Genomic DNA, 144,179 nt, shown 5'->3' with positions numbered 1-144,179 from the left:
GGGTAAAACAAGTCTTCAAGCAAAAATTGGAAGTGATAAGAGGGAGCCTATTTTGTGAATCCAGACAAGAAGGGCTGCCAGGAGGTCTGTGTGGGATGAAGGAATAAAGATGGAGGGGAACAAAATGAACACAACACTGAACACAGCATTGATACTGATTTGGGTTTTGTTCTTTATTCTTACCTCTACTTTTTTCTTTTTTTCCTAAGAAGGATATAAATAATCTGCCATGAAATGTAAAATAATTCCAGCATAATAGTCCCCTAAAGCTTGCTCCAATCCCCCCTTCTTAGTGACTAAAAGTGTATGAAAAATGCAAATCATTGAACTAAAAAACTTACAGCCTCAGTAACTGAGGTAACGGGGTTTTGTTTACAAGAATAGCATAGCACTCTGCAGCATAAACCTCCAGTTAATCCTTTGGTGCAACCTACGATGATAGACTGCTTGGCATCATCAGATTCTGTTTTAGCTGTACCATAAACCCAGTAAGTTAAAAATGCTTCAGGCAGCTAAAATGACACGTTTGAAATTTTGCGTTGTTTTTTTTTATTCTTCATTCAATTGTGTTAACGGGGGGAAAAGGTGAGGGGGAGAGAAGATCAGAGGAAACCCACACAGGTTTTAAAATAGATTTTGAAAGGTGATGTACTTTATTTATTTTACTGTGTTTTTTTTCACTGTATATGCATCTAATCCCTTCAGTCCCTGCCTCTCTATGTGGGTGTAGGTACAGATCCTTACATAAGGTAGGCAAAATGGGTGTCAGTGGGAGTGGTGCGGTGCTACTCTAGATACAGATTAGATGTCAAGGCTCAGTTTTGGCTGTCTAAATTTTGGTGCTTACCCTAGATTTAGGTTAGGTGTGTAGGATGTGTCTGTGGGTCAGGGAGAAACCAGGCTACATCCCTGTTTGTGCAGGCAAGACCTGGGAGTGCACCACCCTCTCTTCCCCTGTGTCCTGGTATATTGATGCGTAGGTGGAAAAACAATATAGGCCACCAAACTGCTCTTCTCATCTGGATAGTAAGGATGAGCAGGCATGCCATGCACTGCCCAGTGTCTCTGTTTGCCTTTGAGATGCAGCCATACTTGGCTTAGGCTTCCTTGATAATCCCCATAGGTGTCTGTAGAGCTTAACCGTATGCTGGGCAAGTCAATGACTTTCCTTTGACTGTGAAGGAAGCTAGGACCAAATATATTTCCAACATAAACTATTCAAGCAAATGTCTCAAGCTAGGTGGGAAGAAACTACTGAAAAGCTCTTTTGAAAAAGAATACGTATACAGAAAATTATCTAAACTGTACCTTTCTTTGTCCTTATTCCTAGTGTGAAGCCTGAAGCTGAATTCTGTTAACATTGAATAGGTGTTTGGCATAAGAATGCACTCAGTGCATCTCAAACACGATGGAGTTACTCCTTCATCCTGTTATTACTAGTCTGACAAGTAACAGAAGTGTATTTCTTCAGTTTATTTGTATACCCTGTATCTTCTCAGACAGGATTTCCATTACCACCTTCCTGAACAGCTTTTATTGCTCTGTATTATTCCCTGTCTTTAGAGTCTTCCTACTCTTATTCACCAGATATACAGGCACATATGCATTTTCTGTGTGCTGCAATGCAAATTACTGCTTTATCCTAAGAGGAGTATTTGCATATAAGAGGACAAGGGTCCTTCAAACTTTATTTTATTCTGAAAAAACCCTTAAGGCCCTGAAGAACATGTGCTAGATGTTTTCCATTCCACTACTTTAAAACAGTTGTGGTAATGAAATGTCCCGTAGGGATGGCTTTAGAGAGACAAGCAGTCAGTGTTGCAATACAATGATGGCAGTGCCTGTGGCACTTTGAGCACATTATTACTATTGCTTTTCATTCTGGAAGATGACAGGAGAAACAGAGCAGTTATGGGCTTTTTGACCAATACTGTCAAAGGCTAGTGGTTGTGATTTCAGCAATGTGGGCTTCTCTCAAGCTATTCTGTGAACAATAGTACCTTGGAGGAAGTGCTGGCATTACCCTATAGAAAATGAACTAACAGAGCCTCAACCAGCTTCGCTGGAGCGTTATTTCTGGCAAGCAACATTCTCCCCTTGGATAGCTCTCACATTGCTGGAAGATCCAGCAGGCATCGAAGTGCTGAGGCATGTTATGTTTTCAGGCACCTGTGAAGATAAATTGGTTGTGAACTTTGTTTTTTTGAAGTAAGTGCCCCCAGGTCAGGAGATGAAAAATTAGTCCTCTGGTTTGTTAATTTTCTGCATAGCTAAAACAGATTTAAAAAACTGCTGACATTTCTTCCAGTGAAAAACAAATCTGCATAGAAAAATCATTTCCAGATTAACTCTCAGATTCCATTTGTGTGGGTTTTTTTCCCAAACTGATGCAGTATGCTCCAAGGCATTTCATTTTACTTTTAGTATTTCTGTGGAGGATAAACTCCAGTCTTGCCTGTGTGATTTCAGGAAGGTTTTATTTTCTTTTAGCATTTTCTGTCTCTGTGAAGCTGGGCTAATCAAAGGTATGGATTCACTGCTCGCTCTTTCTCCCCGAGTAGCACCAGCCAGAATAGTACATACACCTACCGCCTGCAGTCACGACTGCAGCTAGATGTATACCCCTCCCTCTTTTCTCTCTCATAAGTGATAATTCTTTTTTTCCACCCTTTATCTTATCTTCTCAGATTATTAACACTGTGGGGCAACAATATTTCTTTGCTTTGTGTTTTTACTGCACCTAGAATAATGGGATGCTCATCTGTGTTATAGTTTCTGGGGAAAATTGAACAGCAATAAACTATGTGTATTGCAAGGAAAGGATACAGTTCCAACTAGCAGGAAAACTACCAGATAGACATTATTTGGTCCATTCAAGGAATGGAAGGAAAAAAAAAATACTTGTTGTTCAAAAGGCTTTATCTTTCTTTTATATTACTTTTTTGCTATTATGAGTTGTTGAAGTGCTGCCTAAAGCAGCTTCTAGATGTCTAATATAATGACCATGTTGTTTAAGGTCTTTTTCTAAGTCCCTGGCTATGTTCTCATTCTCTTATTCCCATTCACTTTTTTCTCCTCTTTCTATTCCCTTCCCCAGTGCGAGCGGCACTGATGGAGCTACCAGGACATTCACACCACTAATAATCTAACCAGTCCGATAACCATCAGGGAGCTCATTAGACTGCTAGCTATCGAATTCCCTTCTGCTGTCTGTGTTCGCTGCTGTGGCATATACAGATTGTTTTATTTTAAAAAAATCACTTTGTTCTCTGAAAAATATTGTTGAATAATAGGCATAGTCCTTCTGGGTTTCTTCTCCAAGCGTTTAATCCATAAATCCTACTGTTAGCAGGCAGAAAGGGCTGACAAATGATAGCCTGGGATACCTCCTGCACCCGCAGTCCTCGGCAAGCTAGAAAGAGGCCACTCTTTCACTGTTTGGTCCTTTCTGTCCTCCTGAATATGAGAAAGAGACAAAATGTTAATGAGGGCTTTTTGTCCTCACCATCTGACTGGTTAGAGGGAGTAGGGGGAACCTGGGGTGGGGTGGGCGCCTCTCTCCCTACAACATCCTTCATGCTGCCCTGGCTACGTGGCAGGGGGAGGACAGTAAGATAACGGGACCTGAACTGGCTTGCAATCCTCTCCATCACACGTGTGGTCACACCCTTTCCCTTTCCCAAAAGTGGGATATGCCCATTGATAAATTACAGTTGCCCTACATATAAAGTCTTTCCATGACATTGCCGGCAGTGGAAGACTTATTCACTGCTGAATGGACATTATCAATCCCATACCATATTCAGTCTTTTAAGTTTCTGCAGAAAATGAGCTATTTTGGAAGAAAAATATTATTTTGCTGCTACTCAGGTAGGGATAGATGAAAGCCATAGGAAGAGGATCGGTGAAGTTGGCATCTAATGACATTAGGTTCCTTTGAAAAGAGCTGAGGTGTGCAGTCTCATAGGTCTTTGAATTTTACAGGAAATTCTTGCTGTGGTGTCAGGTGTTGGTCACACACTTCAGTGTTGTTGGTTATAATTTTTTCTACTTGTTCAATCTGTGTACATAGTTTTATGTATTTTTTATATGTATATTTGCATTTTTAACTTGATATCACTGAAAATGAGATGTAGCGAAGCAGTGACGGGTACTGTTGTGTACATTTTCTTCCTTGTCTGTGAGGAAAAATAGTAAACGTGATATTTAAAAATATCCAGAGGTCTTGAATGTCACTTTTGCAAGAATCATTGAATCCTGCAGATGAAGTCTTTGATCTCTGAGAGACTCCTTCAACTAAGCTTTAATGAATGTGTTACCTAACTGTCCTTCAAGGAAGGCTGTGATTATTACTTTGTTGTGTCACATTTCACAAACTAAAATGATGAGATTCTTCACCAGAAATGTTTGCTCTATCAGGTTTCTGTCTCTGACTTGTAATGAAGTAGCATCTTCTGTGCTGCAGGAATAGAAGTTAGTTTGTAAAGTGTTGTTTCTGGATGATCAGCGTAGACAGATTGGCTCCCTTTAGGTCTGATAGATTTGCCTGAAGATCAGAAAGCGTGGGACAAACATGCAAAAGACGTGGTTTTATAAACACTCAAAATGAACTGTCCGATGACCTATTTCCTCCTTGTAGTTTCTGGGTGGAATGAGATGGGTATCGGCAGGAAGCCTGGGGTGCTCACCCTTGGCAGAAGCACAGGAGACCTATGAAGCTTTCCTAAAGCAAAGGCACTGCTTCCAGTCAGGCTTTCAGGGCTTCCAGATGAGGCAGTCCCCGAGTAATGTAGAGGTGACACAAAGCCTGGAGAAACCCGTGAAATCCACGGTCCACGTGGTTCCTGCACTGAGCTTTGAGCACCACCTGAATGAGCTAATAGGCAGTAAGAAAACCTGCCCACTGGTGTGAAAATTCATCAAAACTGAGTGGTTCTGGGTTTGGGGAATAGCTCACAAATAAACATACAAAAGTATGCTTTATAAGGCAATTTCTGGTCAGCTCTACTCGTAACCATAGGTGTTAATTCTTGACGCTACCTTTCTAGAGATGGAAATCTCCGTAGTTACTCTTCCCAGTCCATTACCTTCACTTTTGGCTGATGCTCAGCATGCCAAAAAAGGTTTTCTTATATGGTTCACAGTAAACTTAATAACAGCTTTTAATTATGCTTTTAAAATTAAATGAAAAAAAGAAGAAGAAAAATGGTGGGTTTTGTTGGGGTTTTTCTTGTGGGGGGTTTTTTGTGGTTTTTTTTTTAAGTTTTCCACAGATTATTTAGTATGTCATATTTAGTGCTTTCCAAAATGCTACAAAAATGTGTTTTAAAGCATCTTCAACTTCAGGGCAAACAAGGGAATGCAAAAGCTGGGCTACTTATGAGATTTATGCTTCAGTTTGCCGCCAGCCAGATGGATTGGTGACTTGCAGGTGAGAGAGATTAGAAGAGAAGCAATGAATCACAGGGGCAGCCCCCATTAGAAATGCCTCCAAAAGCTCAGATGAATAGTTTTCTTAACCGCCATCTATTCAGGGCCTCAGCCTGCAGCACCCACTCTGCACAGCTTACTTCATTTTACTTGTTCATGAGGAACAAAGCACTTGGCTTAGCAGATTTGTCAGCAGCGCTGCACTGCTCACAGCTAACCTCCATTTTCTTCCAAATAGGAATAAATCCTAAAAGAGAGCAACAAAATGTTCTCACACATCATATGGTAAATGATGGCCCAAAGTCAGGGTGTGATATTTACTCACCAGAAGGGAAACGCATGTATGCACACCCATGCACAGAGAAGAAAAAAGTATTATATTGTTTGTCTTTCCTTAGTAATTAAAGATTAAAACTTGGATCCTGATTTGCCACCTCCTGTGTCTCGGTGTAGCCCATCCCCTGCAAGGATTTCAGCAATCTCAGGAACACACACTGCTGTCCTCATCTGAGGCTTTAATGCTGTGATCAATAAAATAGCAAGATTTCATCCTAAAAATGACATTTGGATTATAATCCTGATTTAAAAAACAGCTGTCTCTGTCACAGCCATGAGATTTTGATGTGTTATGCGTCTGGGGAGTCTCAGAGAGTTTGTCTTCTTACGTCGTTGAGTGCGTATGCTGTGGCCTTATGTATGTTACTGGGGAGATGGCTTCGGAACGGCAGCCCGGCTTTGGTGCCACTGCTCCTCTCCTCTGCCTCCTGCTGTAGGGTCCTCATGCAGGAATGCCTTGTGGGTGGATGGCTCACTTTAAATGTCAAGGACAAGATAATTGCCTTTTAAGAAAAAAACCCCAACTCTCAGCATGCTATTTTCCTATAGGAAATGCCAGGGAGAGAAGAAAAAAAAAAAAAAAAAGCAGAGTAGCAGAGGGAAAAAAAAATACTGAAAGTTTCATGAGGCTTTTGGTTACAGACCAGTGTCTCTAGAGGGCGAGAAAGTTATGAGCTTGCAGGAACTGAATTGCCCAGCACCTGCTTGGGGGCTACTTGAATTGGCAGCAGCCACTTGGGGGTTACTCTGCCCAGGTCTGGATCTCGCAGTTAGACGTTAATTAAGTGGCAGCGCGTGCAAAGTCTTAACTTGCGTGACCCTGTTTCGGCTGCTCTGCTCGCTCACTTCCTGGTGCCCACCTTGTTGCACAGATGCCCGTTTTGACGATCCTGCACCACATTTCCATTTTACCCTATGGACAGATGCCTTTGACTTTTTCAGTTCCTCATCTTTACCTGTCTTGATTGTGGCCTCTGTCATTCGCTTCTGCCTGATAGCCCATGCAGACTGCAAAATATTTTCTTATCCCAATCAAAACTGAGATAATCTTTCTCTAGTTGTTCACTAATCAGGGTTTCTTGTGCCATTCCCTGTCACAGCAACTACTAGTTACTGATGATAAGGTAATGGAGCGATGGAGCACTGGGCTTTGACCAGTTAGAGCAATGCCTTCATTCTTGCTTTGTGTGGCTTGTAACTGCTGTAATACTTAAAGTCAGAAAGAAATAAAGAAAACATAGCTAATAAACCCATAATAGAAATGTGTTATCTAACTCAAAATCCCTTGTATGCTAAAAGAAATAAAAATAATGTTAGTCCATTGAAGCTGAAATTAACCTGGAGTTAGTTCCAGTACTGAATCTGAATAGAACTGGTAGAAGGTTGAGATTACAACATATAACTCTCTATATTAATGAGATTTCTTGATTTTGCACTTCACATACAAGATGATTCATAGCTTTGTACTCCATTGTATAAAACGAATATTTGTTGTACTGGAAACACTGACTGTGAAAGTATCTGACAGTCTGTTTCTGTGCCATGTTGTTCTTCCTTTAGAAAAAAGATGATACCCCTTGTAAAAGGGATTTCTGTGAGTTTTCTTGGCATACACCTTGTTTGGAATTCAGATTTTTATTTTATTATCATGGGATCAAATCCTGCTGCCCTTACTCAGTCAAAACTGCTATGGATTTCAGCAAAATCAGTGCCTAAGTAGGGTGTGAAGATCAGGAAGGAAGGTCTAGCATTTTACCCACAAAATACTTAAGAAATCACAGCCATCTGTGTTGTTTACTACTTTCCATTCATAACATCTGTGGAGATGATTTTAAAAAATATTGGCATTGCCCTGGGTATCTAGGAACAGGGCTGGAAATATGTGCTGTGTCAGGGGGTCCAGTTTCTTACTTCACTGACAACCATGTAACAGATACACGTACCCTACGGCGACCCTGTAGACAACAGAAGCCACAAAACACTCTCCAATATTGTATCATAAACTTAAGACCTTCCACACAGAAATCAAAGCCCACAAAATCAATAACAGGCCATAGGAATAGCGTAGGCAAGTTCCAGATCTATCATCAGTGCCTCATGTGTTGGCAACAACCGCTGAAATTTTGCTCGAAGCTTGTCAGTGTTATTGCTTGCTGCAGTGTGCGTAGTTAGGACGCTCAAAATGCTTCTGCCGTCCACACCCTGAATGGTTTTATGGTGTGTGTTTGAATACTAACTCACCTTCATCATTTAACACGGTTCTGGAAGGACAAAGCTGTATCTTCACGCCCATTTTGCGGATCTTCAGACCCTTCTAACCTATTGTGGTTTTGCTACGCTTCAAGGCAACAACCAGGTTACTGGCAAAATTGGAAGCATCCGTGATCGCCAGATCTGTTGTTTTCCTGTAAATATTTAAGAATTGCCTTACAGAAATGAGATGTTTCCAAATACATTCGTAATGAGAACTTTAACATCTTGGAGGAGGACAGCTTAAGGTTACTGTTCAAGATTTCTTCATTTACTTCTTGCAGCACGCTCAGGTTAACCCACTTCACTCACAGTAGTGAGAAACTTCACTGCTTCCAAGCGAAGACTGTAAGTGAGAAAACTCACTTTTTCTGGTATTGCCAAAGAAAGAACTGGTTTTTAAAGCGTATCTGACAGTGATAATGCAGCATGAAACCGCTTTAGTTTTGAAACTTTTCCCCACCTAATGTGTGTGTACAGATTGCTTATGAGGCACTCCTGTGAAATGCATTTGCCTGAACAGCAGGCTAGACTACAGTGCACTAAAGGGGGCACACAAATGAATCCTTAATAAGCAATATGCCTTACACCCTCTGTTTCAGCAGTAGTGTTTCAAAAAGCTAGTAGTGAAGATCGTCTTGGAGTTTTCTGGTTACTAAAGATCCTGTGCATGCCCAGCACTGCTGGAGTAGTTCAATCCTGGCTGGCAGTATGGGCTTTCCAGGCACACAGCGCCATTCTGTTTGCACATGCTGCCTTCATTCAAAAATCTTTTTACAGACTACTCTTTCTGAATTTTGCCAATGGCGATACAACAGAGGCATCTCATAAAACACAGTATGGTGTCTTGTGAAGACTTCTTTTATTTCTGCAGGCCACTGCGTCTTCTGCTTTAAAAAATATGAATTTTTAAGGGTATGTCAAAATATGAACAAGAGAAAAATAGGAGAAGGATCTACCTTTTGCTATTGCATTGCTAGTCAGAGTCCGTAATGATTTACACCAAGGAGCTTGTACCTTCATTAGCGTCCTTTAATGAAAAACTACAGGAAGCAAAATTAACAACATTAGGCAAAAGGTCATTTTCAAATTAGGCTGAAATCTAACCATGAATAGCGGCCATGGGTTCACGCCAATTAGTAATGGCTTGGTTTATTTTCCATTAGTAAAACACTCCGTAGATGGCTTGCTCCTCTGAAATACTGTTGGAAAGAACAGCAAATGTCCTGCTGCGATGTCTCCTCCTAACAGGGGCCAGGTGTGTGATGACAGGTAGGATAACCTGAGCACCTGTAGGACTCCAGATGCAAATCTGTAGTTGGGTTATTTCATCACAAGGAACAAATGAACATGTTGTTTGATGTCCTGCTGTATTAAGCTTTTTTCTAAGACTGAAAAATAGAAGTTCTTATGCCTCTCCTGCTGTTACGCCTGGTACCCATCTATTAACCTGGCCCAGGTCCAAGTTGGTGTTTATTAAATCACAACCGCAACAATGGTTCTCTCCTGTAAGCACGCAGAAAATTAAAATAAGAATAGATTTTCTTTTCAGTAGCGTAAGCTGCAGCTAAAGGAGGACTAATACAGTACAGCGAGGAGCACAGCAGTAAATTATTCCTCTCTGATGCTGAGCTGTCCAAATAATCAGCGTCTTGTATAAGCAAAGTTGAAAGGGAACTGTGGCGCAGTCACAGTCCATCACTGCAGCTCAAACACTGAGCTGTCAGCTGCAGCGTGGAGATGGGAAAATGAGAACAAACTCTTCTTCTGACCACTGTAATAGCTATTCATATATTAATGTTATACGCACAGATGCAATGTTTGAAGGGGAGCTGGTATCTGCCCATTCACTGGTATTGCAGCACAGATGCTGGCACTTTTTGTGGAGGGAGAAGAGGGTAGGAGAGCAGAAGGCTGGACCTCTGAATTTTCCGTAGGTACTTCAGAATTCCCAACCTGAGCACTGTGTGTACCTCCATATACTTGAACTACGGCTTGTGTATTTGGCACCCTACCTGTGCTGTCTAGGTCATACAGCTGTACTAGTAATAGATATTACCTCTCAAGAAAATTTGCTTTGCTTAGATCCTTTGACCATCATGGCTGCAGCAAAACTACTACTATTACTTTGATCCATAAGAACAATCTCTCACCTATACACATATACAGTTCATTTTTACGGATCATATTTGTAAAATCATTTTCTCGGATGTTTTCTGAGGCTTACAACCATTGCCAGGTTAAGTATTAGCAAATTATAATAATGAAAAACAGTGATGAAATCCCTAAGGTGAATTTAAATAAAAGATAATTTGGTCACTGTTCAGTATTCACGTAAAAACAGATCTTGACAATGTAAAAGGATTTTTTGTTTTGTACTTTGGAAACACAGAGGGGCACAACAGAAATCTGGTCCTTACTGTACCAATCAATAAGAAAAAAACTGCAAAGCTGGCCATCTGTGTGGAGAAAAGAGAGGAAAACTGAAAGAAAAAAACATTCCTCCCCTCAATTTTTGCTGAAGAATGGAGACACAGAGCTATTAATTGGCTTGCCCAGTGTCATGCAGGGTTTGTGTGACTGATCAAAGAACAGAAATCAGGTCTCCAGAGTCCTGCTCCTCTGCCTTAACCACAAGATAATCCTTCATTTTAACTGCCTGCCAATCAGCTCTCCTGGTTATAATGCTGGCTGAAGTGTTATCACTGCAGTATGAAAATGGAACTACTCAGTGTTCATCAAAGCCGGATGAACAAATGAAAACTCCCATTCCCCTGGCCTCAGGGCTTTTGGTACCGGCTCTCTTAATATTTATAACAAAATTAAATGGGGCACATTCTGTGAAACTAGATAATCCAATAAACCCTCCTTGCAAAACTGAACAATCTGAAAAAACAAATTTGCCATGGCCAAGGGGGTAGTCCACATTTATATTACTCCTTCAAATGTAATTTCATTTTCAACAGTGACTGTAGACGTCTGTTGATTGGGTTTTTGATAAGCACAAAGTGAAGCCGTCCAGGTTTGTTCCCTCTGCTGCCGTAGGGCTGTTCCCTGTGTCAGAAGGACAGGCTGTAAGGAAGGGCTCTCTGTGCTGCCATCTAGCATGTGCCTTTCTTTACTTCATCGAAATCAGCCCTGTGGATTCACCGTTGAGACGCTTGTGTCACGGTCTGTACAACACGGCGAGGGAGCAAAAACTGGCCATGAGACTATGCGTGCTGTGACAGTGTCTTCTCACGGGTCCTTCTGATTTCCTCCCTGTACAGCCCTGATAACCCGTTTGGGGCAGAATCAGAGGAGTTTTGTGCGTTAGCAATGTGTGCGTGGAGCTGAAAAGGTGCATCGACAGTATGTCGGTAGGGCTGAATTACAACTGAGAGGAGAGCCGCAGCACGGCTTCCCGCGGCTCTGGCACGCAGCGGGGCCAAGCCTGCGTCCTCCTCTGCGGCGGCCGGGGCCAGAGGCGCTTGCCAACTGCCCATAGTGCCAGCCGGCCCCTGCCAGCTCCCCTGCAAGGAGAGCCGAGGGCACCCTGGCTGCGGGGGAAACCTCGCCTAATGATTTCCTGGAAATAACGTGTCTAACCCTAACATGAACATCAGTGTTGTGCAACTCTTTAAGGAGACAGGTGGAATTTAGGAAATGAAATGTAGAGCTTTAAGAACCATTTCAATGATTGGTGTTGGAGTTTTACCTTCAAAAATGCGACCTAAGCCCTGAGGCTTCAAAAACCTGGCCTTAAACCCCAAATCCTCAAAAGTCTTTAGACAGCAAATTCCCAGTGGCAAAAATTGCTTTTGAAAATGTATTTTACGCATCTAGGACACACAAGTATTTTCTAAAAGGGCTCATAAAAGGCAGCATTGCTACTGTTGATAATGGAGCTTCTCCATGTCTGAATGTCAATGAAATTATCTCTCTGAATGGAAGAAAAAAAAAAAAAGCCACAATGTTTTACCTTATTTATTTATTTATTAATTTATGGCACTTACTGAAAAGTGAGTCTCAGTCCAAGTTGACAGTATTTATCTGATTACACACATAATAGTTGTAGGATGCTGTCCCCAAATTATAGGCTTTGGTCTGCTCACCCAAGAGCAATTATGATAAATTTGTCTAGCTTACCTGGAAATATTTTATCTGAATTCTGTACTCCTTTCAGACAGCTGCATGTTTTTCTTCCTCTGGGTACCATTCACTAATAGGTAGCTTGGAACTGCAAATTAAAATTTTGCTTTCTGTGACCAAAGTTAATTTTGGAACTGTTTTCTTGTTTTTCACAAATCTCCTCCTCTGAGAGATAAATTGCATTTTATGTTAAAAAGAGGAAGCAAGAATCAATTTACAGCAGCTTGGTGACTACGAAAGTGTGATGTGTCATGAGAGCTGGCAGCACCACAGCTGCCTGGGCTTCACTTGCTAAAGCTGCTGCACAAAGCAAGTTACTGAGGGAACGGGAATATCTGATCTGCAGGGCTCGCAGTCCAAATAATGCTTAATCAGGGTGTGCCGCCCTGCGTAGGCTTGTGTTCAGGAGTCGTCTGTGGTGCTCCTACCCGCTGGTGGTGTTCACAGCAGCTCAGCACTTCTGCCATCAGCACAGTGCTTCGGTCTTGAGCAAACTGTTGTTGAGCAAATAAGTTGTTTGGTGCCTATGTGGTCTAATGCGATATGCTATTGGGAAACGCTAAAAGGGCACATGGATGCTACAAATTTCCCTTACTGAAGTAGCTGGAAGGGCAGCGAACCGTACACTGATGGTTTTGCTTTTGTGGATAAAGCCATGATGTATTTTCCCTACTAGATCAAGCTGACTTGTAAACCCTGGAAAGCTCAGTGAGGCATTACGGACACTGCTTGTACTGTCGTTCCTTGATTCACGATCTCTAAACCAGAAACTCAGTTTGGCGTGCTGAAGTCTTGATCCCAGCTGTTGTAGCTAGCATGAATTAGTGCTGTTTCACTGATCTGGCCTTTGATGCTGTTAGGCACTGGAGCTAGTAGGAATCTTTTCACCGTACTGACTTTTATCCTTTCTACCTATGTAGTACTAGAGTTCATGGAGAAAAAAATATGTATTATTAGTAACATCTGGATTTTCTTTAATACCAAATACTCAATATTATGTTTGATAGGCAAATATATGCCTCTCACTTTATTAAAAGGGTGATTTGTTCAGCTCTGAGCTAACTTTCAAGGGTGGGTTTATGGTATTTTTAGCTCCACTCAGTGTGTTTTCTCATTGCCATAGCACACTACCTCCTTGTGCACCTTAGCTGCAAATGTCAGATGTGGAGGATTAATTCTGATTAATAAGGGAGTTGCTTTAATATAACTTCATCTGTTGAATTACTTTATTACCTGAACCAACCCAATGTCTTAAGAAACATACCACACACACAAGAAAGTGAAAAAAATTTCAAATGATAGAGTCTTTGTTTTATCATATGTCATAAGATTATGTTGGCTCCTTGGATAAAGTGAATCAAAGAACCCTACTTAGTTTCTCTTCCCGCCCCCCCCCCCCCCCAGCTAGCTTAAATTCATGCTAGAATTTCATACTGCATTGTGCATTTTATTAATTGATGTTGCCATTTTGAGATTTCATTGATAATGAGCCTGTTCAGGTCATGCTGGTATTTCACTCCTTGCCGTAATTGCACTGTTACACGGTTCCTCTAGAGAGTGGCAAGACTCAGCCAGCGATAATTGCTCCTCTTTTGTCTTCATAAAACACCTATAGGCACCAACCTACACTTGAGCTGAAAACCTCTTGAGTCTCTGGTTTCTTCAGTTTTTTCTATGTCATATTTCTGCATAAAAACAAAATGAAGAACCTTTTAGAGAGAATTATTGCCCAATAAAATATACTGATGAGCATTACGTAAGTTTAAAAAGCATATCAGACGTATTTACACGTCCTCCTTTCCTACCCCACCCTCCAAAAGACTCTATAATTCCTAGTCAAAGGATCCAGTGATGGAGATCTGTCATACCTGTTCCTGTACCCCATCATCCTTAGTGACATAGAATAGTTCCTAATTTTGCCTCTGAATCTTCTTTGTTGCAATTTAGGCCCATTATGTCTTATCTAAACAGGTAATAACAAGTTGTTCCCTTCCTCTTTGCATTTGCCTTGTATATATTTTAAGGCTTCCTTAGGGATAAGCACAAATTAGCTCAATCACTATTCACTGGTGATGTTTCTTAGACTTCTAATATTCTGGTGTTCTTTTTCATACTCTCTAGCTGTCCCAGATCGTTCTTGAAGTGTTTGCCCAAAACTGGACATACTACTCCAACTGAGGTCTTACCAGTAGAATGTCTTTTAGATTTTACTCCTCTTTTTATAATGCAGGGTGATGTTTTCCCACCCCAATAGTGTTGACTCATGCAAACATTATCATCCATTGTATTTATTAGATGTTATTCTAAAACTGGCCATCCAGCTTGGTGTATACTCATTTGCCTAGCTGACTGTGCCTGTCTTGGTGTAGTACACTGCACTTATCCCTGCTAAGAACCATCTTGATTTTTTCCAGGAAGCTTCTCCAATTTATCAAGAACACTTTGTATTCTAATCCCATTTAACCATCAAAAACCTGCCAAGTATTTATTCACCTGACTCAGGCTCACCTTAACAACTTAAATACCTGATTAAAAATATCTATGCATTAAAAATTGAAGTGGATCTACAAGATTACATTATTAGAGTGCTGACAAGCAGGAGGCATGAAGAAGTGTAGCTATATATCCTGCTTCTTTCTGGCTTGGAGGTTTTTCTCAATTTCATTCTCAGAACCATCCCTTGAGAAGAAGGACAGTCAGAAAGCATTTCCTAAAGTCAATCTGCCTTGACCCCTAGACTTAAAGGCTTCTGCCACCAGCAGAACTGCCTCGATAAATAACTCAGAGTGGGCATCTCCAGAATGGCCATGGGTCAGAGGGCACTGGGTAGTGGTGAGAAGGGAGACATGCATAAGATTTCCCTTCAGAGATGTTCTCAAGATGCTGCCACCCATGCTTCAAGGCTAGGATGACATGGCGAGTCCGAGGCTGTGCTGGAGGGCTGTTGTAGGACATTGAAAGCTGCCATGAAGATTTGGGTTTGTGCTAGCTCTGTGCCACAGCACAGTCTGCCATGTGAACATACCCTCAGTTTCTGGACTTGAGGATCAACACAGACCATTTTCCACTTAGCTAGGACATCCTCATCAGGCACCTGTGCAAATAGCGGCTAATATTCAAGTCTGCCAGGATGGGGGTATATTGCAGTTTTGAAGTTGCTTGATGGGTTGGTTTGTATATTCACATTTTTATATGCATATTTATTGCCTAGAAGCCTATGTAGTCACTTTATTGAGGAATCTGGAAGAGAGATGTTAAAATGGCACAATCTCAGCATGTCCCCATGGCAACCCTTACACGTGATGAGTTCACAGTTAGTGAATTAGAGTTGTTTCTCCGATGTGAAACACCAGATGTGGCGGGCAGGACTTTGACCCAGCCGAGAGGCTCTCGTCTTTATGGATGTTGGTCTGATTCATGCCCTAGCTATTGCTAAGAAGGTGTTTATATGTAAAGGCAGTTCAAGGCTGCTTTGATTTCCAGCCTGAAGATGTTCTAATTTGCACCCTGATCCAGCAGCTCTTCCAGACTTGCAGCAGCAAAGGGCTGCCCCATCTCCTGTCTCTGAGAAGTCTCCTGGCCTGGTTTGTCTCCTGTGGAGAGTCTGTGGCTATAAGCACTGTATATGACTTCTTAATTCCCTGCTTTCACTAGTATTTCTGGAGATTATTTTGCACTGGCAGCTGCAATGGAGCAGAATAGCTGGGGAGCAGTGGGAAGTGCTGCTTCCTATCACCGCTAGTGACTGCACTTTTGGTAGTGGAATTTCATTACTAAAATCCCTTATTAATATAGGACCACTCTCTTCTGTCCCTAAAACCTTCTGCCAGCAGCTGGATCAGAACTGATGACCAGGAATGAGTGTCAAATACGGAGATTTCTTGCCAGCATTGTACAAAATGGATGTGCTGTGTTAAATGCCCTAGCTTTGAAAAGAATAGCAAGAAAGCATAGGGTGCCAAAGGAAATTACACATTACAACTGCACCCTCTATATTCTCCTGCTGTCTTGCCATTGCAAGCATTGCTGTAGCCAGCAGCAGTACCTGTGGTGGAGCATTTTGAAACACAAAAGCGTGGGCGTCTGGTGCTTTCTCCTGCAGGTCTTAAAGAAATTGTCTTCGTCCTCAGGAGATAAGCAAGAGGGCCTAGTTCATGAGGAGACCAGCACTGGACAGGGTTGAAATGGGGAACATGTACAAGGTTGATTTCACTATTGGATTGTTTGATCTGATTGGAACTGGCATTTCTGTTAAAAGAAGTATCTTAAAGGACTGTTAATGGTACCTGGAATCCTCTTGTCAGGTACTTAAAAACCTAGGGAAGAAATACATAAATAACAGCAGGACCAAGGAACACTTTAACATACGTAAGAAATCTAGTCCAATGAAGCCTTTTATATAAATCCAAATAGAATTCATGGGAAAATAGCACAATAGCCTGTCAGAATCAAAGGACAATTGCAACTGCTGTAAGATAAAATAAAACAAGATGACAAAGTCTCAGAGCACAACAGACGCCATCTGACTCTTGTTCTAGCTGCAAGCTTGGTACTTTGAAACCCGTAGCCTTTTTCTTCTTTCATGGAGTTCTCATTTTATGCTGAAAGTTTATTATGGTTGCTGTGAACCAGGTCTTTGGTTATACTTATGTACCTATTTATAGGGAACAGCTGTACCACATACTGGGGGATTGAGCTAATCAGATGGAACAGTTAAGTAGACCTTTATGTTGTGATAAAATGTCCCAGAAAATTACTGCTCACCAGGAATCTTGGCAGCAACAAAGCTGCAGGTCTGAGGGGAGTTTCCTGAGGCTGGCGGCAAAGGCAAAGTTTTGGGAATTCCTCTCCAGAATGGTTGTGTGAGGAGAAAAATGGAACAGATAAGGAAAACAAAATAGCGAGAATCTGCATCAGAGGAAATGGAAGCAGTGATATTTAGCACAAACCCTTTTGGGAAGGCAGACTTAGGGATCTCTGAACATGGTGATTGATTTTGTTTTGCTTCTGCTGCTTTCTTGGAAATAGCACTCCCTGTGCAATCTTTGTAAATAAAGAGGAGGGCACTAAAGAAAGTACTTGACTAGCATCATCTGTTCCTCTTTGACGTGAAAACAAGAGAGCTAGTTCCAAAATATTGTCTATGCCCTCAGACAAAAGGATGACAAAAATACATGTGTAATTATATTCCTCACCTTGGGCTTTGCTATTATGAGAGGGCATATGATTGCCTCTCCCTCCCTCTAAGACCTTTCTGAGATAAAGATAGAGATTATGTATCACCAGCACTCATGGTAAACAGCCTTCTCATCAGACAGTTGGCACTTATGAAGGAAACGGAACAGTAACACTGCTGAAGAATAAAAAGTCATTGTACAATCATAAAAGGCTTATTGTTTTCATAGGAGTTAGTTTTCATGTAAGTTTCCAATTTAGCATTTTTTTAAACCCTTAACATTTCCTAGGTCTTCTTGGTAGGTAAGCACTGTAAAAACATTATCTAATTCATAGTTTATTAAGTAAGTAGCTATTAATATTTTCATTTTGGTGACAGAATGGAGACAGGAAAAATTTCTTTCTTAATGTCATGGACTGGGTCATTTGCTTAGCAATGCTCAGGTAAGGCTGGCTAGGAAGGTGGGGTTAAGGGCTGCGTTGTGCCATGGACTAAACAACCTGATCTTGGTCTTCCTGAGTAGTAGTGCAGGAGCAGAGAGAACATATCTTTGTTTTCAAAATGGAAAGAGCAGAAATGAATCAAACCTGGGCACCACTCTCCATCTTGCTCTCCAAAATACTTGTTACTGCCTGGACTACTGACATAACACTGTAATGATAATATAGGCCAGATAACAAGTCTACTCCCAGGAGGGAGCAGAGAAGGAACTCCCTATTCCTGGCTCACAGGGCTTTTCAGAAGCTCTTGGTTGAAACTTTTTGGGTACATTGTCTTGGTCCTGAACCCTGCCTCATTCATAAGGCAGCCCCTAAGTAAATTGACCTAAGTCATAAAGCAAGTTTGTACCAGTAGGACTGTAATAGGGCAGATGTGTGGCATCTGGGGCCTCCTAGGTTAGATGCTTAGTGTTAACTCATTAAATGAGTATATTCTCACAGAAATATGTGCCTGTCTTCCTGGCGGATGGTGTGACAAGACCAAGCTCCTCCACAGAAAACATTAAATGGTCCCAGGGAGTGAAGAAGGAGATGCTTGGTCAGCCAAAGAGAAACTGCAAAACAAGTGTATATCTTAAGAGGCATCTAAATCAGGGCTTCACATTAAATACATCCATTCTTAAACCTATCCTTTCAGTACTGAGTCTATACCAGAGAGCGGCTGTCTGACAGAAGGGGGAGAGACAGCAATAACCTGCAGGGCTCACCTGGGATGTGTGGGCCCTTCTTGGCCTGGGGGCTTCCACCCAGTAGCTCCCCCTTTTTTTAAGCTGTGAATCTTTCCCACCAGGCTGAAGGCTAGGCTGAAATGGAGTTTCTTGCCTTTTCTGTGCAGATGGGCCACTGTGCAGGAAGGCAAGATCAAGTGATGAGGAAGGTCCTATAGTGGCGCAGGGCCAGGTGGGGGGCAGGCTAGAGAACAGCAAGGAGAATCTCATTATAATGGTAATTTTCTTGACCTACTTTATTCAACCATGGCACTTTGCAAGCAGAGGCCCTAGCAAGAGCACTGCAGTCCTGAGGCATCATGATGGAGACTTGGTGTTTGGTTGTTTTCAGCTGCTGTTCCTCATCCTGAGCAAGGCAATTTGCCAGCAGCTTAACAAGGACATTGCTGAAGAGCCTGCCTCTCTCATCCATGCTCTGTCGCTCATTCATTAATTCTGTGCAGAAATGTGGAGGAGAGCAACCGGGTTACTTTATAATGTTACAGTAACCATGTCTGGGATGAAAAATCAAACAAAACTATATGCCACATGACAAAATTACTGAGGAGAAGAATGCTGTATGCTACTTAGGCTGATGCGAGAGTTGCTCTCTGTTTCTGAGCTCATGATCCTGCGGTTAGAGACAGATAATGAGTCAGAGTTGAATGCTTCCCATAGACTTATGTTTTCCATAGCTCAACGACACACTGCTGAGGTGGTTTTAACAAGGTAAGCACACATATCAATGAATAGACAGTCTTGGGGGAATAGGGAGGGCCCTCAGAGCACTTCATGTATTTGAGAATCAGTTTTAGTAATGGCATTTGCCTAGCAAAAAAAATTCCATGAATACCACTTGATTTCTTCCATTCAGATGGTTGTTTCCTAGTTTAATTTTATCTTTCCAGGAACTCACAGAGAAAATAAAATGTCACCAAACTTTTTACCTTTAGGCTTCTGTCAACATATATTACTCGTAACCAAACGTGATGTCCACATTATGTTGGTCATACGAAACGAGTTAATGACCTCAGTCCAGCCTGTAATAGACTACACTAACGTTGAGTTAGAGGACAGACACCATCACTGCCACCAGGGTTTGACAATACCTCAGAACGCTGATAATTCAGCTGCAGAAAAATCTATTATCCTCATCTGCTCTCTCCCCATGGCCTTCCTTCCTCCTCTAGCCAGAGACCCTGAGCAGGGTTTGTACCTGTCATCCATGCTGCAGCCTCTAATGGGTCTCTTCAAGCAGCAGGAGAAGCATCTGAGGCCCTGAGGGATGTTAACTCTTCAGGGAACTGGTCTCAGACCTTCCCTCCTTTAATAAACCCAAACAATGACTGTTAAATTTTCCTGTTAAACCATTCCTCTGAAGTCATTAATCTAACAGCCTTTTAGTACCACAAATGCCTTCTGTATTTCAGTTCTACTAGCTGTAATAGTTATTCAGATCCAGAGGCAGTCCCAGAAAGGAGACTCTCAGAGACAACCTTTTTCTTCCTGAGATATGGATCCATCTTGTTACAGCTGCCCAGGAGCCCAAAGTACATACTGCTGCTGCTGGAGCTAAACATGTGAGTGGAAAGCAAGGCCAGCAGCATTACCTGCTATGCACTTTATTTGCTAAAATGTTTATTTCATAGCACCCAAGAAACTGAATCCTAAAATATCCATGTTTTGTGGTTCTACATAGCATATTTCTGCCCATAACTTCGACTTGAAGTGGTGAGCTGAGGCTTTGCAGTAAAAGGTACAAATGCAAGTGTTAAAATTCCCTTTTCCAGAAATACAGAGCTAACATTTTGTATGGTTCAGGTGGGTTTTTTTGAGTAGCTGTTAATGATTCATTTACATGGATCCAAGTCAGATACTAGGGGCACTGGGCTTGATGCCTTCTGTGTCGTTTCAGACCTGGGGTCACTGGGTACACAGCTGGGACACAGCACAGCGGACTGTCATGCTCTGTTGGCTCTTTATGGGACACTGTGTTGCCTGCTGAGGTAGTATGCAGCTTGATTTGCTAATCCTCTGAGCAGAAGGAAGGGAAGGAACCATTGCCTGAGACGTGCAGGCAGAAGCAGCTGTGTGTGAGTGAGGACAGAGAGGTGGATGTGGCAGCCAAGGGGCAGTCATAGAGGAAGGCCAGCGCTTCGGTCACCTCTGAGCTGGGGCTGGAGGCTGGAGGACTGCGTGCACGCACAGCCTGGTAGGGTGCCAGCGGTAGTTACAAGCTGAAGGCCAAACAGCGGACTGAGGGGGTTACATCATTCTGTTGCTTTTACCCATGTACATTGAACTGCCTTTGGAGGCTGTTCAAGAGACAGGTGGCGTTGGATCCTTGCTGTCATCTAGCAAAGTCACCCCTCGAAACTCTGGCTGCGGGGAAATTAAGGAATGCAATATCATGAAGGGGAGTCAGGATTTTATCCATTTCTGCCACGATATCGCAATCCCCGCTTGCGGCTGCCCTGTGGCAGCTCTTCCAGTATGTGGTGGATGTGCTTGTGGGAATCCCCCAGAAGATGGGCAGAAGATGCTCAACTATCCAGCTGGGTGCCCTGTCTCACCACACAGCTATCGTGCCCCTGATGCTACAGCATAGCCTTAGCAAGGCCTGAAGCCATCTCTCTGAGTATAGGTATTTACAGAATAACACCCTGTTGAAAACATACTGGGAAGAATATATATATTGAATTAGTCCCTCTATATGCATATATGTAACTCTTATTAGTTTCATACAGAAGTAACAGGGATCTTGACCTGTTCAGTGAGACAGGTCTCAGCTGCCAGTTGGTAAAAAGGATCTGGCCATGTGCTACTACCACTTCTCTCTGCCTGCATACGGCCTGAAAATGTGCAAGGCCATGGCTGGCTTTGCTTGTGCGTAAGGGAAACTTTGGATGCCCTTCCCGGCTGTCTTTTTTTAAAATAAGAAGAGAGGAATTATTAATTTTTTTAAACAGAAAAACAGCTTCTTTGAATCTGTGTCTTACCTTCCAGAATTAATTTCTTCCAACCGTACCATTGAGAATGCTTTGTTATAAATCATGCAACGGTGGGTGTATTTTAGCTGGGCTGATAGAGGTTGTGCTGCTTTATACTAGTGCTCCTGCTACAGCGTGAGCTGTGCTTTCCTTGTTGTGTATTCAGAGCAGGTGGGTTTTTGCATGTCCTGAGATATCTTACCCTGCCTTTTTAGACGCCCATGGCAGAACTGTGATTGATTTGAAGGTGCAGAGGATTGCAGGATAATGAAAAATTACCTGAGGTTTGCGCTGAGCTCAAGGGTCTACGAGCAATAACGTACTCATCGTTATTCATAAACTGAGAGATACTGCACGCTATTTTTCAAGGTTTTAATTGCAGTTGGCACTACAGACCTATTGCTGGTGGCAACCATCTTGCTGAAATGTGGTGTTTCTGGGGTTACTTGCAGTACAGAAACCTCACAGGAATAATTGTCAGCCAGTTTCCAGCAGGCTAGAAAAATGTTGTCTGCAGTTAGAGGCAAATTTTACCTTTTGCTTCTAGAGATGCACTTAAACTAGAGTGTTAAATTTGAGCCTAGCTTCTGTTAGGACTAATTTCTGTGGTTGTGATGGCTGCCACTGATGTGCTGAGAGCTGAGTGGTGTCTTGACACATGAGCTTGGGTCTGGGCAGGTCCACATACAAAAACAGGTGAAATTCATAACCCAATGTGCCGAAGATCCTCACCTCATGTTATCAGGCCTTGTGAAGGGACATTTTCCCAACATGTTCCACTTCAAACAACGCTGTTTTTCCCTGCTGTCTCCATCCTCCTGTCCATCTCCTTGTGAACATTACTTGTTCAACAGTTTACCCAGGGTTGTTTGTTGCTTTGAAGGCATATGCAAAACTAAAAGTTACCTAGGGTCACCTAGTTTGAATGTAGACCTCCCAGGTGTTTTGATGACCCTGAGGGGTGGCATAACCAAATGCAGTTAGGCATGATTTGCACTGCCTCCTCTGCTGGCAGAAATGCTGCATGAACATGATGATTCAAATTGGCTGGACGAGGCAAGTGTGAGAGGCAAATGCAGAATAATAACTTGACGTACAAGGCCCCGTTTGCAGAGAGGTACAGTCCCTGGTGAATCTTTGGGGAAGCATGAATATTTGCAATAAACAAATGGGACATAGTCTTTGAGGGTAGGCAGAGGAGGTAGGAAAGTGCTATCAGCCAGAGTCATGTTCAATTAGTGGCTGTAAAAGTGACAGTTGCTTTGCGTATTCTTCTTAGGATTAGCACTGAGAATACAGCTCATCTATTAACATGTCTGACAAGCCACAGTGTTTAACCCAGTTTTTCAGCATTTTGCCCAGGAGAATAGGTCACTCTGTTTACTGAGATATTTTGCAGCACATTTTTCTACCACTAGTGAGAAAATGGTCATATTTCAGACAGTGAGGCCCATCAGCTTTTTTCAAGAGGCAGTTCCCTGTGAAAATGCTGAGCACTGCCAAACACATTAGCCATGGACAGGCAGTTCACTCATCGGCCAGTGTGGGATGGTACCTGCTCATGCCACAGCTACGTAGCAATTCCTGATGGGTAGAAAGGAGAAGCTTCCTACTTATACAGAGGCTGACTTTTAAGAAAGAGATAAAAACAAATAAGAGATCTCTTCTGTCCTTTAGATAGTCCATTGCCACATAAACAGTTGACTGCCTTGTACAGGAGTTCTGAAGTTCTCATCCAGCTGATATTATATATGACCTTTCCTGGAAAAGACATGTTATTACTGCAGGATTTTTGTGTTCAGCTGGATGAGAAATAAAAACATTGTCTGAGCTGTTTGGAAAACTGTAGTTGGGATTTCCAGCAGATGGAAGGGGGGGAATAGCTGAACTGAATGGTGATGTGATATGAAGGCAATGGGAAAATGGAAAGTTGCTGTGTCATGACAACAGTAGCAAAAGTATTTTAAGAGGGTGATCACTGCTAATTGCCTTGAGCCCTTTGCTTGTATCTGGTGTCCCTTACCACTGTTCCAACAAGATCTTTCCTATTTTGGATTGTGTTCTGTAGGGAGAGATTTGTGTCTTCATGTTATTTGGAAAGCACCATGCCTGGGGCTGGGCAGCCAATGAGTAAATAACTCACGTGTTTTGGGACCCTGTAACAGTAGCTGTACGGAAAATGGCAAGACTGCCTGGCTCGCACTGCTGTGTGTGTGCACTGAGAGCACTTCTGTACACAGCACGTGGTTCCCTGGCTAATGTGACCATCGGTGACTGTGCAGATTGTGCAGGGTGAACTGTGCAAAACCAGAAGTGAACTGCTGGGAAACAAGCAAGCGTTTTGCAAAAAGCGGATCTGAGAGGACCTTGTTCCCCCTGCGGCCACCAGAGACTCCCTCTCCCCCCCCCCCCCCCCAAGCTGGTGTGCTGTGCTTCTCTGTCCCCATTTTCAGCACTTGCTGCAATAGCATATCCTCCTGATGCCAGGCCTTCAGGTATCCCTGATCAGCCACTCTCCTCCATGACAAGGGTTATAAACATGCTGTTTCTTCCTCCCTTTCATCATGTCTGGACAGTGGTTTCCCAGTCTCCTCTCAGGGGCTCCCTTTTGTGCCCCATTTCCTCTTCCTCCCATCCAGGAAACCCTGACCTACCACCCACAGCCAGCTTGAGGAAGACAATCAAGATGAATGTAAGATCTCATCAGCTAAGCCAAAAATCCCCCGACATAGTTTACCTACCACAACGGGCTGTGCCTCCAACCTCCTGCTGCCAAAGTCATAATTTCTTTACTTTCAGCAACATGAGGATGCTAAAGCTAAATGCATAAACCAGGTCACTTTGTTACTATCACCTTTGACAATTCAAAGGCGTGGGAAGGCAGTGCTTTGAATTCCAACTCAGTACCTGGGGCAGGCAGCAGATATCTTTGTCATACTGGGCTGTAAGATGAGTTTTCCCTTAGGTAAAATCTTGCCTTCAAACTGGAAAGGTTTTCCATCTTTTTTAATTTTGAATTTAAAAGTAATTCTTGCCAATTTGAGAAACAAAATGGCACACTCCCAAAATTGCATGCTTCATTAGTTTGGCATGTATATTCAAAAGTTTCCTTTTATAGAGGGCTGGAAGGTTAGGAATGGAGTCCTGCAAGGGAAAGGCTAAGTTTGTCATTGCTTGATGTGCTTAAAATAAGGCTGACCGCCCAGTACCAAACACTGGGAAGGACGACTGAAGAGCAATCTCTGTCATCAGAGGGAAGCAGACTGTCTGACCTGTTGGCTCTTTTGCATCTCCTTCCTCTTGAAGTCCATAAGGAAAATTCATGTATAACATGTGCTTTTCTTGGGATATGTTTTACTTCTAACACATTGCCTACAATTGTCCTAATCCTGAAGGCTTTAATCCCAGTTTAGTTACTTTGGAGAAGGCTTCTGATTTCAGATGGTGACAAGTCCTCTAGTACAAAAGGCACGGTGCTGCTGACATTAGTAGTTATGATCTGGCCACGCAAGAGTTTCGGGTCTGCTACACAAGTACTGTCTGCTGGCCATTTGCTGCTGGCATTTAGTACCCACACTGCAGTTACAGTATACTTTTCCAGAGCCCAGCTTTGCTAGATTCCCAGCCAAAGGAACTCAGGCCACCTCTGGTCCTTTAATCCTTGTACTCTGCTTTTCTCACATCCTCTGTAGATATCCTTCCTTCACCTTCACCAGAGAGATCTGCAGACAAAAATTGTGGTCTTCCAGCCACCCTGGATATTCAGTCATATTTTTGTGTATTAATGCCAGTGCTTACAGGACTCTTGCTGAAGTTTTAGAAAATCTTCTTGTTCCTTTTGAACGTCTTGATGCTTTGTCTGAACTTACATAACTAAAGTGGAGTTTGACCTATGGCACAATCTTTAGACAAAAACTTGCCTGTAGTGTATTATTTTGGTTTATTACATGCAAGAAAAAAATATTTTCTAGCAATTCCCATGCAGTGAAGAATTTGCAGGATGAGACCAAAATTAATTACTATAAGTAATGTAGCCACTGTACACAGTGGTTTTACAAAAACAAGAAATCATCATCAGATTAAGACACTGAGCTCATCAAGAGTTACTGCAGTCAGAATTCAATTCAACAGAGACATTTCTCATGCAGCACAACGATACACTTTCTGAAAATATAAATCACAACAAATGAACTGGGAAAGGCATGGCACTGACACGCACACAATTACGGAACAAAAGAAATCTCTCTTGGTTTTGTTTGTTTGATTAAAAAACCTGAAAGGCAAAGATTTGTTTATCTCATTGCACAGGGACACAGCAAGATTCATCTGTCAGGTCTTTACACTCAGGGCTCTTTCATGTGCATGGTCATGGCATGCTAACATTTTAGGCACACTAGCATTTCTTGTAAATACTTATTAGGGACTTACTGTTGTACCCGGGTGAGATCGACGCACAGTGAACTCAGCCGTGATTGACTTGAAAGGTAAATACCTTGTGGGGCAACCTGAAAAAAATCTGTTCCCGTCAGCAGCTGACACAGAGGCTTGGGGGAAGCTTCTGAAGAAGTCTTGCAGCGTAAGTTTTAAAGCTTTGCTTGGTTCGAGTGACAGTGGTTAGTAGTTCAAAACATGGCTCAAGGCAGCAATTTCATTTCTCTGGATTTCAGCAGGAGAAAAATATAATAGTTCACATAGTTGTGCTCAGCTTGCAATGAAAAAGGAGCTCATGTGCTATAAATATATTTCAAATGCCAAGACAAATCAGATGTGTTCTTATGAACAGTGGAGTAAAGGTAGGTCATCTATTCTCTGTTAGTTATATATTACACCCTCCTGGCCTCATAATTCATGAGATATGCTTAGATAGTAGTTTAAAATGTGAACATCCAGAACTTACATAGCAGATATTTACAGGTTGGCACATCTAATTTTTTTTTTTAACATGTTCATTTCTTTTATCTGTTAATATAAAATTACAACTTGCTCTTTCTTCTCCCTTGTTCTAAGAACTAGATTTTAAAGTAATTCCAGACAGAAGACCAACAGTAAAAACTCTGAAGACCATTAGGCACCTAACACTGCATGGAAGTGCCCAATGGGATTTCCAAAACACCAGGTCTGTTTGATGTCTAATACCCATTACTTCTCAAAGGAAATTAGTCCCAGATCCTGTGTAGGCATTTTGCAAACATTATTTGATGCCTATCTGAACCTTTAAGTGTCTTTAAGTGCCTTTGCAAATCTGGATTCAAACTTTTAAATACCATCTCAGAACTTAGTGAAAATGTTAAGGAGAGTTTTGCCTAAGAAAGGATTTCTGTATTCAACCTTGGAATTAATCAGCTGCAAACCAGGAAAGGCTAGGTTCTAGATAATCCTTCAAAAAATTAATATCTAAACATATTCTGTGAGTGCTTAGTCCCATATACTCTAAGACAACAAGACAAGGATATACTATTCATCTTTCCTGCATTTCAGGTGTTTTTTCTTTAAATAACGGCCAATAGATCAATGTTAGTCTAAGTCACCTGAGAATCTAGTGTCAGAATTTATTTAATTGGATGAAGTTCCTGGCAAGATCTAAATATAAACATACTTAACAGAGAAATCTTTTTATATTACATTTTGTTTCTGATACTTGAGTCTAAGTTTAATGTAGAAATCTTGTACTGCCATCCAATTTGTAAGAACGAACCTTGGAAAGATATTTACTTTTTAGGTTTTCTTCTTTGCTCTAAGAAGCACTTGAAAACCAATACATCTCAAACGCAAAGCAATAGAAATGTAATCTCAGTTGTCTAAATGAGCAAAAAGATCAGAGTTCTTCCTGTTCATCTTGCTTCCCCCATAGCAACTACTTTTCTAGTTGATATCAGAAAGAAAAGGAAAACAAAAATCAATTCTAGAAGTAAATTAAGAAAGTGAAAGGAATACTGCAATATGTTAAGACAATAACAACCCCAAACCTCCTTGCCTTTCCAAATGCTGTATTTTTCAACACTACATAGATTTCAAAATGGATTAGAAAAAGTACCACATGTGCACATGCACACACATGCACACACATATGCCTTTATGACTTCTTGCTGATTTCTATAGAAACAAATAAAGGTCAGAATGTTCTTTGATTTATAAGTTATGGAAGAAGTGCCAGACAGGTAGCCTGTGTATAATATTTACAGATTTAATGATAAAGATGTATAAAATTAGCCATCTTGCTCTTTCCTTCAGAACCCCACCTACTTTTTTCCTGTCTGTGATACTTACTCCACTGTGTAGTCTAGGCTCTTTCAATACCAGGAGCCCATCAACAGAAATAGAGAATAAATGAGCTGCTATAATCATGACTGTGGTGGTGATAACCTCTAAGTAAAACTGATTAATAACTCCATTTTACCAACCCCCAAAAGACCAGGGACAAAAATGAGCATCATCCAAGAAGACAGAACCCTACCTGTGATTGGTTGAGTTGGCATGGTCATAGCAGGCAACAGGTACAATGCTGAGTGAGTTATTTTTCTATACCTTCTAAATAATAATCTTGCTTGGAATTAATTATAACAATGTGATTGCTTAGCTTATTCTGCAGCCCTTGTGTGAGTTGCGTGGGTTTCTATGGGATAGTTTTCCCTCCCATTGTGGGTACACATCTTTTTTGCTTTTTTTTTCCTTTTCCCCTTCAGGCTCTTGTAAGACCTACTATTCAACAGTTAAATATAAAAACCTTATTGGTTTCAGCCAGTATTAATGATTTAATTTTTGATCTTGTTTGCTACTAGACAAGAACTTTCTGCATGTGTCACAACAGGGACAATCTTTCTTCTTTGTGAAATGAGCAACATTAATTCTGATCACTTTCTGAATTAGCAGAGCTTTGCACAAGAGTATTATTTTTAAGTGCTGTTACCAGAATTACTCAGGAGACCTTAGAGGTTTAAATTAGTGATGTTTAAATTAATTAAAGAGAACGGCCTGTGAATTTTCCCATCTGACTTAAGATTCAAGATCTTATTTGGGGGGGGGGGGGGGTGGGTGGGTGGGTGGTGTGTGTATATGTTTCCAGCAACAGCAGATTTGACAAAAATCTGATTTAAATGTTGTCTGCTGCATAGGAGATTACATTAACATTTCAATTAAAAATTACACGCAGACAATTGCTCATTTATCCTGAGGTTCTGTTGATCTTAGTCTAGGGTAACTCAACGTAGACTAGCTGCAATCAGTGACACTGCAGTAACTTGCATGGGCAAGATTCTAGCCCAGATATATTTGGTAGTGAGAAAAAGGCATGGGAAGTTTGGACACCTGCCTTCCTTTCTGAGTACTGCCCTCATTGCACTGTGCCTCCGTGAAACAGAGCAGTAGGAGATGAACTTCATGGAGCAAATGCATGAGTGATGAGTCATTTGAAAGTGCATGAGCTAATTCAGCTTCCACCGACTTCAGCTGGGTGGACTAAATGCAAGAATGTAAAGTACTGCATCTGTTTTGAAACATTAATTAATTTATCTCAAGTTGTCTGCTGTGTCTGGGTACAATAGAGATCACCGTTGTTTCAGTCTCTAGCTGGTGAAGGACTTCTAGCTTGGTAGTGGACAAAGGCTGAGTCCCCACTGCAGCGTTGTCGCTGGGCAACAAACACAGTACCAACTGCTTCTTGTCCTTTTTCTATGATGAGAGTTCTGATTCCAACAAGAATAGCTGTGTAGTCCTCACAGAGGCCAGGATTTGAGAGCAGGCATAATCCCACTGAGCCCTGTTACCCCAGCTCGCTCTTTCCTTGCTGCCGGTTGTAGCCCAGCCTTGGCTTGGAGCAGCCATGCTCTGCTTAACTCAAGATATTTGCTGGCAGACTGGGCTAGAGAATGCTCTTTCCAGCTTGGGCCATGCTGGCCAGGCACACATAGGCTCTTCTCCAAAGAGTGTTGGAATTTGGGCTGAGCTATATCAGAGGGAGTTTAAGCTGTGGATGCTGCACAAGGGAAATTTTCAGCTCAGGCACAAACTCCTCAGGACCAGAGCCAAGCTTGCCCAAATCCCTGCCTGGACACCATGGCAGACTACTGCTGAACTGTTGGAAAAACAAAGTTGTGAGCTTAAAACATATCTCGGATAAATTGTGTTCCAAAAGCAGTAACTCATCAAGAGCTTAGAGCCCCATGCCATGCCACAATAGCATTTATGTTGCTGGACAGGCATGAGATCAAATGGACTTTCAGTCAGGAGCAGCTAAGGAGGGATAGGACTACAGATGAACTATGGATGGTGAGAGAAAGCATACAAAATTTTACAGAAATATTTCCAAGTATGAGCTCATGAAATTAAGTTCTGAAATTTGCAAAGTACCCTTCTGAAAAGAATCATCCCCATGGTGTAAGTCAAGTCAGCTGGAGCTAACATGTATTTAAACAGCATGAGTTGCTATCCCTTTTCTCTCTATATTCTTCTTTTTTTTTCTTTCTTTTTTTTTTTTTTAAATTACTAAATCCCTTTGAGAGCATGGAGGAGTTAAATATTTTACTTTTGTATGCAGCTATTCTAACAGTATGCACAGAGGGGCATCCATCCTCAGCTGTCTTCTCAGCAGCTTTTCCAAGGAAGGCTTGTGCTATACTATGCCATGATTAGTCTTTGGAAAAGAGAGATCCCAATATTCACTGACAAAAAATTTTCAAAACCATCTTCCTTCTTTGCTATAAACCTAAAATAGTTGTTCAGGACTGCTCCTTATGTATCTGGCATCCCAGTATCTGTTCTAATCATGGTGCTATTTATAAGTAGTAATATTGTCTTACAGAACCCTACCCACAACAAGTTATTGTAGAGAAAAGAGTGAGGGAAGGTGCAAAGATGGTCCCAGGCCACCTGCATCTGCCTAATTCAGCCAGAACATGTCTTTGTCTGTGAAGAGACATATCAAATAGGACAGTGACCCAGCCAAAAATGAGGAGTTGTGCCTCTGTCATGTACATGGTAGAATGTTGACTAAGGTTGTTTGTTGCTAGACCACAGGCTTCTGTTGGTTTGGATTTTGGGAATGAGTCTGTTCCTTCCACCCCTGGGCCAGGACCAGTTTGTGCATGCAGTTGGTAGCAAGGAGAGATCAATTGCCTGGATGCCAGGCACCTTGCCATGCAGCTGCCTGCGTGACAGCGCAGCTCTCCACAGCGTAGGTCTCCTGCCAGGTGATTCAGTTTGGAGCACTGAGCATAGAGACAAGGAGTCTACTAAATAGCAGCTGATTGCTTGGGGCTTTTGTTGGGTTTTTGCTGGTGGTTGTTTTGTGGTTTTTTGTGGGTTTTTTTTTTTTCCTTTTCTTTCTTCTGCAGTCCTCATTCTTTCTCCTAATCAAGCATTGTTATTATTTAGAGTCACAGTTTCAATACACATCTCTACATGTCCAGTTCCAAAAATAAGTCAAAGCACCTATCCCCACATCAGTAATAAAAATTCACAGGGTAAGCATGAAAGCAAGCCACCCATAAATGCACATCCTGCAGCCCACCTTGCCTTATTAACTGTCAGGGGGAAAGTGAGCACAGAGCAGGGTGCCTCAAATATTAACAAAGCTCATGGCTGAGAGAGATCTAAACCTACCACAAAGCTAGCATCTCCCTTTACGAAGAGGATACACACAATCTCTGCTGGTCTCCCCAGAGGCACTTGGACATGGAAATGAAGGGTATTTCTCAAATCCCAAACCATTTAGGGCATACTGGGTTAAAGCTGACCCCTTTAGTCCCATCAGGAAGCTTATCGGAAACCAACACTGTTTTTGGAGCATTGGTATAATGCATTCTCAATTGCTGCTCTATGTAAGAAAGGGGCTAAGCATTGCTTTGACTACAGTGGCAACCTCTGGCCCTGGTGGTGATGGGTGGCACTAATGACTAATGATAAATGGCTATTCTAATTGCTGTAAGATTAAGAAAAAGAATCTTTTTGGACAATAATTCTATACCCTAGTCTGCTTCTTAATACCTACTCTTATGATTGGAAGATGATTAGCTAGTATTCCCTGGCTTTATATTTAACATTAGTTTACTCCCAGACTGGCATAACATAATCATAATAAAAATAGATTTATTGGTTTGTTTCTCCTTCTAGCCCAATTAAGTAAAGCTCAGAATTTTATAGGATATTGAGGACACTGAAGCAGACGCTGAATAATAACAGCTAATCTCTGTTCATTGTGATATATCCCAGAACAGCTGCAAATGATGGCCAAGCTCTGTTATTATCCTGGATAGCATGAAAATTAAAAATTTCTTCCAAATACATCCTCTACCTTACAGACCTATTTTCATTTCCTAGTTAGTCCTCTTCTCTCATATGATCAAAATCCCATGAATTTCCACAGATACAGAACTCCTCATCCTATGCTCACTTAGAGGGGAAGACTGTCTGGACTATCCAACATATATTTTAACAGGGCCAAAAAAGACTGTGGTTGCCACAGGTAATTCCAAGTGTTCTTTCACTTGTGCTGATTATACTGAAATGTAGGTTTTGAAAATATGGTATATATAAACCCAATGCTAATGATCAGCCTGCAAGGACTTTTGGGGATATCTATGAAACCATGTTTACAAGTATCAAGAAGTCCACAGAGAGCACGGCACATTGTGTGCTAAATATGGGGAGGCTACATCCCTATAGGAGAAATAGTCTAAATGCAATAATCCTTGTTAAACCATGGTGCAGTGTCACACACTTTCAGCAGCCTTTTTGGGCTTCATGTCATGTAAGACATTAAAACACCAGGTATTACTTCCTAAGTCATACACTTGTCCCAGGCAAGTGAGACACAAAGCTAATGTTTCTCAAATATTCCATCTTCCGTCCAACAGTGCGTTTTTCTTGTCCCACCATTTCCTGATTTCCCATTCCCAAGAAACTGAAATAAATATAGTTTGAGAGACTAAATTTCACTAGAATCTGTGCCTGGAAAAATCTCAAGGATGACACCACCCTTACAAGCACTGAAGTATTAAGATATGGCAACTCAAGTGTTGTTTTTAAGGAAAGTGACACATGGTAGTCCTGGTTTTTGCATTCCTTGCTGCTTTTTGAAGTGTGTTAGACAACTCTAAAAATAGGTATGAGTGTAATTGCCAGGCATTCGTAAAGGAGCCTGTTTGTGAATGCCAAAGAGATTTGAAGGTAGATATATTTTGAAATATTTGAGCTGGAATAGTTCTTTTTCCTTCATCCCACATGTTTTTTGGGGGGTGCGAGAGCAGAGCACGTGTCCACACATGGTGCTGTACAGCCCTGACAGAAATTTGCAGCAAAAGGGACTGTGAGATATGCAGCCAGCAGAAATGGTGCTGTTTCATCGAGCATATACCACCTTTTTCAATACAGAATTTTCCTCTAAAACATGAATACAGTGGTTTTATGCATGTGTTTCAATGCTTTTGAAAGCTACCAGTTGCAGATACTGGTACAGACTTTCCTGAAGTCAGTGGAACTAAGATAGTTGTATAGTTCTCTATTTGTTCCAAACAAGAGGAAGAAAATGTGCAAAGCCCTGCCATCTGCTTCTTCTGTTCCAACATGATCCTGATCTTGACGAGTCACCATCACGTTCCAGAAAGACAACCGAAATGCTTCCCTTGTCTTTGTGTGCCTGCTGTCTGTGTGGACAAGCAGCCCATGATGACTTAGGAGCAGCAAGCAGGACACGCTAGACCCTGGGCATTAGTGAGAGTGTAGGGTTGTTCACAGTGGCTGTAGCTCACGCAGACAGAGCCACTTTAGCTTTAAAGTATCTAGCTCCGATGCTGCTGATGACATGAGAGCCAGGACAGCTATAGGGCAAATTCTGCCCCGGAATACTTAGGTAGTTAGCACATGCACACTTTGTACGAGCCACAAATGATGTAGTTTGAAGGATTGCATAAATGAACAATAGGTAAGCATGGCTTATGAAAGGGTTACCTGCTGTTCTTCCCCACTTGGCTTTTGCTGAGGCTGTGAGAATGCCGGTGCAGTAGCCCCAAGCTGTGACCACTCATTTGCAGTGTGGAGAAGTGGCCACTTAAAGCCCAGAACAGCGATTCCCCAGGGCTGCCCTTCAGCCCTCAGCAAGGCCTGTTTGGTCCCCTGGGACCCAGACCAACTCGGAACAAGCAGTCTTATGGTTAAGGAGTAAATACCTTATTACCAGTTTCCCAAGTTGTACATTCATTTGATTCAAAGGCTCTAAATTAAATTTTTTGGTTGCAAGGGTTTTAGCATTACAACTCCTATTATACTTCATGCTCAGTTCCGAACATGTAGGGAATAACTGGCACAGAGGGAAAAAAAAGAAAATGCACTTCCAATCAAGTATATGCAGTATACGATGTTTGTTACATGTGTGTTGCAACAGTTTCCAAACCCCTCTTTCTTGAAATCATTTTAGCCTTAATTAGTACTTTAGAAGACTTGTTCTTTGAAGATCTGTAATAACCAAAAAGTGTTTATTTTGTTACCAAATTACATCTTTCTTAATCAATGACAACTACACGTACTTATGTGTGAAGCATGCTTTCTTTGATGCATCTCAAAATACCTTACGAAGGAGTGCAGCATGCAATTCATCATGATACTTCACCATGTCAGATGACTCACATTGTTGTAATTCAATCATCAAGAGGTATTTAAAACCAAATTCCATGGAATTTCAATTGTTTACTGTGCTCTCTCTCTGTGAACATTATTTTCACCTATTAGTATGTCAGCCAATACTGTAATACATTTTTTGCCTAATTTAGCAAGGCAATTACCTCAAATTAGGAACTCTCATCTTTTTGTACAGTTAGTTTTTAAAAGGCAAAGATGCCTTGTAGGATCTGAATACGGTTTGTAGAATCTGAAAACCTCCATGTGCATTTTTGCTTGTCTTTGAGCCTGGCAACAGTTGAGATACTGAATTTTATTAAACTGTCTAAATAAACCATTACTCTTGTACTGGTGGTGGTGTGTGCCAAATAGTAGCCTGAAGCAGAGCTGCTTGGCTCTATTAAAACCCTGAACTAATAGGTTCCTAATGAAAGCAACAATTCAAACTAAATTGTAAGAAGCATGGAAGGGCCTATGCATCCCTCATAAAAACGAATATGTTGTTTCACTGTTCTGTGGTAACAGGGGCCACATTTTGACTCGCCCTCGAAAGTGGCACAATATTTGCGCACACAACCTCTCCCCAGGGAGATTCCTCAGCACGTTTAGGAGGTGCTGCCCAACCCTTTCTTGCATGTGAATATAAGGGACAGGAAAAAAGGAATAGGATGAAAACCACTCCTTGACTTTAGGGTGAAGAAAAGATGAAGATCTCACTTCTGTTCTGTCTTGAAGGCTTAAATGGAAGAAAATTGCGCGGGCTTGTGCCAGCCCTCTGCATAAGGGTGGATGCTATTCCAAAATGCAGCGCAGTTTTGCATGCCCAACAGGAAACAGTGATTCACAGAGGCGAGGGGTGGAATGTGTTGGTTTTGCGTGGCAAGGTTTTGGTAGCGGGGGGGCTACAGGGGTGGCTTCTGTGAGAAGCTGCTAGAAGCTACCCCTGTGTCTGATAGAGCCAATGCCAGCCGGCTCCTAGACGGACCCGCCGCTGGCCAAGGCCAAGCCAATCAGCGCCTCTGTGATAACATATTTAAGAAAGAGAAAAACAGTTAGAGAGCGCTTTTGCAGCCAGAGAGAGGAGTGAGAAGATGTAAGAACATCTGCAGACACCAAGGTCAGTGAAGAAGGAGGGGGAGGAGGTGCTCCAGGCGCCGGAGCAAGATTCCCCTGCAGCCCGTGGTGAGGACCATGGTGAAGCAGGCTGTCCCCCTGCAGCCCATGGAGGGAGGATGAGGGGGTGTAGCGATTCCACCTGCAGCCCGTGGAGGACCCCACGCCGGAGCAGGTGGAGACACCTGAAGGAGGCTGTGGCCCCGTGGGAAGCCCGCGCTGGAGCAAGCTCCTGGCAGGACCTGTGGATCCGTGGAGAGAGGAGCCCACGCCAGAGCAGGTTTGCTGACAGGACTTGTGACCCCGTGGGGGACCCACGCTGGAGCAGTTTGCTCCTGAAGGTCTGCACCCCGTGGAGGAGACTCACGTTGGAGAAGGCCGTGAAGGACTGTCTCCCGTGAGAGGGACTCCATGCTGGAGCAGGGGAATGATGAGAGGAGTCCTCCCCCTGAGGATGAAGAAGCGGCAGAAACACCGTGTGATGAACTGACCGTAACCCCCACTCCCCGTCCCCCTGTGCCGCTGGGGGGGGGCGGAGGTTGAAGCCGGGAGTGAAGTTGAGCCCGGGAAGATGGGAGGGGTGGGGGGAGGTGTTTTAAGATTTGGTTTTATTTCTCATTCCTCTACTCTGTTTTGCTTAGTAATAAATAAGATGAATTCCCTAAGTTCGGTCTGTTTTGCTCATGATGATAATTAGAGAATGATCTCTCCCTGTCCTTATCTCGACCCGTAAGTTTTTTTTCATTGTACCTTTTCTCCCCTGTCTAATGAAAGAGGGGAGTGATAGAGCGGCTCTGGTGGGCACCTGGCCCTCAGCCAGGGTCAACCCACCACAGTTCTTTTTGGCGCCCAACGTGGGGCCCGAGAAAATCGAGATAAGGATAGTAATTGGAAGAGGTAACGGGCAAAACATTGACTGAACGTAACTTGAGAGTGATATAGCGGTGAAGGGACTAGAGGTAGATTTTGTGTGTAGATTGTCCACTCCTGTTTGGTGTGTGGAATTCTTTTTTCTTTTCCTTTGTTGATGTGATTAGTGTTTGTGAAGTTTTGTGTTGAATGTATATTTTAATGATAATTCTTAAATATGTGATTCACAGAGGCGAGGGGTGGAATGTGTTGGTTTTGCGTGGCAAGGTTTTGGTAGCGGGGGGGCTACAGGGGCGGCTTCTGTGAGAAGCTGCTAGAAGCTTCCCCTGTGTCTGACAGAGCCAATGCCAGCCGGCTCCAAGACGGACCCGCCGCTGGCCAAGGCCAAGCCAATCAGCGCCTCTGTGATAACATATTTAAGAAAGAGAAAAACAGTTAGAGAGCGCTTTTGCAGCCAGAGAGAGGAGTGAGAAGATGTAAGAACATCTGCAGACACCAAGGTCAGTGAAGAAGGAGGGGGAGGAGGTGCTCCAGGCGCCGGAGCAAGATCCCCCTGCAGCCCGTGGTGAAGACCATGGTGAAGCAGGCTGTCCCCCTGCAGCCCATGGAGGGAGGATGAGGGGGTGTAGAGATTCCACCTGCAGCCCGTGGAGGACCCCACGCCGGAGCAGGTGGAGACACCTGAAGGAGGCTGTGACCCCGTGGGAAGCCCGCGCTGGAGCAAGCTCCTGGCAGGACCTGTGGATCCGTGGAGAGAGGAGCCCACGCCAGAGCAGGTTTGCTGACAGGACTTGTGACCCTGTGGGGGACCCACGCTGGAGCAGTTTGCTCCTGAAGGTCTGCACCCCGTGGAGGAGACTCACGTTGGAGAAGGCCGTGAAGGACTGTCTCCCGTGAGAGGGACTCCATGCTGGAGCAGGGGAAGGATGAGAGGAGTCCTCCCCCTGAGGATGAAGAAGCAGCAGAAACACCGCATGATGAACTGACCGTAACCCCCACTCCCCGTCCCCCTGTGCCGCTGGGGGGGGGCGGAGGTTGAAGCCGGGAGTGAAGTTGAGCCCGGGAAGATGGGAGGGGTGGGGGGAGGTGTTTTAAGATTTGGTTTTATTTCTCATTCCTCTACTCTGTTTTGCTTAGTAATAAATAAGATGAATTCCCTCTCTAAGTTCGGTCTGTTTTGCTCGTGATGATAATTAGAGAATGATCTCTCCCTGTCCTTATCTCGACCCGTAAGTTTTTTTTTCCATTGTACCTTTTCTCCCCTGTCTAATGAAAGAGGGGAGTGATAGAGCGGCTCTGGTGGGCACCTGGCCCTCAGCCAGGGTCAACCCACCACAACTGCTTAAAAAATCTGCTTCTTTGTAGGTCAGATACAGATACATGTCTTCCCTCAGTGATGACTAATAAGAACTTCAAATTCAGTTCCTTCCCTCCCTCCCTCCCCCCAGTATACAGTTCCAGATGAATTAGAGGATTTCTTTCCACCCTGTTTTTTACTGAATCATATTATTTCTAAGATCATGATCTTCTCAACTCATATATACACAGAGATCTTACCATCCAAATGTTTTCAACCACTCATCTCCCTCAAAAAATTAATTTTTACACTTATTTTCATAATGCTTCTGTATGATCTAGAGAATGATTTTTGTCCTAAAATGGAAAATTGAAGTACAGCTGACTCTTCCCTTACCTGTTCTACTTGACTTCTGAAATTGATCTGTCCTTGGTTTTAGACAAATTTCAGAAATGTCTCATTAGTATAAACAATGATGTAGTTCATGTTTTTCTGTTTTTCTCCTGACACTGTAGCATCCATATATAAGACCCGTTGTTATTGTGCTCATGCCTCATTTCTGTAAGCACAAACAATGCATCATCACTGGACAATAATTTTGCCAGATCAAGGCTGTGACTTCGCCCTCTGAGGGTTGTCTGTAAGGAGATAATACTGTTGAACTAGACAGAAGGATTTACAATGAACCTCTTTTTAATTATCATGCATAACTCTAGGGAGCTTTTCAAAATGGTCCCTCTTTGAGTAATTTTAATATGTTTCTAAAAGATTTAAAGCAATATAGGTCCAGAGGCAGAATAATATGTATGGCTATTTTTAAATGCTAGTGTAAAACCCCAGCTGCACAGCTTTGTCTGTATTCATATTTTATTAATCGGTCCATTTTAATGTCCTCGCTTTTCTCTCTCTCTCATTCTCTTCCTCTAAGTCCCTGCCCAGCTGCTTCCTAGAGACCATTTTAAAATTAATTCTAATGATTTTAGGCGCTTTTAATATGACTATCATCACAAGACTGTTGTCTTAGTGAACCAAGTCGTTAGCTGGCAGCAGTATTATTCGGGGACCTTGTCTCATTGTTTCCCCCAAGCTGACAAGAGTCAGGCCAAATCCTTGGTCTGATCCTGTTTATTTATTTACAATTTAAATTAATTTAAATGAATACACCGCAGGATAATTGGCTCCCTTAAAATATAATAGCAAAATAAAGAGGGTCTAAGCTCCAGCTGTTTTTCAGAGAGGCAGACAACTTAGACAAACCCTGTGACCAGGCTCACTCCCTGCAACCAGAAAAACCCTGCGCCCATGATGCATTTTCTCTGGCCTCTTGGGCATCTGGGGCAATTACTCCCCTCCGATTAATGATCAGTTTTGACTAATAGTTTCAGATACCTCACTGAGCCTAAAAGAGTTCTCGGCAGACCACTGATTTTAAGTGGGGTCTAATGTTTATACAGGTTAACCACTGTCTGAATGACAGCCTTTAGTGCCTTTCAGCACAATAGTTAACAAGAACTCTAGTCAGAATTTGTGCACTTAACTAGTTAAACAAGGGGGGAAAAGCCTGATTTTATTGACAGCCAAAACAAAGCAGGCAATTACGCTTCAAATGTTTCTGCTTACTTGCTCTTCTACTTTTCTTTTGGTTTACAGTTGTTGTCGTGGATCACTATGTATCTATCAAGAGTCAGTAACTTCAGCTTTCACAATTTGCCTGAGATCAGTGCCTTGCAACAAAAAATCCCTTAGTGGGCTTCTTTGCAGGAAGCTATACTTGCCCCACTTCCTAAAAAAACAGAGATGGTTTTCATGCTTCTCATTTTCCCAGGACCTCTGGTTCTTTCATGGTGCTTCTCCATTCGAGTTGCACTGGCAAAGCTTAATTCACTGGAGGGTTCATGGTGGACTGTCTTCTGTGGAATTCTCCGGAAAAGGAGACTGTTGGAGAATAATTATGGAATCACAGACTATGTTAAATCTCTGACAGCTTCTCTTCAGAGTTTAGTTTATCAGAGGGGGGGAAATGCACATCTTCTTAGGGTTTCACTCTTGGTCCTCCCTGATGTCCAGCACCAAAGAAGAGTAATAACAAGGGACATCTGATATCTGACAATGTGAAGAGAAGGAAATCTTCACACATAGGAGATATGTATATATATGTTCCTACAGATCATGCCATTTCCCCTGTAATACCTGTTATTACACCATAACATAATTGTCTTGCAAGACAATTTGATGGAAGATGAAAGTACCTTATTTCAACAAACTGGCTGCAGGAAAGAAAATAGCGATCTTATAGTAATAACAGCTTTTATACAGCACTTTTCATCTTGTGAGCAGGATTTACTTTGAAAGTAAACTGCATATACCTTTCCATTTTATCTAGGTGGAAACTAAGTTCTCCTGGTGTGTCCGTAAGTATTGTTAAAAGTGTCACTCAGCAAAAGACTTAGGCACACACTTAACTTTAAATCCTTTAAAAGGCTTAGTTGAAGTTAATGGCAGTACTCTTGGTGCATAATATTGAGCAGATGTATAAATACCTGCAGGATCAGGATCTTAGGTTGGCAGCTTCTTTGGGGCACATCGTACTTCACTTTCTATTGTAAAATACCATGTAAATGTATGGCAAAATATGCATGTTCAGTAAATGCGCACAATATCCCAGCAAATTTGGCTAACAGTTTTCTACATAGCAATAATAGACATAATTTTAAAAAGTCAACCTAAAACCTAATCAATCAAGTTGATTATTTTGAAAGACTCAAGATAATGGATCCTGGGTACCACATGAGTTCTTCCAGAGCAATCAAGTTTTTTCTAAGTCCTTACAATATTGTACATAAAGTAAGAAATATCTTCAATATCCTCTGAAGAGTGTCTTAGATGCCTGAGTCTCAGATGGCTGGAATGAATATCTGTTACGTTACTGTTAGTTGTTGCTGGAATACTTTTTAAAAATCTCTTTTTCTTCTATTTCAGGAAGATAATAAATCCACCAAAGTTTCTCATTTTCTGCCCAGACATCCTGCAAACTGCTCCTGGGATAGTACTGATTGCTTCTTATATGTCCCATCATAAACAATGATACTTTATGCAAACTTTTTTTTTTCCCATCTAGCTATTAAAAATGACAGCAAGAATTATGCAATAGAGGATTTGTTTGGAAAACCTCATTTGCAGTCTGTACATACATTCAATGAGACAAGCCCATTTCTTAAATAAAACTGTAATTTAAGAGAAACCTGTGATAAATCTAAACTGAGAAAAATATTTTGATGAGCTGAGGCTATAATGTGTCCTTTCCTCCCACCTTCCAGCAACAAAAAGTATCCACAGTTCTATGATGATAAGCATTATACGAAGCTATACCTACTGTGCTCTTGCTGTCAGGTGCAAACATTTTGAGGATCTATATGGTTTATTCATTTTGTTTATGAATAATTTGCAGTGTCACACTATTCATTATGCTTATTAGTGATTAATACAACACTCATTTTATAAGTATATCATTCAGAGGCAATAAATCATGGAGATGTGTATCTATACTGGTATGATACATGTACATGTGTTTTCTGTCTTGCTTGACCAGTCCGAGTTGTTTTTCTTTCATTCCTTTCTTACTCTCTGTATAACAGGTTAAAAACAAGTTATCATTAGTTCTGTTAGTCTACATAAAGGAACTGCTAATTTATGTTTATTTGGTAATGGTTTTCCAGATGGAGCCACTTGCACCTGGCAACCACACCAAAACACCATGGTGCCTTCATGAATGTTTTGCCAGAGAGGATGTTAAATATCTGAGTTCTCAGGCAGGGATGCTGAGCACCCTCACCTGTCACAAAGATGAAACATCTGATAGCTTAGGGCTGGAAGCCTTCAGAAACCTGCTTTGAACAGGGCTTCTCCATGACCAAGCTGTCTGGCTGTCCTGCAGTCCTGTCCTATCAGCATAGGCAGGAAGGGACTACGGGTGGCGGAAGCTGTGAGGCCGGGTCTCTCTTACTAAAGGTGGGTACCTCTGAGAAGTTCTTCCCATGCATGCAAGGGAAAGACCTGCAAGCAAATGGCAGTATTTTGTGTTAATGTCTTTTTTAATTTTGGCTGGAGTTGCTTTGGTTTTGAATTTTCCATGGGTTTGCATCTGCCTGACCAGTGGTACTGGAGACTGGCGCTTGTGACTCATCATGTAACTACTTGAATTCCTGGGAGCCCTGGAAAAGTAGGAGCTGTTATTATGTTATACAGAAACTTTATGTTTCCTCACAATTTAAGGCCAAGAGAGGTCATCAGATTGTCTAGTCTGATATCCTGTGCATCAGAGGCTATTAAACATACATATACCTCAAGGTTGAGACCATTACTTTCATTAGCTCATAGTATTTTAGTCCTTGAGAAACCAAACTGTTATGTGTCTAAAGCATTACCTGAGATCCCTGCAATACTTGAGAACTGATTAGGTGTGGCATGCCCAGACAATCACAGAAACAATCCATGCAAAAAATCCACCATTCATGCCAATCTGAGCTAGAAAAATCTCTACTGCTCCTGGACTTGGCTTAATTCAGACCTAAGCATCAGATGTCTAAGATAATTTTCTGCACTGGTTTACTCTCTTCCTGGCTACAGCAAAATAAATAATACATGCTTCAAGGGAAGGCAAAGCAAAAACTTCTACTGCAGAATATATGAGGCCAAATATCCTCCGGGAGGAGCGGAGAAGGGATTCTTCCTCACCGCCGTAGGCAGCCAACTGGAGCTCTCAAGTATGGGATTTGATTATGCTCATTACCTTAATGCCAACCTGCAAATGTCTGAGTGGGGAGGGCGTAATTCAAGCCATCTTGTTTCAGCCATAATGGAAAGTCTCACAGATGCGTCATTCTAATGGATGTAGGGCTAGAGGGATCACCAGGAGATCTAGTCTGACGTGACCCTCCTTCCCTCCCTGTTAGAGGCTGCTCTGTCCATTAGAAGTTCTCCCAGAAGCTGAAGTAAAGCTCATATTTAAGACAGCCAGCCAGTTTTTAGGACTAGATCGAGCAATGGTGAGTGCACCACCTCCCTTTGTAAGCTCTTACAGAGTTTAATTACCTTTACTGCTAGGAAATTGCATCTGATTTCAAGGTTGATTACATCTAACCTTAAACTTCCAGTCACTGGATTTAGTTGTGCTTTTGTCAGCAAGAGTGAAAAAGCTCACCGCTGTTATCTTTTCCCTGCGTCCTCTCAACCTTTTCTTGAGTAAGTGGAATATGTCCAGCTCTTTAAGCCCCTCATCTCAAGACTTGTGCTTGACTCGCAAAATATTTGGATTTTCTCCAATATTTTCTCATCTTATTTAAAGTGCAGGCACCAGAACTGTGCTTGATATTTTGGAAACATGCAAGGACTGTGCTGACTCCTTTCCACAGCACTGCACTAAGATCTCGTTAGGGGTGATTATCTAGGGTAATCACTTTTTATGATTCCCCGAGTCTCTGCTCTCTGAGACAGTGTCCATTCCTACAAGCTTTTGGTTCCCAGAGGTATTAATTTGCATTTGACTGTAGTAAAATGAATTTAGTGTGCTGCTTGTTGGACAGTGATCATTTAACCAAGTCAAATCACTGCAGAAGTAATGTATCTTCTTTATTTACTGTGCTAAAATACATTGTGTCATATGCAAGCCTTTAAAGCAAAGATTTTATCTCATGGCCTGGACTGCTGAAAACAACATAAAATAGTATTAGGTGAAGACTGTTTCTGATTATACTGGGAAAGCTCCCCACAGCGAACGAAACGTCCCCATTAAAAGACTACAGTTTGAAATTTGTCAGTGAGACACTTCTTAATCCTCATAATGAGTGACCTGTTAATTCCATGTAATGCAAGACTTGAAATCAAAATGTCAGGTGGTATTAAGTTAACTGCCTTGCAGAAATCCATGTACATCCTATCAATGCAGCTGCTTTTCTCATGCAGACCTGTAATCTTCTATATAAATCTTCTAAATTACCAAAAATTCCACAACAAGTGTGTCTGACAGGACGTAACTTCCACCAACCTGTTCTGACTAGCATTAAATATATTTATTCTCCGGTTCTTTTCCTAATATTGAAGTATCCCAATGCAAGCAGCCCAAAATACCAATTTCAAGTAATGGATGGCACATAGCAGAAAAACTTATATTTTTCTCTAAATCAAAGCTAGGTGGAGTATGAGCTGAACTAGTTGCGCTTATTTACAACCGCTGTTTCTCTTTCAGAGCTAATGAATTATTGACAGTCTAAGGATTTTCTGTTATTTAAAGCAGAAACTCTCTTCTATAATACAGTGCAACTCCTCACAATGTAGAAAAGGGACTATGTGCAAAAGTAGCGAGGTCTTTCAAAACGACAGAACCTGCCAAATACAGGAAAGCAGAAGCTACTGGTACTTCCAGAAGAGAGTGTTTAAGATCCAGTCCTCAATCCCCTGTGAGAAGAGCAGTGCTTAGAAATCAAGATGGTCTGCACAAGGCTAGCACAGGGCTTAAGTGAGATTAAGAGACACAAAGGATTTGTACTGGCCCTCTCCAAAGATGGCTTTTCTTCATTATTACTCTTCTTGGGGTAAAACCTCATCACCTATACATGCAGTGGCAGTACCTATGGGCTGAGAGGAGCATGAAGGCTGTTGGCACCATCAAGCCTAGAGAGACAGGAAAAGCAAGTATTCAGTTTAGGAATATGGCTATAGTGTGAACACTGCAGATTGTGTCGCTTTTAGTATTCCTAAGATGCAAAATTTCATACTCTTCATTGCTTTCGTGGCTCAATGCAGACTACTGCGTGTGTCCTCCCTTTGAGTAATCCCAAGGAGAATGTGCTGCTCACACATCTTTGCACTGTCCTCTACAAAAAACCAAAACAAAACAAAACACACTCTGGCCCATGAACAGATGAAATATTCCCTCTAAATTCCTAAGCACATGCCACTAGAAGTAAGACCGTTGCAAGATTTAGTTCTTTAATGTACCTACATCTAGACTATGAATTTCATACCATTGTTGGCTATGAAAAGAACTTATCCTCTAGTAAAAGGAATACTAGTTAATGGAAAAGGAGAAGGTCACTCAATTTATCTCAGTACTGGAAGAAGTGATATTATTTGCCGATTTTTTACAAAGTTATTAATATCTGGGAAGCTTAAAGGAATAGATGATACCAGATGATTCTTTAATTTAGTCATTGAAATATTTTGTTAATGTTTATAAATTTTTAAGGATCCAATCCTGTAAAGTCTTATTTGTATGAACAACTCTTACGAACAGTCTCGCTAAATTATGTAGGGTTTTTTGCATTACAAAAATAATTTGTGTAACGGTTGGTAGAACTGGGCCCTTAAATATTTATAAACACTTATAAAAATTATTTTATGAAGTAATCTTAAGAACCCATTATTTTATGCTCCTGAATTTTCATAACTATGTATAGAAGTCAGCAAGTATTAGTAGTTCCTTTCTTATCTGAGGGCAGCCAAATGACCTTCTCCTTTAAACTTATACGCCTTCCTAACAGAGGTCTAATCCTTTCACTTCTACTTGTTGCGTAAAATGGACGTGTGATGCCAATAAGCTACTGAGTAAATCTGCTAGTGGGCTTGTTCATGGAGCTAAGAAGTTTATTCCACCTAGAATAATAATATATTCTTTCTACTGCACACACAGCTAACTGAGGGGGTATGACATCAGCTGTATTTCAGTTCTTTAAAAATCTGTGCAATTTTTAACAGCAAGTAGCTGTGCATCTCTTCACAGTAATTTTCCCTAGAAAAAATACTTTCTTCTCCTTTTCAAAGATATACTAAACACTCATTAATTTCAACTGAAGTTATAGATGCTTAGCTGCTCTCAGGAGTGAGTCTTTGAATACAAACCTGCAAACCAGCTACTCACATGCAGCTGGTCAAAAAACCTTTTATAAGCTGCAGTTCTAACAACAAAAAAATAAGTATTTCTATCTTTTGTGAGGTTCTTTTTTCCTTAACACAAACAATCGCACTTAAATCAATAGGATGAACAACATCATGACCAATGAGGTAAGTTGTTATGCAAGCTAAGATCAGTCTTCCCTTAGATTGTTATGAGATTTAACTATGCCAATGGTTCATTCCACAAAGTACAGCTAGAGGTTGAATTTTAAAGGGAAATTACTACATGGAAGATATACATTCTTATCTAATGAAATAAACTTTTGTTTTGTTACTGTTGCGCCAAATGAAAAGCAGATCTGCTAATCTTCTTTTTTCATTAAAAAAAATATTTGACAGCAGCAAGTCACTCCAAGGAGGTTTGCAATGCTTGTCATATGAATATTAGTATTATGGGTAAGAGCAGCCAAGTGCATCCATCTTGGGTGCTATACCCAGCTGTCAGATGCCTATATACTGAACAGTGAAAATATAAACACAAGCTGAATTTGAAGAAATGGCTCCTGCACATTAGATTTTGGGTTCTCAGCAATGATTAATATTTTTGTACTGCCTTAAAATTAATCTGAGTTGGTTTCAGTTAAAGGAATAAAACTCACAAAGCCTGAAAATCATTTTCCATTGCAAATAATACAGGGCTGGCAGTCCAGTCATGGCTGCTTCTGGTCACTGACTTTGTGACATGATGCAACACGTTGTAAACAGGAATGCATGCTCATGTACTAAGTTTCTGTTCTTCAATTGATTATGTCTTCAAAGTCGGGTTGAGTCAGTCAGTGTGAGGAATGTGTAAGGAAGTGATGAAAGTGATTTTTATCAAGTTTCTTCATATTTGCTATTTCCTTTTATACTACTAAAAATGTAAAATTATAGGCATAAATAAAAGTATTCATGAGCCAATTTCCAATTATTCTTAGGAGCAAAAAAGCAGGTCTTGATATAATACAAAGGCCTGGTCCTACATTATCTTGCTAATCTGAATCAGACAGATTACTCAGGGAGGTAAGTATTTACTTGGGTAGAGACTCCCAGAACTGAGGTTTAATGATGGAGAACTGCATTTAGCAGTGTATTAGTTGCATGTTTTCCCTTCCTCCCCCCTTAAAAAGACCACCTATCTGTGGCCATAGCAGTGATCCTTCTGACCCGGCAGTTTCTTTTTAATAATGGCCTATATGGAGATAACACTGGTCTGTATAGTTAGAGGCAAAAAAAAAAAAAAAAAAAAAAGCCCCGAGGAAATCCAAGCCAATTCATTTTCCTTTCCATGTAGCATCTAAGGCAGCTTTCACCTTAAAGCAAATCAGCTACCAAGCAAAGATGCATCTTTCTAAAACCCTTCTACCCCAGGTGCTCTCAAGTGGAGACAGGCAACAGAATCCTTTGCTGCACGAGGTAAATAGAAAGTTCACTCTGCAGAGCCGGAGCAGAAAAGCGCACAACAGAGAATGCATGTTTGAGTGAGAGAGGCAACCAACTGGTGATGTTCCTTTAAGCCTGTATTTTGACAGTCCGTGCAACTGCTGCAACATACATAGCACGTTTCACAGAAGCACCTCTCAGAGAAGAGAGTCACCCTGGCAAGAATCATGGTAAACCCAAAGCAGAGTCTGAATAGCTGTTTCTACACAAGATCTGTTCAAAGGGTTGGTTAGGTTGGGTGCAGAGTAAGTTCACCTATCGTAGCAAAAACTGTACAGTAGCAAGTTTGCCAAATAATAGCTGGCAATAATAGCTTTTCATTCAGATTGGCAAAACAATTAACCTTATTCATATTTTGCTGGAGACCCTGGAAGGCGCTGGGGAGGGCAGAACGCAGTCCGTCCCTGCCGTGGGCAGACAAGGCTCTCCCTCGGCCCCCGGCGCGGGAGAGAGCGCCTCTCCCCCCCGCAGCAGCCTCCGCCGCGGGGGGGGCCCGACTCTGCCCTTAGAGCTAGGGGGTGGGTGCCAAAATCAGTCCCGAGGAGAGACGGACAGCATCACCCCTCCGGGGGGGGGGGGGGGCAGCTCCCCGCTGTGCTGTGGGAGCGAGAGGGGAGTCTCCTCCTTCCCTCCCTCCCCGCCCCGCTCTCTCCTCCCTCCCTGCCTGCCTGCAGCCGCAGCTCAGGAGCAGGAGGGAGCGGCGGCGCGGCAGGCAGAGCCGCCCGGCCCGCGCCCGGCGGAGGCAGCAGGGCGGGCGGGCGGGCGGTGGCTGCGCCCGGGCCCCGCCGCCCCGCCGGCAGGCTCCGCCCGTCGCTCCCATGGCGCGGCGGCCCAGCGCCAGGTGAGGCTGCGCTGCCTGTTGCGCCGCTGGGGCGCGGGCCGAGCCGAGCCGAGCCGCGCCAGGCTGAGCCCCCGGAGGCGACACGCCGCGAAGTTTTGCGGGAAGGCGCCGCTCCGCTATGTGAGTTGCGGGGCCGCGTTGGGGGGGCGGTAGCGCCGGGAGGAAACTCGACGGGGAGGGAGGAAGGGGGGCGAGCAGCGCTGCCGCCGCCGAGGGGCTACCGACGTGCCGTGCCACCTTGCCCAGCACTGATCGGCGAGGGCCAGAAGAGATACTCCCTCCCCCGGCCCGTGCTGGCGAGCCCCCGGCGCCCCGTGAGTGCTGAGGGGCGACGGGGTCCGGGCTTCGCCGAGGCGGGGGGTGGGGGGGTGGGGAAGGAATCAAGGAGCGGAGGCTGCGGGGAGGGGGCTGCCACCCACTCGCTTGGGAGCAAGCGAGGGATTTGAGACCCGCGCCCCCCCGATCCCGTACCGGAGCAGCATCGGAAAAGGGGGAGGGGAAAAAAGCGCACCCCCATATGTCTCTGTTTCCGAGACGCCTGGCCGCTGCGCTCCCCGGCCGTGTTTGAGGCGGGCTGCCGGAGGTCGCGCTGATCAGCATGCAAGCGGCGGCCGGGGCGCCGAGCGGGGCGCGGGTCTGGCGGGGAAGGGGGAGGCGGGGAGCGGTGGGAAGACGCCGTGTGTGCTGCCGTGGGGTTTTTCCACTTTGAGACCTACCAGGACCAGTTGCTACGGAGCAGGCGGCGGTGGCCGTGATGGGGAGAAGAGGGCAGCTCCCTCTGAACGCGAGCAACAAATGGCAGCGGGCGGCTGCCGGGCTGCAGGGGCAGCGGCGGTGCCTGCTGCGCCCAGGTGAGCTGCACCGCCTTGGGCCGCCCGCCCGCCCCCCCGCCCCCGCTGCCCGGTAAGGCACCAGGCGGCATCGTAACGGGGGACGCTGGGGCTCCCCGGGTTGCAGGTGCAGCCCCCCGAAGCGAGCTGGGCGGGCGCTGCCTTGGCGGGCGCTTGGCGGGGGGCGCCGCGCTGCCCCGGCCCGGCGGGGGGACGGGAGAGCGGGGGGGTCCCGCGGCGGCGGGAGGCTCCGCGGTGGCCCGGCGGCCAGAGCAGGGCACGGCCGCGACCTTAGAGCCCGCACAGAAACGTCGTGATCGCTTGCAGTGAGCGGGTACTGGGTGCGCTCTGTGTGTGTGTGGTATGGCTGAGCTCTGGAAACTGCAGGCTCTTTTCTCGCCTTTCTGGCGATCTCTGCGTCCAGAATTTCCCCTTTTCAAAAATTTGGAAAACGTCTGGGATGTGCCAGCGGGAATTTTTCTTTCTTTCTTGGCTTCTGCCTTCAAAAATCAGAAGATCTTAGAGTATCTGTTAGAAAATCACAAAGTGATTCAGGCTGCAGCTTATTACCCAGTCTTTCTGAATGTCCCTAGACAGCAGAAATGGTGTGATTACAGAATAAAAACAGTCAAATAACTTAAAAAACGTGAATAAACCAACTACTTAAAGAGTCAGAATGAAAACCTCAGGCAAACAACATTAGCACTCCTTTCAAAGAAGTGAGCCCAGAGGTATTTACCTATGTACGAAAATGATAGAATAAGCTAAGGCTTTTGGGATTATTGTAATTATTAAAAAAAAAAAAAAAAAAGAGAAAATGTTACAGATTTGGCAAGGAAAGGAAAATGATTACTTTTAGAGATGATAACTCTGTCGAGGATAGCCTTTTCTGAATGCTGAAAAATAACTGGCAACAATAGCTTCTTATGGTAATCTGTCTGATAATGTGTACATTTAGATTGCAAGGTGTGCGTCATGCCCTACTGAAAGCGGTAGTTTGAAGGCTTTGATATAGAGCACCACAGTGTTCATATGGCTTACCCGTTGATATTATTCTTAGCAATTTAATTAAAAAGGATAGGCACACAATGGGCTTTCTAGTTTGATTTAGAGGGAAAGGAAGTATTTAAGCTGTAGAATGAACTAATTTGCAAAATCTTTGCTATGTCCAGAGTCTAATTTTCTAGTTTAATTTCTAAATAGTAATCTTGCTTGGAATTAACGATAGCGGTGCAATTGCTTAGCTAATTCTGCAGCCCTTACTTGTGCAAGTTGCCGTGGGTTTCTGTGGGTTTACTCCTACAGGTAATATTCTGATGACTCAAGATAGCAGGACTGAGCCCGTTGTCAGGTAGTTCCAGTATAGGCACCATGTGGGGATGTGCCCATTGGTACTAATGAGAGGTCTTTCACTTCTGTAAGAAAACAACTTGGGGTTAAGTCCAATTCTCTTACATTTGTTCAGCTATTGCAGGTTGGGTCCCTGAGCTTGCCTTCACTGAGGTCTGCTGTAAAATTTGCACAGACTTCAGTCCAGCTAAGATGAGCTCCTGTGGGTGATTGTAGTTTTCCATTGCCTTAGGGTGAGTTGAAGCTGCTCAGTGTCTTGGAGATCAGAGCCTGAGTGAACGAGGAGGAGGATTGTGTCCGCAACTATCAAGAATCAATGTGTTTTGCCTCAAATGAGAGATTAATCGAAAAAAAATATCATTTAATGGGCATATAAGTTTGTGCTCTGGATCCAGTCCTGCGCTAATAAAGTCCATGAGAGCTTTACCACAGGTAAAAAGAATAGCAAGACTTAGGGATACATTTGTGATTTGTCTCTTCCATGTGCTTTACAGGGTCTGTATTTCAAATCTCTTGGGAGGTAGGAGACTCTTCGTTGCTCACACTGAAGCTGCATTACAGTAACTTCAGAACAAATGCGTGATTTGTCCGCTCAAGAAATAACCTCCAAGCAGTAGAACTGAAATTTATAAAATTCAGCCCTACTCAGAAGTGCTATCTTGGGTGTCTAAATCCAGAGAAAATGTATTGCTTTATTACAAAATCACCTTTAGATGTTCAGTTAAATAAGATACTTCTGAATCTCGCTTTTAAGGATATTTCCTGTCACTTCACTAGGAATATTTATGAGTAACACAAGGGATATGTGGCTTACTGGCAGGAAGATTTTAAACTTTTTAATGAAATGAGTAACTTAAGCAAGCAGGAATATGTTTAGAAATACTTGTTACGATTTCAGTTATTCAGAAGATGGACTAAGAAAGGTACTTTTTTCTCAGAGTATTGCATCTGCAATGATGTACAGGATTTACATGTAACTGTTGTCCTTGGCATCTGCATGCGTGGTCTTTGGATCAGGCCTTATTTGAAAATGCAGATTAAACTAGTGTTCTGTGGCTAGCAAAATAATCTTTATAATTTTGCTTCATCAGTAAAATTTGTAAATTTAGAGAACACTCTTACAGAGCTATGAAATTTAGAAACTTATAATAATGCTAAACAGAACCTTATTTTAAAATGACGGTACTTTGAGCCAAGAATAAATGATTTGAGTTCATGCAATATGTAGCATTTACCTTGGCTTGTTTGGCCAAGCCTTTTTAAATATTATTTTATTTACTAAAAGTAACATCCAGAAAGTGCAGTTTTGGTAGAGTGCTTCCGTGCTGGTATGAATCAAATGTCCATATGTCTACAGAAACTACAAGCTATAAGGATGTAGGAAGTTCTCAGCACATTTAATAAGTAAATTGAAATGGAAATACATGCATGGACAAGGTGTGCCTTCTACTCTTAAATCCAATGTGCTGTGGGTGAAGTAGTATCAAACTTAGAGTTGTTCTGGTGAATTTAAATCTCTGCTTCTAGTTTTAATCCAGCTCTTTTCATAAAGTAGTTTCTGTGCTTCCATCATTCCGGTGCAGTTTGTTAGTCTGGATATACAATGGACATGGGGGTGCATCCCAGAGAAAAAGCAGTACGATGTCGTATCAGTTTAACTCGCTGCTTCATCTAAGCTCATGGTTTAGATAAACAATTGCCAAACCCACTGTGGAGGAGGATCTCATAATTTCCAAATGATTAAACTTCATGAAGATTTCTGTGCGTAATTGGTGTCTGTGTCCGTACTCGCCATTGATAACTTAATTGCTTACCCCTGTAGACTAAGCAGCATTTGTAGCCAGCGCTGGCTCGTTTTACACGAGGTCTTAGTTCGAACTTTGAAGAATAAACACAATGCTTACTGGTACTGAAGGCAGCAGTAACTTTTATTCCTCTCCCCATGGATATTTAAATGCTCTATTAAATTCCTTCAACAAGCAGATTTTTTTTTTTTTTAAATTAGCTTCTTTCTGCACTGACTTCAACACTGGACGTGGGAAAAGCCTTTTACCCCAAGGATTGCCACAGCTCCTGAGTTCTGCTTTCCATCAGCAAGGAAAAGGCAATGGTAGCCGAATCAAAATGGGGTTTCTCTCTCTGGAAGGTATGAACTTTTATAGGGATGAAAAAAAGACAGAGAGAAAGAAACGGGAACAGATGAAGAAGGCCAGATGCCCTCGAAATAGGGGAAAAGTAAAAGACAGCAAGGCAGTGGCTGAGCTGGGCAGTTTGACTTCCCGAAGGCTGAAGGGGTCGGTGGGGTTGCAGCATCACCCTCTGGCCGGGCCCCCTGCCCTGCTATGGGCTTAGCCGTGGGACTGCAGGAAAGATGGTGTGGTTGATTTCAGTGGGACTAGAAGCCTTGCTGAGGGATTGAACTTGGCTTTTTGCATCTCAACTCCACAGATAGAAAGGAGATAAAAATGCCTCTTCAATAAATGGGCCTGGTAAAAGGCCTTTTCAGAGACACATTGAACTAGATAATTGGAATTTTTACTTACAGAGATGAAAATTATTGCTCCAGATCTTCATGTACTTAATTAAGGTTTACCTCCGCTTTTCAGGGTCAGTTCAACTAGCTAGTGTGTGTTTTAAATTAATTTTGTCCTACATTAATAACTGTTTCATAAAGTTATTAATGAATAACTTACCCTTTGAAAAGAAGAAAAAAGTTGTTCTCTGCTTGCCAAATAGTACTATAAAGATATGAAAACAAGAAAAAGCAAAAGGTGATAGAAGTGAGTGATAGCACATAAATGGGATGCTACCCTGGCTTGGAAGCAGGAAAGCAAATGGAGACTATTTAATTATTTAAGGAACAATAAATGAAAAGTCTGGTTATAAAGTGACAGCAAAAGGAGAGACAAACGGAATAAAAAGAAAGTTGGTAAAAGGAAACAATGCATAAGGTAAGTAGAAGCTGGACAGGAAGAGATCAGAGGGGCAGGGGATGGATTTAAAATTTCCATGGAGTTTTCAATTGGTGGATATTATCGGTAGAAATCCCTATAGTGCAGTGCTTACATAACCACCTGTATTTTACTCAAATTGTGGAAGTCTGACACAGAGTGTTCTCCTGGGGGGTCACTTCATGTTCCTGCTTCATCCTTTGGACACACAACCTCAGTTAATAGGGCATGTGTTTTTAAAGGTGGCGTGCCTTAGAGACAGGCTGTCTTAAGAGTTATACTTTGCGGATGTTGTTAGTTTTAATGGCGTTATCATTTTCTCTTCTGTCAGAGTGGCAGTGAAAGTTACCTCTTCCTCCAACAAATAATAGCATTCATTTTAAAAGGAGGTTTTGGGGTTTTTTTTTCAGTTTACCAAACTGGGTTGCATACCTTTGCAACTGTACTAATTAAAGATAGTTTGGAAAGATTGCGAGTATTCAGCATTTCATTAGAGTGCTTGGATGACTATTTAATATGCTTGTACTGGGAGTTAGTGGGACACGTGAAAAGCACGTGAGGGTTCTTTCTCATCTAGATTACAGCTGTGTATCACTTTGGCAGAATTTGCTTCATGCAAAGTATTTTTGTAATATTTACAAAGTATACATTTTTATGTGCATGTGAATAATTTGCAGCAAAAGGTGAAGCTTTCAGACATTCAAATAAATCTATGTTATTTGCTATTGTAAAGGCATTATAATTAAAGAGAAAGGAAAGTACTGGGTGACAGTGTTCACTTCATCCAAATAGTCCTCTAAGAACAGAGGCAAGTATTTCTTCCTCTTAGAAGAGGAACTACAACAAAAATTTTATATGAAATTGCTTGCTCGGTCGTATGTGGTTAAGCAAGCAATGGTGGTTATATATCTTATTGATGAAACTTCAGCTTATGAACATTAAAACTTTTAAGCTACCGGTGTTTTCATTCTTGACTTTTTTACCCATTTTTATTTTGCGTTGAGTAATGAAAATTGGCAAAATCTATTTAGACTTCCATTTAAGTTATTTTTATTTTTAATTCTTTATATAGCAGTATTTGTGTATTGTTTTCAATACACTCTTACCTTAAAAAAAAAAAACCACAACAACTTTTCATACACTTCTAAAAACAGATAGTGTAATGCTTTTTAGACGGAAGTTTTATTTTGAGATGGTGATATTCTGTTATACTTTCCTCCATCTCGGCAAAAATGGTATTTGCCAAGAACAAAAATCTTGAATCAATGTGTGCAAATGTAGGAGTTCCAGAAGAGGGAGAATACTCAAAGGCAGGAGACTGTTCACAAGACCGGGAATCAGTAAACCCAGAGGTCAGTCTTCATAGCAAGTCTGGCTAGGGTTTGTAGTGGGGGGTTTTCTAGATGTACTGCAAATGGTCTTTAAAAATTATCTTGATTCCTCTGTATTATTAAACATAATTTATTGTTATTAGTGTCGAAAGAGAGAGTGACCCTTAGTTCTTTTCTCCTAAAATGAAGTTAACAGAGTACAACTGCCATTGCAACCTTCAAATAGTCTGATAGTGTTTCTAAACGTCCTTTTTGCCCTTGTTTTCAGCTTTGTTGACACCGAGTCATTGAGATGAGAATTGGTGACTTTTGAACAGTCTATTTTTAACAAAGTTTGTAATAGAGTATTACTGTTCGTGAATACGTGTCGGTCCCAATCTGCACAAGCACTAAAAGGGAAGGCATGTATCAGGGGAGAACTGGTTTTAAGTACTCATTTTGGGGTTTTGCTGTTCTCTGGGTGTGCCTGGTCCTGGTCCTTAGACTATTGACCTTCACTCTGCTACTGCAAGGATATCTCCTCTCTTTTTTAAAGCTGAGAGATTCTAAACTGTTTCAAAGAAAATGGTCTGTGTCACATTATAAAATGGGATATGGATGGGTAATTATTTTTTTTCTAGGATCTTCAAACTTAGAGTGAAACAACTCCCAAAACATCACGTCACAGTATTTCTCAGACCTTCAGTTGCCAGTTCTCGCACACTGCAGATAACTGAAGCGCACGGATTCAAATAGAATAAGAACATCTCAGCTTCGACTTAAAAGCAGCACATGAATGACAGCATGCAGTAAACAGGCAGTCTTTTCCCTCTTAAGTACTTATTGAGGCTGCAAAGCTGAGATGTCATGTCCCTATAGACCAGATTTTTGATCCCATTCATGATTTTAAGCAGACTGTTGTCATTGAAGGGTTAATAATTTCTGTCAAGAAAATGTATTGGTCATTCTCTGTTTCCAGAATCTTTCACAGTTTTTGCCCTTTGACAGAAAACATTGTATATACATTCTGCTCATCATTTTCATCAATTACATGGTATGCTTATTGGCAGCTCTCATGCATAAATACTTATTTTGCTAGAGTAGGAGATGACAGGATTTAGACATATAAGGAACCTAAAGCTTTGGCTCAAAAAAAATTCCTGATGGATACAAATGGTATTTCAATAACTTTCGATCCAAAAACTTTTCTCACAAAGCGACATGACTGTTCTTCTTGCCAGTCACGGCAGGTGCTCCATCTGTACAAATACTGCCTAATTTGAACCAGTCAAGCTTAACGGGTTTTTTCCCACTATCTGCCACATTTTCTACAAATTTTCTCAGTTCTTTAAACAAGTGTGAGGCAGCAGTGTGGAACAAAATGGACAGAGGCCAAGCAATTCCTTAATTATAGCAGGGTGGGGTTTTTTTTAACACATTGAACAACAACAGTCCACTGTGCGGTGTCAGTAGCATTGCGACTTCCCTTGGTTGTGAGAAAAAAAAAAATACTTGCATGAATCTGTTAAAAATTGAATGCACGCTGTGGTATTGTCTAATACCATCTCAGCCCTTCTCATTGTCATGCTGCATGAGCAGCTACGAACGTATCAGCTGTGTGCTGTTCTTTTGATCTGGTTTGTGCAGCAATAATTGATGTACCCTCTCACATTCAGTCTTTGTTGTCTGAGAAGGGCTCTTTCTCGCAAGCTCGCCATAGGGATATTTGCTATTACACCTTTGCCACCGATTTCGGCTCACAAGTATGTATGTATTTTTTACATACAAAAAGCTGTCGCGCTGGGGATCTTTCTTGATATGGAATCAAAATGCAGATCAGATCCGATAAAATATGTTTTGCATTAATTTCAAGATTAGTTTGTATAAAAATACCATTCCAGTTTGGCCGTTCTGTGTGGCTGTATCACTACACCACAAACACACTCCTACAGACTGTCCCTTCTGCAAAGAGCAACCTAGCCTTCCCTAAGAGAAACTCTCTCCATGCAGTGTCAGCTCCATGCACTGTCATCTTAGTATTTTTTTTGACTGTAGCATGCATGACTTGGCAAGCAATGCTTTGATGATAAGTAAATTGCTTTGAAAAGTTTATGGATGTTTGAGTTAGCTGGGAGGAAATCATTAGAAAAACATGAGGTGAATGAGGACACTGCAGGGTACCCAGCTCCTTTATTTTCCTCTTGCTGTGGAGTTGCAGAGCAGGTAAGCTCTGGCTTTCTGTGGGGTCCCCAAAAAATGTCTTGTTGTATTGTGTCTTGGTTGTTGTTTTAATGAAACAATTTTAATCATGTGGGCTAAACCTGCCAGTTTTAACTTCTGGTTCTAGATGCTTTGAATCCTGAAGTAATGGGGATTTGGGCTGTTTGGGCTGCTGCAAAGGGAGACTAAAATAATATCAGGCTTGCAGAGTAGTGCTTCATTAATGCAAAGCAGTGGGGAGCTAGGGGCTGATTCCGTAACCACATGTGTTCTTCTATGCACTTGGCTAGTCCAGGTAGCCTTCTCAATTTCCTATGCATCCATAGTTTCCTCAATTTATTTAATTTTTTAAAAACAATAGTATTATTACCTTTCTTCCAAAAATATTTAAGGCAAGAGGTTAAAAAGACTGTTGAATTTAATAAATATCTGTATTGTAGTAGAAATGACATTTTTGTGACTGTAGATGTGATATGTTTATGCAGAAGCTAACGGAGCTCTGAAAGCGTTTGGTCTCAGCCCTTCCGATGTTGTTGTTTCTTCATTTTGGACCAGTCAGTTGCAGGTAAAGGGCACTGACAGGGTAAACTTTTTAGTGACTTAAATACCACAGCTGACAGAGAAAGATTTAATTTCTAAGGATCAGCTAGCAGGGAAGTGCATTTCACTATTGCCACCTAGCAAAAAAAGCATGTTTGTTTTTAATTACGGATACTGAGCTTGTTGTGGTCAGTTGATGCGAGTAGCGGTGGAAAGATCATGGTAGTGAAAATTGGAGGTTGGTGAGAGGTGGACTTCTTGCTAACATTGATGCTGTACTTAGGTTCACTGTTTTCACCCATATATACCTGACTGTTCTTGGAGTTACTTAGCGGCATCTTGGATAGAAGGGTTGCTCCTGGAAACAGTTGCCTTTTGATCTGAGAAATTAGCTATAAACTTTGTCCCCTCTCCAGTATAACTGAGACTAGATGATTTTATGTGACAACTTAATAATTGTACCTAAGCTGCCTCTGAAAATATTTTGCACTTGAATTTTATTAGTCTTGAATATATTACTTTTTCAAAAGAATTTTTATAGTTCTTACTAAATAAAGAATGAACCTGGAAAAAGGGAATTAGAAGTGAGTGCTCTGTGTCTTCACTTCCAAAACAAATTCAATATTTAAAAAAAAAATTGTAATTACATTATCTTTTCATCATTTTCACACCAGAATGGGGGGAAAAATGTCCATCTGTGTAAACCTTTTGAAACCTGCTTCCTGTGCCGTAGCCTGTACTTTGTTCCTCTCTAATCTGCAACTGTATTCCTCAGATGCGATAAGGAGAATATTACTATTCAACGTCTGTGATAACAAGAGAAGAAAACAGTGGGCTGAAAGTCAGGTGCCCCGCTGCCCTACAGCAGCGGCGGTGCTGGCGTCTCGATGGCACTGTTGTGGAAGGGAGCGGGTGTTTGCAGGCTCCCGGTGAGCCTCCTCGCTGCAAGGGTGCACCTATGACCACATCAGACCAGGGCTTTGGGGCACACCTCTCTACAGCATCCCACAGAGCCTCTGAAGTAAAGTTCACCTTGCATCCTTACGCTGTGTTTTATTTCCCCTTGCTGGTGAAAGCTTTTGGTTTTTCATTAGAGGTTTGACTCTTGGTTCATTTGAAGGGGGAGAGCTTGATTTCCTTGCCTACCCGGAAAAAAAACCCACCACCATCACCACAAAAACCCCAAATGAACCAAACAGAAGCACCAGCCTCTGGCAGCAATATTTCATCAGACGTGACAGAGTCGGTGCTCCTCAGTTTGGGCTTGCATTTGTCAGGCTTGGGGGCGGCGTAAGGGGGAAGTGCTGTCTGTAAAGAGCTGGCAGGGGTGTACCAGATAAAATACCTGTGTAAGAAGGCTCATCTGAAGAGATGCAAGGCAGAGACAGGACATGCTGAAATATTTCCTGTAAGATTTGTGCCTCTGGTGAGAGGTAAAAGGTAAAACATCCCGCTAATGCTAAAGCATGTACTTGTTAAACCTACAATTACTTTCTTGGCAGCCCTGACGGAGGCATTTTCCTGGGCCCAGAGAAAACGGGTGTTTTGGGTGTGCATGGAACATGGGGATTTGTCAGGGCTGAGACACAGACACTGGTACAAGAGGCAAGTCACGGAGCTCCTAATCCATCCAGGGAAGCATCTGAGGCGGGAGCTCTGTCTCTGGGCATCTGTGTGAAGGGCTCGCAGCTATCAGCAGTAATGGGCTTCCCTCGGAAGTCATCATCTTAAAAGTCTGTTCAAGAGCTGGGCTTTTCTGCCAAAGGGGAGTTTATAGGATGGGTGGCTGGTCCAGGGTGTAAGAGGAATGATGACGAGTTTTCAGTACGTGCTGCTGCCAAACTTAGTTATGCTTACTGCTCTCTAAAATACCGCCATTTGAGTTTTTAACGTGAATATCGTCAGTGTGAGTCAAGGATGTTTTTAATTGCCTTGGTTTGCATAAGGCCTTCAGGAGGTCTTCTCCAAAACCTTACTGAGAAAAAGTGCTCAATTCTTTTCCCTTAGTGAGTGGCATGGCTTAGAGGAGGGTGGCTAGGTGAGATTTCAGTGTTCTCAGGCATGGGGGAGTCCCATGTGGCATTTTGCAATGTGGGTTTAAAATCTCTAACTTGCCAGCCATTGCCCCTTTTTTTTTTTTTTTCTTTCCTTCCGCAGAACTTTTAAAACCTTGTTCTAATTTTTCTCTGAACCGAAGTCATGTTTAAAGAACAAAGTCCATTAGAGATGTTGGCACAACAAAGAAAAAGAGGTTTAGAAGATGTGAGTCAGCTTAGGAGGTCTGAAATGGGAGGTGGATAGGTCTTTCCTTTCTCAGGGGAAAATGGTCAGTCTGAATAAGAAGGTAAGGTGTTCTCAAGTGATAGATTAGAAAAAGTCTTCAAAAAGCTTAAACAAGTACAGCATTTCTGCATTTCCCAGTCAAAGGTGGTAAAATGTTTTATTATAGCACAGCAGTGTAGGGAGTTAATCAAAAGTAAACTTTGTGTAATTTTCCTGCAAATATTTGGATACTAATGAGAATGTTTACAGTCCCTAAACTTTTTACTGTTTTCTTTTGATCTTACTGTCTCTCTTCCTTTTTCATTGCTGCTGCTTTTCGAAAGTTATGTTTTCCCCTCCCTTAGAGGTGCCAGCTACAGAGGACTCTTACCATACACCAACTTAACGCCTCGTGTGGGCTAAGGGTTACATGGAGCAGGGCACCAAAAGACTTTCCGTGCCAGTGCCTGGAGCTGGTCCTCCTGTACCCCTGCCAGAGCTGACAGATGGGTCTGCTGGTGATGGAGCTGGATTCTTACGATGAGAAGGAGCCACAGGGATGTGCATAGGTTCACATCTGAGACCGGGGTTGTATGGAGGTGTTCCCATTAGTGATTAGGTTGCTATTTGTTTTGGGAATGTAAGTGTTGTGGGTTGTTTTGGGTTTGGTTTTGTTTTTTTTCTTGAGAATCACTCACATTTAAAGACTTGAGGTAAACCTGCATAAATCTGAGCTCACTGGAGTTGCTTTTATTAAGGTGGGTGTAAGCCATAGTAGATTTACATCCATAGTGCACGTGCTGTCTCAGTTTGTGATAGACTTATGGAAAATCATAATGAAAACAGCGTAAGAATGGATGCTGTTCATACTGATTTGAACACAGCATATATCCAAGTGGGAAGTGAGGTGTTGTTCCTAACTGCCGATATAAAAATACTTGAAATAACTATTCCTGGGACTTCATTTTTACCTATTGAATTCATATCTACCTTTGTCATCTGACAGGCTACTAAAACAAGATTCTGCTCAAAATGATAGAAGTGACAGTCATACAATGCATTTCATTCCTGCTGAGTGCTGTTATGTGGTTAGTTCAGGGAGATTGGGATCTTGCTTCAGTTGTTCAAGGACAGTCCTTTGGAAAGGATTTGCAAAATTTGTAGTTGTGCCCATAAATCCCCCGCTCCTCCCTGCAAGTATGGTAAAATTTCTGTTGAAACCCTACTGTTCTCTGTTGGAGAAACAGCATTGCTATCTAATTTTTTTTTGCTTGTTCCCTCTTTTTCAAACCCCAGCGGTTGCGTTGTGCTTGCGGTGAATTCCCTCCGCTGCTGCCACAGACGATGCTTTTCTTGCTCTGCAGCGTTGTACGTAGAATTGCTTCTGTGCTCTGTCAGCGTTTGACCCCTTGCAGCTGGCAATGAATAGAAGAAATCATATATACAGAGACGCAAACTCTGCCCTTAGCTACACTTGTGAAAACCTGTGGCATTATACAATTGGCTTGGAAAGACTTAAGAAATCCCGTGAGATCCACTCCACTGAAAGTCGCTCTGTAAATGTTAGACAGGGCTGTTGTTTTTGCGCTAGTACATTTTATTTTAAAGCTGTACCTGAACTGCAGTCGATGATACTGTTTCATAACATTGAAATAGAGGGACAGATTTGGAGTATGAGATGTGCTGTGCTGTCAGTGGAGTTTGCTACTAAAACTGTCTCAGCTAGGCACCATAGCAGCGTCTGCGTTGCAAGACAGACGTGCTCTGTGGGCTGCTGGTTCCTGGCAGTGTTCAAACCACTGGTCACAATGCAACCATCCTCCTCCACGGCCTGATCTCCTTTGGGAAGGAACCAGACCCATCTGATGGGAGGGCTGGGCAGCAGAGGTGCCCAGAGTCCCAGGCCCATCTTGGTGGATGCTGGCTCTGCGGCAGAGCGAGTCCCAGGCAGCAGAAGTCGTTGGCTTTCCTGGGCCAAGAAAAGTGGGTTTAGGTCTGACACATTCCTGGCACCATCCAGTATGGAGCAAGCATAGGGCTGAGGAACATAAAGTGAGGGTGCTCGCACCCTCTTGGTCTCCAGACAGTGGGGTGAAGCTCTGGGATGTGGCCCATGGTGGTGTAGCTGACTGCCCTGCAGTTTGGGACTGCGAAACATAGCATACGTGGAGATGTATGTTGCTGTATGGAAAGGCCCATATGACCTTTTTGTTTCATGTTTAATGTAGAACCATGGGAAATAACGTTCAGCCCATAGACAGGTATTGTACTGACCAGAACATCTTTGACTCATACTGATCTCTGGTAGTGTGGAGGATACTTCATACAGCTGGTCCACAAATAACTGAAGAGCTTGAATAGCTGTATAATTCTTCTTTAAAGAAGTGTTGTAGTGATAGACCTGAGCAGATTGAAGTTCAAGTCAAAAAATCCTGCCCTGAGCCATTTACTTTTCTTCTTGGCTTCTGTGCGTTGTGATCCTACTGAGACAAGAAAGTAAATTATGAGAAGTGAGGAAGTGAAGCAGAAGATATGATGAGATGTATTATACACAGCTCCGGTACTGTCGTTAGGTGTTTTTACCTACTTCTATTTTTTGGAAAATTTCAAAAATAAGATTTATTTTTTTTCTGGACTGAATGGAAATTTTGCCATTGCTTAATGTAGAAAAGGAAGTTGAAAATATCAAAATCACACGTGCGTTATTTATATGTCCAATTTGCTGTTGTGAATGGAGAAGCAAGGATCTTAAAAGCTGTTAATTACTATGAATTTTGTTGTACTGACTATGGCTGTAGCTGCAGGCCATGTAGGCTCCGGAGGGTAACCTAGTGCCATGCAGTCTAAGGGCACTGCTGGGAGGGAGGAGGGAATGTGCCAAAATGCTCACTGCTGAGCAGTAAGGTTACACCTTTTGTCATGTTACCGGAGAGGAGTGGTGTTTTTCCTTCAAGGCCTGAAGATGAACAACTTTATTTATGTTTCTTCTGGTATGTCCAGAACAAAAAAAAGAATAGAACAAAAGTTATGATGCTGTAGTACAGCATCTTCACATTTTCTATTCTGTGCTTCCTATATTCAAGGGATTTCCTAGCAGGAATAGAAACATCTGCAATAACAACTCCTATTTATGTTAATCTTTTGCAATCAGCATGCAGTCTGAAATAATTACAATGAACGCACCCTCTGCTCCAACTTGCATTTATTTCAGGCTTCTTTGCCTCAGAAGTCTGAGAACGTAATCCCTCATTCTGCTCTGCTCCATCTCCTTTGCATGAATTTATCCAACAGTACCTTTTGTGAGCCCAATTAACAATGGTCATGCCATAATACATTACATAAATCGAGAAGTTTTTAATTAAATAAGCTAACAAAAAAAAAATCAAAGCATAATAAATTTAATTAGGTAACATTTTCCTGTAATAAACTTGCACATGAGGTATGTAATGAAGTAGGCTGGGGTAAAATCTATAATCCAGTTTTTTAGCCTTCATAGCTGTACTAATTTAATCTGAAAAAAGATTTTTCTTTCTTTAAAAAAAAATAAATTAAAAATCATGTGTCAAACACACCTTGTTTTGCAAAGGATTATGCAAACTTACCAGAAAAACAGAAGTTACTGACAAAGACATGACTAAGAGTATGTGTGACCCTATGAAGACACATCTTCTAGTCTTTCCTCCTCTGTTTCTTTTAGAGCTGCTCACCCAAGTCAGGGTCATTTTCTCCAGCTTGGCAGTGGCCCTTCAGCTCCATTCATTTTTTTGGTGCTGGGCAGAATTGGGGGGTATTTTTAGTCGAAAATGGCCAAAGTTGATGGTATAAAGAACACATTCAGAGCCGAGTCTCCGTGCTGATGCTGTGTGCATTTAGCTAGGCTGCTTGCCCAGGCACGTGGGAAGGAAAAATAAGATCAGCCTTAGCCCATGTGTGCAATGCCATGGAGCGACTCCTCAGGTGTCCTCTGCAGCTACCAGCACCTGCCTTTGCTTTCTCTTTCCTGAACTTGCATCCAGAAATACTAAGATTGCGATTCATTGCCTCCAGACCTCTTACACGGCTCAGACAGGCTGCTTTCGCTTGGGCAATGTTCCCATCTAAGGGATTTGGTCCAAAAAAGAGAGGTTTAGTTTTCCTTTATGTCCAGGATGTGCAGCTTCATGACAGTGAATGGTGCTCTGATTTTCAGTGGTGACACCGTGAAAGGATTGAAAAAAAAGCAGTGGGAGAGGACACAGAAAGGGAATCTTGAAAATTATGGACATTAGTTTGTGTTTTTCCCCGACATCTCTGCAGAGTGACAGAGGGCAGTGCAAAGGGATTATGCTGGTACATTACATTCAGTGTTTTGCTTTGGTGATCCATAGAGTCAGAATAATGTTTTGTAATTGTCTTTCACAAGTGCAAATGGCTGTGTGTTGAAGGCTATGAAAAATAATTACCAGTATTTATTATCTCTGCGAAGCATCCTTTCCTTTTGATATTTTAATCTAGGGCTGATTTAGAGAACCAAGATTGATGTCAGCAACATCAGTTTATAGTTTGGGTGGGTTTCTGGTTTTTGGGGTTCGCTCCCGTTGTTCTGTGTACTGTCAAAGTCTGAAACCAGGGAATAAGACTCGGACATTCTGTGAAAAAAACATAGCACTAGGTCATTTGATTTGTGTGTACATACAATTGAGGTTGCAGAGTGAGAAAAAGATGTATGATGAGGGGGATTAGGGAAAGACAGAGATGCTCAGTCAGATTGTGACAGTACTGCCTGTGGTGGCATTGACAGTGCTGTGTCTCCATCCCCTCCTAGTCAGCTGTCCCCTCATCTTAAGTCACTGCAGGGGTAGCTCAGTATTATGGGAAACAGAAAAAAAGGGTCTATTGCATTTTAATACTGGCTCTGCCAGTAATTCATCTACTTTCTGCAAGATATATGTAATATTTGACCAGGTGAGGTCTGTTGTGAAGATGAAATGGCAACTTATCTGAGATGGTAACTCCTAAAACTCACCAGAAAGGTCACAAACCTGTGAGCAGGTGGATCTCTTGTAGTTCTCCAACTCACAGGCTACAGTTAATTGTCCACCAGAAAATATTCTAAAGCATTTCAGTATATCCAGATATCCTATGTCTCTCTTTCCCTGCCTTTTTACATTGAAAGAGAAGCAGCTGTAACTGCAGAGAAGGTAGGAGGGCATAAAGTTTATATAGCAGAAGCACATCTATTTGACGGAAAATGCCCCACTTAAGTTTTAGGGTTCTACCTGAACAATTGCCAAACAGCACTCCTAGACTTGTAGAGCACTGCACAGAAATCATTGATGTACTCCTTTGCAAAATTTGAGGTAACTTGTAGGGTGGGTAGTAGTCTGGTGGTAAAGAAGAAGAGAGATGCGTAAGTCCAGAGAGCAAAACCAAGGTGAAAGGAAAGAGTTAATGGGAGCAGAAGAGTAGGGAAAAAACCAATGCACGGAAAAAGAGGAGGGAAATCAGTCAGGAAAAGATAAGAATTAAAATACAAAGAGTTGGCTGAGAAAAGCAGCTCACTAGTAGTCACTTGCTAGGTTGAGAACATAGTACGTTCAAGAAGAGATTGAAGTGGACCTTACGCCAGAGGTTTGGGAATCTCCCATGTGAAGGACCTTGTAGTGAGTGGGAAGAAACTCTCTCTCTTAAAGTGATACAAATTAGATGGCACAGGCAGAGAAATGTTTTAATTGTATCTGGAAAAGAAGGTATTATAAATTAAGGTCTTGATGACAGGAGTGTGTCAAATTAATGCATTATGTATTTTTGGAATTATACAATGTGTCATAAGCCAATTTCATTCCAGGAGAAATGTGACATCTTGTGAGTGAGGTTTCCAAAGGGCTGAAAAGTAAGGAAAATGTAAAGCAAAAAGAGAAGTTGTCAAATGGAGGAGAAAGGCATTGACTGTGCTGTTTAAACTGTATAAATCGGTGGTGGTGTATCCTACTTCTCAACCCTTTCTGATAACTCTGTGTCTTCAGGCTGCTAGATCTGTTTTCCATTTTTGGCTTGTTTCAGGGCAATAGATTTTACCTTGACCTGTAAAGCCAGTCATATCCTTTCACATAGCAGTGACTATCCAGAGAGCAGAAACATAAATCTACGCTGTTGCCATGAGGTACATGCTGTGCCGCACAGCAGATCTGGATTTTAACTCACAAGACTGTGTGCAAGAGGATTTTGCTGGGCTGCTGAAAATATTTGAGCCGCAGTTTTACGTACTGAATTCTTGTTTCTTCTGCTTCCAGAATCTGAATAGTGTAGAAAGGATATGTAGAGTTAACATCTGCAATCTGAAATGGCCTTCCTTTTCAGAAAAATATTGTTTCTGACATTCCTGTTGGGGAAGAGGAGCTATCCTTTCCAAGTCATTCAGTATGGGTATGAAAATGTTCAAAGAGCTGACAATTAATAATTATTATTCACTGCTGCTGCTTTGCTTCTAGTACAGTGAACATATTTTTGGAGTAGAATTAAATCCAAGTCTCTCCAGGGGCTGTTGGTATTTTGCTAATGCTAAATTAGAGCATGCCATGTGCTGTGCACTAGGGGTGGTCAGTAGAGGCTTGACAGAATTTAATTGTGTGTGTGGCAGGGGTGCTCTGGGTCACTGCGTGGTAGGTGTGATGCAGCCGCAATCTGGTGGGAAAGCAATATTTCACAGCCCCTCGTGTTTTCATGAACAGGAAGGAGACCCCAAGCTGCTTTCCATCCTGCCCACAGGTGAGGTGGCCCAGCTCCTGGAGGGGGTATCCTGCACAGCCAGCTTTTGTTTCTTCTGCTTATCACCTGCCCCTTTGCTTTTTCTACTCCCAAGTTGTAAATACTTAAAATGAGAAAGAAATTAATTAGAAGCCATGAAACAGAGATGGAAGCTGAGCTACCTTCAAAAATCAGGAAGTGAAGAAGCAGGTCCAGATTGGAGAAGAAGGGAAGTAGTCTTTATAGCCTTCAAAATTATCTTCCTATTATATACTGGAAGCCCTTAAATGGCATATCTTCCTGTACTCCCCTATTTTGGGTACTCGTCCTCTTAATACATCTTTGGTATTATTTTTCTGGAGGAGGTCCTCACCTTTTCAACCGTATGCGTTGAGCATGTTCACCCCACCTAAGCTGGCGCAATCAGTGCACAGTATGTTGCAGCATGTCTGGGCTAAAATAAAGCTTTAGTAGGAAGAGAACCACCAAAATTAAACCTGTGAATCTTGCACCTGAGCTGGCAGAGTCGCCGGGTGGGGAAGTGTCCTGAAGAGCCGAGCTGAAGGCCTATTCCCAGGCTCTCCCTCTTCCCGCTCTCTTTTCCTTCTCTCACTGAGGGCTAAGCTAGCTCAGGCAACATGCACTGGATAGGCTTCCCAGGAGAGCGGTAACCGTGATCTCTGTGGCATGCCATAACTAAAGGGGTAATTCATGGAATGCAATGCTCAGTGAGGTTTAGGTGCAGGTGAAGGTTTGGGGGAAAAGCACCCCTGATGTGTACTGCACCCACAGTGGTCCTCAGTGAAAGGTATGCTGCCGCGGGGCAGGGATGGAGGAGGAGCTGTGGTTGCAACTCGCTGCAGGTGCTGGGGCTGGTTAGGTGGTGGCAGGGCAGAAGAGTGCAGGAGGAAAGCGAAACATCAGAAAATACATTGGACTAGCATGATGTTTGGGAGTTACTGTGTGGAATGGTGGCATTTTGTTAATTTATTTAGTAATTTGTGATGGCAGTAGCTGAATATTGAATAGCTTAAATCTAAGCAACTGGCATTTCATGCTTTGGTGAAGAGAGAGTGGGTGAGTGAAATAGTTGGGGTAAATTGTGAATAGGAGTGAAACCAGTATGTGCAGCTTTCTCTGAACCTGCCCACTTCTTTCTTTGTGTAATATTGAGCAGCTGGGGCTGTGCTTATCATCACTAATCAGGCTATAGATCTCTGGGGGCATGTTTTGCTTTGGTAGAAATCTAAACTTATTACCTAGATTATTTGCATTTAGACCAGAAAAACTGTAAACAGAATTTGAGCCTTTTTTGTTAGTGTAGTTGGTGGGAAGTACTCTCATTTTATGAGACTGCTATCTTTGTTTAGTCAAAGAAGAAACTGCTTGAATACAAAATGAGAGAGCATTTGCACTATTGTCTTTTTTTTTTTTCCTTCTGTGAGGAAAATTGTACTTAGTAGGAACAAAACTAATAGAGTTCACTATAAATTAATTAAAATTACTTAGTTTATTTGAAAATGACATTTTCCTAATCCATAATATTTATGCCAACCTGTAAGAACATAGGACACAAGACTCGAGCAAGTTGGTTACAGAGGTATATACTGCTGTAATGGAATTCCTTCAGCTGTTTCAAACATTTTTCAGGGACATTTTCCCCCTCTTGAATTCCATGCTAGGCTAGGTATATTTATGAGTCGCCATCCTGGACTCCTTTCTCCAGAGGTACGATTTAGAAATTGGTGTTTCAGTCATTACTGTGCTTACCTTGGTCTGAATCTATGATTCCGTCTGTTGTTCAGCGTGCAGACTGATGACTCATTCCTTTACTTCACCGGATAGCTGCACGTGATCTTATCCCATTCTTACATGAGCTTTGGGAGTGAGCTAACAAGAAATGTTTACAGCATTCAGGGTGAAATGCAATTCCACAGAGAAATTTGTTTTACAAAAAAAAAAAAAAAAAAAAAGGGGGTTGCTGCAACTAAACCAATTTTTTAAATCATTTATCTGTTTTATTATGTCTCTGTTGGGCCTCATAGTATATGCAAAGGATGTAAGAAGATGCTCTCTGCCCCTTTCTAGCATGCATGAGAAAAGTCAGGGTGTGCAGAAGCAGAGTGGTGCTTCCATTCAGGAACGGCGTACAGTGAAACCACCAGAGACATCCATCTCACATCCTGTAGAAATCCATGTAAAGAAAAAAATCCTAGTGGGATGTCCACTGTGTTTGCATGAGTATTTGGTGGAATGCAGCTTCCTACATGCCATGTCCCCACATGACTTAGCAGCATCCCGTAGGTGTGAATGCCTGTCTCTGCAGAGCAGGATATGCAGAAGACGAAAAGACGGGTGGTGGAAGGAGATGTTGTGACTAACTCTTCATTCCTGGAAGTGCACCCTCAGCATGGAGGACAACATTAAGCACATCCGAGATAGGCTCCTCACACTGCATCATTACTGGGGATGAAGCCATTCTCCCCATGGACCCTGTACTCGGCAGAAAGCTCTGCAGGAAGGGATAGTGTGCCTCCAGATTTAAACATACGCAGAAATCAGTACGTGCATAATAGGTTAATTCTTTATTATCCACCAATTTTCTTCTGCTCTGTGACACGGGTTTCGGATACTGCACATGTTGATTTTTCTCCTTGTCTGCCATGTGGTCCTAACACATGGTGAAGGAAGGACATTCAGACTTGAATTATTTCATCTCCCAAAATCTGTCAGTTTTCCAATGTCACTTTTTTTTCCTTCCTCGTATCTCTTCTGGTATTTTTATTTAAATTTTTAAAAATAGGATGTTGAGTTTACATTGTAACTTTAAAACTGGTTGCTCTTGTTCACTACTAAAAGATATATGAGTGAACTGCAACTGAACAAATTACCAGGATATAATTTTGCCTTCTTTTTGGGAGGTGGTGGGGAATTTGCTTATATTAATCTTCCTGTTTGCTAGGTCTGTGAAGACCACAAGGTTTAATTTCTCTAGGTAATTCTAACTTGTTCATTTTTCAAGGTTTTATCTGCTGGCTTTGAATAGTAAGGGGAGGAATTTGCAGTAGACTTGTCATGGAATTTGGAGAGTACCTTTATGCTCAAGGTAAATAAATAATCTCTTTCCTTATTTAGGTGAAGCTGTCAGCCAGCGCTCTTGCTGACAGTGTCCTTTTGAACTAACCTGGATTATTGTATTGTGCAGAGTGCAACAACCAAGTGATGCCAGGCAATATTTTTGTTGTTATCTGCTTATAAGTGATGCCCTTATGGTAGTTAAAGGCAGCATAAAGAGGTTACACGGGGCATGCTCAACCTGTCTTCCAAATGCTGTGTTCATACCCCTTCCCTGCTAGCCACCTGGGACCTGTCTTCACCTAGTAAACACTTCTTGTGGCCATTTGGAGGGTCTGCATGACCATAGTCCCCAAAACCTTTCTTCAGCCTGGCTGCCAAGCCGTGTTTGCACAAGTTAGAAGCTGGGTGGTGAGGGTCAGAACTGAGATTTCTCTCAGGTCGGTTTATTAGGTTCCTTCAGAGCACAGGAAAAACAGCCTTCCATCCAACTGCATGGTCGAGTATCACTTATAAACGCTTCCCTTCTCTGTTTTATTTAATAGTCTGGCTGCTCGTGAGCTTTTGCAACTGTGAAGTCAGTTGGATTCTTGTGTACCAGATTCTGTGGAAAAAATTTTTGGCCAGTGGTGACTGATATGAAAGAGGAGTGTGGACTAATTCTGTTTAACAGCTTGTGCAAAATATATGTAGGAGTGTAAGGAAGAAACTGTCACTACTGAATCTCAGAAGAAGTAACTGTAAGAAAAATGTTTAGAATTTAGGGAGGAAGAAGAAAATGGCGTGCATGGATTGAACATGAAGCATCGATTCAAAAAGGGAAGCTATCCAAATGCTGTTTGGGAAATTTGGGTAGTTTTCAGAAAGCGTATTCTGTTGTATCTTGCTACTGATTAACAAATCTGTAAGTTTTTGGTGCGTATCATAGTTTTACCACAGCTTGCTGACTAAGGCTAGTGAAATTTGTTTCTATCGAGGATGAGTATCCTCACAGGACATGCACAAAGAGGTTGGCTGATTGTATTCTTCACCTTTTGAGAGAGCTAAAATGTTCGTTACAAACAACTTGGAAAAAAACAAAGAGCATTTCATTGACAGTGTTATGTGAACACAAACTTCTTGTGTCATTTTATATGAAGCAGACCAAAGAAAGCATAGTAGTTTACAAGCAACAACTAAACTAAGGCTTTGAAAAAACATGGACTTGGCTTCTATCAATATAGCAAAATATTTACTTAAATGAGTGTGACTTCCATTTGGTGTTGTAAGGGAAAATGTTTTTACACTTCATTTCTTCTCTTTACCGTAGTGTTGAATCTTGCTTACTTTACATAGTCATGCATGAATACACCATATTAAGTAGCATTTTTATGAGTTATCTGGACATTTGAATTTCTTATGCATGGACCCATGAATTAAAGAATGCTACTTCGAAAAAAATGATTTCAGATGAGATTAAAAGATCAAAATAATTCATTATTGGCTCCTTTATATAGGTACTCTAATTGTATTTTTTTTCCTTAAGGTATGTATGTATATTCCCTCTGTTTTTGTAGTTTTCTGATATTATTTCCTCACAGGTTCTTTTCAGCATTAATTTTTGTGTATACCTTTTTTTTCATGTATCAAATTAAATGAAATGAAGATGCCACAAGTGAAATAAATAGAGAAATAGGTTAACATGTAGAAATATAGAAAACTTGTCTAGGAAATAGCTTTTTAAGTGGGTTTAATCCAAATGGTCAAATTAATAAGGCTAACCAGAAAAGAATGGACATTTTTGTGGAGAGTGGTGAAAGGCATATTAAGAGAAAGTTGTGAAACCCCAGAACAGCGGCTTTTAAAACAGTCTAGCCTTATGACCACAAAGAACTAAAAAAAAAATAAAAAGAATTAATTGCTTCCTTTCCATCAGCCCTTTCCCACCACGAGAAGTGCCGTAAGCAGCAGTGAGTAAGCAGTAGTTGCCAGTGCTCAGAGGTAAAGACTGTGGGCAAGTATGTGGTGGGCTGCCTTTTTTAGGCTTGGTGCCTAAGGGAGCTTCTCTTCAACATAAAACAGAAGTAGAAATTATAAACTTGTTGCCTTGAAATGTAGACCCAAATTATTTAGGGCATTTAAAAGGAATTTGGCTGCTATCAGTGCTATCAGTCCTTGAATTTTAAAGGTATTTTTGTTACTGTGAACTTAAAAATTGAGATGGTGCTTTTTTTTCAAGGTATGAACTACATGACCCAATGATGTAGTGCCTTTGCTTATGTGCGGAGGTTATCCCCAGGGTTGACTCCCTCCGTGGCTTTGGGAAAAAAGCTGGTCAGCAGTAGCGCTCCCCTTCTCACCTGCAGATTATCTGCACCTGTAGAAGTACGGAGCAGAGGTGGTATGCCTTACTTCTCCAATGACTTGCAGTGCTTGAACTTTCCTTCAGGGTCTGGCCTCCTGGGAGCCCCTGGGATTGCTAGGTTAAGCAAATAGAAAGTTTGACTGATACCAGGAGATGAAAACAGTTGTCCTGGCTCCTGCTGGAAGACAGTAAGAGAAGGCCACAGAGAATCCCTGAGTGAATGTAATCACAGGATACCGAGCAGACCCAGGGGCTCTCAGTTTGGCAGGCTGAGGACCAGGAGGATAAAAACCTTTTTACCTTTTAAGGCTATAAAACCCAACAGGAGGCTTCAGGGAAAACCTTGGTGGCTTTTTCCTGCAGAGTTCTTTTCCCTTGGCAGAGATTGCATGCCTGTAGAGGGATGTGAATTGGCCTCAGATTTTCCAAGACAACCTAAGGATTGTAAATGAAGGATGGGAAAATGTATTTGCTATTACAATCCATTTGACTGACTTCTTAAAATTAATAACAAAAGGTGGAATTTTAGAAAGCTTGTTCTACCATGGCTCAGTTCAGCTCTTCCTGAAATCATTGGTAGTTTGCAAGATAACTTAAGTATGGACAAAGTTCACTGAGTTTGTTTTGTTTTTAAGCCTTCTAGCTGCACTTTACAGGATTTTGTTCTGTAATTTGGGTGCAGAAAACAGAATGAAAATTTGACCTTGTTTTCTGGCCAGCTTGAGTGTCATTTTGGTGCCCCAAAGCATTTAAAAAAGGCTTAAACTTTTTTTTCATCTCTTTTTTTTTAAGGGTAGTGTTCTTAAAACAGTTTATATGAAAGTAGGCACCCACGTTAGTCTCTGATGCGTTGAAACCAGTTATTCACCTAATTGGTTCATTAGGTACTTAGGAATTTATTTACCAGAAGTTTGGCCATGTGTGACTTGCTGTCATATAAAAATCTTCTCCTTCCAAGAGTTTCCAAATAAGTTTATGCATATTTATTTGGGATATTGTCATGCTGTCAATTCAGTAATTAAATTTGTTGACTTCAGTTACATAAATGAATAAATATTTGAAGTTTTAGTCCTTTGCTTTTAGATGTTGGTATGAGTTAAAAAAAGAAGAGCACTATTTTGATTTGGAGTATAAGGTCACAGAACGATACAATAATTGTGTATTATTTTCAATGTTTGTTTGCTAATATAGCCATTTCTCAGGAAGCACTGTAGTTATGGAAACCAGCATAATTTTAATTAATATTTTATACTACGTGCCTTACAATTAATATTTCAAAATAGAGCATGTGTAATTGGACTTGTTTACTCACTCTTGTCATAGTGGAGAAACTATACTCAACGGTAAGATATTTCATAAACCCTAACTAAGTGATAGAAAACATCTACAGCCAAGTTCTGGTTTTGGGGTATGTGCTTATAACTCCCTGTTGCAAGTGAAGCACCCCATGAAGTGCATTTCTTCTTTACAGACAACACAGATTGTACAACCATGTGTAACATAAACAGGAAATAGACGTGTGCCTCAGTAGACCTTAAATATTGTGCTGCAAGGCCTAGGATTATCTCTGTCTTAAGTTACGCTGCTTTCAAGTATTTTTCTTGAGTTGTAGTTCTTTCAGATGTTTTGTTTAACCTGCTTGGAAGTAATCATAGAATGGCTAAGGCTGGAAGGCAGCTCTGGTGATCGCTTAATCCCACCCCTGCTCAAAGCAGGGTCACCTGGAGCAGGTTGCTCAGAGCATTGTCCAACAGGCTTTTGAGTATCTTCAAGGATGGAGACACAACAACCTCTCTGGGTAACCATTAGGTCCTTCTCTGCAAGGCTGCTTTCCAGTTGGTAATCCCCCAACAGGTAGTGGTGCATGGAGTTATCCCTCCCCAGGTGCAGGACTTGGCATTCCCCTTTGTTGAACTTTGTAAGGTTCCTGTCACCCCATTTCTTCAGTCTGTCCAGGACCCTCTGGATGGCAGCACACCCACTTGGTGGATCAGCTCTTCCTCTCAGTTTTGTATCATCAGTCAACTTGCTGAGGACTCTATCCCATTGTCTAGATCATTAATGAAGATGTTAAATGATACTGGTCCCAGTACTTGTGACTTGCCACCAGTGACTGGCCTCTAGCTGGACTTTGTGCTGCTGTCCACAGCCTTTTGAGCCAAGCAGCTCAGCCAGTTTTCTATGCACCTCACCCTTTACTTATTTAGTCTGTACTTCATCAGTCTGTCAACGAGGGTGTTATGGGACGCAGCGTCAAAAGCTTTGCTGAAGTCAAGATAAATAACATCCACTTCTCTCATCTCAATGAGATGAGCCAGGCACCTCATTGCAGAAAGCTATCAGGTTGGTCAGATGTGATTTCGGCCTTCATAAATCCATGCTGACTACTCCCAATCACCTTATTTTACTCTGTATATTAAGGAAATTGTTCCCAGATTTATTTGCTCATCACCTCCCCAGGGTTGGAGGTGAGGCTGACCTGCCTGTAGTTTACTGGATCCTCCTTCTTGAAAATAGGACTTTTGCTTTCTTGCAGTCCTCAAGCAGATCCCCTGATCCCCATGACCTTTCAAAGATAGTTGAGAGCAGCCTTCTGTTAACATCAGCTGGCTCCCTCAGCACCCATGGATGCATCCCCTCAGGACCCACAGGCTTGTGTATGTCCAGTTTGTTTAAATGTCCCTTAATTGGATCTGCTCTGCTGACGGCAAGTCTTCATTGCTCCAGACTTTCTCACTGCTTGCAAGGGCCTAGGATTTCAGTGAATAGAATATTGAAGGAAGAAATATCTTTTAAATTGACTGCCTTTTTTCTGGTAGTAGTCTGTCCCTCTAGCTATCAGAGATCCACTTAATGTGCTTTAAATGCAAACCAGTTCTTTGCAGAATGTATTAAATAAATTCAAAGTCCGTTGGTAGACCTATATTTAGAGCTAAACTATTAATGTCTTTCCATGATTACACTGAAAAAGAAAAATTCTAGTGCACAAAGGAGTATGAATCTACCAAAACTGTGGGCGTTTCTTCTGTGGGCTTCTCTTCTGTGTTGGCCTGGCTGAGGGCTGGCTGCAGAGAGATGTGTAACAGGAGTGACTACAGGCAGTGCAGGGATTTCAGAGATGGTTTTCACGTGTCAGAACAACAAGGTGGTTTAATCTGCAGTCACGTTCACGTTGCCGTCGAGAGCTGTCATCTGTGCCTGAGCAAGGCTGTTTTAAGCTTGCATGGTTGTAACAGTCCCAATCTACAAGCGTTTCTGTGCAGTCATCAAATGGGGAAAAGGAGGGAAGAAAAAAAAAAAAGTGAAGATGCTGTTTGCAGCTCAGCAGGAACCTGACAGCTCCTGAGCTCAACAGGATCAGGGTGCTGGGGGCCGTTGCCTCTCAGGGTACAGCTGCGGCCATTGGTGGGAGGCAGGATTCTGGCTCCTGGCTTCTTCTGAGCTGCAAGCCCAGCAGCAGCTTGGGAATCCCACCGCTTACGGGGGTGCAAAGCACAGATCATCCCTTTCCTGCTGAGTATGTGCCACCAGTGGGAGCATAGGTTAGTCAGCCCTGGCCCCCAAAGAGAGCTTGGACATCCCTACTGAGTGGAGTCAGAGCTGAGGAGCCACCCATCTTTGGCAGTGTTCATCTGCTCTTCCAGCACGGCTCTGCCAGCTTTAAGCTTTTCGTTTTCTTAGGGTTTCTTGAACAGCCAGAAGCTCTCAGCGGGTTGCACAGCAGTGAGGACTCAGCCTAGCATCACTTGAAGGTCTGCCAGGGTTGCTCCTCATCCTGCATGCAAGCGAGAACGGCTCTGGGTGGGAACCATGGCACTGCCTCAAAACTAGTGGGAGACTGTAGGTGTTGCAGTAATTATTCCCAAGAGTAGTTGTGCCATCTTTTGGGCTGCTTTCTGCTGGCACCATTACACATAAAAGGTCTTTTATTTTCCTCGGTGTATCTTCTGTTGTTAACACATCTTGTTAAGTCAGGGTGGCAATGTGTATGTCTTGTTCATGGCAGACCATTCTTAACTTATCCCTTATAATTAATCTCACCACAACCATCTGAGCTTCTGCTTCAGATCATTACTAAGATCCGGAGCGCAAGCCCAGCCAAGCAGGATCCAATGGGGCCACTTTGTTCTCTTGTTCATAAGAGGCTGTCACTATTAGTGCACTGAAGAAAAGCACTTTCTCTTCATTTGGAAGAGAGCTGACTTGAAAGCTCCAGGTGGAAGAACTGCTGAAGAAGAAATACCGTCTTTTTAGTAAGACAGAAAAATGCCAATGTTATTTAAATTTTATATTTTGATATTGTATAATGTTTTATACTAATTGTTTTCTCTCAGGGGGTTTAATTTTTTTAAAAAGTTTTTAAAAAGTTGTATTTTATAAAAATTACTTCCATAAAATTCAATAAGAAAACTTGTATGTCCAATAATATTAAAAATCCATTAAAGTGTCAGTAACACCTTTGATACAAATGCTATGAAAAATGCAGCAGAAATAAGAAATTACTTAACTGAAAGAGTGCCACTCTAAAGGGAAAGATGTGAAATTATTTTCTCTTTTTTATTCTTCATCCAGCATCAAGCTTTGAGCCATGTCCTATTTTAATGACTAAAGGTAGGATGTAGAATTTTGCCTGGGGAATACTTAAATAACTTTAAATAAAATAATTATTAGCAGGTTATAAATAGAATATTTTTTCTTTCACCTTACTACTAACATCGATTCTAAGAGAAGGCTAGTATTTCTTTTGTTATAAATAAATGATTGCCATATTAAGGCAGCTGTTAAAATCATTGATGGAGAACTAATCACTCATTCTTAATGAAGTTGTTTGTGCAACTGTAGGAGTAACTTCATAATACAAATGATGGTCTGGTGGGTTAATGTTGTAAATGAAGTTGTAAGACACCTCCAGAACTGATGGCTGACTTCTCCACTTCTCCAGGTTTTCAGAGGTGTTTTCATCTGCCAAAGTACATTTCAGTGTTACAACTTTGGAGCATTTTAGAACAGTTATTTGCAAGATGACATTTTCTTGGTGGAAGGAGAAAGGAGAAATTGTATATCCCAATGAAAAGGAAAGCAGGTGAAGTGACACATCATAGTAGCTCGTTAGGGCTTGTTGAGGCTCGTGCCCTGAGTAACCCCACGCTCGCAGTCTCCTGGCTTGCCATGGCGCAGTCATGCTGTGGCCGCTAGCACATGGTCTCTGCATCTTCCGTGGTGACTGTGAAAGTCAGGGGGCTACCTCGATTTACCTCTTCACACGCCGTGTCGTGCGTGTCACTCACTCTAGCCTTCCTTTCACAAGGTGTCTTGGACAGTTTTTCTGATGATCATGGGAAGAAGTCATTTTAACCTCAAAGAGCTCATTCCTGAGGAGTGTTCTTGCTAGAGCTGGGACTGTACGCTTTTGTGCTGAAGAGACACATCCTTGTGCCCATTCTTCTCAAGGATAACATCCACTGTTTTTTGCAAAAGTAGTTTCTTTGTCCTGTCTTTACAGACAGTGTCTTCAGATGTTTTGGAAGCAGCAATGCAGCTGGTAGCAAGAAGCTGAGGACTGAACAGGACAGTGCAGGTACGGCGCTGAGGTCTGCTGCAGTCCTGTTGATGAGGGCACGTGTCCGCAATGGTGGCAGTGTGGGGGCACTATCGATGCCATGGCTGTGAGTGTCTGTCTCCCTTCTGTGCTCTGGAGAGATGTTTTTGAGCACAGAGCACCGTGAGGGCCCTGGTGGTGCAGTAACACGTGGGTACTGCCACGTGAACACTGGCTGCTTTCAAATTCAGCTCATCTATCAAGGATCAGCTTGAAAATCGGTTGACAGCAGTGTGTTGACTGAGGTTTAATACTGGGCTGTTCCTCAGGCTAGCAAAGATTGCAAGGTTTGAAACACAGATTTGCAAAGATGGGCTTCTCCTTGCAGCTGAAAGGGATGGAAAATCTGCTATTTTAAGGAAGCATCCTTTTGGGATGTAGGCAAACTTTCCCTGGACCAGAATAAGTGGCACTGAAAGTGCATATGGCACCACTGCATTGCGGAAATTTGGTATGTTTTATTGTGAGTGAACTAGTCTGTTATCCTCACTGTCCAGTAAGGAAGGGCTGGGTGGAACTGGAGGGTACCTTTGCCTGACTGAAAGCAAGAAGGGGAGGAGTTAGGAGTGCAGGAAATGCTCAGATGTGAACCAGCTTATAAAGATGGGATGAGCATTGCTGCAGCACTGTGGCACTGCATCTATGGCAACTAAGGGAAGGAGAATGAGTAATGTAGTGTTTCCTGTGATGGGGAGCATGAGGAAAAAGAGATTTGAATGGGCTGCTCTCAAGTGATATGGTTTGTTTTACTCTTTGTTTTGCCGTTTTTCATAGTATGTGGACTGGGACTTGATAATGGTGTTGCGTAGGCCATTGTGTCCTGGACTGTTGACTTATATTCAAATGTGGGATTTGAATGCATAAAAGAGGTAAAGCTGCCTTTGAAATTCATTGATTCTTAGAAAGAGAGAAAGGAGGGGGACGATTAGCAAGGTGCTTTTCATTACTCACTCTCCTACAGTGAAAATGTGTAAATATGGGGTAAGACTATACTGCTGTATGTTTTTTTGGCCATAACAGTGCATCTCTCTGCCATATTAGTCAATGGGAAGCTGATGCTGCTGATGGTGAGCCACTTGATGGTTTGTCATGTAGCTGCCAGAAAAGTAGTATAATTTATAGAACTTGTTAATGCTTGGCAATTTCACTGTGCTCCAGGTTGTAAGGAGCTCACCCATCGGCTTGTGTGTGGTCTCTCTCCCACATCTGGCTTCCTCCCTTCACAATGAGAGCAGAGGCCTCACAGGAGTTTCTGGTTCTCTTTCTTCTTTGCTCTTCCTGCAGTTCCACAGACTTTCCTGACAGCCTTGAACGTTCCTGTAGGTATCACCGCTCTTCTAGCCTCCGTCTTTTTGTCCTTGAATTAGTAGTCCTGCCAGTGAGATGAAGACTTTCTTTGTAGTTGGGCCATCTCTATAAAGAGCCCCTAAATCCTAATGTTTGTTTCTGACAGAGAAGAAGAAAAAAAAAAAAAAAAAAAAAAGTGAGTGGCTTTGAATTCATTGAATTCATGTTTTGGGACAAACAAACCAAAACAAAAAACAAACAAAAGACCCAAACCAAAACAAAAACCAAAAAAAAGAGGCAAGTGAAAAAAAAAGTAAACAAGTAAAAGTAAGTCTTCATTTCAAAAGAATGTCCATTATTTATTTTATCTGCCATCACATTTAATTGTTTTTCCATTCCTTTTTTTTGAAAGGAATTGTTTCAGGAGAGGAAACAGTAGTTTTGTTTTACCTACCACCTTGTTTTGGGGAAGTGCGTGGACACAAGTGATGCGTAATGGCAGACAAAGCTGCCATCATACTTATGCTCAACACACCTCACTGAGAGTAGCGTTTGTTTCAGGAACCGGAGGAGAAGAAGGGGAGAAGGCGAGTGTACGTGTGCCATGTGCCGAGGATGGATTCCCTTTGCTCCTACATGACTTTGATACATGTTGTTAGAAATGAGTGGGTTAGTGACCGGGCAGGGAGCTCAGGTGACACGGCAGGGCTTGGCACACTGAAGAAAACCTGAGGCCGCTTGGGCTCTTGTATTGAGTGAAAAAATTCAGCTTTACGGCTCTCCTGGAATCAGACTGAAATGAGACTGGTAGTAAACAACTTCTGTGCTAATAGCAGGGTGCCTTAGCGTGCAGGTGGTTTGGAACAGAAGTGAGTGCCTTTAAGCATTGTTTTATGGTGGCGTGCATTTCAGACTGAAAAATGGCCACAAGCTTTATTACTTTAATATTAAAGCTTTTTCATTACTCTCTCTGTTCCCCCTCCCCCTCCTGTAAACTGCTGCATTCATCCATTATAAAGTGGCTCTTTCTTTTTTCCCCTTGCCTGCTGTTTTTCACAGCGTGAGGAGGGAGAGGCAGGTGGGTGGCAGGAGGGACAGCTGAGGACATAATGGCACCGCATCTGCTGCCGAACGAAGCCAAAGCCCCGGCTGCCGCCGGATAACCTGTTGAGGTAACTCGCAAAGCCCTCAACGATAAAAGAATCACTCCTGCCGTGGCTGCTGCTTTCTAGTGACCTGCAAGGGGGCTACACCTCTTACGGGAGCTTCTCCCATTAGGGTTTTGCACATTAGGGTTTTGCATCCTCCCTTCTGCTCCTTGATGGAAGGGGCTTTGCAGCTCATCAAGGTATTCATCCCTTCCCAATGCCTGAGATCAGGTGTTTGTTCCGCATTTGGCACTGAGCGCTGTGTGCCAGGATGTTTTAAAATTGGGAAACAAGTAGTAGTGATTCTCAGGACTGAATTTGCCCTGCTCCCCCCCTGCAATTTGGAAAAATGGTGTAAAAATTGTTTTTTCAAATGGTGTTTTATATTCTCTTTCCCGTTCTAAATATGTCAAGTTTATCTCAGGGCCAGTACCACCTGTAACCAGAGTTAAATTAGCCCTCCTGTTAGCTCTGCTTGGTTTTCACTTTTCAACAAACCTTAGCAAAATAAATCATGTCCCACTTGCCTTTAAATTTCATTATCATGACCTAACTTAATTTGCTATAAATTATTTCTACCTGAGCTTCTTTGGCTGTGAACTTGCAGCCTCCAGTGTCTTGCTCGTTGGATCGTTGCCCAGCTATTCAAGATTTTTTTTTTTCTTCACAACTCCTGCTTTTTGTATCATCTAGCTCTGCCAAAGTCAACTTGGCTGTATAACCTCCATGGGGACACACAAAGAGCTGATGTATTCTTGTCTTTAAAATAAGGGGTTTATTTAACTGAGTTTCATTCGCTTCCTGTCGTGCTCTAGTGCTACTAATAAAGACCTCTTTTCCCTTAGAATAAATGTGACCTCAACCATTTGTTCTCATCTTGGAGGCAGCCATTGCAACACTTTCTCTTGGCTCTTCCTTTCTTTTCTTTTTCTCCTTGGGAAGAATGACTGACTGACTGGAAAATCTTTGCTCACTCAGTATCGAGCAGCTGTGCCTTGTTTTTGTTTTTTAGCACAGCTAGATTTCATGTCTGATAAAGACTGGTGTCTATTTCCACTGAGAAATGCCGATCCATTTTTTTTTCTTTAGAGTTGTTTGTACTATTTAGCAATAGTTGATAAACAACTTTTATTTCAGCCCCCTGAACACCGAAGGCTCGCCTCTCACCAAGTTGCTGAGTTGCAACCAGGCTGAATATTTTTGCTGAGTAAGGGTCAGAGAACTCTTAAAGGATTTCAGCCTCCTACATCGAGTTGTAATAACAACTTGCTATGATCATATGTCCTCAGAAGAGAAACTTATACAGAGAGCATTTTATGACTTTGGAAAAATACTGCATTGTTTCAAAAAAAAAAAAAAAAAAAATTTTTTTACCTGACTTCCTGGGAAGCCTTGGGGATGCTCCAGAGCAGTCATTTCAAAATGAAAAGATGCTGATTGTTGCTTAGGTGGAACACATGTAATTTGCAAAGTCCTTTAACGGCAGCTGAGGGCCTGATGCAACTCACCAGCACATTAAAAAATAGCCAGCTTTTCTAATTCATTTGGAGACAAGTGGTAAAATGCAGCTGTTTATGATGAGCAGTCTAACATTATCTTTGAATATAGCCTTTCTTTTGAAAGCACTCTTGCTTGGTGTCTAGATCCTGGTGGAGCAGATACGTGTGCGAGAGTAGTTTAACTATTATGGTGGATGTTGACGGAATTGAGTTTTCTGGGTGCATTCAGCCTCCGCTGAAGGCATCCTGTTACCTCCCGGTACAGGACGGTACAAGAGCAGTGGGTACGAAAGGTACCGCCTTGGGCACACAGCAGTCTCCTCAGTTCTGACACGCTTCAGTCTGACCTAAATTATTGGGCTCAATATGAGGTTTACTGGTAAAACGACACGTCATGTGTTAGGCAGGGGGTCAGATTAGATGATCTAATGGCTCCATCTGGCCTTAAACTCTTAATTAGGGAAATGCTGCCAGCACAAGATGGTATTGAAGCTTTCTGCTGCTAGATTTCGCTTGCTAGGGAGATCCTCAGCTGAAGCAGAGCTGCAGAGGTCGTACTTGGGCTAGTCTTTGCCTTGGCCTCTAATGCTGGAGGCAGCCAGCAGAGCTAAAAGTGAGTCCTGATGGGAACCTGCTAATCTTGCTTTTATGGCAGTACAAAAGCCCTGTGTCTAACTCTTCCTCACTGTCACACGTTCAGCTTTTAGACCTATAATGATATCTAAATATAGAAATAAAATCTATTATTAGCCCAGTACTATGGCATTCATTGAAAGAAAAAAGGTAAGTTTCTCTGGCAAGCCGATGAAAAAGAAATTACAGTTATTTGAAGCTGCTCATGGATTAAAATATTAAAAGTGAGGATGTGGTTTTAGTGGTGGGTAGTTTGATATGGTAGAGGTTTATGATACCTTTGCTTGACACCACAGAAATGGGAAGTACAGATGTGTGTGTTGTTAAAGATGTGCTCTTTGCTCTCTCAGCTATGCAGGTGGCAGTGTGCAGGTTTAGTAACCGTTGAGACAACACAACCAGCATCACTGATTAACCCGTTTCTTGGGCAAACCTGAATGGCTTCTAGTTAACTCAGTGTGTCGCTTGATTCCAGAAGGTGACTTGAATGTCTTCTTAAAGTTGCCTAATTGCTTATTGATCTCATAATTATTCCATACTTGCTGTCTCTTTCGCTATTTTCTGAAATGCACTGATACGTCTTTTAATTTCTTTACTTGTGGTTTTGTGGTGTTAAGCATTCAGTTTTAAGTTTAGAGCTTTTAATTGGGAATTTCAAACTTTATTCGTTTCCTTTATATAAAGATGTTACATATTTTCTTGCATTTTTCTAAATCAGATACTCCTGCATAGCTCTTGAAGGTCCTGTTATTACACAACTAGCATATTTCAAAGCACAAGGAGCTGAATTAAGAACTGCTGAGGTACTCTATTCTAAAGTGCTGTCCCCTGTTGCTAATTTAGCTTGTGGTTTTTCCTCCCCCTTTCAGATTTTTTCATACAGAGTAATTGCTCTGGAAGTATGTTTTCTCTCTTTGTGGTCTCATCTTGTGGATATTAATCAGATTGTTTCATTTTAGTAGTAGCTTCTACTGCCCTGGCTTCTTTCCTTACAAATTCCTTGTGCCATAGATTATGGCTCTGTGTTTATGTCACTGGGCAGTTGTGGATGGAGAGAAACAGCCTTGGTTTCCTGTGGTTTAACGCAACAGGGTAATCTAAATCCCAACTAAAAGCAAGAGTATGTGAAACTGGATGCTAAACTGCTGCTGCAGCATTGCCTCTGCTCACATCTGTATTTCTTTTTGAGGCGTCTAACCCAAGAGATGGTCTCCTGCGGTGACCCGTCGCGGTTCCTGGGAACCTGCTCTGTGGCAGAGGGTCAGCTGGAAGAAGCAACTTTAAGTCGTGCTCTGCTTCATTCTCCTTCTCCCGTCCCTGTCTTACTTTGGAGTCTGTAACACATCTTATTTCTTCTAGGACTCCCTAGTGCCCAGGTATCTGCTGCCAGCAGCTGTCTCGCTGGCTGCTTCGTGCAACTGTTGTCAACTTTACAAAGCCGCTAGCATGTTCCATGCTGAATGGTCCCTTCAGGTTTGCGTGCTTATTTCTGCCTTGCTGACTTTATTATCAGCACAGTTTCCCCAGCCTAATTACAACTTTGGTCTTCCCACTGCCTACTAAGTTGCAGAAACATTTGGATGAACCTCAAATGAGCCTGAAGATAGCAGTATGCAGAACCAAATAAGCACCCTTAAAAGTGGAAGAGAGGTCTCTAGATGGTCTGAATCTTGCTTATCTTTGCAAGACGGTACATTAAAGGCCTATTAGTTTCTGATAATGCAGTTTTTCTTACCGGAGGTTAGATTTACGCTTTGCAAAATAAGAATGAGATTTTCAGTTGGACAAGGACACCATCTGCAGTCACCAGATGCAGTTATCAAGATTAAATTGCAAGACTTATCACTGATTATGCTGGTAATCATTGAGGTGATCAGTGTAATTATCTTGACATCAAGAAAACATTTTCTCTGATAGGGTACTGCAGAATTAAGTTGAAGGAGCATCCATCATTAGCTACTAGGTAGAGTTAGGGTATGGCACCAACCAACCACTTGTCTTTTTCACTTTGATCACATTATTTTATAATATGGGAGAAAAATAGATCAACAAATACTGTGAAATTGATGTTTTATGTTGAAAACATTTTCCATTGAATTCTATCAAATTTGTTGAAAACCTACTGCATTGTCTAATCATAAAAGGCTCCTAGGCATTCAGTTCATAACCAGACTTTAGAACAGACTTTAGTCTGGGTCTCTTTACCCAAGGAAGACAAAGTATTTCCACTTCAGGTTATTTTAAGCTTTCAGAGTATATTTTTTTTTCTAGTATAGATCATATGGAGGATTGACTCAGCTGCTGGAAAGGGTTTTCTTGCCAAATGGTTGTTGATGCTGTCTCAGAAAATGTGACTGAGACTTGGTAGAATATAATCCCAAACTCTGAAAATGTTTCTGGCTCTGATGCACACTAATAATTAATCTAGAAACCAATGCTATGGCTTTGGAGGAGACTTTACAGACAGTCATTTTTCTGTGTTGGAGCATTTCCCTTTAGCGTCTGTAATGTGGTTCTTCATGTTCTTATATAGTGGTAAAAAATCCATTTTGCAGATATGCTTGCTGAGCAGTAACTGGCACCTTGAGCCTTTGTTCATTCTTCTATAGATTGTCAAGCCAATTTCTTGCAAATACAGTGATAAATGATGTTCAAGAGATGATTCTATTTATCTTATATATTAGGCCTTTCATTTTTAACTTACTTCATGTTGCCACTACACATGCACTGTAAGTGTATGTAATGTTTTGTTTCCTTTTTCAAATGGCATAGATACGCATACAAAATGTTGTTTATATTTCCCAGCCCGGTATATTGCTCAGGGAAGGGACGGGAGCCTTTTGTAGTCTAAGTCATATGAAGAGGATACAGGAGATAACTGGGAAAAGTAGGCAGCACTGAACATCATCTAAAAAGCAAGTGATTCAGTCTTTGTTAGGGCTTGAAAGAAAGAGGTCTAAGGGCATCGCCAACAGCTGTTTCTTTAATTTCCATCCAGCATATCAAATTTCATTCCAAGAAATGTGTTGCCACAGTAGACTTCCAAGAGCAAAGCATCATAGGAAAGATAGGAGATAATTGGTAATATTTTTCTGTCATTGATCTGTTATTATATCTGCTAAGCTTCACACAATTATTTATCAGCTGAGAGTTACAAAATAATTCTTGACTTGACATGAAAAGGGAGAAAAGTCAAATACATTTTTTAACATGAACCCAACCATCAGTCTTAAAGTGCTGATTCATTTGCCCACACAGTATAATTAAGCAAGCTGTTAATCTGTAATAAGAAGTGATACATTCAGTGATCTCACAATCAGAAAGTAATTATAGCTTAAAATGTTCATTTGGCTCTCCTCAACCAATTTATTACTCTGTAACTGTTAAGAGAGGGTATTCGTAGCTTAAGATCTGTAAACTTTTACCTACACAGTTTGCTTCTGCAACTGGAAGTGGTTTGCCATGAGTAGGTGCTAGAAAGATGTCTATCTGGAAGGTTTTTGGGAAATGTCGACTGGCATTCTGACTCCTGTCTTAGGGGAGAATATTATAGTTTGAGTACATTTGGTGTTTCATCAGATAATGAATCCATTATGTAATTGGAGCAGGCTCACACTGATTAATCATGACATTTCAATTATTCATTGAATCAGTGATCTTTTGCACCCCTTTTTTTCCCACCTCATTTGCTGTTGGCTTCTATTAATTTTTCTGCTTACTGCTTTAGGATTTCGTCTTGCTGCGTTCTGAGATCCTGAAAATCTTCCACTGCCGGAGACTTTCATCTGGGAATTTAAATCACCTGGCACCTTGCAAGGGAGCCCTTGGCATCTCTCCGGTTTGGTGCTTCATAGCATTTTAACTGCCTACCTTCAAGGTAGCTCTGCTGTGAAGCAGCCAGGCAGCCACACCACGTTGAGGAGTGCCAGGGAGAAAAGCGTGAAAGACAGAGGTTGTCCCGGGACTTGAGACCAGAGTCTTGTTTCATCTGCTAAATTCAATTTCCTGATGGTGTCCCAGAGCCACGCGGAGGGTTGAATTGCCCAACCCAGAGTCTGCCGGTGCAGCTAGTGAGATCGCCCTTAGCTGTGGCATGCCACGGTGCCTTCCCCGCTGACAGTACGCAGCCGGCGTTGTTTTAAAGGATTGTGTTGTTTGTCTGGAGGAATTCACTTGGTACCCATGAAATTTGTTGTTCTGTAGCAAGCAGACAGCACAGAGATCAGAAGCGGCCGCTGTGTTCTCCTTTGGGTCCTGCTGCTCCCGCTCAGCTCCAGCTCACAGGTATCCTCACTCTCCAGCTCAGTACCCAGTCAGTCACCTTGCTGTGGTGTAGTTTTATCATATGTCCATGGGGAAGTGAACAAAAATACCTTTTTTTTTTTCCCCTAGGGTTTTGGGTTTTTTTAATAATTATTGTTCTTTCGATACTGTCACTTTTGAGCCATCATCTAAATCCTGGAAGAGATTTAGAGGAAGATGTAGAAGAAGGAGGGTCATCATTTGTACATCAGTCTTATGTGTAACAGTTGTGGTCAGATTCAGCCCGCAGGTGTTGGAGGAGCCAGTCAGGATTTCATGGAGGTTTTCCCCACAACGCGCACAGACTCTGTTGGCCTCCAGAGGCTCAGCTGCTCTCAATCATGCACACAAATATACAGGGCAACCCAACATGGAGCTTACTGGAAGGTCTGTACTAACTGGTTGTATAAGATTAAGGGTAGAATGACCAGAAATAGTTCTTCCCATGGATATCTTCTCTGTTTTGATTCTTCATAAATATGCCATCTGCAGTTGTGTGGGAGTAGACGTGGCAAATACCTTTCTTTGGTTTAGGTAAAATTGTCCTGTCCTCAGTCCTTTAGCAAACTGGACTTTTCGAGTGGGCTAATCACTTGTGAATTTTCACCTTTAGTCTCCAGCTTATGTCTGTCTTGTCAATACTAATTACAAGGTAATATTTCAGAGATAAATGAATATATGGCATTTTATGACAATGGCAAAAAAAAAGGAGTATAAAGACGTAAAATATACCTCTTTATGGATGTGTAGAGCAAGGCAGGTCTATGTGTGTGCTGTAACAGACTGGCATTACGGGAAGAAGAATTCAAGGAAAATAATCCATTAGAAAGAGGAGTATTTTCTATTTCAGTGGGTAATTTGCTAAACCCGATCTAAAACAAAGTATTAAATATGGCAAAGTTAAGACCTATTTTAATAAAGAATAGGAGACTAGACTTACCAATGAGCATCTTTTCTATACACCAACATGGTCGATGTCTTAAAGAAGAAAAAATAATAATAATGTCAGGTCTTTCAAAACTATAAAACATCTCAGTAATTTTCTGGAAGTCAGATAAAACAATGATCTTTTTACAGTGTTCCCTTTTAGTGGATTTTTAGTTATAAAATTTCAATATTTATTCAAAGTGCAAGTTTGCTCTAAAGGATGTCTAAAATAAGAGCCCTGTAGGAGTCTTTATTTCCTGAGCTTTTCTAATTCTGTGTCCAACTTCCAGTGTTGGCACACAAGAAGGTTGTTACTCTGAAGGGTAAGAGTTTACTTAGACTGGGCTTGAAAAGTTGAGCTGGTTTTTTAGGGAATTTTTGAAGGCTTATTGGGAGCAGCGAGTTTAATTTGAATGTGGTAGAGCTGCACTCACAAATACGAGCAGTTTATAGATTCATATGCGGGTCGTATGGGCTGTACTTGAGGAAGACAGGAGGCACCTTGACATGTGCAGTGCATCTCCGATGTGGAGGGCCAACAGGTGCTCACAGGGACACCTTTGGGATCAGCTGAAAAAACAGTGACATTTGTGGTGGACTCTGTGATCTGTGAAGGAGTGTGGAGCTCCACGGTGCCATTTGGGATCTGTTTTAAAATGAGGGCTTCTCCAGGTACTGTGCCTGAAGTTAGTAGCAAGGTCATTTAAGTTTTCCAGCTGTACGCCATCAGAAGCATGGTATGGCTGGGCAGGTGAATTGTACACCAGATCCTACCATCCACATTCTTGGGTTGTACATAATTTTTTCCAATTTTTCTGGTGGTCGAAAAGTGACAGACCAGACAGATTGAGTGCAATCATGATGCAGCCAATAGGCCACCCCCTGTGGTTGATCTATGGGCTTCTTCCTTTTTGCCTCTTCCCATTCTTGCTTGCTCGTTTGACCACACAAGCTACAGTAACAAGAAATTCCTCTCTAATCATGGCACCTTCAGTAAGCAGAAATACAAACTGTGCAGGCAGATGCCGAGCATCTCTGGTTAGCTGTGACCCCTTTGACATTGCTGGAGTAATGGATGCAATGTTTTTCATCAGGGGATCCAGCTTTGAAGACAAGAAGAGACATTATTCTAGTACCTTACATTATTGATAGGGAAGTATCATCTGCGAAGATTCCATAAGCTAAATTACGTCTTCACTGGCATTTGAGCAACTACGCCATCATCTTGTCGTGTGCAAAGAGAACTGCATGGCACACATGTCTCACTGTGAAGGAAATTCAGTGATAGCAACTCCATTTTCCCTATCAATAATGTAAGGTACTAGAATAATGTCTCTTCTTGTCTTCAAAGCTGGATCCCCTGATGAAAAAGATGGAAATATCACTTGGCGTAAGAGATGAGCAGTGAAAACCCTTTGCAGCCAGACTTTCTGACCCTAGAAGCTGCATAAAAATCTGTAGGTGGCTGATAGCTGTGCTCTCACTTTCATGCTGTGCCCCTGGACTTGACTCCACAAGCTTGCCTTGCTCCTGTGCCCTCACTGCTTCCCTCAGGATCCCAGTGCTACTGCAGTTGCCCTTAGCATCACTCATGCTTTTGGGACACCGCTGCAGTGCCTCTTCATCTGCTGGACACCTTGCATACTTCTATCCACCTTCCAACCCAAACCGTTCTATGATTCTGCCTTTTGGTTTTTTTGCAACTTACTTTGTGCCTTGGCTTGGTAGTCCCATACAATCTCTGAACCTAACTGGGGGGATAAAAACTTGTTGTACAGCTGGGACTATACTCTGCCCATTGACAGTGCTGGACTCTCCAGTTCTTGGGATTGGGCTCCAAGGCAGCAGATGCAGCTGCCTGGCCTGATCAGTTATCAGATACCTGTGATCAGCCCATCAGCCCCTGGAGTGGGAAGAGGGAAATGGGGAACTCTGTGTAGTGGGTAGGGACAGGGAGATGATAGGAAGAAGCATGCCTCCTGTGCTCAAAAGGAGACCATGCTTCAGCTGCAGCTTGATGCCATAGCACCTTCTTCTCTTAAGTCAGACATCTTCAACTACATATATATATGATGGATTACTTTTAGTGCATCTTTTGTTGTTTTAGCATTGTCCTAAACAACAAAAACTCTTAGTCTGTTTGACAGAGTCACTTTTTTACTGTTCTGTGTGATGGTTCTAGGATTTCTTATACTCCTCTATCTTGCTCTGAGGACACAACAGCATAAATTAATACTGAAAATAGTCTTGTCGTGGGCTTTCTGTGTGACTTGGCTAAGTCTGCAGGCCCTTTTTTCCAGGTGGATATTTGGAGGCACTAATGCTTCTTTACCGCACTGAATTCTTGTGGGGAGAAGTTATTAATCAAATACCTATTTTAGTAGTGTTGCATTCAGGTGCTAAGATACAGTCTCTGCACCTTGCTCGCTGGAAAAGCAAACATCTGCAAGTACCTGACATCTGAAGCTCAGTAAAAATCTCACTGTGTATTAAAAGCAAATGTGCTTTCCTTGAGGATTTCAGGATGCGTACATTTTCCTACACGGCTGGATGTTTGTACTGAGTGAATGGTCTTGGGGGAGCATGAGAAGAGGAAAGCTTGAAAACCAGTGTAAACTGCAAGACTGCAAAGAATTCTTTTGTGCAGTCTTCCCTCTCTAGTTTTATTGCCCTGCAATATTTGACTTGTACGTTAGGTTTTCTATGTAGAAATGCACACAAAAGGCCTTTTTATACCATGCTGTTACCAGTGCTTGTAGTAGCGCTGTCATTTCCATGTGCCTTCACTTACTTTTTCATTTATCTTTCTTTTTTTTTCTCTTTATTTTCAAATTTCTGAATCGTTCATGTATTTATTTTAATTCTGTGTCTTCCATCCCTTTCTCTCTAGTCTTTAGTGTTTCTGTCTGGTATGTATCTCTTGTCTTTATTCCAATTTTGTTACCTTCTTTATTTATTGTGTTCCAAGCAGACAAAATTAGATAGAGGCTCAAGAATAGATGCTGTTGGCATTACAAATGAGTGGATCCTAGTTCTCTTTTTTCTTGTTGCAGTCACTATGATGCTATGAGTTCAGTGAAACCCAAACCTCAGGTATCCCTTGGATCAGATACTCTGATTATGGAAGTAAAGAAAGCTCCATTTCCCCTGACTGATACTTAGTCCTGTTGTTTTGCTTCCAGTTAATTTACTGAGAATTTGCTGAGCTTTATTGTTGCTCAGCTAAGTTTTGTTGACTGGGTTGTTAATTATGGGTTTAAACTTGTATTTGCTCTAACAACTTAAAACACTGGATTTTTCTCCCTCTTTACCCATTTACTTAGTTATCTCTTTTGAAGAGGCATTGCTTCATTAAACACTTTCCTGCTTAGTCTGTAATGATCCTACTTCTTCCACTCTAAACACATTAATACATTAAAGAAAAAGAGGTACATTTGTCTTCAGTTGGATGAAGACGTTCCACGTTGTCTTTGGTGCTTGGAGCCTTTTGACACATGATCTTTGGTGGCATAGCTGTGCTATGTAAGACTTGGCAGGATCCATGGTGTAATTCCAGGTTGGCAGGAGGTTTTTTTAGCCTGTAATGAAGCACATATGATACTTAATCCTCACACTCTGGGAAGAACAGTGTGATTTTTATGCTTCTACAAAACTAAGCATGTGAGACTACTTCAGCTGTTCACTCTTTCACCCCAGTCCATTCCTGCAGTAGGACCCCAGTGTCATTGGTGGGAAGCCACTGTATACAAGCAGTAGGTGACGAGAGATGATGCTCATTCTGTGGTGATGGGCTGGACCACTCATCTACTCTTTTGGTGCAGCACAGTAGTGAGACATGTCAACATGATGAGAAAAGAAAATTGGTGGCTGTTTTTCCAGGGGATGGGCCTTCTTGCCACAGCACCCAGGGCTGCGGGAGGGAGGAGCAGATTGCCAGCTCGGAGTTGTGGGGGGAGCAGATGCCAGCTCCAGCTTGGCCTCCGAATGGGCTGCACATTTTAGCAAGTACTTAGCACTTTTGGGCAGGCTGGGAAAAAACAACTTCTGTAGCTTGTCTCCTTCTGTAGTAGATTTCTATCTGGTTTGAACACCAGCCACTGCATTGACCAAAGAGCTGTAGGGAGAAAAGGCGAGGAGGTACCCAGTGCAATGGGCTTCTCGTTGTTGAGGTCCTGCAGGACTCCATTGATTGTGGATATCCTCATAGGGAGCTTTTTGTGCTCTGCTTACTTCCCTTCTTAATGGTTTCACATTTCCAGCAATTTCTCATTGCTAACAATTCCTTTCTTTTTAATTTTGGAGTAGAAGTTTTATGGAGTCCAAGTGTAAACTTTGTATTTAGGTATTTAGGTTCTTGGGCAATCTCTCTCGATCAATAAATAAGTTGGAGAATAGTAGTGGTAACGCTACTCTCTGTAGTAGTTGCAGTGAGAATGTGCTGAGCTTTTGCTATTCCCAAGCCATAGCAATGGAGTAATTACACATAATGTACATGCTAGTAAGATAGTTTTGGGTTCGGGGTTTTTTGTTGTTGTTTTGTGGGTTTTTTTCTGTAGGGTTACTGACATTCTAAGCCTCAGCTAAAGGGTTAAATAAAACTTAAGCTATAGGTTTGAAATACTGCATGACACATCTGATCCATATTCCTGTGATGTGCCAGAAACTGCAGTTAGTATGTGAGTTCTGCAGGCAAAAATGATTGTCATGCAATTTGTTCTTTTTCCTGTAGAATCACACATATCCTCCCTGCAGGGATTTTGTTGTTCAGTGGACTAAGCTATAGGTTTGGGGAAAAAAAAATAAATTCATTTATATGTAAATACATCCTGAAGGCTGCAAATATCCAAGCTGCTGCAAAGACACAGGGCATGTACGTGAAAACAAATGGACCTGTTGTGGTTAGAAATTCATAGTTTACCATAATATGGAAAAAAATAAATGAGGTTGTCTTTGAAACCTTATAGGTCAGCATTTCAGACTTCTGTATGTATTTGTGCTCCAATTAAAGGAGAAAATGGAACAGCTTCTGGATATTTACTATTTTTAAGCCAACTTGAGAGAGGAGAAGCAGAAAGAATATTTTTCATATGTTATATTAGCAAATTACGTGCAGTGAGTAAGGTTTTGTTGTCGTTGTTTGGCTCGTACATAGGTTTGTGAGTTTTATTTGGTTTGGGGGGAGTGAGTTTTTGGCAATTGTTACATTTCTTTCTCTATGTTAAATGAAAAGGAAAATTTTCAAGAAAACTGGAAGTAGAAATGATTTCTGTGGGTGTCACAGCAGTGTCTCACAAAGCGCTGGGAGGTACAGGGAATCCAGCAGTCAAAAGCAGAAGAGGAGGGAGAGTCACACAAGGAGATGGTGGATGTTTGTGGTGTCTTGCAGAAGCATTTGGTTTACTTAATTTTTGTTTCTTGATATATTAAAAATATTTCCTTGGCAAAGTACTTTGATGTAGACTTAAAATAACATGAATTATTTTGAGATAAGTTCACATTATGCACAACGAATTCCTCACTTACCTGTCACTGGGTCTGGAGATCCAACTCTTAGGTCCTATTAATGCATCTTCTACTTTAGCAAGGGAAAATGTAATTTAGTTTTATAGCTGTTTTAGAAAAGTCTGTGATAAAAACAAACCAGTGCCTCCTCTAATAAGTATTAAACCGCAACCTGTGCAATTTGGAGTAAGTGTAGTCTATCTTCTTAAAAATGTCCTGGGGATTTATGTACTAAACTACTCCATGCTAATAAGAGTTACCGAAATAAATCCTCTGGTGCACTGATAGGATAATAGATAATTTATTTAGTGTTGCATTTCAGTTTGACTTCATTGTATTTCTATTTTTTTAATGAAAACAAAATTGGGATTGGAGTTCATGGTATAAGGAACTTTTTTCCCTTCCTCTCTGTAGGTGTACTCCTAAGAAGATTACTGACCATGAGGAAGTCCCCGCGTTAGTCCATTTTTCCTAATCCCACCGAAGACAATGAAGCCCCGTTTCAGCTTTGCCGGTCCTTTTCCCACCACTGTTGGCTGAATGAGAAATGGTCGTGTGATTATGCTGACACCCCAGCATGCATTTGGTAGACCTGTGGTTAACTCGTTCCCTCTCCATGTGTCTGCTCTTACAAAGTTTTGTCCTCATGATACTGTGCTTTCATTCTGCCAGTATGTGCCCGAAAGGCTGCCTCTGTTCTCACTCCGGAGGTCTGAATGTCAGCTGTAGCAATGCGAACCTCAAGGAAATACCCAGAGATCTTCCTCCAGAAACAGTCTTACTTTATTTGGACTCCAATCAGATAACGTCAATCCCCAATGAAATTTTTAAGGACTTGCATCAACTGAGAGTCCTCAATTTATCAAAAAATGGGATTGAATTTATAGATGAACATGCCTTTAAAGGGGTGGCAGAAACCTTGCAGACTCTGGATTTGTCTGACAACCGGATTCAAAGCGTGCACAAAAACGCTTTCAACAACTTAAAGGCCAGAGCCAGAATTGCAAACAATCCCTGGCACTGTGACTGCACGCTGCAGCAGGTGTTGAGGAGCATGGCTTCCAACCATGAGACGGCCAACAACGTCATCTGCAAGACCTCTGTGCTCGATGAACACGCGGGGAGACCGTTCCTCAACGCTGCCAATGATGCTGACCTCTGCAACCTTCCTAAAAAGACTACCGATTACGCCATGCTGGTCACCATGTTTGGCTGGTTCACCATGGTGATCTCGTACGTGGTTTATTACGTCCGGCAAAATCAGGAGGATGCAAGGAGGCACCTTGAGTACTTGAAATCCCTGCCAAGCAGGCAAAAGAAACCAGATGAAGCCGATGACATTAGCACTGTGGTATAGTATTCTGAATACAATGACTGCCTTTGTGATGGAAACTAGATTTGGATGACATTAAAACCAGAGGTTTACTTCTAACGTTCATTGTAAACATTAAGACTTTTGGGGTTTTTTTTTTCTGTTTAACTGAATTACGCCACTGTTGAGCTTTCTAACAGAAAGTTTTGTCCGGGTGGTATACTTTAATTATTTCTCTGGTGGTATCCTAAAGCAAGTGAATTAACATGTAAACATTAGTTTAGACCCATTCCACTATTTAATAACGAAATTTATTTTTTTAATTTAAAAACCAAATAAAAGCTTAAATTTGAACCATGTAAACCAGAGTAATTTATTGATCAGAAACCTGTCCAGTGCCAGAGCACGCTTGGTTTGATCAGTGCTCATGAGGTAGAAGAGTAGAGAGATGGCAAAGTGGGCTGTGAGAGGTCCTGGAGTAGAGAGTCCCTGAAGGGCACCTTGGTCCCTGGGGTGCAAGGTGAAGAGCTCGTGAATGGTAGCCCATTTTTGGGGCTGCTCGCTGTGACGGGAGAGGGGTGCAGTGTGAGGAGAGCAGAATGCCCTGAGTCTGGGTGTAGGGGTTCGATGCTTGGGTAGGACCCCGGAGGGCATTTCAGCAGTGCTGGGGAGAAGCCAACATGAAGGAGCTGCATTGCAGGACATCGAAGAGAGGTAAGTGGGGAAATGCGGCGGGTTTTCATCTTACACCCACTTACTGCCTCCCGTGAGCTTCAGGCAGGTGTCCCCAGCACTGGGGAGGACAAGTGAGAAGGCAAGAGCAAACTTAGTATACTGTTCAAATGAGAGTACCACTAGTAATGATAGATTTAAAAAAAAATAAAAATCAGTCTTTTTAGTCTGTATATTGATTCGTAACTAAAAATGTCTTTATTTTTTCGAGTGCAGCCTTTTTTAAAAAACCTGAATGAAATAAGTTAATATATAGGCTGGGCATATTCTATTGTGTGTTAGAAAATATTTTTATATAATTTTATGGATAAATGCATAGGAAAATATGAAGCCCATACAGTTAAAAGCCTTGGATATGAAATGGGTATTTTAAAGCTCTGCTGTCTTTAAAAACAAGATATTTTTGTCTTTCATAGATAAAGTTTTCAAAGGGAACAAATTCACAAGAATGCATTCCTCTTGTCCTTTATTACCATAACAAAATGATTCTTGTCTCTGGGTCCCTATAGATCCAGTCTGACTGACATTGGAAAATGGATTGCAGAAAGGTGGATTAAAAATGTACAAAATGCTGCTTTGCAAAAACAAGTGTTAAAGGACAGGATTAAATTTCCAAAAACTCCAGAGTCATATCTCCCATTAGATTATCCGTTATTTGTGTTACAATTACACTCTTTTATATTTTAGAGGGTACAAGCTGTTTAGCTTAGTTCTTTCAGAACATTGTTAAAAGAACATCTAAAATTTGTTTCAAAGCAGGTGAGAGAACAGGAAAAAATTTTTTTTTTTTTTTAAATCTGCATAGAGTCAACTTTTTATGTCATCTTTATAGGTTGAGTCCTGTCTGAGCAGCTGTTCTTGTGACCAACTTAGCTATTTGCATTGTTTTATCTCAGTTAAGAGTTTTTGGCATATTAAGAGAATGTTAATGTTTGTAAAGGGCACAGTCCGTCCAAAAAATATCTTTCTGATCTTTCTCCCTCCCTCCTCCCTCTCACCCTCCATTAAATAAAAAATACATTTTCTAAGGAGAGGAGGCTGTTGATTACACATCCTGCTTAGTCTGCATTTTATACCTTCCATTTTTAAAAGCCCTATCTTGCTGAACTTTCCAGCATCGCCAAAGTGCCGCCCCCAGCCCCCCAAGCTCTGCGTGGCCTCCTGCAGGAGCCAAAAGCAGTAGGGCTAAATGCACGTGTAAATGTGTAAAAAGAGAGTGGATAAAATGTTTTATAGTACTTCAATACTATAACAATATAACAAACCCTACTGAATGAGACATGTAGTGCCTCTGTGTAGGCTCAGCCAAGTTCATTCCTGATATAATTCTCCTAATTTCTCTAAAATCTCCTTCAGGGTAAAATTTTTCTTGTTTCTATTGCTGTGCTCCCCAAGCGATGTTTTGATCCCAGCTAGGATGCTACTTTCAGAAAAAGCAGGGGGGACTAGCTAAAAGAAGGGGCTGAACTGGAAGTACTAACTTAAACAGCACTGGATTCTTGATTATTCACAACTGAATGCAAGAATTTCTCTACAAAATTTGGACAAAATTATTTAGACAGCAACATTTACAAAAATCTGGACAGTCTTAAAACACTTAAAAACACTTGCAAGTTTCTAAAATTTGCTTTCAAGCAGCATTTAAAAAAAAAAAAAAACAAACCACTGTCACCAAAACTGACTGACAAAACTATGAATAATTTACCTTTAGTTTTTCCACTTTATTACTTGATCCATAAGATTGGTTTTGGAGCTGGTAAAGTTTTGCTCAGCTGAGCTGACTCTACGTGTTTAAATCCTGACCAAAACCAATTGAAACCAAGTTAGGCAGTACTCTGTAGAAAGGCTCTGGAGGGATGGGTTCATATTAGTCCTCCAGGTCTACTGATTTTCTTTAATTGATTTCCTACCAAACATCTCTCCTCACAAAACTTTTCCTTTTTTCTTCTAAAGCCAGTACTGAAATCTCTGTTTAAAATCTGAGAATCAAGGCAATGCCCTGGCAACAAATAGATGTAACTCATCAAGCTGAATTGAGCTGACGAGGAAAATGAATTAAATCACTGTTCCTCAGCTATGTGGAGTTGACACTGCTAGTATTCCTGACAACTCCAGTATTTGAGCTACATTTTGTTTCATTGAAAAGTCACCAATGAGAAAGATAAAAACCTTTAGCATATGAAGACATTTGTTTTTATCATGTTTACTGCACACCTTTCTGTCCAACGCTGCTGTCTGTAGAAAAGCCTACACACTACCATTTGAAGTCAAAGGCACAAACTTTTTAAATTTTGATTGCATAATATTTCAAGGAGTTATTTTATTTACACCAAACCAGCTTTGGTCAAAAATGAGTAAATTCATATATTTTTAGCTGTGATATCTTAGTATGTAAATACAATGAAAGGAAATAGATGTTTCCATATTCACAGGAGATAGCATATGATAGAAAATACAGAAGGAAATGCATAGCACAGTAAGTCTTTCCCCCCCCCCCGCAAGATGCTTCAGGAAAGGTAGAGCTAGGGCTCAGTAGGTTAAATGTACTTCATTTCACTACCTTTATTTTCTTAAAAAACCCTTCCTAGTCTTTGTTTCTCAAGGGCAAAGGATAAGTCTCTTAATGTTACGTTTTTCCTAAAACTAATGCTGATTTTTCTCTGCTCATTTTCTAGTGTGGGTAAGATATGTGATGGTGCATTTTGGTGCATTTGGGCTGCGTGCATTTAGGCTCATACTTTATACTTTTATTCTGTTTGTAGTTTTGTACAGATATCTTCACCATTAATGTACATTATGTTCAGTAGCAAGATTTTGCACCACAGTTGCCATAACTTTCAGGGGCTGAGTATGAACAGCAAGGGTGGTGGTGCAGGTTCTGGTCTTTCCATGGAGGAAAGAGGAGAATCCTCGTTTAGCAAAGGGATGCCATACAGAAAATTCACTGCAGCATTTTTCAGTTTGAAAAGGGCGAATCATAAGCATTAGGAAGCAAAAAAAGCAAAAGCAAAAGGAGCAGCTCAAATGCTTGAAGGTATCGTGGAGTCTTGCAGCATGTGTAGATGTGCAGTGGGATCTCAGAGTGAATCTAAATCAATTTTTAAAAGGATGTCCCTCTACTCCCACACCTGGAAGAAAAGTTAGCATTGCTAAACAAGAGTAAATGAGATTTCAGGAGTTAAAAACACAGTCATTAAAATGTAGGAGTGAAATCTGAAGAAGGAAAATAGTAGAAGGTATGAACCCTGGTGGGATTAGATGTAAAGCCATAGTGTAGCCAAAAAAAAACCAACCTTTTTTTTTTTCCCTAAGCCAATCAGAAAGAGGAGTCCCGCCATGGCAAGGGCCAAGAGATAATCGAGTACTAAGGGAATGCTGTGGATAAATTGGGCAAATGTTCTGTAAGAAACTAGGCTAGTATGTGAGAAGGGGAAAAATCATCCTACATATTAGTTACTGGTTCAAAGATAAGAAACTAAGAAGAAATCATTTTCTTGAATAAGGATGGTTACTGAAATTCCTGAGAAGGTGACCCAAAGATCCCAGAATGGGACCAATGCTGTGCAATGTATTTCTGAGTGATCTGGTAAAAGAGAGTTAATAATGAACTGATTATATTTGTGGATGATAAACAGTTATTGAGGGCAGACCAACCTACAGCTAACTGTGAAGAAATACAGAAGGTTCTCACATTTCTAAGTTAGCAGATGATGATAAGATGAAGGTTGGATTTGGTGTGAATAATTGCAAAGTACTGCAGATGGCACATCCTTAGCTACGAACACAAGGATATTCTCTAAATTGGCTATAACGAAATGGAAAAAACATCTTGGAGGCACAGAGCTCTTCGATGACAAACACCGGAAATTATTAGGAGGGAAATAGCCAGTGTGATGGAACAGCATGATAAACCACTGAATAAAATCTGCAATGAACTCACATCTGGAGCTTTGTGTTCAGTTCAGATTCTTCTCATCTCCAAAAAAGTAGATCTGTAGTCTCCAAACTACAGAAGATGTAGAGAAATGCAATAAGATAATCAAGGATGTGAAGTTGTTTCCATAGAAGACATCAAACATCCCCAAGCGTGGGGATGAGATGCCAGAAGATGTGTTGAAAACTGGAGTAGTACATAAAAGGTAACTTGAGAAGGACTGATGTCCATTTCTTGAAACGGAAAATAGAGCAGTTCTGATTAAAGAATACCAGGCAGCAGGTGTTGAGGTTTTTTAAAGATATTTTTTATTAGCATGCATTTAAATGATAAAATATAGGATACTGTCAAAAAGAAAACACATATTCAAAGGTAGGACTCCACAAATTCATGGAAGTCAAGGTCTCCAGAGGTTATTTAACATTGCTAACATTGATATAGATAAAATTCTCAAGAAGGAAAGCCCCTGCTCATCCCAGGAAGCAGGGATGGTTTACCTCGGAAAGGCTCACAGGTCTGTGCTTCTCTTACTCTCTCTGAGGTGCTGCTGCAGGTTTTTGCTGAAGAAGGGAAGGTGGGCTTGATGTTTTGGGCTTTCATACACCCAGTGGGATGCAAACCTTGCTGCACTGCTGTCCCTGGGAGGTAGGAGGGGGGCATTTGTTGTGTGGACAAGGAGGTTTCACATGCATGGAATGGGAATGAAGCCCAGGAAAAGCAAAATCACATTTAACTGTTGGCATCTCCTCGCTGTGAATTGCAGTGCTAACTGCTGGGCAGGTTCAGGCACTCCATGCTGGGTTGTGCCAAGACTGCGTTAACTAAAGGAGTGACAGCTTTTCACTGGGGGCTTGTGGGAAAGTTATTCAGAGATCTTCCCTGACACATCGAGGTGCTTTAAAGCTCACCTGGTAGTCCATCTAAAAAGGATGGGGATTTCCCTATAGGTTCTTCATTAAAACAAGACTAAAACCTTGTTTTTCACAAAGAAATCCCTTCATCGTTGTCTATTTCCTCAAGTGAAAACTGGTGTGATGACTTAATGGAAGTATGAGTACTCCACAGTGCCACTTACGACAGGGAAATACCCTGGCATCTTTAGTTTTAGTTTGCCCAAGTCAGTTAATTTGAGGAGTGAAACCAACCAACAAGCAATAAACACAGAGTGTACATGCTGTACCATGGCAATATATGAAGTAGGTGGTTTTTGCATGCCGGCACATACATGAGTATGTATGTGTGTAGGTCATCCATACATCTCTCTAATTCGCTCATATTTCCCTGCGGTTAGTTGTGTGCGTGAGTGTGTCGGCTACGTTTACACACACACACGTGCATGCAGATAAAACAGGAACTCCTTTGCATGCTTTCATTTCCCCTATTTAATCATGAAACAGGTTGTTTTGTTCTTTGAAGCCGTGATTCACGCTGCTTCTGAGCCAAGTACACCTCCGTCCTCGGCCTTTCGCAGTGCCCCCCTGGTCCCAGCACCAGCTGCACACGACGTGAAAGAAAATGGGGTGACACTGGCACAGCTGATCCTCTTTCTGAGATCCTTAGTCAAAGCCATCGGTTACCACATAAAGCTGTTACAGACCTTTGTGAACAACCTTTTGTATTCCTTCTGGGTCAGAGTAAGCAGTATGATTTTCTAGAAAGAAAAATGGTTAGGTGCATGATGTAATGCCTTTTAGCTCATAAGAAACAGGCCTATTTGTAAAATGTGCAAATGTGGCTAGTGTCCCTGGATCTGTTTTCCTCTTCTGCACTTGTTAATGAGTAGGTTCTTGGCGTTACAGTGTGTTTGGCTGTGTTTTTCTCCTAGGAGATAGTTATGCCCCTTGGAGAAGGTTTCTTGAGATGGTTGTGAGTCCAAATACAGCTGCTAAATCAAACAAAAGCTCCAGAATGAAAAATGAGATGGATTTAAGCTTTCCCTACTGCAGGGAAACTCGAGAAGCAGTTAAGTATTTGGGAATTCAAACATCTGTATTATTCTTAATACTGCTGTGAGGTTTCAAATGCGAATTGCAAGCATCCTGCTGGTTTGGTGGGGCAGTCTGCAAGCAGATTTCATGAAGATGCAACAATCTCCAAAGCTTGTTAGTGGCAGATTAAACTGGGCATTGAGAGGGGAAAAAAAAACCCAACAAAAAAATGTCTATATGTTGCACAGTCTGTTTAGATATCTTTATCCTTCACAATTATTAGTCTCTGCCTCATAATCGAAGAGGTTGTGATCACTAGATCTTTTTCATAGAATCATAGCTCCATCTTAACTTGGGAAAGTAAGTCTTTTTAAATCCATCTCCCCTAACAGTGGTAGTATCTGACCTTACAGTACTAGTGTTTAAAAGACAATTGAAGTTTACCATACTAGCTAAACCTTATCCGCACTGAGGTCTGTTTGTATGCCTCTCTGCACATCTGCATGAAAATATTTAGGTATATATTAAAAATCATACATTTTCCTTACATAGGTGTGGGTATGAGACCATGCTCTTTCAGATATGGTCTAAAAGTTTTTAATGTAAAAAAAACAAAGAAAAAATTGTAAAGGAAAAACTGACTCCAGGACTTTCAGGTCCTCTTCATAAATCAAAGCTGGACAAAAAGCAGGGGAAAAAAAAAAAGCCCTAGTACAACCTATTCTTGTTTCTTCCTTTGAGGATTAGCTTTGTGCTCAACACCGCATTTCATGGCTTACCAGTTTTTTATTTCTGTACCTAAGCCAGATTAACATTCACTTTCAGCAAAATCTCTTATAAATGGAGCTCTTGGCAACAAAGAATACTGAGGCATATCAAGTTGGCTGAAAGAAAATTGTGAATGCAACAAATAAGGTCTCTGGACAATATTTCTATACTCTGTTAATTAAATTTAGTGGCGAATGAAAAGAGTTGTTGAATTAAGGTAATGCTAGAGAGATTTCAGATTCTCAAGTAGATACTGTTTTTTATACTCTTAATGGGGCTGTATAAGGGGTAACCAACACACCATTTTGCTACCTTATTTCAGCAGCTACAGGTCTGATTGCTATTACAGAGCACACAACCTCTTCTTTTTCTTCATGCAGTCACTAAGGACGAGCGCTTTAGGAAACGCCGTACCTGGGAAATGCCACCCTGAGAGCAGTTTGCTCCGAGTCCCACCTCAGAACTGGCAGCCGTGTTCTTTTAGGCCACGTATAAAAGGAGGGAAACCACTGTTTGGATGACATCTGTGAACCCTTTTGAAGTGACTTGGTTACCCCTAGTAGCAGATGCCCCAAAGCTCAGGAGCCCTTAAAACCATAGGGTGCTTTTTTTTTTTCCTGACTGAGTATCCTGACATGTTGATGAAACTGATTTATCTGGGTAAGCCAATTTCATGGCTACTTTTCTACAGAATGACACAAGGGTGTCTAACCACATCACTGCTGTATGTTATAATTTTTTCCCCTCTCTTTAGTCTTTTCTTGTTTAATATTACCTTTGTGGTTGAATAACCTTCACAGCTCTTCATATTGAATCTTCAGCAATCTTATTTCACTTATCAAAACTTATTTCCTATTGCTATGAATGGTAGAACTCACTGGGAAATATGCATGTGGGTGGACATAGATTTGGTCTTTTCTCATGGTTTTTACAAGATTCATGAACTGATTAATATATGAGGGTTTTTTACAAAGAAAATTAGATATGAGTATACATAAGATTTTTTTAAAAATGACTGATCAAGAAATTAACAAAGTGGAATTTACTGTATTTTATTCTGAAGTTCTAAAGTAGAAAAAGGCAGACTATCTGTTTGTAAGGGCTGGGTAATGTATAAAGGTACTCTTTCAAAAGGCAAGCTCTGCAGTATCTTGAACCATTTATTCCTCTTCGAAAACTGTGGCAACCCTGAAACTATAATGGAAGCATTATACTACATGCAAATTGTAATGCTGGAAAAGAATTTAGATAATAAAAGAAAATCAATCTCTATCTTGGGTTCTCACATTGTGATGTACCAAAATTCCTGGCTGAACTTGAATTTGTGCTTTCTTTGTTAGCAGACTTCCTTCCCAAATCCAGGAATGCACTTTGGGCTGTATGTAAAACCGAAGTTTTGACATTGCCGTGGGATCAGCATTTCTGCAATAAATGTGTTATTGATATGGGGTGAACTGAGGGGCTGTTCTGGCAATTGCTTTTTTACTGAAAGGGTTAATGTGGGTTTAACCTCTAAATAATGCCATCACAGAGCTCTGCAGCAGTGCACCCTCAGACTTCTGGAGCAGCAGCAAGGAACTAGCCTTTCCTTATGCTGGTGGCAAACAGCAGTTACAATTGTTTTAACTTTTTATTGCTTATATGATAAAAGACAGATGATGTCTTTTTGTATTTGGCTGTACATAGACCTCTCTGGAATCTGTGAGTATGTGTCAATGAGGGCAGGCTTCTTCAGGGTAAAAAAAAAAAAAAAGATTTAAGCAAGTTGATTGCATGTTATCAGCTTCCAGTAATGGGTCACTGTTCAGCCAGCATCACCCACAAAGTTACTTTATAGCAAAATTGCTGGAGTCAACTGGCTTCTGGAAAATAACCACCATTATTGTTTAAATGCTTGTACTCCAGTATTTTTCCACGATTACTGCTGTTCTGCACCATTGTGTCCTCTGTGAGCATCACTGTGGAGGTGAGCAAAAAGTCCTCTTGGAAGGAACAAGCTCTAAATTTTCAGACTCTCCTGAGGAGGTGGAGGAGAGGTCTTTCATGGAAACTACCTCAATTAAAAGCACGACAGTACAAAATTGTGGACCTGAGGAGACCTGACACACATTTCGTGCCTGGCCCCTGACTGCCTCAGTAAATAGATGCCATACTTAGCACAGAGAACAAATGGTTTGGGCTGAGAAGAGTGAGTCATTCAGAGCTGAGCTGCTTTTCCTGAAAACCCACAGAAATGCAATGATTAAATAGGCTTTACATTTGGAAAATCCTGCAGGCAAGTCTTTAATCAGCATTGAAATGCCTTTCCTTCTGATACCAGTAGATTTGTTTTGACACAGCATGGTGATGACTATAGGTATGGCAGTCAGTTTTAGCTGCTAGAGGCGTACGAGTGATGACTGCTCACACTACGTGAGCACAGTATTAGGTGTCTGATGAGTGTGCTCCTTCTGCTGCAGGTGTTGGATTGAGCAAAAAGGAGAACGAACTTTTCGGGACAAACTGAGAAGATGCCTGTGAAAGGTGCTGCATGGTCTGGCTGAAGATTTGGAGTGAGCAGATGGCATCCCTCACTGCAGGCCTGATGAAGCTGATTCTGATGAACTTGATTTGAAACACCATTTTCCCAACCCTTGTGGAAAACCACATTGGTTCATGACACGTGGCCTTCAGCTGTTCCAGCCTCCTGTCGCCATGCATGTGTGTGTGTGCACTTGCGTGGGTGAGGTAACATTCACCTCAGCTAGGTCTTGCTGGTAGGAGAGCAGGAATGCGTATGTCCGACATTGTGGGTTAGTGCATATACAGCAATATCCCGGGGACGCTATCCACAGGCTTACTGGACAGTGGGTGGGAGAGGGTCAGAGGGTGCTGGCCATGTTCATGTGCGGTTCCTCTATTGATATAAAAAGTTCATGATTATTTTGTCTTCTGTTCTCTTACTGGCCTAATACTGGAACTTCTTTCTGTAAAAATGAAGGCAGAGTAATTAAATCATTACTTATCACTGCCATAATGCAGAAGCACTTAATTACTGCATGTTATATGTCACGTCAGTGCCTGCCAGGTTGCTTTTGTCTGAGGCCACTTCCCCAGGGCAAGGAGTCAGCCAAGTTTTCGGGGCCTCCCTGCCCAACTGCGGGGCACCTGCCTCTGAGCAAAACACGCCTTGTTTGCCTGACAGCTATGCTCAGGGGTGTGCGGGGGTTCTCCATGTCCTTCAGTGGCAAACTATCTGCCTGCGTCTTGGACATTGTGCATTTCCACATGTAAAGTTCATCTCTTATTGGAGAGAAGTGATCAGGCAGAGGGGCAGGGCGAGGGGTGATGGGGATTTGCTGCTTGTTTTCCCAGGGAGAAAGGAGTAGCTGGGGTACATGAAGGAGGACCTGATTTGAAGCAAGGGATTACAGGAATGGCTGGAAAAGCCATTAAAACCCAGAAACCTGGTAGTGTGTATATGGGAGAAGCCCTGAGCTCTCTGCAGAGAGGGAAGGAAGGAGTGGGAGAGGCTGAGGTAAGGTGACTACCTGGAGAGGATGCTCTGCATGGGGACATGCATTCATTTGGGCAGCTGCTGGGGATGGAGAGGGAGATGCAGAGGGAAGTCCCCTGTTCAGTCATTGTGACACTTGCTGACACCGTGACTTGTTTTCTACCTCCCACAACATCATCAATGCTGCTCCCTGCTCCAGAAAGGCCGTTTGATGCCAAAGCTGATCTGGGAGAGAGGGGTGTTAGAATGCTTATGCTCCTGATGAGGAGATAAGTTCCCCAGTCCCACCAGGACCTGGCCAGAGTGTTTCTTCCTTGCCACCTGCAGCCTCTGAGGCCTCTGTGTCGTGGTGACCTGGGATGGTAGGAGGCATCTCACCGCTGGCCCTGCTCCTGCTGCAAGGCTGGTTCCTGCTGAGCGGTGTGGGGGGGAAGAGATGCCAACTTCTGCGGTAGCAGCTGAGTTGATCAGCCTCTGCCACATTGCCACCCCACAGCTTGCCTGATGCTTGGCTCTTCCCTGCCCAGCCCTCATCAACTCTGAAAAGGAAAGATATTTTTCTTTTCAGGCAGCAAATTGTAAATAATGTCCATGCTCCGCTCTCCCACAGAAAGGTGTTTAAACCAGCTGTACGTGTCTTTCAAAACGCAGGGAAGATGTAGTGAAGAAGGGAGCAGGCTATATAAATCAAGTCATCCTTTGCATGCTTCTCCCTGCTTTGGCTATCTTTTTAAAAATTCATAAGCTGGGAGACCACCTACCCTGCTGTAATGCCTTCCTGGGTGAAATCCAAAAGTGTAGAGGGTCAGATCCTTACCTGCAGTAGTTTAATGTAATTCCATTAAAATCAAAGGAGCTGTTCTCATTTATCATAGTGAAGGTCCTCTTGCAGAAAGCATTTTTAACTGCCAGCATCCTCACTGAGCATAAGGGAAAGAAATCCATGGTAATTAGGGGGGGAATATTTAGCCCATCTAGTTTAAAGGTGTTCCTATTTCAGTTGTGTTTAGGGGTTCCTATCAAAGGAAAAGGTACTGATACAAGGGGTTGGGTTGGCACAAGTTTACTTCTGCATTGACTTAAGCTGTCAGAGCTAAGTAGATCAAGAAGAATAGCATTCAAATTACGAGAGCTTCAAGGCTTTGTAGATAACAAAGAGAATCTAATTTTAATTATGATCTTCAGTGAATTTTGAAAAGGTCTTTTTTTTTTTTTTATCGGCGCGTAGAAGGACAAGGAGCATCTACATGAACTCTTCTCCCACCTTAAAGGTAGTAGCATTCCTGGCTTTTAGCCCAAAGTCTGGGAAGGCCAATATGACTTTGTTTTTCCCTAGCATTATCTGGTACAATATTAAAAATGTCATTGGTGCACTGCAAGGGCAGTAAAGCAGGGCTAAGAGCGAGCAGCTATAATCTAACTAGAAAGTACTAGGGACAGGTGAAGACTTGTGTCTCTGCTCCTTCTTCTGGTAAGAGCATGCTAGTATACCACAAAGACATGGGGGCAGAAGAAGCAAGAAGCCTCTGTGTGTTCAGAAGGCCTATTATGACCATATTAGTTTTGCTATGTATTTATCCTCTGGAAAGTTGACAGTGGAGCAATTACTCCACCCAGCTATACATATATATAAATTGCCTCTCTGCATGTGTGAATAAATACACATATACAGCAGGGTGAGTGGTATCTTGTGAGTGCAAATTGATGTGTACTGAACAGTATTTTCTGATTTTTTTCTCCAAGTTTTTTACCTTCCCACCAATTCTTAGCATGTCGCTGTGGCTAAATCATTCCTGAACTTTTTTGCATGTCACATTAATTGTTTGCCAGTGAACAGAGTCTGATTAGCAAGTTTCTAAAACAGAACTTGTGAGATGCTCTACCTTTCACGCTAAAACATAAAAATGTTTTTCAGTTGACTCAGGATATACCTCCATCCCAGTTTGGAGGTACCTCCCTCACCCAACAAGATTTAAAAACTTTAATCAACTTTTAAAATACCAGTCTCAGGCTTTGCCTTAACTTTAAAACTGCACTTTTGAACCAGAGGTTAATTAACTCTAGTGGTTATAATGCTAGTATTATGTCCCTTGCTTCTATGAGGAATTTACAGTGTGCTGGTTTTGGCTGGGATAGAGTGAATTTTCTTCATAGTAGCTAGTATGGGGCTGTGCTTTGGATTTGTGCTGGAAACAGTGTCGATAACACAGGGATGTTTTCGTTACTGCTGAGCAGTGCTTATGCACAGTGAAGGCCTTTTCTGCTTCTCAGCCCACTGGTGAGTAGGCTGGGGGTGCACACGGAGTTGGGAGGGGACACAGCCGGGACAGCTGACCCCAACCGACCAAAGGGATATTCCATACCATATGACGTCATGCTCAGCATATAAAGCTGGAGGGAAAAGAAGGAAGGGGGGAAACATGTTCAGAGTGATGGCATTTGTCTTCCCAAGTAACCCTTAGGCATGATGGAGTCCTGCTTTCCTGGGGATGGCTGAACACCTGCCTGCCCATGGGAAGTGGTGAATGAATTCCTTGTCTTGCTTTGCTTCTGTATGCATCTTTTGCTTTACCTAATAAACTGTCTTTATCTCAACCCACGAGTTTTCTCACTTTTACTCTTCTGATTCTTTCCCCATCCCGCCGGGGGGGGGGGGAGGGAGGGAGGGAGCGGCTGTGTGGTGGTGAGCTGCTGGCTGGGGTTAAACCACGACACAGAGAAATAGTTTGCAAGCAGGCATCCTACATTTTAAAATAGCCTTGTTTTGCAGGCATATATTACTTGTTTTAGATACAGTTCCTGTCTCTACCTAAGATCCTTATCATTGTCAAGGAAATGAGAATTTCTCTGGGGCTGTTATCACTATAATTCCATGAAATATAGTCGAGTACCGTAAATGTAAACCCTTGTTGCCTGCTGCAGGCCTCTTCTAGAACCTCATCATTTTTAGATGTGAATGGTATGGATGGTCTGCTGGTGTGCTTGATATAAACAAAGGCTGAGAAACTCCAGATGAAATACAGGAGTGTTGCTCAACTTTTAGACAAATATACCTTGGTAAAGGTCATCTGTGAAGGAAAAGATATATGGCGAATGCCTGGAAAGGTGTTCAGAAAACAGATGGTTTGGTTTAATTTTTTCTCTCTTGCTTGTTTTTCACTTTTGAAATTGAAGTCCTGCCGAGGCTGCAAAATTTTACACTGACTGGAGAATTAGCAAAGTGGTGAATTGCCACTGCCAAATGAGATGATGTTTAATAAGAGACAGGAAAAGGTTTTTTTTCAGACTACCTCAAACTCTGCTACCATGTAATTTTTTTTCACTAGCTAATTAACATCAGATAAAAGAGATCGTAAAGTCTTTAATAACAATTTTACTTCTTCATGGAGATGCAGGAACTCAAAAGAAACATCCTTGATGCATCCTTTATCAAGGCTTGGGAAGTTTGAAAGACTAAACTCAAGATCTTTCAGATAGGTCTAAAGCAAAAGTAAAAGAAAATCAAGAAGGTTTTAGCTTTATTCTCTTCATCTGTCTTTTACCCAGTAGCTCTAATTTAGCCACCAAATAGATGGGAAAGACAAGCTCCATACAAAACATATATGTTCTCTCATGTCAGCTACATTGAAAGGAATCTTTGATTTACAGGTTTTATCGGCTGCTTTAATTTCTTTTATTTCACCAAAGTTTCAAGCTGATCTGTGTTCCAGCTTTAAGTATCTGTATTAGGACCAGATTTACAAAACCTCAAGCAAAAGTCTGATTGAGATTTTATAAATCTGGCCTTAATGAGGAGACTTAGAGCTGGATTATTCAGATTGTTTTGGAAGTCGAGGAGATTAAAAACTTGTCTTAAAGAACAAGGCTCCTTTAGCATCTTCTTAATGAAGACCCTAAGTTTAGAAATGCCTGTTTAGGAGGGTAAAAGACTGAAATCAAAGCATCTTTCTTTAAAATAATAAAAACAATTCTTCATTTCAAAAGTGCAGAGCAGCCTGGGAGAGTGAAGCCAAGCCTGAGACGACTTCTTGTTGTGCAGAGCTATGGTGCTCACAGATGCTGAGTGAGGGTTGATGGGGATACTGCTGCCAGCAGGGTGGGAAACGGAGCAGATAGGAGCTGCTCTTTCTAGCTCCAGCTGGGGCATGGGCAAGGTGTGGGCTGGTCTCTCTCAGCCAGTGTGGTGGGTTCTCACCCTGGTTATCAGCAAGAGTTGGCGTGGCTCCTGCCTCCATGCCCTGAACCTTCCCCACCATGCATGGAGCTGATGTGGTGCTCACTCAGTTCATCTCCCAGGTCACCCCCAGGTGTGAGGATTTTTGTGACAAATGTTTCTTCCCTTTTCACTTTGCTTTGTTTCTTCCTGCCAGTCGCTGAAGGCAAGATTCGTTCCTGTGGATCAGTACAGACCAATGACAAGCCCCAGTAGGGTCTAAGGCAGGGGGGTGCTCTGCAGATATATGCAAATCCAAGCTCTGCAAAAGAGTTTGTCTTCCCCATTCATGCCAGGCCCATAATGAGAGGAAGTGTCAGAAAGGAGTCGAATGTTTGGAGGACATTGTTGTCTAAATGCAATGTGTTAACTACACCTCTTGTGCCTGTGGTTAGAGGGGCTCCAGCATTTTGAGAACAAGACCTAAAGAACTCCTCTAAAATGTACGCAGCTTGCTAATGTCCGCTTGTAAAGGGAGGACAATGCTTTTAGCCCATGTTTTCTAGGACTGTCTCCAGGGGAAAACTACATTCACTTCAGTAAACTCGAATGAGGATTAAGGGCTCAGAGTATCTGAATGCTTGGCCACTCATTACAACTAAAGGTCAGACATCATATCCTAATGGAGTATGTATTAACCAGCTGGCCAGGAAAGCCTAGCTTTAGAAATATGTGACATACTGAAGTGCTTCCATTTTGCTCATCTAATTCAGCATGAAGATCAATTTGTGCATCTGCAAGCTCTTCAAAAGTAGCTGACGACGGAATGGCTTGTTTGCTCGGAGAGAAACTCCTCCAGCTTGTTACATAGTGTGTAAGTCTCTTGTTCTTTGCAATTACCCTGGGAAAGAGGTTGAGGAAACAACAGAAACCTTAAGACAGACTAGGATGAAAAAATACACTATGCGGTCCCCTAATGTACCCAGCTGTCTAAACTATTTTCTCTCACCTAAGATCCGTCAATGTTGGAAACACCTGCTAAGATGGTTATGGGTATGCCGTTGAGCGAAACAAGTGCAAAACTTTATTTAAAGTGGAATGTAGTATGCTCTTCCTGATCATCTCTATCCACCATAAAAGAACACTAAAGTTCACACAGGGGTTTCTCTTTGGTTGGTTGTTTTTGAATTAAATCTTACATTTCTCTAAGTCCTGAAGCGCATTTGCACTTTCTCTCCCCTGTTAATGTGTACTGTCTGTCTTAGACTTGAGGATATAGCTGAGAAAAAAGCTGGGGGGGGGGGGGGGGAGGACGGGGAGGATGGGGTGGGGGGAACAACACACAACCCAGACAAGCTCTTGCAAACTGCAGAGCTGCAAAAAACACTTGCTTGTTTGTTTTTCTCCCAGTTATGTCAGTTGGCCTACAAAAACATGTCAGCTCTTCCCACGTACCTTGCCAGAGGCCTCATATTATGACAGCTAAAACAATGCTGTTGCTGTTTAAATGAATGTAATGTTTTCGACTTTTGAGAACAAATAGTATTCATCATCCTCCTAATATTGATAACTGCAGAGGAGCACACTGGTTACTAATGGACTGCTTGTTTTAAGAGCCTGTCTCAAAACATCCCCACTCCACTGACCACCTTGCTAGATAATCTTGTTCTAGTCCAATGTCAACATTTAAGACAGGTTTTTTTCTGTCAAAATGGGGAACACACAGACTGGTAAATACGTAATAAGTGGGATTTCAAACAATCTAATTGTGATGTTTTTCACAAATGGTCAGAAAGAGTTTGCCTATTATTAATCAAAGAAGTTTGCACAGATTTGCTAATCAGGTCTTGCATTGCTGCAAACTCGGTCTGCAATTTGTATTGCTGCAGAGCCGCAGACACCCCTGTTTCTACTGGCAGAGTATAAACACACGGTGAGGCTCCCGTGGCACTTCTGTGCCACTGCATGATCCTGAGCACATTTCTCATGACCACTTGCAAGGTTTATAGCAGAGTTTTCAGTGGGGAACAAGATGACTCTTGTGCACATAAGGCAGAGTATACTCATGTATGTAGGTACAGGCTCCCTCTAGAAAAGACTTGAACAAAGTCTACATTAATAGGATGTAATAAAAGAAAAGTGGTGACACCGTGTGTGACTAGTTGCATGGTTTCACATAATTCTAAAATGATTAAATATAAATAAGCAAACCTTCAATACATTTTTGCTACTTGTCACACTTCTTAGTAGCACTGTGCACCATCCCGTGAGCTTTGCAGTGACAGCTGATGACACGTTTGTTGGAGGATAAGGTAGTTGGTTCACAGATCAGATCAGCAACAGATCACTATTTCAGGCAAAAAGGAAATAATGGGAACAAAAATCTCTACAACCTTTCTGGGCAAAACAAACCAAGGGGAAAAAATTCAGAGAGCAAGAAGGGTTATTATTATATTATCCTACTGTGCTGTGTTTCATGATGTTGCAGCACAGAATTCAAGTTAGTGCCAACTCTCTGCTTGGCTCTTAAATGAGATTTCTGAGCATTTGAGGAGAGCTGGTTCAAAATGATGTGGAAAAAAAAAGACTTTTTTCTGGAGAATTTGTTGATGTTTTGCAAACAGCTCCAGGTAGCGTTGAAATTTTCCTGCTTTTTTTTTTTTTTGTTGTTGTTCCTCTGTTTGAAGAAAACTGTGTGTTACTTTACTGCTCTGTTGAAAAATTATCTTGTAACCTTGAGGCATATATATTAGTTTTATTTCATTTTAGCCTATTCAGCTGCAAAACAAGCATAGTGAATCAAAGCTGTTGGTTTAGCTGGTTTAAAATTTGTTGGCTTCCATTTAAAGCCAATAACCATAACACTTCCATAACACTTCCTTGCCGTGTTAGTCCTCAAAGAAATAATACACTCATACAGCTTTCATTGATCTTTGGATAGGCTGGAACTCACTTATTGTGAATAAACATATTCTCAAAGGTATTAAAAGTTTCAATTAAACAGTGTGATTTTTGTGCTATCAAATTATTCCTTACCCTTATTGAAACAGAAAATAGAGTACTTTTTACCATTTATCATTACTCTGTTGTACGTACACCATTCTGAAATGGTTCATACGAGGCTGCTCACCTATGAACGTGCAAAATGGATGCGATGAGCCAGCAATGCGTCTGAGAAGCTGGCTCCGCTACAGGGCTTTGCATTTAGCCACTGTGGGAGAAAAAACACTTCTGGATGCAATTATCCTGGTGCTGCGTGAAGTCTCAGCAGTCAAATGGTCCTGCTTAAATGGGAGTCACAGTCTCAGTAGGCTTCAATCTGCTCAGCACTGTGAAAGTTCACGGTGCTATGCTGATTTACAACAAGGGTATCACACTCAGTCCTTACGAGCGTGGCAATGGTAACGCCAAGCTTGGCTTCCTGAAGCACAGCAGCAGCGTTGTAAGGAAACGCTCTGGTCTCAGCTCTCCAGGAATGAAGTTGCTCCTTCAGTGGATAGGAACAGTTAAGCTGAATTGCACAAAACATATGTTGCTTGCATAAGATACATTTTGGGTGAAAACTCTGCTTTTAATTATAGACGGTTGCATAAAATGTCAGTGATTAAAGCACAGATTTAGCAGTATTCTCGGCCTGCATGATACCAGCCAGAAAACATGTTTCTCCTCCTGTTTACTCCTCTTGGAGCAGAATGTCTCCAACTTTATCAAAGTTTTTTTATTCAAGTGAAGAAAATCAACCAAAGAGAAAAGTAACATTTCCTCATCCATTCTGTCTCTCAAGATTTCTCAACAGTGAAATTGCTCAGGATGAGATCGAGAACAAGCTGAGCAGGGCTGTTTTGAAATAGGGAAAAAAATGGAAATCTAATATCTCACTTCAAAGCATGAAAGCTAAAAATTCAGGTTTAGGTTGTCTGAGGCAATCTTAGCCTTTGGTGTCCTTTTGTCCATAGACTGATGGGGAATGCCCATCCTTTAAAATCACCAGTTGCCTCTGATAAGTAAAATTCCTTCAGTAATTCTCCAGAGCCTGAGATAATTATATCCAAGGCAAAACTGGCAAGGTTTGAAATCTGATCAGATATATATCCAGCTGAGCATGATCCACTTAAGTATTTGTTCTGATTTAGCCATTGTCATTCCAAAAATACTGCCATGGAGGAAAATATAAACATGATCCCTTCTTTTTTAGGATTGTTACCATCTGTATCATAGTTACCAAATGTTTCTTGCTCAACTTGTATTTAAAATTAACCTAGTCTATGCATCGCCTGCCTTTACTGTAAGCATAATATAGTAGTCACAGCTCTGTTCACAGAATGTGGTCTACTTCGATAAGCATTTTTCTTAAGCTTTGACTAATGTTTTCTGACAAGTGCTATTTTTTGCCACTTCTTCTATAAATATGCAAGTTCTTATTATTCTGCTGTAGTGATTCACTTCTGTACTCATTTCTGTGGAAGTACGTTGAATTACACCAGCTGAGGTTATGGCCTCTACTGCGCTTTTCAGAATGTTTTCTTTTAGTCTCCTCTATTTTTAGGTCAATTACTGAGTCCCCATCACATTACATGACTGAAGATAGCACCTGTCCTTTTATTTATATCCTCATATTTTCTGAGTTCCTGTTGCTGCTTTTTTTGACCTCCCTTCCACATGTAACTGCTTCTCATTATGCTATTTCCTGATTTAACCTAGATTACACAATATCTGTGTAGGTTCAATCATCCCTTTGAAAGAACTAATTGAGCAGAAAATGCTAGTGGGAGACCTACGGGTTAACCCCAGCCAAGGCAAAATCCTCAAGCATATAAGGAGGATACTTTCCATTTTAAATGAGGTGATTAATGGTATGATCCTATCTTACTGTGAATGCTGTGCATGCAAGTATTCTTTGGCAACCTTTGGTGAGAGCAAAACCATAGTTAAAATAGTATTTACTGGAAAGCCAGGTTCTGTCTGAATCCAGGAGGGCTCCTTAGCACCAGGAAGGAACACAAAAGGCTGCCTTCCCTTCCTAATCTCCAGCTTCTGAATTTCTGGAGAGGGCTAACAGAAGTAATTTGATTTGCAAGGCGGCTGCCAGGCAAGCTTGACCAGATGCTGGAGGAGCAGGGAAGAGCCATGGAGGTGGCTCTGGTCTCTGTCTGCAGTAGGACTGGCTGCTAGTGACGGAAATGGGAAAGGAACCAAAGCAGCGACCATCTGACCCCCCCAAAAAAACACTCACTTTGAATTACCAAGTTTGCACTGTCAAGTGTAATGGCCAAAAGCCAAGGCTCTTCTGTGTGAAGCACCCAATTAATGTCTGAATGAGTATTTGGAGGTTTTGGCATATATTCAGGATTTGTTATAATCTGATTTTTTTCTAATTCTAATATTATATATCATATATGGCTTCTTTTGTGCACTGTATTTTTTTCTTTAATTTTTATTGTTTATTCTTAAAAATAAGCTTTACTGATATATCTGTGTCAGTGTAAAACTAGAATCCCTCACAAGTGTGGCCGGTTTTAAATGTATTTCCAATATGATTTATAGTGGTAACTTCATACGCACAAAGAAACTTTCAAGAAACAGAAGCTCTTCCAAAAAGTCTGCTGTTGTACTAGGATGGGCTGCAGTATACTTTAGGTAATTTCAGGCTATTCAATATCAGAGTGCTCCATATCAGCATTCAGTCTATATTTTACCATGATCAGAATAAGGCTATATGTGTCTTATGTGATGTCTTTGATTCTGCCTTAGTTTACCTATAAAGTGTCATTGTTGTGGATTTTGAGCTGAAATTTGAGCTGTGCCAGCCTTATCATGACTTCTTGGATTCCCACAATGAAATGAGCATCTCATACCCTGATAAAGAACAGCTAGGAAAATAGGAATAAAATAGTAAGCAATTGGTATAAAATTCTACTAGTGATAGCTGAAGCCTTCGTTCCAAATATGGCACTAATTTTGTCATGTTCAGAACATTGTATCTAATTACCTATTTCTCAACAACAATATGTCATACAATTACAATTTTGATTGTGAAGGTTGTGTGTCTAAGATTAAGACTTGAGAGTAAGGTTGGAGTGAGTTATGTAGCAAGGGTAAATGGTTCACTTTGAGTTTCTGAAGAAAAAGTGCATTGCTCTTGCTTTCCAGCCTGTCTGAACAAAGACAGCATCTGAAGAACATTTATGTTTCTGATGCTCTGAGCTCCCATCTCTGGTGTTGCTGTTACTGCCGTTAATTACCCACTTGGGTTTCCTTTCACTTAGTGCTAATTCTTGGCCCTGGCAGACTGACTCATTGTAAATTGACTGAGAAAGAAATCTTTCTTTGTCCTCAGCAAATCTGAATAATTAATTTTTTTTTTTATCATTATGCTTCTAAGCTGACATTCTCTTTGTGAAAGAAAGGGGCATGTTTAATTAAAACAAGAAAGTGCTGAAGTTAAACAACATTTCAGTCACACCAATAGTTGAATAACATGCTATTTTTTCAGGATAGCACACTTGCCTTCTCAGCACTATTTACTCTACTGCTAATGCTTCAAAGCCTGTTTTTGCAGCAACAATCTGCCAAAAGCTAAATAATTTGCAATTAACAGAGAGGAAGTTTTATGTTTGCACCTCAAATATATCTATAATAATTCACTGAGGATGTAGGCCTGGGAAATGCCAGACAACTTCTGCTTCACTGAGCTGCAGGCACAGCCTTGCACAAAAACCAGAGTCTGAGGGGATGCCCAAAAGCAGGTAGCAGAGCTGTGCCCCTGTGCCCTGGGCAGCCACCTTCCCTCTGCAGGCGTTCTCAGTGCAGGAGGACTCGAAATCGCGCATTCAGTGAGGTAGTGCTTTCTGAACATACATTATCAACACATCATTAGCTACCGTACTGCAGGGGACCTGCAGTAAATGTATGGGTGTTATGACTGGTGGCAAACACGAGATAGTTTGTAGTTGTGGTAGGCTGAGTGAACTGGGGGGGGGAGGTGTGTGTGTGCAGATTCATTGTGCTCATATGAGTGTGTATCTTTTCTCTTCCTACTTGGAATTTCTTTGGTTTCTAACAGTTTGGCCTTCGTGGCTGAGATGCTCCAGGAAATTCTTGCTTTTATTGAAGATATAACAAGCACCAATTTAATCTGTACCGACTCTTCATGCTCAGTCTCAGATTTATCTAAATCTCCTCAAAAAACACAAGGAAAGATCTCCCACCTCCCAAGATGTCTGCTGCAAGAGCAAAACCTGAGGTGAATAAAGAAAGCATTAAAGTGGTTAAGTTAAGCATTAAGCTAAGTGGTTTGAAACTTTCAATGGACATTTGGCTATTTTTGAGCTTTTAAAAAAAAAAAAAGACAAAAAAAAAAAAACCCAAAACCCCAGCACCCTACTTATGCATAAAAATGGTATTTAAAATGTCTGTCCTGAAACATCATGTGAACAAAACATTCTGCCTTTCCTTTATACAAATCAAGATCACTAGATGTCTTGAAGATCACCTAAAAGCTCCTTTTCAGTGCCTAGTATATGTGTGGTTATGTTTCCAGTATGGATAAGTGCTACAAAGCTCATCACTGTCATCACAAAAATTACCAAATTGGAAGCTGATCACTTTGGGCAGGTCCCCCTGCTTATGCAGAGCAATGTGCATAGCAGCATACTGTTTTCAGGATGGCAACCTTCCAACCAACGATGGTAGTCTAATGTGCTTTCTCCAGTTCCAGAGTGGGGGGAAACTGGTATGTACAAAATTCACATCGGTGCCGATGTTAGATCTTTCTCTGCTTACTGATGGGTAGTTAGAATACCTGCAGGATTCATCTGTGCCAGGGGTAGCCAGATTAGGATAGAAGGGGAGCTTAGGACTTGGCTAGGACAGAATTGCAGGATGCGTAAAGATCTGTGCCGGTGGCCAGATCAACCATATGGGTATGGACATTAACATGGCTGATAAAGGTTGAAAGAATCTTGAAAACCTTCAGGACTCCAAATCAGGAAACCAAATTACTGCATGATATGGGTGAATTTAATGAAAAAATAATGATGGCAGTGAAACTGTAGCCATTCTTCACAGTGCTCCATCTGAACTGCAAAAAGAGAACTTAAAAGGGAAGGAGAGAGGGAAGGTTCAATGTAATAACCTCTAATGCACATTTCATTAGGCTTGAGCCAGAAGAAACAGCAAGATATAATGTAGTAGTGATTCCCTGTTAGAATGGCAGCAAGGGTGCTAAGAGCTGTATTTCCATCTCTTACCAGTAGAAGCACTTCTATTCCACAAGATGATAAAAAAGACCATTAGCCTCTTGTCCAGATCTCTCTTCGGACCCTAACCAGACTTCTGAAACAACCAAGGAAAATCCTATCTCTGTATGACCAGCCCAAATTTTACATCAAATGCAAGCAAATGGAGAGGGCGAAGACTCTGAAGGGATCCTTTGACCAAATGGTCAAATCTCCCAATTGGGAAGAAAAGAGATGCTTTAAAGCACGATGCCTCCTCTTCCGCAGGTGATGCCTAAGTGACAGATAGGCAATGCCTATCTCATTCCATTGACTGCAAGGAGACAACAGTGAATTACTTATTATAGATGTCTATGCTTTTAATGTCTAAACCTGGGTGAGACAGGCCTACTTGGGGAGTACCTAATAAACATGATCAGTGAAGCTTCCTCTCTAATACCAGGATGAAGACCCTGCTACATATGCCTTGGTATGTTTATGCATGAACACATACATTGGGCAGATGCTTCTGTGCACTAAAATTTATGGAAAGAATTCTAATGAGTTCCTAAGAACTGGAGTTGATGCTTTTAAAATTATGTCATGTGCTTTGCTGTTATGTTTCATTTGAGATAAACAGCAGTTTACACTCCTAAAAATTCAGTGAAAAAAATGATGCAGTCATTTGGTTCTTACCTACAACCAGGGGAAATTGAAGTAAATGGATTTGTGTTTGTTTGAATGTCTACCACTTTCCTATGAAGACAAAACCCACAATAAATTTTCTGATATCCTATACATCAACATTTGTTTTAAACTTCATTTTCAGTAAAAATGGGCTTTATCAGCCCTACTCAGGCATCTGACTTAATTTGTAGTGATGCTTTCCAAGGCACCATAATCTTAATAAATGGATAGAATTTCTCAGCCTACCTCAAAAGCAAATGATTTTACTTTTTCATTGCAACTTCGGTGCTCTGGAGCATTCCATCCACACCAAATTAAGGTCTTGGATTGTAAATCTGACTTTACCATCTGCTTTGTGCATGGAGTTCAAACAAAAACCTTCAGGAGTGAAACTGTATCCATCAAAGGGTAGAATCTGGACTCCAATACAGAAACTTGGCCCACAGACTGGCACATCAGATGAAAGCACAGGATTCAAAGCTAATTTGGGATCCAGACATATTAACTGGAAGTAATAGATCGAAGCATGCATGAATACATTTCTCTAAGGCTAACCTGTGCCCTGATTTGTATCCTGCACTTATCATTTACCTTAGTCAGGCTTTGCAAGCAAGGTATGTGCCAGTACAGAATTTGTTGCTTTGTATTCAAAGCTGTACATTCAATACAGTTGGTGAGAAAGTGAGAAAACAATTAAGGAAGCAGTTGTTTGGGCTGGTGAAAAAGAATGGAGAAAATGATGGTGACAAACTAAATGCTCACATATGAGCAAGGACAGATAGTTTCACCTGAATGTTCTTAAAGAGCAGACAAAGATAATTACAGCGGCATTATCAATCATTTTTGAAACCTCATTAAGAGCATATGAATTTCCAGGTGACTGAAGGACAGGAGAACCAAGGTACAGCGAATAGTTAAGTAGGTAATAAATAGGAGAGAAAGATGTGGATCTTTGAGGCAAATTTCAATAACCAAAGAAATAATAAATAAAAGGGTTTATTCCTGGACATTATTGTTATGGCTTCCAAATGTCCAGTTTTCAGGGCATGTGGGAAGGAATGCTCTCAGGTCCAAGGAGAGGCAATCAGATGGGCAGGAACATAGTGAGCTAGTAGTTTCTAACTGAGAAGTACAACAACCCCTACTCTCCACCCCTGAGTCCTCATCTGTCCCCACCAAACACAGCATTTTATCTTTAGAATATATTTGGAGAGAATAGCAAAAAAAAAAAAAAAAAAAAAAAGAAATAGTAATGATCGTTAGAAGAACCCAAGTAAAAGATTAGACACATCCTCGCTCTGTGATGGTTAATCTAATTTAAGCACTCCCATGGTTCTGTCATATTGGAGAGTGATTTTTGAATACTATTTCTGGATTTCATTCAGTATACAGAGGCATGCATGCATAGAGGATAGAGGTGTAAGATTAGGCAGGCATGTCCTGGCAGAGATAAAATAAACTATGATGGCCTGACTCTTCATTTTTCTTGCAAACAAATCCGAGACTGAGTTACTCAAGTTGTTTCTGAAGCCCTTGAATACCATTCTGATATTTCTTTCCACTATGGCCCTGATAACAAGTGAATGTTGCAAACACCTGTCTTGACATGGACAGGGATGGGCTGATGATGACCAGGGAGTGTTGACCAAGAACAGAGCCTGGGGAGGCAGGATAACATCTTGTGAGACCACTCCTCTATTCCTAAAACACATAAAGAAAGACCATCAGTGCCCTGTGCGCCATGTGCCTGTGACAGATCACCACTCACTTCGTCAGCCCTGAAGGGGGGGGACAGTGAGACCCCCAGGACCCCCACAACCCACCGACTCATTTCTGGAACATTTCTGAACATTCCTGAGCACATACTGCTCCTCCTCAGTGATGACAGACCCCCACCTACAGGGCAGGCACATCAGGTTATAAAAAGGGGAAACATAAGTTTTCGGTGCGCACCCACCACCTGAAGACTACAACTACGAGCAGAGAACATCTTTGGATCCAATGGTAGTGATATCTTTTCTCTCTCTCTCTCTCTTTTCTTTCTCTCTTTCTTTTCCTCTCTATCACTCTGTCTCTAACTTAATTTTCAGCACATTAGGGTAATATCGTCACATGTTTTGCTAAACCCTCACCTTTCATAGTTCTGCTAAATTTTGAGCATTGTTATGACCTTTGCCAAGCCTCTATCTTTTGTAGTTCCACTGAGTTTTAAGTAAATTTATGATTGGTTTGAACCTCTACAGTAATTGTCGTTACTTTTGATTACTGCACAGAGAATTAAAAAGTTAACCTCAACCTAACCTTCTGAGTGGGATGGGACATATGGGGTCAGTTGGTTTAGTCCATTGATTTAAGATAGCTCTTTGGGGATTTCTTTGTTAGAATATATATGAATGTCCATTAAAAAAAGAACAATAACAGAACCATTAATATACTGGGACAGATGCTTAATTAATGTAAAAGCAATGATGCTATGCTGATATATGCAAGCTAAAGATCGGTCTTATTGAATATCCAGAGAAGACACTTGCAAACCATACTATCTATGCTTCATTGCCTTGTTTTCTGTATGCCTAAAGAAAGCCAAAGAAAATTAGTTCTTTCTTATGCCACTCATAGTCAGGAAAGGAACTGTCATCATCAGTCATGAAAGCACTTGAAATATGGATGCAGTGTCTTCATTGGCATGGTCTTCCATGTCTAGCTTATTACCTTGCTTTAGAGGACATAGGGTTTTTTGCCAGTGCACGGGTTTCTGACATTTATGTCAGTAGAGTTGGGTGGGGCAGTGGAGGGGAGTGTGTGGTTTACTGCAATCTTTTCTTTGATTTTGAATTTTATTTAGTTTAACTAATTAAAATTAAATTAAATTTAATTATTTTTAAGGTACTTGATTTTTCTACACATATGTCTCACTATTATGCATAGATCATTAATCTATTCTCCTGAGATAGATACCCAACTTTCAACATTTAGTCATTCATAACATTTTCAGACATCTTTTTGTAGTTATTATAGTGTTAAGCTTTATAGTACTAAAGTTTCTTGGAAATGTTGGGATATGACACCACTTGGCACTTGCCAAGTAACCCTGTTACCTTTCTTCAGAAGCCAGCAGAAGACCAGGTCTGTAATGATATCTGCCATCTCACTCTTAGTCAGAACTGGTTTAAGGCTTTATTTTATTATAAATGTAGCTACTGTTTTCATTTTGTATCTAGGATGGTCATTAAATTCAAAAGTGCAGCTGCTTTCAATTACAATCTAATGTTCTGTATCAAGATAGCTTTCATTTTTCATGGCATTGCTCAGTTGCCCTGCCCCCTTCCCTGCTGGCTTCTGCACCCAGAGCTTATAAACACTTGGGAATTACACAGGGAAGGAAATTAACAGATGTCATTCATTTGCCACCTCTTCTGCTTTGGTAGTAAAACCAATTCACTTAGTGAAAAAATGATGTTCTTACAAGCCAACTAAAAACTTCTGTCTGTGGGGAAATGCTGCAAGTTGCTCAAAGCAATAGGATGCTGCTAGGGAAACGCCACAAATAAATCTTTGTAGGCATAATCCTCCCTTCTCTTTCCGTGTCTCTCAGCCGGGAATGAGGATTGCTGAGAGAGGGGGCATTTGCTGGTGAGATGGAGAAAGGGCAGCAGGCGCAGACTGCACCTGCAAGGATAGTGTTCCGGCACGAAGAGGAAGGGTGTCCCAACCTCACGAAGTCAGTACTAGCAGGAATCATGAAGGCGCATGTTAGGAAGGAGAGCTTTGGACCTCGGCAGCTCTGACAGTAACCTGGCAGACACTTGGGGATGCCTATGATGCCATTGCTAACGCCATGGTTAGGCTGAGCACTGGTGTGGGCAGGCTGAGCAGCCTTGGGGTGAGACCCTAGAGAGGCAGCAGGGGAGCGACACAGACTCGGGAATGACTGCTGGATCTATAGGTTACCATCCCTTCATGGAAAGCAGGAGACAGGTTTTCCCATCCTCCATCCTCCCTCCAGTGAAGATGCACTCTGGCTGTGCTCGTTTGACACTGGGATTTTGTTAGCCTCCAACTCCAAAAGGAGTTGAGGGAAATCATGAGCAATGTGCGAAAGGCATGTTGGTTCATTGGGTGGTTATCCAGGACGTAAAGGTGAAGAACCACTGGCAAGGACAGTGGGGGTAGGCATATTGTTCCTTAGCCTCATGCTGTTCAGTTTTCAGTTTCGTCAAATTAGTTAGACATTTCTTATGGTTTTAGTAAAGTTAGCTCAGCAGGGGCTTAGTGCTTGTAAGTAGGGAAGAATCTACTGTGGAAAAAAAAGGTGAGGGGCATTTGAATTCTGCCTTTCTGCATTTGGGTTCAAAATGCTTTATTTTGGAGATCGCAGGTACTGAACTAAGTCTTCACTGTCCAGTACATGACTAGGAAGGAAAAGTAAAATAAAATACCTTCTAAGGGCTAGCTAGTGCCTCGGAGTGAACCACAAACCATCCATCTTTTTATGGAGGTCACAAATACCAGAAAATGCATTTCCTTCTAAGTCCACCTTGACTTGTGTCCTCCATGCTGTGGCAGATGTGGCACACTTACTGAGACCAGAAATTCAAAGCTAATTTTCTAGGCTGGGTTAGAAGAACTTGGCTCCCACTAAAAAAAAGGGGGTGTAATTTCTCCCCAATCCCCATGCACACACATGAGGGAACGAGATGCTTGTGATTTTAAAGTGTAACTCTTATGTGTGTAAAGGAGCAAAAAATACTGAAAAATCTTTTCTCTTTGTTAACAGAATTTTAAAAGAGAGAGCAGCCTGTTCCTGTGCTAAGTAGCCACATGAGCAAACAGGCACACTTCTGGCAGATAAGGAGGTTTCCCTCTTCCTTAGCAGCTGAAAAATGAAATCTGATGTATAAAATACCTCTTGTAATTAATCAACTGGCTTGTTCATGCCTCCTTATCTCAAATTTGAAAGCTGTCTGGAAACATGAAGTACCTTGGGGATAAAATAATGGGCATTAGGCTTATTTTCTAGCAAACCAAGCTTTGGGAGTCTGCCAGCATTAGTCAGGCTTATTGGACCATACCTAATCGAAGCAGGGAAAGGCATGAGCTGAAGTCTTTGACTACCTGAAAGTTCAGGGAGTGAGGAGCAAGAGTGACCTCTCCCAAGCTGTGAGATAAATAATAAATGGTCAAAAAAAAAAAAAAGAGGTAGAGAGCTAAAAATAAAGTCCAGCTACACTGTGAACCCTAGTAGGAGCAGCAAGGATCATTTCACATTTCAGCATCTTCTCCACTTTGTGGCAGGGAAAAATTTGTTCACAGAGCACTTCACTAAACATTTATTTTTTGCTCCTTACTACTCGACTCCCAGTTCCCTGAAAGCATAATGAATAATTCAGCATGTGAGCGGAGCTAGGAGGGGAATTTGCACACCTTGTTTGGGATCCACATGTTCTTAAGGAGCGTAGTTGTCCCCTCACATCCACACTGAGAAATGCCACTGGCTCTGAGGAAGCAGCTGCCAAAAAGGATATTTGTGGCACCTCCTCTTTAGAGGGACAAAAAAGAGGTCTTATCAATGAGAAATAGTCTGAAGAAAGTGTTGAAGGGGTTCATTTGACTCATGCTAACAAACCTTTCGATGAACCCTGCGTCCAAGCTGGGAATGGACATGTGCTTACAGTCAGGCTAAAGGCATTTACTAGATGTGACTAAGAAACAGAACATAAATTTTCCAAATCAAGACACAGATGACTTTGGTGGCTGAGGGAAAGGTGACAGCAATGTTAGTTCTCTCCAAGCCCCAGGGTCCAAAGCTTGGCTGAAAAATTAGGACCCCACCTCAAACTGCAAAGGAAAGAGTGATTTAAAAGGGAAGGAAATATTATCAAGCTACTGCTTTTAAAAGAGGGTAATAAGATGGAGCTGTGTCCCTTGCTATATGCTGAGCAACAGCTTTGAAGGTACATTCAGTCCAGGAGCAGGGGGAAGACACAGATTAGATTTAGCAGACAACTGAGATTGAGCAGCAAGGAGCTGTGGCAGGAACTGAAAAAAGGGAACAAGTTAGAGGCAACACGCAGAGATGACGGTCTTTTCACAAATCCTCCTTCATGTGAGAATTTCCTGTGACTGGCAGTCAGGAAGATAAAACAGGCAGGATGATGTCGGGTATGCGTGGTGTGGTTGACACACTGGAGGGAAGGGATGCCATCCAGAGGGACCTTGACAGGCTGGAGAGGTGGGCCTGTGCAAACCTCATGAAGTCCAACAAGGCCAAGGCTTGGACATACGTCAGCGCAATCCCAAGCACAGCTACAGGCTGGGCGGAAAATGGATTGAGAGCAGCCCTGAGGAGAAGGATTTGGGGGTGTTGGTGGATAAGCTCAACATGAGCTGGCAGTGTGTGCTTGCAGCCCAGAAAGCCAACCGTGTCCTGGGCTGCATCAAAAGAGGTGTGACCAGCAGGTCGAGGAAGGTGATCGTGCCCCTCTACTCCGCTCTTGTGAGACCCCACCTGGAGTACCGTGTCCAGTTTTGTGGTCCCCAGTACAAGAAAGACTTGGAGCAAGTCCAGAGGAGGGCCATGAAGATGATTGGAGGGCTGGAGCACCTCTCCAGACTGAGACAGTTGGGGTTGTTCAGCGTGGAGAAGAGAAGGCTCTGGGGAGATCTTATAGCAGCCTTCCAGTACCTGAAGGGCCCTACAGGAAAGCTGGAGAGGGACTGTTTACAAGGGCAGGTACTGATAGGACAAGGCGTAATGGCCTTAAGCTAACGTAGGGTAGATTTAGATTAGATATTAGAAAGAAATTACTCACTGTGAGGGTAGATATTAGAAAGAAATTACTCACTGTGAGGGTGGTGAGGCACTGGAACAGGTTGCACAGAGAAGCATTCCATCCCTGGAAGCGTTCAAGGCCAGGTTGGACAGGGCTTTGGACACCTGGTCTAGTGGAGGGTGTCCCTGCCCATGGCAGGGGGGTTGGAACTGGATGCTCTTTAAGGTCCCTTCCAACCCAAACCATTCTATGGTTCTATGATCACACTGGGGATCCCATAGCAATGATACTGCAAAACTTGGCGGGGAGAGAGAAGAATGCATTGAGAGCAAATGACAGAGGAGGAAATTGCACAGAACAGGGCTTTGGCAACATAAACTAAAAAAGTAAACCAATTCCCAGCAAAAAAAAGGTTTTACCTTTGCACTGCAGATGTGTAAGCATCTTGCCTCCAGCAAATGTGTTTAGGAACAAACTCATATGGGAGAAGCTACGCACCTGAGTTGCATTAGCAATTTCCACAGTTCACAACTGTCCGGTTGCGATTAATTAGTTGTGCTTGTATGTAACAAGGCCCAGTCCAATACCCACTTCCACTGGAACAGATCTTGCACGTCACTACTGATTTGCCTCCACCGCCTGCTGGCCGGGTCTCACTTTACAGAGTGTGGGACAAAGGGGCTTGTTTAACATTTCTGTTAGACATACTGTACTTGCAATATATAGCTGTCCCCTTTTATTTGATACCATCAACAGGATGCTTCCCTACTGCAGGGACTACTGCAGGTTATACCCTTATTTCTCCACAGAAATAATGCATGTGCTTGGGTTCTTTCCAACACACATCTGTGTCTAGTCTCAGAAGATGAAGACATTTTTAAGCATAGCGCTCACTCAGCATCTTCTTGCTGATGTGGCATGTGACAACAGAAAAAGGATATTTACAATTGACTGTTAGATTGGTATTATCAAAGAGGTGAAAGCAAGAATCACAATGGAAGGCAGAAGATGTACGTTGGAAAGAGAAAAATATTTATTAGGCCATGTGTTACTTCTGTATTAGGAAGCTAAGGTCCTCTTTCATGTAAAAATTCTTTGGTGTTCTGGTTTTGTTTGAAGTTATCAAAAGGCTACTTCTGATGTCACCTACAGTGCCATTATTTACATGGCAACTCATTTGTTGGCCCATTTCAAGGACTGAACAGCATAATTGACCACCAAAGTTTGCAGATCAACATGATAAAGAGTACATTTGTAAGGCATTCATGTGAATATTTTATAGCTGTTGTAATTTTAAAAGGCTTACTGGGCAGTTTATCGTTTATTTGAACTGTGTAAATCTGCAAATCCCAGGCCTTGCTTTGGTATCAGATTATGCTCTGTTAGTCAAGTGCAAATTCCCCTCCTCTTTTTCATCACATTGTAACTACAGTCTTCTATTTGAAAGGGAATAGTCTCATACAAATAAATTTTTATCCAACTTCTGCAAATGCCAGGAATCTTGAACTAATCTTGGCTTCTGTTTTACTGCTTCACAGTCCATCTCTGATGGAGAGGATATTTTTCCCAATGAATGAAATGATGAGATGCTTTCAAGACACTTGACTAGTTCTATAGCTTTCAAAAATAGCACTGCATCTCACAGAGCACAGATAGTCCCATAGTTCTGTGCAAATTTTCCAGTGATGTTGTTATCACCTCCTGCACCAAGCTGCAACAGAGCCCAGCCCATCACTCCTCCTTCAGCCATCTCATAATGCCACTGGTGACACTTCGGTTCTGGCAGTGTGGCAGCCCTGCCTTAACTTTATGATGCAGTCTATAATCAGAAACCACAGAAAAACTGTACCACCATGTTATCCATGTGTCTCTGGTGCAAAGTTCAAACTGGCTTTCTTGGTTTGCCCTCAGTTAATAAGTGGAATGAGCTTGTCACCTTTTGATATCAATGCTGGATCAATCCTCATTTGTAATGAGCAGGAAAAAAATTACTTTTCCTCACTTGTAAGTGGTGTCCAAAGATTGCTAACTAACAAAAGGCTGGATGATCAGAGTCTGGACCGCCTCCCTGCACTGCGTGCGGTAAGTGCTCATCAGCCAGTGTGAACGTGTGTTTTTGTGCATGTGGAAGACAATGAAATCACATCTGCTCCTTTTCACGGTACATGACGAGTGTGACTGTGGCCCATCAGAGACTTTTCCCAGCACTGACAGATGGCAGAAATTGAGTTGGTCATAAGACTCCAAAAGCTGCTTTAGCTGACTGAAGGCAGACATCTGCAGCACAGGCACGGGTAGCTGAGCTACTTAACAAACTCTCTACACAGCCAACAGAGAGAGAAGGCATTTTTAGGGAGCATACCTCTGCCTTATGTTAGATGCCTATTTTAGGCTGGGCTGAATCACACTTTGGGCTCAATTCACTATTGACCAGGGACCTCCTTTGGTCACCAGGCAGCCCAGGTGACCTACATTTAGGTCAGATGGTAGACAACTCCCATCCCCATTTTATTCAGGCAGATGAAGTGCCACTCCAAAAGTGCACTTTGGCTGGGTGATGTCCATAGTGGTACCAGCTCTGCCTGCCCTCTTGTAACCATTGCCCCTTGAGAGGTTACTTTGAGGCACCTGGAAATAGTTTAAATTTGCTCTCCCCAATCTGAGGCAGCCTCTTCTGTCTAGCCCCGAGGTCAATCAGCTGCTGCTATTGGAAATGCAGTTTGCATCCCACTGCATCAATAAAGGTGAGTCAAGCACAGTAAGGGTAGCTCTAAAGGCTCATTTCATTGATGTTTGCTGTTATTGAGTACATACATAACTTTCCTGCCAGCTGGAGATGGCTGTAATAAGGCCAGTCTCAGTAATATGGAGAGGAATACTTCCAGGGAGAAAACACAATGGCTCATACCTCTTTCCCAAATTGTTTCTTACTTCCAGCTTTCAGAAAACAAATTTCTGTTTGCAAGATCTTTTTCTGGTGGTTCTTCCCTGTGCAGAGGAGACCTGAAGAACAGACATACATGGCTCTTCTCATTTCAGAAAAAGACGACTGTGATAACCATGCAGCATGCAACAAAAAGGATGAGTATGACCAGTTGTTGCTAGAGCACAGCCAGCCCCACAGCTGGGGGTAAACTCTATAGGCAGTTAAACCAAAAACATAATCACAAGCATAAAATTACCCTCACAAGCCTATCCACTGGACATCTCCAAGAGACCTAAGGGCTAATAGGATGGAAGATCTCAGAGTGGCTCTTGACTGTTTAATCAACTTAATGCTTAAAGATTTTTTTCCTCTACCACACCAAGTGACCTCTGGCTGACTAAAATCTGTTTTTCAAAATATTCTCTTGCCAGAGATGAAGATCCAGAAACAGATTCACCATCCCTTTTTTGTAATTTCTTTCAAAGATTGATACCCCACAGTTTTAAAAAAATGCATCTTCTTGTACTACAACCTTTTCTGGCTTCCAACATTTGAGCTTGCTAATCCCTGTTCTTGTTTCTTGTTGAACTCTTCTCACTAGATTAAGGATTCACTGTGCCCTATCTTCCCTTTTTCCCTACTTCAGCTGTTATCAAGCCACTTCACAATAAATAGATCAAGCCCTCTCAGAATAAAATATTTTCTCAAACTCTTCAGGCTTCAAATCATCTCTGCACCGTTTTCATTTTCCAGTATCTTTTCCAAGATGCCAGCATCAGAACTTCACGCAGTAGTTCAATTTCAGTGAAATTACTTCCCTGCTCCTACTTGTTTATTTCATGTTTATGCAGGTAGGCATTACATTTGCTTGTATTGCTAGAACATCACAGTGGGACTCTGCACTGTGGCAACCCTGAGACTCTTCTCAGCATTGCTGCTTCCCCAACTCTACAGTCTCTGCTTGTGTAACTTAGCCATATTAAAAAGCTTTATTTGATTAGACTCCATATACCCAATCACCATTTCCTATAGTTGTCATGTCCTCGTCATTATTTCTATTCCGCCAGCATATGTGATATTCACAGATTTGTTTTAAATTGACAGGAATGTTGCGTTTATTTCTAGATCACTGGTAAAATTGGTTGGTCAATGTTGTTTCTAGTACATACCACCATGGGATGCCACCAGAAACAGACTCATTCAGAGAAAATTTCGCATTAGCAACAGCTTTGCAATCTGCCATTTAGCAAGTTCTAAATTCATCTTATCCAAGCTTCATTGACACTAATTGCTCATTTTTGCAACCTTGCCACACAGTTGCTCATTTTTTAAAAACTCACATTATCCTATGGCAGCAAACAGAACACATTAAACCATAGAAATTTTTATGTCTACATAACAGTGTTTATCAGCTGAACATGTAATTCCCAATAAAATCAGGATGTTCTGACGAGATTTATTTTTTAATAGCATCATATTGACTGTAATGAAATTATATTCACAGCTTTTATCTCTATTTATATCTTTATTAATTAAATCTTGTTTCAGTTTTTCCATTATTTTGCAAGAGACATATGTCAGGCTAGCAAGGTGATTATCTATATTAGCCCATTTTTCCTTTTTACTGTACCATCACCAGATGCTTGAAGTACTTGGCTATATCTCTTGATACAAGTTACTCTGATATCATGCTTTGTAAACATTCACCTTAAAGAGATGGTAGCACCTTCCTTGCTTTCCGGTGGACCAGAAAATGTTTAAGGTGGCATAGGCATGTCACCTGCTTTTCTCTGACTACAGAACATAAATACCTATTGACAACTTCTTTCTTTTCTCTATCGCAGTTATGAATAGGTTTTCTTCACTTTACAAAAGTGATCTTTTATCTTTTCTTTCTTTTGCTTGTACTATGGCTCAAAAAGTCCTTCTCATCCTAAACCTGGCAGATATTCTTTCTATATTTTTCTTTGCCTTCCTTCATGTGTGTTCTATAGTGCTTAAATTCTAGCTGATAGCTGGTTTTTCCCCCTCTTTAACACTACTATAGAGCACTAACTCTGTGGCTTACATTTACTTCTTACATTTACATTAGGAGGTTTAAAGCAGGTAACAATTATATCTGTATAAGAACAGCAAGCCAGAGGGAGTGAAAAGAAGATTGACAGCACTTCCTCTGCCACAGTCTGAGAGAAAAGAGCACCTTGAACCACTCCTGGCACCACAATCTTTGGCTTTGCTGGCCCACCCAAGCCATGTAGAGCACCCAACACCAGCCTACACTTAAGAGGACTGATGCCTTCAGAGCGGGAGGTTTCAGCTTAAATAAACCACAAGTAGGGAAAATTTCTGGGTTGAAACCATTGTTTCAGGTTCTCTACAGTCCTAGACTACTGTGACTCTACTGATGACATTGAGGTCAATTTTTCATGGTTTGTCTCTTAAAAAAATTAAAATATCACAAGGATCCTAGAGCCTGGAGGCCTGAGTGTTTGCCTGTTGAGGTTAGGAGTTAGTCTAGTGGCTGCAAGTTTTGGGTGATGACTGAGGTGCAGTGAGCTGTGCAGAGCTGCCATTACATCTAGCGTGACGGAGCAGCTGATAATCAAGATCATGGAGTAACTCAGGTGGGAATGGTCAGGAGGTTTCTGATCCAAGCCCCTGCTCAAAGCAAGGTCAGCTCTGAACTCAGACGAAGTTGCTCCGGGATTTATCCACTGGGTCTTGAAAAGTCTCCCAGGATGGGGACTCACTGCACAATCTTTTTGGGCAGCCTGCTCTGCTGCCTGCCTGTCCTTGCAGTGAATAGGTTTTTCCTTATGACTAGTTGAAAACTGACTGTCTATTGTCCACGTGCCACACCCCACTAAGAACAGCCTGGCTCCATCTTTTCAATTACCTCCTTGTAGGCATCAGACATCTGCTGTTAAGTCCCTCCAAAGCCATCGCATCTCCTGTTGGAAGAAGCACACACACACCCCACACCCCCCCCCAGCCTCTCCTCATAGGGCAAGTGATCCTGCCTTGATCATCTTGGAGGCCCTCTGCTGAACTTGCTCTGGGTCATCGGTGCCTTTCTTGTATTGCAGGGGGTCCAAAGCTGGAGACTGTACTCTAGATGGGGTCTAGCAAGTTCTGAGGAAATGCTTTCTTCAGCTAACTGCTCTTTTTCTGCCACAACCCTTTTTCTGCACAGCTTCTCCAAGTCCTTATGTGGGTTGCTTGTACCCTGCCTCCATTTTACATGTCATTGTCACTTCAGTACAACAATTTGTTGCCCTGCTTTTGAAATTCACACAGCTCTGCCTTGTAGTCTGCCTGAGTAATCAGCATTCAGAACTAATAGCAATATTTTCAACAGATGAGAACAGATCTGGTTTTGCTAATGCCAACTGCTGTGGCAGACTATGCAGCAGAAACCAAATAATATCAAAAAGGTCTTCCATCCCTTCCCAGAACAGAGAGTAATAACAATGGATCAGTTTCGTACAGCAGCGGCTGTGGGGGCCATTTCTGTGCTACGAAAATATGCCCTCTCTTCCCAACCTACAGCAGTTTGTATCAAGGAAAGCCTCTCAGTGCTGCCTTGTTATTCATTCTGCCTGCATGGTCCCTCAGTGCAGTGGCTGCAGCCAAAGGCAGACTCAGCACGAGGCATTGCTAGAGAATGTTAAAAGCAGAAAAAAGTCCCAGGAGCCACACAAACGGATGCAAAAATGTACATTCCCTTCCCGCTCCAGAAAAAAGCAGTGACTGTTAGTTGCTCACAGGCTTCACAGAGTGTTTAGGCTAAAGAGCCCTGAAAAGTCAAGGGAATAATTCTAGATGTTGTGAAAATGGGTATGATTCCACACACAGAATATTGAATGTTTCATTTTACGGGGTTTGCCTGCATCACTCTCTACAACAGCCAAATAACCCTCTCCAAGACCAGACTTGCCTATTAGGCAAGGGGCAAATCTCCTGTCATGGCTTCCATGACATGAGCTCTGAAGCACATATGCACAAGTAAGTGTGCCCAGAATGCCATAAAACCAGTAATTGATACAGGAATTGGGTACCCCTGCAAGCTCATGGACAGAACAGGACATATAATGCTCAACAACTAAAACCAGGCAAACATCTAATGGCATTTCAAACTTCTGGTTTTTCTCCTTAGAATTTCAAATTTCTATAACTTCCTTCTTCCATGTGCTCTGTCACACTCCTTTCTCAGCCTTCTCTGTCCTTCCCAAGTGGTGATCCTGGACATCTCCTTGCTTCACCAGGGCCTCTCAGATTCTTCTTGATAGAGTCCATCTTGGGTCTCTCCACCTATGTGCTCTGAATCAAGAGCCACAGACCAGACAAGGTTGAAATTCAGCAAGCCTGTAGGAAATAAAGGCAGAAGTTTTTGTGTTCTTTGGCAATGTAATTTTGAATAGGGAAGAGGAAAGGTTTCCAGGAGGAAATCGATGATCAATTATGACACTGAACAGTGAGAGGCAAATCTTGACCATGTTGGGGTATATGTGGGATAGGTGCAATAAACTCAAGAAAATAAACCCTTGTAATCAGAATCTGCAGAATAGTCTGATGTGCAACTAGAAGGACAAGCAAAAGCTTAGCGATCTTATTTCTCATGAGCATGTTTTTCCCATCCTACAGCTGAACCTGTGGCAGCTGCTCTCCCAGACATTTCATAAATTTGTAAAACCCTTAGGCCAGCAGGCCCAGGTACCCAAATAAATAACTCATTCAATTATTTTGCAAAACCAACACCATAGAGTCTGTGAGCTATAATACTCAATGAAATATAACACAAAAAAAGAGAAGCTGATGACACTATGACTGGGGTGCTCCATTTTAAAACAAGGTTGTTGTGAACTTTTAATACCATGATTAAGGACAGGAGCCCTTTTTTTGCATACTGTTTTGTTGAGATAAATCTGAATTTTCCTCCTCTGAAGGAGGAAAAACTGGGAAGAATCAATCACTGAAAAGAATATATAAATCTGGTCAGCATACTGCCAGCCTAGGAATGTATTTTGTTTTAATCACAGAAACACAAATATTGACAGTGGTAGGAATAGACTGAAAGTTCATCAAGTCCTCTTTGGAACTGGGAACATGAAGAATTTAGACCTGATTCTCACTTGCTTATACTAGTAATGATGTCTTTCATGGAAATAGTAGTAACATTACAAGGGGTAATAGGTTTAAGCTGAAGGAGGGTCGATTTAGTTTAGATATTAGGAAGAAATTCTTCACTATGAGGGTGATGAGGCACTGGAACAGGTTGCCCAGAGAAGCTGTGGATGCCCCATCCCTGGAAGTGTTTAAGACCAGGTTGGATGGGGCTTTGGGCAACGTGGTCTAGTGGAGGGTGTCCCTGCCCACAGCAGGGGGGGTTGGAACTAGATGATCTTTAAGGTCCCTTCCAACCCAAACCATTCTATGACTCTATGATCGTTGTGGACACAGTGAGGTGAGAAAGCCTGCTCAAATGAAAAGGCCTCTTTACATTATAAGAGCTCATAGGTCTATTCCATACAATCCAGTTCATGTGGAAGGTCATTCTAGCTCAGGAAGATATTGCTCCCATCACACTATTGCTCCTCAGATGTTACTGATTTCTGAATTACAGCAGTGTGCAGTGATTGCGTCAACTGCTGGAAACAAGTGTCTGCCCCAAACACACATGGTTTGAATACATGAGACAGGTGATAAACAGTGGGAGATCATGGCCCTTGTGTTACAGTTGCTGGCCCAGAAAGCTTGAGTGCATGCACTTGCAAAAGGTGATGATGGGAATCAGCGGCAGGACCAGGAGTTGACTTGAGGTGGTTTATTCTCCTTGAAACAATCAGTCACTGAAAGGACATCTCTGTGGTGAATTTTTCTGAGCATGCTTTTCTTTTTAAAAGGTAGTGAAACATAATCAAAGAATATGTTCATTACTGATGTTTGTCCAGGAAGTTTCTACTAACATCAGCGTCTTTCATCTGTACAATGCCAGTTTCAATGATCCATTTGCATCACATTGGGGAAGTCCTGTTCATGCATCGTTTGCAATATGAACCATCTGTTTTATTCAGAACAGAGATAACAGACAATGCAGTCTCCACACTGAAGGGATTCATTTTTTAATCTTTGTGCACATTTGTTAAAATAATTTACCTTTGAATTTCAAGCTTTAAAAAACTGTCAGACCAAACACTGGCTTGCAAAGATCTCAGTGATTTAATTAAAAATGTATGAAATGTCAAAGTTGGCTTAACGCTCATGTCAGAAGGAAATATTGCCAAGTTTCCACCCCTGTCTTGAGAATGTATTGGTTTATATGAATTGCACTGGAATGAAAACAATCTTTTCAGTCAGAAGGAATTATAAATTAAAATGAATTAAAGTATATTTACTTTTGATGGCAACATTGGCACACACAAAAACATATGCAGTCAAACAAAAAAACCCATGTACAACATAATACTTATTGAAACTGTTTTATTGTCCATTCTCAAGCTTTCATGCCAGAGGAACCAATAGCTTTCTTTTCATCTTCAGTAGTGTATTTGTATGTTCACCTCTACAACAGTTACTCCAACTCAGAAGAGTAGTAGACAATTTTATCCTAGTTAAAGCCTCATTATGCTATCATCTTAACACATAGCTCTCTTCCACCTCAAAACACTTGCTAAGTTTTAACAGTGCCCAAGGCCACCCCATAAACCAGTAGTAGCAGTACAATTAGTACTAGGGATTTCTTGACTTAGGTCTACATTCAACTGCTAAGCCAGTTCTCACTCTCTCCCCCGCACACTCTTTTTGGTCTATATCAAGCTCTGTAGGTCATAAATACATGTAACGTCAAATCAGGTACCCCTTATCACAGCCTGCCCACTCACTCAACAAGAAAAATATTCAGAAAAGAAAATGAATGACTGTTCCGTGTCAAGGAATAGACCATTTTATATTCACCAAGAGGGATAATATGATTCACTTACCCCTAGAAGGTTCACGAGCTCTTTTCTTCCCCTTTCTGGCAATATATTCCTTTTACGCTCTTCTGTCAATATAAAATAGCTAAAACCAAAGAGCTAGAGTTTGTTGGGTTTTTTTTTAATAAAGGTACCATATTGATATTTAATATCCAAGTAGCAGCTTCATAGATAGGGTGGAAATGTAAAGCAAGCTGTTTCCTAGCACCAGTAGATAGACCTCCCCAGTGATGTTAAAGTGAGATCTTCATGAACATAAGCTTGTCCTTGTTAACCTGCCACACAGTATAGCAGGGTGGCTGCGTCCCTCTAACTGTGAGACAGTAGGTCAAGGGATGGTGTGGTGGGTTGACCCTGGCAGAGGGCCAGGTGCCCACCAGAGCCACTCTATCACTCCCCTCCTTCATTAGACGGGGGAGAAAAGGTACAACGAAAAGCTTGTGGGTCGAGATAAGGACAGGGAGAGATCACTCACTAATTATCGTCACGAGCAAAACAGACTGAACTTAGAGAGGGAATTCATCTAACTTATTACTAAGCAAAACAGAGTAGAAGAATGAAAATAAAATCAACTCTTAAAACACCTCCCCCCACCCCTCCCATCTTCCCGGGCTCAACTTCCGGCTTCAACCTCTGCGCCCCCCTCAGCGGCACAGGGGGATGGGGAATGGGGGTTATGGTCAGTTCATCACACGATGTTTCTGCCGCTTCTTCCTTCTCAGGGGGAGGACTCCTCTCATCACTCCCCTGCTCCAACATGGAGTCCCTCTCCCGGGAGACAGTCCTTCACCAACTTCTCCAACATGAGTCTCTCCCACAGGCTACAGTCCTTCATGAACTGCTCCAGCGTGGGTCTCTCCCACGGGGTACAGGTGCAGACCTTCAGGAGCAGATTGCTCCAGCGTCACAAGTCCTGTCAGCAAACCTGCTCTGGCGTGGGCTCCTCTCTCCACAGGTCCACAGGTCCTGCCAGGAACTTGCTCCAGCGTGGGCTTCCCACAGGCCACAGCCTCCTTCAGGTGTCTCCAGCGTGGGGTCCTCCACGGGCTGCAGGTGGAATCTCTGCACCCCCTCATCCTTCCTCCATGGGCTGCAGGGGAACAGCTTGCCTCACCATGGTCTTCACCATGGGCTGCAGGGGGATCTCTGCTCCGGCGCCTGGAGCACCTCCTCCCCCTCCTTCTGCACTGACCTTGGTGTCTGCAGAGTTTCTTACATCTTCTCACTCCTCTCTCCAGCTGCAAAAGCTCTCTCTAACTGGTTTTTTTTTCCTTCTTAAATATGTTATCACAGAGGCACTGATTGGCTTGGCCTTGGCCAGTGGCAGGTCCATCTTGGAGCCGGCTGGTATTGGCTCTGTCAGACACAGGGGAAGCTTCTAGCAGCTTCTTACAGAAGCCACCCCTGTAGCCCCCTCACTACCAAAACCTTGCCACGCAAACCCAACACAGATGGGAAGAACCATTTGTGTCTTCTCTCTCTGTAACTCCCAAGGTGTCTTCTCCTCAGATTTCTTTGCAACATCTGTTCCCACATTTTGTAAGGAACTATTTCACAAGTCAGTGTCATATACCAGGTTTGGTACTTCTCTTGATGTCTAACCTAAACATTTCCTTTTTTCTATTTCCAGCCATGATGGTGGGTTTTGGCATGTTATCCCTTCCCTCCTCCAATCCTACAGCAAAATAAACCTTTCTTAGCTATTTAAATGCTGTCCTTCACAATAAATATCCTTACATAGCAATAAGTCTCTTTATTTTAAATTAGAATCATAGAATCGCCAGGTTGGAAGGGACCTCAAAAGATCATCTGGTCCAACCTTTCATGGGAAAGGGAGCCTAGATGAGATTATCTAGCACCCTGTTCAACCACATTTTGAAGACCTACAGTGATGGTGACTCTACCACATTCTTGGGGAGGATGTTCCATTCCAGAGACTGATTGTTCTTACTGTAAAAAAAAAATCTCTTGTATGTTGAGATGAAACCTCTCCCAGTGCAACTTGTACCCATTGCCCCTTGTCTTCTCCACGTGGCTCCTTGTGAAGAGAGAGCCTCTGTTCTCTTTGTAGCCAATCTTTCAGTACTGGAATAATGTGATGGTGGGGGGGGTCCCCCTGAGCCTTTTCTTCTCCAGGGAGAAAAGACCTAACTCCTCCAGTCTTTCCTCACAGGGCAGGTTCTCCAGCCCTTTGATCATCTTCATGGCTCTCCTCCAGACCCTCTCCAGTCAGTCTGTGTCTTTCTTGAACTGGAAAGACCAGAATTGGACACAGTACTCCAGGAGCAGCCTGATAAGCACTGAATAGAGTGGGATGATAACGTACGTCTCTATCTCTGTTAGTAACGTCCCTGCAGATGCATCCTAGGATCCAACTTGAGTTTGTGGCTGCAGCGGCACAATGCTGACTCACATTCAGCTTGTCCACCAGGACCCCCCACAGGAGAGTCTCTGCTGCTGCACCAGTCAACATTTCCTAGCATTTCATTCCAGGTCTACCTACCTGACCTAACTAAGAATGTGCAAATCTTCTTGTAGTCCTATCTTCAAATAATTTTAGGTGCTCTTTCTCAGCCTCACTTTCAAATCTTTACACTAGGCAAATGCTTATTTTTCAATCCATTTCATATTAAATAAAACTATATCACCATCTCACTTCTTCTACCATCTCAGTCAAAGCTGTGGTTTGTTTGACTACTACATGTTTCATCTTGTTCAGTAGTGTCCTTTGTTGTATTTTTCTTTCCAAAAGCCTTGGTGAATTCCAGGGCACAAAATGCTCTTGTCATCTACATTGGGATTTTGTGCGGCATCAAAATAAACAACTGTTCTCTCGTGTGCAGTGACACATTAATGCCAAATTTCTCTGCTTCATCTCTACAGATCTCCTTGGTTCTCAAATGACCCATAATCTGTGAAGCAGGAAGGAAGGGGCTGAAAGCCCTGGTACAGCAAGCCTTTTCTGAACCCTACAGATTACAGTGTCCTGCTTGTGTAATCTGAAGCTGTCACTGGTGCATGGATAAAAGAAGCTTAGTTTAGAAGTTAGTGTGTAGAAATGTTCAACTCAACAGCTTTAGCAGGCTTTCAACTGCCTTCCAGATGTGGTTCAAACGTGTTGGCTTGTATCAATGTATGTTGATAACTGATCCAATATCCAATTTTTTTACTAAACCAGGTACTATTTTAAGTCAGAAAAGGATTTTTTTTTTTTTTTTCCAGAGACACAGAAAAGAGACAGAAATTCACCTACCTTCTGGCTCTTTTCCTTTTTTGGGTTTTTGGTTTGGTTTGGTTTGGTTTTGGGTTTTGGGGTTTTGGTTGGTTGGTTGGTTGGTGTTTTTTTGTTTGTTGGGGTGTTTTTTTTAGAGGGGGCAGTTTTGGTGGGTTTTTTTCTTCTTTATCCATTTGGGTGGCTCTAAGAAAGATTTGGTGTCACACAGGGAGAAATTGTTTTTCCTCTTCTAGTTTGCAGCTGAAGAAGTGCTCTACCTTCTATGTTACTTTCTTTCAGTTCAACAAAAAGGATTTCCTAAAATAAGATATAAAAAGCTTATGATTATCTATCTCACGTGGAAAGTAGTCTGATGTTTTTTCAGACTGAGCTAAATAACTGGGAAGAGGTAGAAGGAATGGGGAAAGAGCTCACATTTATGCCACAGACCTGAAAAAAGTTTACTCTTTTGACTGAAGGTAAATCTGCATTTTTCTACAGGCCTGCCTTAAGCATAACCATCATAAAGAGCTTAAATCATGTTGTAGCTTATGGGTATTTCTGTACTGTTGTCAGAATAAAGGTAACCCTGATGTCATGAAATGCCAATAACACTATGCCCAGCACAATGTAGATAAGCTAAAAGCAATGTAACCTTTAAAAAAAAATAAGGCTGCTATTTAGCTACTGCACATATTAGCTATCCAGCACTCCAGGCTAGAAAAGTGGATGATGCAAGTATCTAACCTTTAGGCAAATGTATTTGTACCGGAAGTATCCAAGCTTCGGGACCTGCAGCTTCCTAACCAAAATCACCTTTGAGAGCAGAACAACACAGGATGAGACCTTTTTCAAATCACAGGGAGGATAAAAGAAGGGGTTTTGGCTATAGAATGGGAGACAGACTAAATGTCTAGCAGGGGATAGGGAGCATGATTCAGTCACTGCCAAATGAGAATGGGAGACATGCAAGGGGCCAATACAAAGCATGACAGTAAGAAATATAAGGGAAAATACATTACCTCCATGTAGACTTAGTCAGGCACCATGGACCCAATGCTTTTAAACAGCCTGTGAGTCCAAATCCCCCTTTTTAATGCCCAGTCAGCTGTAAGTATCAGATTGTAGGTTAAATAAATACAATTGTAAATGACAGCATTTAGCTCTCTAATTACCTGCTGGTCCCTGTAATTTATTGGACTTGCAAATCTATCTTCAGGAAGGTGGGAACAATTCAATTACTCATCAAACAAAGGCAAACTTGGCAGGCAGAGATCTGTAGCTACAGGTGCTGAAAGTGTTCTCAAGCATATTATATGAGGTGTTTCATTCAGGTGATGCCCTGACTGGAGGTTCTTGGTTGGATTCTCAGCTGGAATTACGATGTACTGCTTTGCTCCAGATTCACGTACAGAACGTATGCTTACTTCAGCTTTTAAAAACAACCTTTTAACCACAGAAGCATGCAAGATATTGCATGCTTGTTTCACTTGAATATTTATGCACACTACTTTTTCTGAGTCTGAGCAGAAGGCAACAGCCTATAATTAGTACAGCCTGATGAGAGATCCATAAATTATGTTAAGAATTCTTTTTGTTTTCCAGGTGATTGTGTGCCTTTGGGTTTTCTTTAGCAGGAGAACAGCACATGATTCTAGTAAACAATATTAATGATAGACTCAGCCGTGCTCTTGACTAGCAAGAGATATTCCCCCTAAGACAAGGTTGGATAAATAGGAAAGACATGCAGCTATGCCCAAGTGAGGCTGTGATTGTCTATGGCAAGTCAATCGTCTTTGGGCTTTAATGTGTTTCTTTACAGGAGTGAAAAGCTGAAAATATGAAAATAGAAAGTCTCTGCAGCCCAGTGGGATGTAGGCAATGGCTGTTGTGCAACTCATTTAGTGCCTGAAGCTGCCTTCCAGATCCTCTCTTGCCAGCACAGTGAGGAGTTTATAGGGAAAAGGAAGCTAATTCCCACAGTGGCATGTAGAGGTGTGGAGCAGCATTACACGTGCTGAACTGCATTATATATTACTTCCCTGAGGTGATAATCCTCACACTATGCATGTACATAAATAGGTGTTTGTTTTTTAGCACAGCCTCCTTCTCAGAAAACTATTTAGAACCACCTTTCAAATAATTTTCTTACCAGCATTTTCTTTTATTTTGATGACTGTTCATGCAAACACAATGCAAGCCAAACAGGGAAGTCTCTCTAGGATTAGAGTTGCCCAGTGCCCAGCCTAGGAGACCAGCTACAGTGATACCAATACATCCCTAAGCAGAAGGATAGCACCCAGCAATGCACATAACATATAATAACCATAAATGGCAGATTACCGCCTTGTATGCCCTCTGTATCAACTATGGACACATTGGTGACTCTCCCAGAAATGCCTGAAGCAACCTGACACACAGATTAGAAACCCCACTGTCTTCATTACAACCTTCCATTTCAGATGTACTCAATCTGAAAGGCTTGTCCTTCTGTTTGCCACTGTAGTAAAACACTCAATTTGAAAAACAGGGGAGTTTTCTAAGATCTTCCATCCTAAGTGTTCATAGTACTTGGGACAGTCATTTGGAAAAAAATTCATCACCACCAGTCTTAAAACAATTAGTTCAGTCATTTTCAAGTTTTAGGTAGTCCTTTCCCCTGTGCCTTTGCTATTAACTAACTTCTGTACCATTCACTTCACATTACTTCAGTTACTTTGGACAGGTGACCAGCTGATAGTGGTTCAAGACTTTGTAATTCATGGAGAGAAATAAAAATTTCATTATCCACACATGGAGCCCTGTGAAGGAGCTCAGACACATACCTGAGCTAGGTAAAGACCTCGCATCTATACTGCTGGAAGGCGTGAGGGCCAGAAACCCTCATGTTGGGGTGCCTGCAGAGACCTTGTCCTTCCCTGCCCGTGCTTCCAAAGCCTGTCCAGGACAGGTGCCAGCTGCACTCCCTGGCACTGAGGATGTGACAGCATCACCGGAGCAGCCAAGATGGAGTGCTCAGTTCCAACTTGTGGCAGGGTGACGCTGCCTGCACCCAGACACAGCCCCCCCTCCTTCCAGCCTGCCCAGTGCCTGGCTCTAACTGGTTAGAGTATATTTGCCAGCTCGGGTCCCAGAAGGAGATGTTACACACGTGGCCCTTTTACATTCTGACAGCAGATAAACTCAAAGTGGGTTTGGGCTTTTTTCAGCTCTTCCAAAATGCTGCATAGAGTTACAGTGTGCTGTAAAAGTCTGCTGTGTTGCCTGAAATGCATCCTAGATCCTGTGCAACGACACCGTTGGAGGGGGACGTGAAGCTTCAGTGAAGTCAGTGGAAGCGGGATGTGTGTTTCCTTGAAAAAAGGCCAGCTAAGTAAAAGGCATCACACTGTAGCTCAGTCAGGATCACTATCTACCGTCACCATGATCAAGGACCTTTCGTCCCTGGATCCCAGTGACAAGCACCTGATGGTGTCATTGGGAATGCGGTACCATCACGGAAGTGAGAAAGATGCAGCAAAAAACATTTGAAGGAAATGAAAGTAGGAGAGGAATACAGGCACATCTCTGCATAAACACACGCAGCACGTGGCACCAGCTGTTTGCACGCAGAGCAACTCACCCCACCATGCTGGCTGCTCCCCGACCCCGTGCGGGTCTGACCACTGGTGGTGAAGCAAGAGTCCTCCTCCCGCTGGTGCTGGCTGCTGGCTACTGGCACCGGTGGCACAGCTACAACAAATGGTAAACTGGTGACCCTGACCTCAGGAAACAGCGGTGACCGTCAGTGTGTGCGTTTGGTATGCTCACAGTTGTGCCAAGCCAGCTGTTTTCTGCCCATCTCTGCTATTTGCCCTCTCCAGCTCATTAGCTGATGGTCAACATGGGCAGCAGTGAGACCGCTGTGCTGGCCTCAGGTCTGACCTGCTGCAGGTGTGGAAAGGGGCTGTTACTCCCCCCTCTCCCTGCTGTGACCCTGCCCATGAGGGAGCCCTCCTGCCCCTCCGTGGCTCCTCGGGGAGTGGAAGGGACTGGGAGTGCACAGCCCAGGGAGCCGGGGCAGAGGCGTCCCCCTCTCCATCCGCTGGTGGTTGGATAAGCTTAGCCATAACCTGAGACTTTAGGGACACCAGGAGCTGAACAGCAAGCTTTAGTTACATGCAGATAAGCCAGAAGTCACATTTAATTGTGCATGAAATAAAAACTGACCCTGAGGTAGAGGTGGCAGCGTCAGGCGGCTAACCCAGCCTTATTGGGGCTCTTTAGCTGCATCCAAATGCCACCACGATTTCCACAGCCTCCAGCTCCACAATCCTTCCTTTGATGAGACTCAGTGATCTTTTCAGGTAGTTTATTCCACAACCTGCTCTGCTTTAGCACTGAGAAACTTTTATACCTGACCTGAATCTCTGCTTCTTTACACAGAGCTGATGAGCCTTCATTTTATCTCTCACAGTTTTGAGTAAGCAAAACTGTTTTTCTCTTGCTTCTTTTCACATTTCAAATGTTTGTACAGCATTATTATCTTCCTCTGGATTTTAGCTTTTTATTGAAGTGATATAAGAGAGTGGAAGAGAGAGCATACCAACACAGGGATAGATAGAGATCTCCATAGTAAGTTATGGGAGAAACTGGGCATGTTGCACTACACATAGTATGTGTATAGGTCTAGGTGGAGGTAAATACGCATAGGAGGATGCTTATGTACAACAAAATATACAAAAATACATAAGTGCAATTTAATTTCCATCATAAAAATGCTTCATTAATTAGTTGTTCTTTTAACGCTACACAAAGATTCTTCCCCAGCCAAAAAAAAAAAAAAAAATATTCTGAATAGTCTCTGAATGCAGTCAAGCTTCAAGCAGAGCAGACTCTTTATGAGAGAGGAGCTAGGAAGGATTTTATTTCCTTACATGTCACTTACTGAGTTTCGTGAGCCTTTTTTTTCAGAGCATCTGGTCCTAGAGCAGGATACTGGTGTGGACGGCTCCTGTATGGCAAGCTTTATCTCTCCACTTTTAATCTAATTCATACATCCTCAAGAATACAAACATTATCTGAATGCACAGTAAAGGAGCCACAGAGCACAGCAGTATGGGCTAGTGCATGAGCAGAAGCCCCATAATCTCCATTGCCCATTTGTCATTATTTCTTTAGCTCATCTATGTTCTTCCGCAGCCTGTAATGCTGGGTCTCTAGAGAGGCACCCTACCAGACATCAGCTACCCAGTGCTTCCCACAAGCATGGGATAAGTGATGACAGCCTTTGCTGCTGCTCATGTCCTGATGACACAGAGGTAGGAGGGCATGGTGCAGTCCTGGGCTTTATTCACCCCGTCCCTGCAGCTTTGCACGACACAGAGGACTTGTACCCAAACACTTCATAAAGGTGAACGGAGCTCAGACCCACACTTTTGCAGATACCCAAAAGTCCTACAATTCCCTTTGGTGCCAACTGCTGACCCATGAGACCTCTGATCACCTACCCTCCCCCTTGCAGAGCTTACCACCAGAGCCCCTCTCCCAAGCAATTCGTGTCTATGTTCTTAGCTGAGCTTCTCAGGTTTTGCACTGAAAAAAGGTCACCGTCACACCGTTCTCTATGTATGAAGAAAGGCTCAGTGGTTTTCTTTCTATGAAGCCTGAAACACATTTCAGATATTGAAAACTGCTGCAAAACCAGCAACCCTCCCTGTGATTTAATTTTCAAAGGCACTGACTTAATTCCCAGAAGGCAGTGGTAATGCTGGCTGTAATCAAGAGGGCTGTGCCTCAGAAGAATAAGAATTCCCCTCCAACTAATTTTTACTGCCTGGGTACATGAGAACAGAAAACCCTGCAGAAAGCAGAGAGAAATGCCCCCTGGTATGGCCAGGTCAGATCCACGACTGCTTCCCGCCAGCAGTACTTTAGTGCAAATGTACTGACAAAAAGAGCTGGTCTCTCCAGTCTCAATAAGCTTAATTTACCTTTATCTCCAGCAGCTAGTTACTGTTTGAATGCTATGTTGCTAACTTGTTTTCTTTAACCCTAAATGGCAAAATCATCGCAGGGGAAACCTGGGAAAATGTAATGATTCCCAGCTATTCAGAGTCCCCATTCTGAGGGAATCAGTTGCCATGTTTGGAGCTGGGGCAGGGAAAGAGGTGAGAGATGGCATTTCCAGTCATCAGCTTCTGAAAGGCAAACTGAGTGCAGCCTGCCTGTAAAAACCTGGTGAGGACTGAATTAAGCAGAGAAGAGAGGAGGACCATATCATTTGCATAGCGTGCCATATATTTTCCCTCTCTGTTCTCTTTCTGCCTCAGCAACCATCTCTAGCAAAACAGTGAAATACAATCCTTCCTTCTGAGAACACAGTGAATAATTCTTTTCTAGACAAATTCAATACCGGGAAAGCCACCGGTCTTAATGGCACAGTAGCTGGTTGAACAAAGTCCCAATTAACTTTATGGCCCAATAAACTGAAGTCTGCTATTAAAATTTTCATCAAAAGATGCTGGAAGAGACAGACAGACTTGTTATAGCAATCATTGCATGAGACCATTCCCTTAAAAACATGCTTTTCAGTAACTAGGATGCTTCTCTGGCTGGTAGGAGCTTGCACATCGCCGCAACTGCCCTTCACATTTGCACTTTGGCAAGATAAATCTGCTGCCAGAGCGTGGGCCAGCCAGCAGCGTGGCGTGCAGGGCAGATGGCTGGTGCTGTCAGCCATCTCCATCCCCTCTCCCACGGCAAATGTCAAATGAGGGAGAACTGGGAAACAGATTTGACTTACAAAATTATTCCCATTTGCCTTCTGTGGAGCCTAGTACCTCTGCCTCCTCTCTGCTAGGGCTTGTCTTCTTTACTTTTTCTGCCTTCTGTTTCCTCCCCATATCAAGAAGAAAGGTGAATTTTCAGGTCTGAACTGGCACAACATCTAATTTATTA

The 144,179-nt window shown here is 42.0% G+C and overlaps 1 protein-coding gene across 12 annotated transcripts; it reads left to right on the top strand.

Moving 5' to 3' along the window:
- Positions 1-47,418: 47,418 nt before the first annotated feature.
- LRRC3B (leucine rich repeat containing 3B) lies at positions 47,419-106,419 on the top strand. Of its 12 annotated transcripts, none has more exons than XM_075745780.1 (4): positions 47,421-47,622; positions 75,803-75,841; positions 76,734-76,808; positions 92,542-94,358. In XM_075745780.1, the coding sequence occupies exon 4, from the start codon at positions 92,705-92,707 to the stop codon at positions 93,482-93,484; it is 780 nt and encodes a 259-aa protein (XP_075601895.1). In that variant the 5' UTR covers positions 47,421-47,622; positions 75,803-75,841; positions 76,734-76,808; positions 92,542-92,704; the 3' UTR covers positions 93,485-94,358. The 12 variants fall into 12 exon arrangements, 11 of the variants coding, with proteins under 11 accessions (XP_075601904.1, XP_075601895.1, XP_075601893.1 ...); XM_075745778.1 differs by having other exon boundaries at positions 47,421-47,742; XM_075745781.1 differs by lacking the exon at positions 47,421-47,622 and adding an exon at positions 48,324-48,473.
- The last annotated feature ends 37,760 nt before the right edge of the window (positions 106,420-144,179 follow it).

Source organism: Balearica regulorum, chromosome 2 (genome assembly GCF_011004875.1).
Source record: "Balearica regulorum gibbericeps isolate bBalReg1 chromosome 2, bBalReg1.pri, whole genome shotgun sequence".
Classification (NCBI taxonomy): domain Eukaryota; kingdom Metazoa; phylum Chordata; class Aves; order Gruiformes; family Gruidae; genus Balearica; species Balearica regulorum.
The sequence above is the reverse complement of the archived record's forward strand: the minus strand, read 5'-3'. Positions and strand labels throughout refer to the sequence as shown.

What these genes read in the sequence shown, in the direction of transcription:
- LRRC3B (XM_075745789.1), top strand. Translation starts at nt 92,705, where the DNA reads ATGCATTTGGTAGACCTGTGGTTAACTCGTTCCCTCTCCATGTGTCTG.